Source organism: Eschscholzia californica, unplaced genomic scaffold (assembly GCF_041429995.1).
Source record: "Eschscholzia californica isolate CP2 unplaced genomic scaffold, dmEscCali1.0.p SCAF_4, whole genome shotgun sequence".
In the NCBI taxonomy this organism is placed as follows: Eukaryota; Viridiplantae; Streptophyta; class Magnoliopsida; order Ranunculales; family Papaveraceae; genus Eschscholzia; species Eschscholzia californica.
The window spans coordinates 4,772,997-4,894,211 of NW_028238461.1; the positions used below are offsets into that span (position 1 = coordinate 4,772,997).

The window sequence follows — 121,215 nt, forward strand, 5'->3', positions numbered from 1 at the left end:
TTAGGGAATCCATGATTTTTGTACTTTCTCCGGGCCTTATTCAAAAAGTAACTTGATCAAGTATTTCCCGCTAATCTTCATCTTTGCTATCACTTTCACCACCACAACTTTCTACCACCACCATTGTCACCTCTTCTCTCACTCACTATTACCCTCTCTCTCGGTCCTTCCCTCCCCCTCTCTCTATTGCTCTCACTATCTAAGGTTATCTATCCTCACGGTTCTCTATCTCAATCTCTAATTGTTTCTTGATCGATCTCTCGTTATTTCTCTCTCTCTCTCTCTCTCTCTCTCTCTCTCTCTCTCTCTCTCTCTCTCTCTCTCTCTCTCTCTCTCTCCCTCTCTCTCTCTCTCACAGACACTGTTTCGACAAAGGGAAGTGTTCCCTCGCCCAAACCAGACCTCGAGGATGGTTTTTGGCACCCTCTGAAGATTTCCTGGCCCTGACCATTTCGTAAACGTTTTGTGGCCGCGAACTCTTCGATCTCCACAAAGAGATCTATACATACCAAAAAAGAGAGAGGGAGAGATAGAGACTACGAGAAAGGGAGATAAAGACTGCGAGAAAGAGATATAAAGAATGCGAGAGAGAGAGAGAGAGAGAAACAAAAGAAATTAGTCTACAAAGAGATATGTCTAGTGCGAGAAAGAGAGATAAAGACTGCAAGAGAGAAAAAGAAAGTAATCTACAGAGAGATATGTCTACAGCGAAAGAGATGAGAGTGATCTACAATGAGAGATGTAGAGATCTAGAGTGAGGACGATAGAGAGATAGTCAGTGAGAGCGAAAAAGATAGTGATAGAGAGGCAACGAGAGAGAGATAATGTGAGACAGTGGGAGAGCAAGAGAAATAGTAAGTAAGAGAACCATGGTCGTACCATCTCTAATTTCTTCTTATTTAAATTGGACCAGTGAGAAGGACAACGGTCTTCGCGCACTCTAAATTGGGATAGCTAGTGTTAGGATTGCAGGTTTGTGGATAAATGGTTAACTCTAACCCTAACCCGTACCCGTAAAGTTAAAAAACATTGGCGACCTTAGGTATCCTAGGAAAAGGTCAGACAATCCAAAAATAACCACGGAGACTTGAGTCCATTAGAAGCTACGGACACCCGTATTCAACATACGGATTTAGCTTGACCAGGCTGATAAAATAAGGGTTAATTCCATTTTGACCACCAATTTGTGACCAACTGCCATTTTGGCTTCCATATGTGTCCGACAGTTCGTTAGGCCCCCAATTATATCCGACAATTCGTTTCGACCCCCAATTTTCGCCAAAACTACCCATTTTACCTTTATGATACTTTTGTAATTTTCTTTTTTAATTTGTCCAATTCCTTCGTCTTCTTTTTTTGTTTCTTTTTCTCTTTAAAATTTGTTCCCTCTCTTGTAATTCCAAATGAAGACCACTCTCTTGTTCCAAAAAAAGGTTGATTTACACCGTCCAGAAGCCAAAAACCTAGATTTTCTAGCTCAAATCTTCAAGAAGTGATTTTGATCTAAATTTTTAGTTAGGATTTTGTTATATTTTTTAGATCTTCTAAGTGGGTTTTGAGTTTTTTATTTGTTTGGGTAGTTTATCCATGGTTTTTTTTATATGCCATGGTTGGTTTTCTGGAAAGTCGGTTTTGCGTTTCTTTTGTTGACGAGATTAGATTCAATAGGGGGAAGTGTTGTTGGTGCCCTTTCTTCAATGGGTATTTCATCTTTCACATAATCAGAATCCGTGGAGACTGAATTTAATTAAAAGAAATGAAGTTGTTGTGTGTGTGGTTGTGGGTATTTCTTCATCTTCTCCCACGAAGTTACCTTTGATTTGCATGTTCTGGACCGCACCAACTTATGTTGATGCCACCATGCAGCAGCCCTATCACGAAGTCTAGTAGTCACAAAAAGAACCTGTCTAACATGAGGTATCCCATTAAACTTTAGAATATCGTCAACCGCAGTTAGCCAATCGAGGAATTCTTCAAGTTAACCACGCCCTCTGAATTCCGGGATATCAATCTCGCTTCCCATCTCCGAGAACCGTGATTGGTTTGGTTCCTTCTTCCCCCAACGTCCATAGCAAAAGGGTTACAAGAATCATCTTCAATAGATTCATCATCCCTTACCGAGTGACGATTTGGTGAAGTTGGTTCCCTTTGATGAACAATGAAGGCATCTAACCGATGCGTAAATTCTTCAATCATTCGAGTCATCTGTTGCCGCCATTCGTCAACACCGTCTAATCATTGATTTATAGCTTCATCTATTTCATTAACAATATCCATCTGATTCTCCCTACCTCTAACAGGTTGTCTTCTCGGTGACATTGTTAAAGATCGACGCAAGCTTAGATACCAACTGATGCAGCGCGTAGTAGGGAAGAGACTAAAAGTATGGAGATTGCTCCTCTATGATTGATTAAATCAAACAAAACTTTATTCAATAATCTAAACTCCCTTAACAATGAACATAAACGGCTTATTTATAGGCTTCAAACCCTAAAATAATAGAAGTCTAAAATTACTAAAACTCTAAAATATCTAGAATCTAGAAACTGCTAAAAACTAAGAAAATAACTAAAATTGAGAAACTGCTAAAAACTAGGAAGTCTTCTCTAAAACAACTAATATTCTGAAACTACTAAAACTAAGAAAATATAGAATTCGAAAAATACTAAAAATAGAAAATCTTCCTCTAGGTCATCCAATCCCTGACTTGTCATGACCCCACTTAGCATAAAATTCTAATGTTATTTTGTCAGCTGCATCAAGTTCTCAGCTTGATAATTACATTTACGATATAAAACAAAATGATGATTTCTCAAATTTAGATGAGGTTGAAGCTCTTGCAAGAACATTGGTTGAAATAAGAGACATAAAACATATCATTTAGTTTATTTGCTTTTCACTTTAACATTAACTTTGTCGTTGCAGCTGCCTCCGTTGAAAGAACTTTTCCAACTATGAAGTTAGTCGAAACACACCTAAGAAACAAGATGAGTTATCCATAGTCGAATGATAATATATTAGTCTTTATCGAATAATAAATTTTTAATACAATTGACAATGAGTCGATTATGTGAATCTCTCAAAATATGAACTCTCGTAGAGGTCAACTGCGTTTTAATCTTTGATGTATTAATATAATTAGTGAATATAAGTATTTTGTTAATTACTATGTTTGCAAAAAAAGTATTTGACTATATATTTTCGCAACCCTAAGTCGAAATCCTAGATATATCCATGCCCCACCATAACCCAATCTGTTACTAGTCCTGATTGTTAATTTGAATAACAACATTACATGTTTTTATGTTGTTAATGAGAGGAATTATATATATACTAAATCAAAAGTGAGATAGAGATTTCTTTAGTTTCAACCAAAAATTAAGTTTTTTTTTATGAAATTAAGTTGAAAGTAAAAAACGTTATATTGAACCAAATTTTGGGTCAAAGATAAGTCATTTTGAAACTTAAATGCCAACAATGAGTTCTTTTACGTGTTTAGTGAATTGGTCATTTTGTCAAAATTTAGAGTTCTTTCTAATTTCACCCCCCGAGACAAATGAAACTGAGAAAACCCGCCCTTAACAAAATTAAGTCTACCAATTTTTAGTGTAGTGTTTGGACACTTACTTCGGAACATGAAGATCCCAAGTTTAATTCTCACTAATGTTGAACCAAGTAATGAATAACTTTGACCAAGTCAATAAGTTAACAAAATGACCGAGAAACAAATGGGTCTACCCAAATCCAAGTCATCAGAAAGGTGAATATGAAAGAACTATGTCACCCAAGCTGTGATAGTTCCACATCGTTCACGAGAGTGTCTAGAGTCTGGGCTATAGCATACGCTCGAGCTTAGTAAGTACAGAGGCATTCTTGGGGGGGGGGGGGGGGGGGGGGCTCTGGAGCCTCTACAAAGAACAAAGGCCGTACCAGTGTGAAGTGTTAAAGGCGGGGACAATATCGCCAAGTGTTAAGGCTTGGGGTGTCACAAGTGGTCAGAGCCGAGGACAACTCTTCACTGAGTGTGGAGCATTGTGATAGTCCGACATCGCTCACAAGAGTGTCCGAAGCCTGGTGTCACAGACCGTTAGGTAGACCCGACGTAATACTCTCAGAATACACGGGGCGAAGTACAGAATATCAAATCCTAACAAACCATGTGGCGGTATGCACTCCCACCTAGTCAATAGCCAACCTTCCCGAATATTTCAGAGCATATCGACCATCAAATCATCTCTGTTTTTCCCCAACATACGAACATAGCTCACGCAGTCCCGTATAATGCTTCCTTAAGTCATGGGCTCTCGCCCATCATAAAAGAATACCAACAGTAGTGCTGAACACACCAAGCCACATATGTGGATCTTGCCATCTAGTCTCAAGCAACCGAAACAATACATTTCAGATTCCATCCGGACATTGGGCATAAGAGCATCCGTCGTGCCATAAGCTACTTTAGTTCTTTTCTGCCCAACATAACACATCAAGGTCTGACCCCTTGAATCACTCAATCCTCCCACTGGTAAAGGATGACACGTAGCACGACCCAACTCGACACGAGTACATGAACCCACTCCTAAAGGAACTCGCGGTATCTCCATGTACTATCCCGTGTCGTTTCCTATGACAATGGAACTCATGAATCATGTCTTCTGACATATGCTAAGCCGGCTCAGTGGTTGTGTCACAGAGATGCTCACTTTCGTGCACACTTGCTAAGATGGGCGAGCGTCCCATCCACGAGGTCTTGACATATGCTGGGATGCATATGAGGAAGGGAGACCACCCCCTCCTATAGTAGCAAAGTTCTTGTTTTGTCTATTTCCACAAAAGAACATCAATCTTTTAACCAGACATACTTGTTCGTATAAATGACGCCTACATCCCTGTTCCAGACTTGAATGCACCGGACACCTTACGTGCATGCCATAAGGAATCTTCTGGTCCTCTTCGACCTCGGCTTTGGCCCTCCGACCTATATGCTCGTGCTTGTCATCCTAGCCCACGTCACGTCATAAGCTTCTCCAAGAATACAGTCGTGACACTAGGCTATAGGTGTAAGTTCGAGCTTAGTAAGTACCGAGGCCTTTCAATAATCAAGAATGAAGGACGACCAGAAAAAAAAATGAAAAATGTTACACATAATCTAACAAAGATTTTAAACTACTAGATTCACTAAAATAAATTTTTTTAAATCATTTCATGCACCGCGTATATAACTTAATAGATGTTTATAATCACAAATTTAAAGGACTTTTTGTCTTGCCTCTTGTGTCCTCTAATTAAAACTAAGAAATCCACTAAGGGCAATTATATCTCTTCAAATTTACAAACTTTTCACACCAAAAAACCTGTTCTAAGACCTCTAACATTAGAAAAGGCCATCAAAAAGAGAACACTTACTTTTCTCAAGGTATATTTGCTGCTCGGAGAGTAACGGGCCGAGGCAAGTTTCCAAGGCAGATACCTTCTGTTGCGCTATTTTCAACTCTTCCCGTGCCATCTTCAACTTCTCTTCTGCCATTACCAACTGCAGCTTTGCATCTGAAACCGACTTAAGCTTTTCCTCTACTAACTTGGTTTTCAGATTCTCTCCATGGTGAAAATCTCTTTTTACAATCTCAAATCTTTCTCGAAGCCACTTAACGTTAAATTTAAGTAGTTCAACCATTTTAATCTTCTCTTCCCATATACCAATAATTGCCAAAGACAAATCAGACAGCCGGTATTCATTCATTTCTTTGATAGTTTTCATTATTTCGGAAACCATTGTGACTTGGCCTATGTACGAGGCTGTCAGAATTTGGCTAGAAGCAATATGCCCATATTTTAACCAGATCTGTTTGTATAACGATGCTTGTGTTTTCAAAATCTTGAAGCCTCCAATGTCCTCAAATTTCTCATCGAAAGTTTCTGTGTGGTTTCGCCCTTCTTCAAACAATTGACCAGCGCTTGGGTACTCTTGTATATGTTTTGTTGACTGCACCTGCAATTGCTCTGTTAATTGTATTACTTCCGAGGCTTCGAACAACATTTCCACAGATTCGTTTGTTTTCGAATCTGCTCTAGTTTGCGCACTGTTTACTTCATTGAAAAAGTGTTCAAGGTTCAGTCCTGTTACTGATTGAGGTTCTGTTTCCACTAAATTAGTACATGGTTGTGCATTATTTTCCAGTGAGATGCCTCTAGATCGCTTGCAAGTCTCCGTTACTGGCTTGTTGTTTACCACCTGAAATACACCATAGATAGATGTCAGGAATAAGATGTCCAATAAGTAATGAGTTGGAGAAAGACAACCCACCTCAAAGCAAAGCCTTACATGTTGTCATCACATTAATAAATGTTTAGAAGGGTGTGGGTAAGTGATATAGGCACATCTTGGCCGAATGCGCTTGGGGCCCTTAGAGTAGCCGAGAGGCACATAATGGGCTTAAAAGAATGGAGCGTCTAACGGATATCAAGAATAAGTATGAGATAAATAGGATATCTTCTAAAGTACAAGAGGAAGGACAGGAGCCCAAACTTTCTTCAAAAAGAAGAGAAAAAAGACAGACCTACAATTTTTCTTCACAAGGGGAGGATGAGATGTTAAAGTGCAGGAAGTATAGACTTCAAGTGGAAAAGTACAAAGTTGAAACGCCATTGGGAACCTTGTGGACAACGTAATAAGGAATATGGACATCCTAAAAGACCTAGCAGAGGGACAGGTCCAAGTACAAAAGAACAGTCATCAAGCGCATCACCTGAATAGAGTCAGATTGTGCTTTTAATCATTCCTATACACAACTTGAGGAGAGCTTCTTTAAGTCAATCAATCGTTTCTTTTCTAGAAAGAAGGGGAGACTGACGTAAGCACATCTTTGCTGGACGGGCTAGACGAGATAGCAATCGGGGCACCAGATTGTAGCATATTAAAAGTAGGATCTATGGAAGTCGGGAAGTGTTCAAGTGAATCAAGTCCTATAAGGAGTCTTAAAGTATGCAGCCCCGGTAAAGTTTCCGTAGCCTATATATAGGCCTTTATTTCTTTGTTGTAAAATTCTAATAATCTACTAAACAATGAAACCATAAATTACTGTTATGTCTCTCTTTTTCTTTATTATGCTTCTATCCTGCGTATTAGTTGTTAAACCTAGCTTAGTTCTTTCTTCAATCTTGAAGGCTGCATATATTCCACTTCTAGCAAAATTCCACCCACCCTAGAATGAACAGATTTATGCTAGCCTTGAAAGAAATAAGTGCAGTCAAATAAAGCTCTTTACTGTTTTGTATGAGCCTGGTTTCAATTTTGCAAAAATTCATGTTATACGTCCTATAGCTAAAGCTCGACTAAGAGTGAACCTAACTTAAAACTCCACAGTACAATATATTTCAGAGGAGTGCCTGATAGTTGGATTTTCTAAGTTCTAACCTTATTATGAAGGGACTGACAGCTGCACCTAGAAGTCATCAGCGAGAAAACATGTTATTACCTGATTGGCAGTAGAAGCTCCTTTAATTGGACTATCAGAGTGTTCCAGTCCAAGATGCTGCTGCAAAGCTCCACACTCATCGATTCTCTGAGGGCAATAGTAGTAGCAAATCATTCTTTACTATAAAATATGGGAGATTAGAAAGTATAACATAAGTTCAGTTAATCAAACCTGAAAAAGGTTGTACACTATGTTGGAGTCCTGAAGGTACATGGGTCGCGGTTGACACAACGGAAAATATGCAAACTTCCACTGATGAATATTTAAAAAACAAGGGTTTCATCACAACAAAAATGATAATATGATATTTCTCAAAAAGTCATGGAAAAGTAATGTGCAGCATCATCAACTAGTATGATTCATTTGCCGAAGATAACTACTGTAAATTAGACTATACCTTCACAAACTCCTCATCAGGGACTTGCAATTTCTTCTGTATGCGCAATTTGACTTCCGCTAAAGTCTCTCTATCGTCAATAATCAAGAGGAAGGGATCCCCAAAATTTTGATCCTGCTGCTGGGACCATGTATGATTTGATATTTTGAACATTATGATTACGAACAAGAAGTGGAAAATGATTAGTTCGATATCATTATTTACCATCAGATTCTGACATGGGTCTTTCATGAAGTGATGGACACGGATCAAGCGATCATGAGGACCCAAGTTCTTTTCTTCCACAGGAATCTGTCGCAAAGAACAATATTAAGGTAAAAAGAAAATGAAACACAAAATAGAAGCTTAAAAAATCATCTGACAGAAACAAGTAAACAACAATCCACAGGAACTGCAGTAAAGAAATTTTGCAAACACCAACCGTAGTTTACCTCCTCTGCTCGTAAAGTCCTGTATTTATCATCTACCTCCTCAATCTTTTCATTAAGCGAAAAAATCTGCAAGTATTTAAATACAAAATTAAAGGCAACAAAACATCAAAGTGAAAATGAACATAAAATAACATATATTTGAACACTACACCCAAAGGGTTAACATACAACCAGCACCATCAAGTGGGTTTTGTGGAAACAGAGAAACAAGAGAACCTCTAACAGTAATAAGCCTTGTTGGAGGCAATATTCTCAGAAACCAAATGCATGATTTACATTTACGCCTTAAGATACAAACAGATAGCGGAATTTTAGTTTCATATAAACATGTGCAATTGGGATTCCTTCCATTTGTGAGAACTTTCACCTTTGGGTTCTCACATTAATTCCCACAGCCTTCTCCCTTCAAAGAGAAAACTAGAGACTCTCATAACACCAGTAATCAAGTAATGGTGCGTTTGGTTGCAGGATTCGTGAATCCACGGATTCATGAGTCCTTGGGATTCACGAGTCCTTGGGATTCATGAATCCAAATGGTTTCTTTTGGTTTGTTTGGTAACCAATAAGAATTCTAGGATTCTTGATTCCTTCATTTAAAATCCTTTGGTTTGTTTGTCTATTATATTTGGATTTTTACAAAATAAGATTCTAATTAAAATAATATCTTTCAAATTCATGAATAATATCCCAAAAACAAAATCTCATCCAAATATTGTCTCTAGGTAACTGAAATTTCATGAAACCTACTTTTTTCCGGTAACTGAAATTTCATGAAACCTATTTTTTTCACGAAAATTTCAAAAATAGTTATTTCTTTCTACAAAATAATTATCTTAACAATATTATTTTTTTCAAAAATCATTATTTTTTTTAAAATCATTATTTCTTCAAAAATCATTATTTTTTCCAAAAATCATTATTTTATTCAAAAAACATTATTTTAATAGTTATTCCTTCTACAAAATAATGATTTTTGAACAAATAGTGTTTTTTGAAAAAATAGTGATTTTTGAAAAAACAATGATTTTTGAAAAAATAGTGATTTTTGAAAAAATAGTGATTTTTGAAAAAAATAATGATTTTTGAAACAATAATGATTTTTGAAAAAAAATAACGATTTTTTGAAATAAATAATGATTTTTGAAAGAAAATAATAATTTTTGAAAAAAATAATTATTTTGTAGGAGGGTAATAAATTTTTGTTGATTTTAAGTTTGAAATTTAGGTTTATTAATCCAAAATCCTAGCAAATCCTAGGGGTAGGGTGGGATTTTGGTCCAATACAAATTTTGGAATTAAGAATCCTTAGGCTTCAAGAGTCCTAGGATTCTTGGTAGCCAAACAGACCAAAAATTCATGATTCCTACCAAATCCCACTTTTGATAGGAATCCAACTTAGGAATCCTGCAACCAAACACACCATAACTGAATTTTCATTGGATTCCATTAAGGAGCTTACCTAAATTGGACAAGCCAGGCAAAAAATTTCACTATGTCAGGATTGATTGTTAAGGAGTAAGCTACATACGTGATAAGCCGTCAACTGTAATGTAGGTCAATCTTCAGTCCGGTAAGTACAGTTATTTCAAAAAATAAATATTATACCTTATATATCTTGTGATCGGAGACTTCAAACAGTCTAAGTTCTGCGTGTGGATGAGACAAATCAACCTGTTTCAGATCGATTTACACAAATTCTCAGTCAAACGGGAGGTTTCTATCCCAAAAAAATGATACAACAAGGCTGCAATTGACTTTTCAGTAGGAAAGAAACAATATTTCTGCTTTATATTTCTAAACATGCACATTTAAATTCAAAAGAGAAATTAGAACTAAGAATACACTAATTGTAGAGGCAAGCTACCTTTGTCTTCAAGTCATTAATCACATCACGCGCTGTACTTTGTTTTGGAATACTAAGAATCACCACCTGGGAGAAAATGAACCCAGATTAAATAAGTATAATGCAGCTTCAATGTTATGTTATCCACAAAAAAATTACCATTATAAAATGCTTACTTCATCCTTTGTTGCATGGTGAAAAACGACCTTCTTAGTTTCTAAATCTTTTAGTGTGGGTTGAGGAATGTCCAAGACCTCATAATATAATATCTTCGTCTATTCATAAGAAATTCAGAGAGAAGATTTCAGCCACACAGTAAATTATTGGTTTCTAAAAGCTTTAGAAGAGCTAGCTAAGAGACATTGAACTACCTGATCACAGTCACGCAACATATCGTACAAATCAGACAGACCGGGGTGCTTAAGTGGTCCAGATGCAGGTTGCTGAGTGGCACAGTTGTGACGAGTAATTCTGATATTGGTTGAACCATCCAACCCAAGATGGTGAGCAACCCTTTTGCAGACATCACCAAAAGTTGATCTACTTATGGGCCTTAACATAGCACAGGGACATAAACCACAAAGGAAAAAAATAATAACAATATTAATATTATAATAATTGTAATTCAAAATGGGCCTTTGGGCCACCGGTTTGCATCCCCCTCTTAAGTCCCCAAATGTCAAGGGTTCGAGTTTTGATGAGGTGGAATTCCCAAGATTTATCTCATGTAATTATAGGGCACTAATTAAAGTAAAGGTAGAGTAGCTGGGGTTTAAGCCTTTAAGGCCCCTTAGGATGACCTTTGAGGGTCTATGGGGCCTTTAAGGGTCCAAGGGTCAATTACGGCGGTGTATGTGCTCATCCAATCCTCATGTTGTATTTCAAATATTGTATCCTCGTGATGTAATCAATGTCATGTAATGAACGAAATGACTCTAGGAGTCCATTTTCAAATAATAACAATAACAATTCTTTCCTTTGTTCAGAATAAATAAAGAGGCGATGCATTCTAGGTCCAGGCATGGCCTATTTATAAGGGAAAGGTCGACGGACAAGCAAATTTAGTCCAAAAGCATGTGCAAGGACTAAAAATGATAGTATCCCTGGTTTTTCGTAGTTATCGCACACACCATGTGCTGCCATTTAAAAACAACATGTGTTTTGTCGTAAAAGCTGGAAAAAAATACAAAAAGGTTAAGTCAACCATCCTAAAAAGAACATTTCAACAACTTTTTGTAATTTTGTGGTTAGCGCCTTTGTTTTCAATATGATTTGTTATGTTGCATGTCTTTCAGAATATTATTTGTTTGGTACTCAAAATAAATTCAATTTCGTTTACAAAATCAGTATTTTGTTTTGTATGTTTTTCTGAATTTTTTTTTGTTATGTTCACAAATTTAATTTGTTATTATTGTTGGGAGATAATTTTTTTGGGAATGGAATTACTTACAGCTTAAGAGAAAAACTATCCTTCTTCGGCTTCCCAAGAGGTCGGAAATGGACAACCTAATGGACAGTTACATAAAAAGTTAATACTGTGATATCTACTCAATCAAGTCAAAGAAATTTGATGACTAGCAATAATGGAAACTTGGAATGCAAAAAATTCTTGAATAGTGTCCAGGACATTTCACTTGGGAATCAAAGCAAATAGGTAGGACCGTAGGAGTAGTTAAATGTCTCACACAGGCTTCATAACATGATCTTGTTGCATAGAAAGTGTACAACAATAATGAAAATGCATATAAGTTAGCTCCATGTTATCACTTAGCTTTCTTTTTTCATATCATAGTCTTCATCACCGATATATATTTTTTGAAACTTTGAATGAATATATTACATGAGTTATTTATTAGTTGTTAGTATATCCTTTACATAAAATGAGACTACCTTTTGTTGGGTACACCGTCCAATTTATCTTGGGATACAGCCAGCCGCAGATTTCAATCTAGATACTTATGATCTAATTGTCTCCATTTTCAAACTCAGTTATTTTCCCACATTTCCAACTCATTTTCTCTCACAACCCGTAATTAATTTCACTTTTTCCATAGCTACTTCGATAATTAATTTTCTTAATCTTACAGTTGAATTTAACTTAACCTTATATCTTCCACTAAAATATAAAATCCCCGATAATAAATTCTTCCAAAACATAACCAACCTTAAAGTCTCTTCCACTAAAATATAACCTTAAAAACGATTTCTCTCTAAATCTTCTCATGCCAAATCAGAATTAGGATATATTTTTTCATGTAAATTTTCTAACAGTTTTATTTTCATTTTCACCATGCCAATGGAACGGGCTACACCTAGTTTCATACACCGCTGATAATTTCCAAAACTGGCTCAACCGATCTACTAAACTTATTGCATGTGCCGTCATTCACTCAATAAGAAATTTGGTCCATTTACTTTTTCAGAGGCGCCATCTCAGGTTCTCTGTATCAGTTCTGCAGTCTACACTGATTTTTGAATTCCCAACGAAATATTAGAATTTAGAAGAAACTTTTGTTACACATACCTGCCAACTATGAACATATTCCAGAAAAGAAGGAACATCAGGATTGTTATAACGCCGCTTCTCTCTAGTTATGATGGGTCTCTGTAAACAAATTATGTCCCCATTTTCAAGCTGCAATTCAAACGTAAGATGAAGTGAACAAGACTAACAAAAATTAAGAGAAAGAAAAGTTCGAAACAATGTTATTGAAATGGAATATCAGATTGCACATCTACATTACCGGTGACTCGAATCTTCCTTGCCTGTTAATGGGGTTACAGATGACCTTGGGCTCAAACTCTATCTCCTGGCTCAGAAGATGTCATAGTTAGATACATGTGTGGCAACTGATCTTGAGGTGTGCAAAATGAACTATGGGCAAGTAAATGAGTGCACCTGCCTAATCCTACACTAAAGAAAACTAACCTTGTACACTTCTATTTTATCATAGATACTAAACCCAACGAATTCCTTCAGCTTTCTGAAGAGATCACTAGGCTCGCCCATACGCTTCACAAAAAAACTCCCTACGTACCTGATGTCATATAGGTGTCTCATAACTCGAGGCGCGTGTAATTTTAAACTAGTTGAAACGATTGGCAAGTCAAAATTCAATACCTGAGTTCTTCTTTATAAGGATCATAATGTTTACAGAAAAGGAGAATACCTTCTTTAATCCAGCCAGGCTGCAAAATGGGTTCAACTTTTAACTCATGGTGCATGTAATTATAGAAATCAGTAAAGCTACAAAAAGGAATGCCCCAAGACAGGCACCCAGCATGACATGCTACCCTGGAATTAGAACTGAAGATTACGTAATAAATTTACATAAGAATAATTACCATCCAAAGCTTTACTTCCAAAAACAACTTAAGTTCTGTGCTGTGCACCTTATTCCGTGCCAACTGTCCAACCTACAGTGACACAATGAATTGCTATAAGCTCACGTTATGCATTAATTCCACACCATTCAGATATCCAACATGCAGATCAGCAAATCTGAATTCCACTAACTTCGTTTTGTCACAAGAAGCCGAGCCACAGGAAAGATTTTTTCAGAGGAAGTGAAACTTTGAACTATATGTCAACTATACTACCAAACTCGTCATTAAATCTCAAACCTCCACTTAAGGAAGGTAAAGCGAAAAAGAAAAACAGAATCTGAAGCTGCCTGTCAAAAGTGGCATTTGTTATGTACACTGACATATTGATGTAACACAACTTCAATCTACATAAAATGTGGCCTAAAAAGGAAACCAATGGTATAGTAGTATACAGCAAAAATCAATGATGGGAATCATAAGATTTTGTAGACAGTTCATAGTCTTATTTCATGTACTATTCCTTCTATATTTGTTCTTCCATTTGAAGAATTTATTTTTGAAAAGGAAATGTATATTATTTTAAAATTTAAGTCCAATATATTATATTTTTAATTTGGTATAAATTTTGGTCCACTGGAAAGAAAAGAAATTGGTACAGAAAGAAACAAAAAACAGAAATTATGGAAAGATTATGCAGATGATTGATACACCATCTATGTTTCATGTGGAGCGTCATGTACTTAAGTAGATCATCCTTCTAAAAAGTCATATCTTGGATCATTTCCTCTAAGCCCAACATTTACGTAGAGTGTAAACCAAATGAACCGTAGAAATATTGCTTCTAACCAAGTAAAAGATGATCAAAATTTGTTCATCAGATGCATAAGATTTCATTAGGAAGAGGAAAGTGCTTAAAAGGTCTCGGTCTCTCCCTTTAGTTAAGATCTACTTTAGAGTTTAGATTTCAATTGTTCTCTATTTTCTCTTCAGATCTATTTCTGAGTGCAATTATTACAACTAGTTCATCTTTTACCTCATTGCTTTTTTCCCTTAATTTAGGTGGAAATAGAAATAATCTTTGAAACTGTTTATTTTTCCTATAACTTTCTTTAAATTTCTGGCAGAACATATTATTCATCAAAAAATTTCGTTATTTCAGATTTTCAGTCATCTTGGTGGAAATACATGCGAAGGGAAACAAAAGTGACATACTGACATCTGCTCTTCGTGGGGTTGGAAATGGCTAATATTTTGATCAATCCAGTAGAAATATGTTGACATTTAGTACCATGATCTTCACATAATTATACATAAGCTCCTAAAGGAAACATAGATGATAAAGTATAACCATTTCCTAACCCAAACCCCAAGATAAAAAAGACAAATGCACAACTAAGACAGCAGCAATCAGGAAACAATGGTGCATAGCATCACTAAAATGAGATAGTATTTACAGATTGTGTTTCCTCTTCACTTTCCAATGGACGGTGAGGACGATATGTTTGATTTTTGCGCTTTGCCCATAGCCAGAAACGCTGAAGTCGCACAGGTACACCAATTGTTTTTGCAACCTCCTCCTGCTCACCACCTCAAATTAGAGAAACCATATATCACAAATAATAGGTATATATCATTATTCATTACCATGACTTGATTATTAACACTATCCATATAAACCTTCTGCTACTTAGTTATGTAATAAGGACATTCATATTTGGTATTTTTAATCAAATACTTCAATCAAAATATTTTGCTTCAATCTCAAATAGACTTCTTTAAGAAAACAAAAACTTGAAATCTTCTAAAGATAACAAATGAATTACAATTTTGTAGATTTAGTAACTGTTCATTTAAAAGCACGAGTTCAAAGGCTTATCATGGCTATAAGCAACAGTGTTGTGCATTCCAATGACAATTAAGAAAATTTCCGCCAAATAACTCTACGCTGCCGAGGAAGTAGATAAGGAAGCATTGGCTGCTTATCATGGCTATATGCAAGACTGACATAATTACAAAATGCGCGAATGACTTGTAGCATAATCAACAGATGACACAACAGTCTCGGAACACATATAAGAAACTAGCTGCAAATATTTTTATGAAACTAACTAGCTGTAGATATTTTAATTAGAGTAAACGATAAGAAGATTAACATAACAAAGTCTAATTAACCATAAGCTCGTGAAGTGGATTACAAAACTAATATTAACTTTATGATATCAATATTACCTTAAAAAGGTTAAAAGGCGTCTGACTCGGGATCCGGAAACTGCAAACTTTGTCGTGATCAACGAGATCGAAATATATATCCTTCCCAATCTGTTCAAAAAGGTCCTCATTCCGTGCAACCTAGAGAAATCATATTGTCTGATTTAATTTTGGTACTTCAAAATTATCCAAAAATATAAAGAGAAGAAGGTAAAGCATCACACCTTTACAATAGTATAGAGGTCCGCTTCTGTCTTCTGCTTCTTCATGTTCTCAATTTCTTCTTGATCTTTCATCAATCTCATATCTGTAACATGGCAGACGGCTTAGTAAGAGTTTCTCGAGATGTCACTTCATGTTTGGAAAAATACTTAACAGACTGATTTCCCACTTTATTGACGCTGTCTACTCGTGCCACTGCAACAAGCAAAAAAAGATGAGAAAAGGAGAGACTAGGATGGTGTTTATTTTTGTTTTCTCATTGTCCACATCTGACTCGTCTAACTAAAGTGGACCCATAAATCAACCCAAACAAGTCGTTTTTTTTTTTTGCTGAATAATTTGAATGAATTATCCAACCCATAAATCAGCCCAATGCATACGTTTCTGATCCTTGGTGCTGTTCCATAGGAACGAAGACATCTTTTTGTCTATTTCCTTTAGAATCCCCATTGGCATGGAAATAGAGATAAGATGTAAGTGGGAAGAGCCTGGAGGACTGATTTTATCTCAGTGATTTTGCCTCCTCTAGATAAAAGGTGACTTTTCCAAGACGCTAACTTTTTACTAACTCTTTCTAAGTTTGGGGTCCATAGGTTTTTAGCTTTGTATCTTTTCCCTACTGGTAAACCTAAATAGGAAGTCGGTAGTGAACCCTCTAGGCAGCCAAATTCTTTGATAAACTCATGGTTCACATTTCTATCCCCTACCCAATGACTCTGTAAATGTAGGATTTTTCCATTAAGACCTTCAATCCTGATGCAATTTCGTACCATATGAGAATATCCCTATGTCTTTTCATTTGATTTAAGTCATCCTCTATGAAGAATAAAGTATCATCCGCAAATTATAGATGGTTGATACTCTGTTCTGAGCTGGATACTTTGAAGCCTTTAATCCAATTTTTGTTTTCTGCTTGTTGCATACACTGACTTAAAATTTCTCCCACTAGTGGAAACAGTAGAGGAGATAGTGGGTCTCCTTGCCTTATCCCCCTAGAGCTCTGGAATACTTTAGTTGGCCTACCATTTAACAAAATTGAGAAAGTTGCAGAGGATATGCAGGAATATACCCAACTCCTCCATTTGTAACCAAACCCATTTTCTCCAAAGCTCGATATAAGAAATCCCAATTTATGCGATCACAAGGCTTCTCTAAATCAGCTTTATTCACTAGGCCCTTGTATTCCTTTCTCCTAGTCCTAGAGTCTATTAGTTCATTAGCTATTAACACCCCATCCAAAATCTGTCTACCTCCAACGAAAGCTCCTTGAGAGGGAGATATAATCTTATTTATGCACTTAGCCGTTCTAGTAGCCAAAATCTTTATTATAATTTTATAGGGTCCTCCCACTAAACTGATAGGTCTAAATTTAGAGAATTCTGAGCTTTTGTCTTTTTTAGGTATAAGAATTATGAAGGTTTGATTCAAACTCCAACGGAAAGTAGCCATATTGAAGAACTCCTGTATCACGTGCATCATGATATCTTTGATGGTTTCCCAACATTTCCTATAGAAGGAGATAGAGAAACCATCTGGGCGAGGGGCTTTATCAACATTCAACAACCAGATCTTTCAGGTCTGCCTTGACCTCCTCTTCTGAAACATCTTTCTTTAGATTATCAGCTTCATCTAAAGATAGAGTTGGGAGACGCATACCTTCTATGCTAGGCCTCCAAAATCTTGGTTTGCAATATAGCTCACTGATTTTGTAATGTCTTCTTCCTCTAAGATAATTGTTTCTTCTTTTAGTATTACACTGATTTTGTTCTGCCTATTTCTACACTTGAGTATCTTATGAAAGTAAGTTCTATTTCTATCCCCTGCGTGTAACCATTGTTTTCTTGATTTTTGTCTGACACTTATATCTTCAAGGTTCATTAGTTTTTCCATTTCAGTTTTCAACCGTTTGAGATTATTGAACTCTTCTGGTGAAAGACTTCGAGCTTCTTCTTTTGAGTCCAGTGCACTGATGTCTTGTTGTAGTTTCGCAAGTCTGTTGGTGAAGCATCTGAATTTCTCTCTCGACCAGGGTTTTAGTTCGTCTTTTAAGAATTATAGCTTCTTCCATTACGTGTGACCTGCTGAACTCCTGAGGGGCATTCCTCCCACCAAACCTTTATATTTTGTTGGTAGTCATCTTCGAGCATCCACCTTTCTTCCAACCTAAAGGGAGGCTTCGAGGTGTCAACTTATGTTCTTAACAGGATTGGAGCATGATCCCAGATTGGCCTGGGTAATACTATTTGTTCTACCTTTCGACTTCCCCAGATGCATCTTGGAATAGGGGATTCTGTGCGTGTGGGTATCGTTTACTTGGAATTGCTTTTTGCCTTGTTCCAAATTTCTAGAACTTTGCTCCCCTGTGGATCCAACTCCGTTATTTCTCATAAGATCCTTTCCTTCTACCATCTCTAGAAGGTATCTGGCCATCGTCTTCCAACCCTCTGTTGCATTTCCCATTGGGAAACACCACAGACTTTTTGTTGTCATCCCCTTCTCCTACCTTGTGAGCCCAGATGTCTTCCGCTCTAGTGTTACTGTTCACCATGCTTATCCACAACCATAAACTCGAGCCATCCCTAAATTGGGACATCTTCCTTCCTCCTATGTGTTGCTTTCTATCAGCAGCTAGCTTTTCCATGAAGTTTCTCATGATTTTATTGCCTTCAGCTGGTAACGTGCTCTGTAATATCCTAGTTCAGAGATGAGGAATCTACCTCCTTGAAGTTTGAGAGAAAGTTTTTTGTTGTCTATTTTAACTATTTTCACCTAAATCCTTTTCAAATTCAAGATATAATGGTATGGAGGTACCTTACACTAATCTGTATGTGAAATATGTTATTTCACCAAAACTTGGGTTTAGGATAGTTGGAGTTAATCAAGAAAAAACAACAGATGAAATAGAGGATGTTAATAGCCTTACCTTTGTTGTTCCGGTATCGGCAGACTTCTAAGGGATGCGGTGTTGATTCTTCCTCATCAGAATCCGACTCCTTTTTTTCATTATCAGAAGATGGGTTTTTTTGCGATTTTGATGCTGTTTTAGGAATGTCACCAGATCCATCTGAATCTGAATCACTGTCAGCTGCTCCTTTCACTTCTTCCTCTTCTCCTCCTGATTCATCAAAATCTTCCAATCCGGGTTCTTTATCGGAATCAGCACGTGGATCCTGCAACGGAGAGCGTTTTGGTGTCGTTGTTTGCCCTAGAAATCAAAACCATGAAAATATCAGTTTTAGACTTGAGAGAGAGAGAGAGAGAGAGATGGTTGATGGTGGGGAAGAGATGGTCTCGTGGTGGTGGACAGAGAGAGAAGAGAAGATAAACAATCTTGTTTTATTGTTTTTTGTGATGATGATGGTGGCAGAAGGTCGGCCGATGACGTTGTCTGTGGGGATATGGCGCTAGTTATCTGTGGGAGGAGATGGCGGCAGTAGTGGTGGACAGAGAGAGAGTAGAAGATGAAATTCGTTTTTTTGGGATGATGATGGCGGCAGAAGGTCCACCGGCAAGGGTAAAAATGAGGAGGAAGGAATGAGGTTTGGAGGAGAAAAAAATAAGAGGGAGAAAAGAATTGAAGTATATAATAAAATAAATTTATCTTTTCTATATATTCATTCGAAGTAACATAAGCTTCCTCCCCTTGTATAGTTTCCTTCCTTTTATATTAATTCAAATTATTAAAAAAAAATACATATTCATTCAAAGTTCAAAAAAAAAAATAAGTTTAAGTGAAACATCACAAGTGTTAAATTATAACATCACATAAAACTGCACTTGAGATCTTGGCCCAATAGTACCACTCCGAATACCAGGAGGTCACAAGATCGATACTTAGTGGAGGAAGAATCCCATGATCTATTAATTGGTATAAACAATGGCAAGTAGGGTTGTTTGTATGGCTTTTAGAGTATACTAGTGTCTTTAGGGTGGTGTATGGCAGTTATGAGCATATCATCCATATGATGTATGATGTGTGGTATGCAAAGAAGACGAAGAAACAGTCAACCATTCGCTGCTACATTAAAAACTAGCCACTTGCCTCTGGACTGTTTCGTCCAAGCGGCGAAGTCTCAATTGTGCATTCCAGAGTCAGTCGATCATCAACCTTCTATCAATGGGGTGGTCTAAAAATCCCCAAGGGCAGAAAGGAGATACGGAAATAATCCCTGTGACCGTAATCTGGTGCATATGGAGAGAGAGAAACGCCAAAATTTTAAGGACACCAATCCTTATGACATCCTAGGGATGGAAGACACTAAAGGACTACTTTTCCATTGGAGCAGACAGATGGGATATGCCAAATATAAATCTTACAATGGTTTTGTAAACCATTGGGAGACCGAAAAGGAATTAACCCATAAAAAAGTACCAAAATTTTCAATGGGGTAGTACTTACTGCCTTCTTCAAGAGAAGATGATTGTGAAACCGATTTCTCCCTTTCACTCTGCTGCATAAATACAGATCAAAGCAAGAAACCAAGTAAGATTCAGTTTATAAAGATAAAACCACATTCAGTATTGATTCAATTGTTTGATAAAATGATTAAATAAAACAAGAAGAAAACCTTTCAAGAGCTTAAACAATTTAAAAAAATCTTAGGAAGAAATTGAAACTAAATATGAGAACAAAATGCTTGTACTCCAATTTATTATACATCTCACTTGGAAAAAACATACTAATCACACCATTCATATCAAATTTCGATCAAACAGACTTCGAAGAAAAAAAAGATGGTTTTGAAAATGTCTAGGGTTTTAGAAATGTTAAGGGTTTTGGACGGAGGAAAAAAAATGAAGAAAGAATGTCGGTGTTCATGAGGTTTTTGTAGTAATGGCGACAAAGGAGCGAGAGAAAACGGAAAAGAACCTCATCGCCGCTGGTTATTTCGTCGGACTCCCTTTTCCTCTTCATCTTCGAGTGTCTGGAAAAGCCCCGCCAAATTCTGGAAGATGGTTGGTTAAGAGCTAAAAGTATATTACGAAGTGCTAAACAGAACCATAGTGTTGCTCTGTCACACCTTAATTCGATAAATAGTTATACTTCAGTTTGTTAGGTTAAAAGTTGGCCTATACCCTGTTGTGATTGGTGAAGAGGAGAAGAAGGATTCAGATCTGGTTCAAACATGAACATCAACGAATATCTGCGTTAAAGAATCAAATCACACTACGGAAATTGACAAAGTAATCTCTTCATCGGATTGGTATTGATTTAAGTTTCATCATATTACTATATCTAATTAGTTCATACAATATTATTATTATTTATTTGTCGACTTTTAGGGTCTTTTCATTCTTGATCTTGAGGATTTTGTCGACCTTTAGGGTCTTCTCTTTGAGTCTATATCTTGTGAATTCATTTTCCTTCATCACAAGGCATTTTACATTCGAAGACTCAGAACCTTCGAATGTAAAATGCGGGTTCTGAGTCTATGTCTTACCATGTAATGTTGTGGATCGATTTCACTTTGAATGTAATTGTGGTTTAATAAAAAAACAAAAATTTAAGTGTTAACAGTGTGTTGGATGTAGGATCTCTAAATAAGATTTATACTAAAAACAAAATTTGATAAGAATCAAGATTCTTTAATCTGTTAGGCTACCAAAAATTTGAGGACTCTCATAATGTAGGAAGTTGTATTCGTTTAATTTGTTCTTTTTAAGGATTGAACGGAGGTTGAATACATTGTTAGGGTTGGGAGAAGTCCGCAAACCCGAAACCCGTCACGGGTACTTGAGTCTGTTAGAGCCCGAAGGCGGGTTTTTGCCCGACCGACCCGTTGATTTCGGGTGCGGGTTTTGAAGTGATATCTGGCATCCCCACCCTGATAATCTTTACCCAACATAGCCCGCTTAATAATGTCATCCATTTATACGATAATACATATGCACATTATATGTATGCTATGTAGTTATGTATGCATGTATATATATATAGATAGATATATTTTTAAAGTATTTGAAGTGTACAATATATATATATATATATATATATATATATATACATATATTGTTGTCCAAGTGCCGAGTGCCCTTGACACAACATTGTTAAGAGAAACTTAATTAAATTTTAGTTTCAATAGAATTTTCGGCACCATCAAAATAGAAATATTTTAGTCATTTCGACCAAAATTTTTTGAAATTTTGGTGAAAATCCGATACTCGCCCGCCCGATACCCGCGAAACCCGAAAAGTTGACGGACTTGCACGGATTTTCGACACTAGGATTTTTTAACTAACCCGCGCGATTAAACTCGAAAGCCCGAATGGACAGAGAGTTTCAAAGCCCCAACCGGTCCGACCCGATGAATGACATGAACCCGACCGCACAGATTCCCACCCATATATGTTGTCCGTAACCATCTAAAACTACATGAAACAAAAAAAAATTGCAAAGTTTAAATTACTTGTTGTCACAAAAGCTAAACAATTTTGCTACACATTTATTCAATGAAAACCATCCCCACTTGAATAAAGTTGCTTCAAGACCTTATTTTCCTAGATCAAGTGGACGGTGGTCGGTGTCCAAGGTGAGTAAACTCTTTTACTAGTCACACTCTTGGTGATCATTTCGTTAAACAAACCATATAGGCTTCTAAAATCAGTCTACTTGTACTTTCCAAGATAAGAAATGACACACTACAGAGGTAGAACCTACCATTAACAATCGAGGTATTCATATGTGTAGGGTAGACATCTATTCAAAATTCTTTAAGACATTTTACGTTTTTGTCATAAACATTCTATAGTGAACTCATGCATAAAATAAATCAAGCACAAGGAGTCGAGTATTACCCCTAGAACCTAAAAGATTTGTTCTTTTTCGGATTCTTCTTGACTCATCGTGGATCTACAACCTCAAACTTCCATTGAATCTCTCACTCCAACAAGGATCTACATCCTTTTGCTTTCTTTGATGGGCATTTGACCCTAAACCCCCATTATCTCTCATATAAAGAGAAGAAAATAAACAAACATAGATGAATAGCTAAATGACCAGACAATAAAGAACACGAAAAAAAGATGGAGAAACAATGCATTTTATTGTAAGAAAAAGATATAGTAATGGGCATATTTGATTAGGAGAAACAGATTCCTAATTGGGAAGTGGGTCACAAGTTTTGGACCTTTTGCCTTTTTTTTTGTGTTGGTGGAATAAAATACCCCATTAGATTAACATACAAGGCATAAATTCTTTTTATTACTTCATAATCTCCACATAAAATCTTAATTGACTTTATACAATCTCCACTTAACACAAGAAAGATGAAAAGATATACCCAAGGAGTCCAAGTATAGACCACTTCAAATTGTACATAATATTTTCTAACTGAAATCATGTTTCAAGTATTAACAGTATAAATAGTACATTTTCACTGAAATTTCGTTTCAAGTTCTTTGTTTTTCTCAAAACAGTTAGATTCACACCCTAGTCTCGACCACCGACGTATTATTACCCAACCCTAATAGGCTCCACAAAACTATAAAAAACCATCTAAAAGAAGACACTTACTTTTCTCAAGGTATAATGCTAGTCTCCAAGTCAGTCGCCTTCTGTTGGGCCATTTTCAACTCCTCCTGTGCCAACTTCAACTATCCTGCGCAATAATAAACCCTCTGCCTCTAGCAACTTCGACTTTGCATCTCACATTGTCACAAGCTTTCCCCCTACTAACATAGTTTTAAGCTTCTCCCCACTGTGAAAATCTCTCTCAACTTCCTCAAATCCTTCTGGAAGCCATTTAACATTGAATTTAAGTACCTCAATCATCTTTATCTTCTCTTCCCATCTATTGATTATTTCCAAAGACAACTCAGTTATGAATCGGTACTGGTTCATTTCCATGATAGTTTTCATAATTCCCACAACCATCACGACATGAATGATATAAGAATCTGTTGAAACTTGGCTTGAAGGAGTCAAGATTGGAGCGGTCTTCGGGAGATTTCTTTAATTGCAAGATGGGAGTAAGGGAAAAAGAAAAAAAAAATTTGCTGATGCACCTGCAAATGTGAGAAGGTATCTGATTTTTGCACACAGAGTTGATACTATTTTGGGCCGGGGTGGCAAATCCAGATTAGAAAGTTAAACATTTTCTGTCCCAGCAGAACAGAGTTTCTTTTGCACATTACTTATAAGTGATTCAAGTTAGGAGCTAAAAAGAACAAATCAGTCTATAGTAAAACCTAACAATTAGTAATATAATTCTTGCTATCACAAGATTAAAAACCAGTAATAGTATATCCTATTTCAAGCTCTATATAAACATAGAGAATCAAAATAACTTGCACAAAAAGTTCACACACTAAAACCCTAAAACCTTGTTTCAAGTTTTATGTAGACACCTCCTTTAACACTAGAAAAGACCATGTAAAAGCAGGTGCTTACTTTTGTCAAGGTATATCTGCCGCTCGGAAAGTAATGGGCCAAGGCTAGTCTCCAAGCCAGACACCTCCTGTCGCACCATTTTCAGCTCCTCCGTCGCCATCTTCAGCTTATCCTGCAAAATAGTAACCTGCTCCTCTGCCACTACCAACTCCGACTTTGCATCTGATATCGTCTTCAGCTTTTCCTCTACAAAAAGGGTTTTAAGCTTCTCTCCACCATAAAAGTCTTTCTTCACATCCTCAAATCTTTCTCGAAACCACTTCACATTGAATTTAAGTACCTCAACCATTTTAATCTTCTCATCCCATGAATCAATCATTGCCAAAGACAACTCAGGGAGTCGGTGTTGGTTCATTTCTATGATAGTTTTCATTATTTCTGCAACCATTGCGACCTGGCCTATATACGAAGCAGTGATAACTTGGCTGGATGCAATATGGCCATATTTTAACCAGATCTGTTTGTATGTTGAAGCTTGTGTTTTCAGAATGCTGAAACCTCCAATGTCCTCGAATTTCTCATCAAAAGCGTCAGGGTGATGTCGCCCTCCTTCATACAGTTGACCAGCGTTTGGGTACTCCCTCGTGGGTACTTCTGACAGAGATTCTAACACCTCTACAGGTTCATTTCTTTTCACATCTACTCTAGTTTGAGTACTGTTCATAAAATCATTGAAAAGGTTTCCCAAGTCGGATTCTGGTACTGGTTGTGGTTGTGCTTCCATAAAATTACTATGCGAAAGTTTGTTGTTCTGCATTTCGATGCCTCTAGATGGCTTGTAATTCCTGGTTGCCTGCATGTGGTTTACCACCTGACATTGGCACACACAACTTATAATAAGATCAAAAATAGGTAATGAGCTGAAGATAAAGAACCTACCCCAAGCCCAAGGAAAGCTTAACTATTATAATTTGTCAGAGTTGTTCGAGACCCTACATAACTATGCTAGCCTTGATAGAGAGCAGTGGCACTAAATAAGAAAGCTCTTCACTTTAATAGGCTGATTCAGAGAATAACCAACGAAGATGAACTTAGTGGCCCTAGGATCAAGTTTCACACGATTGTGGGCACTATTATGCACAAAAGACGTCAACCAAATGTTTTTAATGGTAAAAATGTAATCAATCGAGATTCAGCATAAGACTTCAATGGTATACTCAAAGGTGTTCAAAATTTTAGGACTATAGATGGAAGTCGATTGATAAGATAGGCTGCTGTTACTTCATCTCAACACTTAACGCACAATGGTGCAGACCAAATTCCATCAGCCAAATGATAGAGTGATGGGAAGGCCTTCGCAAAAAGAAGAATAGAAAGGAGATCTGGGAGTTAGTTCCAGCGGCTATTATCCGGCACATCTGGAAGGACCGCAATAGCAAAGTCTTCAAGGACATGAACCTCAATACAAACTTAGATGTAGAAGACATAAAAGGAGCAGTGTTATTTTGGGCTAAAAGTATAGACACTTTCAAACACCTTTCCTACATTAGAGATGAAATAGAATATCATAAGTGAGTTTTGACCTGATTGCTAGTATAAGCTCTGTTAGAGGCACTATCAGAGTGTTCCAAGCCAAGATACTGCTCCCATGCCCCATAGACATCTCTACTCTGAGAGAAATTGCATTAGCATGTCATTCAAGATTATAAATCTTGATACAGAGATTGGAAAGAATCAGATACATTCAGTTAATTAAACCTGAAAACGGACGGACACTACGTCGGAGTCTTGGAGGTACTCAGGTCGACCCACTGACAAAAATGCAAACTTCCACTGACGAAACATTCACAGACAAAAGTTCAATACATTAGTTGTATAATGAATGACTTAAAAGTTATATTTGACTAAGGTTGTGGAAAAGTAATATGTAGTGTCATCAACAAGAGAAGAAAGTTCAAGTAAGATGTACCTTGGCAAACTCATCATCAGAGACCTCCAATTTCTTTTGTATGCGCACTTTGACTTCAGCTAGAGTTTCTCCTTCGTGAATGACCAAGATAAAGGGATCCCCGAAATTTTGGACCTGTGCGGAAACCATATAGGATTTGATATTAGAAAAATCGGGTATATGATACTTACAAAAAGTGGATAATAATTCGTTCGAGTTATTTTAATAGTAGTATTCCCTTACCATCTGACTCTGAGATGGATCTCTTGTGAAGTGATAAACATGAATCAAGCAATCATGAGGACCCAAGTTCTTTTCTTCCTCTGGAATCTGTCAGGAAAAACAAATTTAACGACAAACAACACAAGAGCAAGAAAAATACAACACAAATCATCCGACACAAGCAAGAGTCCAAAAGAACTGCACCGCACAATTTCCCCAAAAGCTGGCATTAACTTACCTCCTCTGCTCGTAATGTCCAGTACTGATCATTTATGTTCGCGATCTTCTCATTAAGCGGAAAAATCTGCAAATATTTAAATCAAAATTAGGGGCAACAAAGCAGTGGACACCGAAACAAAATTGATTCTGAACTGGTCATAAGAATATTAGTTGAGCTACATTAGACCCAAAGGGTGAGCCCACAACAAGCATTACTTCTTTTTAAGAGCTTGCTCCTTAAAAGAGACCTAGGTGTTCTAATAATGTCACAACCACGTAACTAAATTTAATACTTTTCCTACCAGAGGAGTCAAAACAAATTGGACAAAGGCAAGAAAGCGGAATTTCACACTAGTTCCCATTCGTTAACAAACCAGTTCAACGAGTGGAATAGAGTGGAGGTAATGCTTAGACTAATAGTAATAATTTAAGATGATAGATATTCTAGTACCTTGTATATCTTGTGATAGAACACTTCAAGCACTCTAAGTTCTGCATCTGGATAAGACAGCTCAACCTGTTTCAGAATTATTTGCAGATGTACCTTTTTGTAAAGCACTGGGGGTATTATCTTTTATTGAAAAAACTTATTAGGAAAAGCGAACTACAAAGGATGAAACTTGAACTTCCTGAAGTGCTAAATAAAGCCAGATATTTACTAAATAAATAACACAGGAAAGAAAACCAAAATATTGACAGTAGCTCAGTCGCATTCATAAGAGAAATCAGCACAAAATTAGAATGAATGAATTATTGATGAAGAGATACCTTGGTCTTCAAGTCATTAATTACATCATCTACAGTGCTTTGATTTGGAAGTCTAATGGTATGAACCACCTAGTAGAAAATGATTCCAGATCAAATTAATCTCATGTGGTTTCAACGTTATCCACAAAATATCATCAATGTGCTATGCTTACTTCTTCCTTTGCTGGGTGATAAAAAGCGACCTTCAGAGTTTTTGAACCTTGTAGCTCTGGTAGAGGAATGCCCAGGACTTCATAGTACAAGATATCAGCTGTCTGTCGATAAGAAATCCAGAGAGAAGATTTCAGACAATCACAGTAAAGTCCCGGTCACTCAAAGAAAAAGATATCAAAAGCCTCAGAATAATAACTAAGGTGATAAATTACCTGATTGTAGTGAACTAACATATCAGACAAATGATCCACGCCCTGGTACTTAATAGGTCGGGGTTTAGGTTCATGGGAGTAGCAATTGTGAGGAGTAAGCCTGAGTTTTGTTGGATCATCCAAACCAAGATATTTAGCAACTCTTTCCGTGACATCGTCGTAACTTAATAATTTGGACCTTGAAGTTGGGATGTAAAATGGGTATTAATTAGAGCGAAAAAATAAAATAATAATAATAATAATAATAACGACGAATATCACAGAGGAAAATTTGGAACATTAAATTATAAAATACTTACAACTCTAAACAGAAATCATCTTCCTTTGGTTTCTTCAAAGAACGAAAATGGACAACCTATTGAACGAAGAGTTAGAAATGTAGTGGAAACTAGATGAACTAACAACTGAAGACAAAATTTCATGAAGACATAACAATGGTGGAAATTTTTCCTAGAAACAAAGAAAGGAGTTGAAATTAAAACTGCAGTAGACTTTGCAGAGAGCAAGTAGGAATAAATTTATCAACAATTACTTCACAAGGAGAGCAAGTAGGAGGATTAACTCTGAAATTGAGTAAGTAGTTTTGAAAGATTTCAGGGGATCCAGTTACAACTTTAGTGATGAAACTTGTGATTGTAGAAATATCACCAGTTACTTTGCCCCCATGCGACCGTGCACAAGATTCCCCGTACCATTTTTGGGTGGATTTGCTATCCAGTATCCCAAATTTGGCGTACCGGAATTTTCAGTTTTAATTAACCCATTTTCATTGTAAGAATCTACGTATTCAAATAATCTGATAGTTAAACTACAAGACTTTTTAATTCATTAGTTAAGGTTTTAAGTTTTGTAGAGATCGTATGTATGACAATACGAGAGTATGTCAATCTATTATATCTGCATCATAAAGAGTTTATATAGTCTAGGAAAGCAGTCCAAACCGTACTGCAACTGAAAATGCGTAAGGTAGGGGTATAGCCAGGCACACCGGATATTAAATTAGTAATGGACCAGGACGTGTTCCAGGTTACATTTGATCGCAGTTGAGGACTTGCTCCAAACGTGTATCAATGACAGTTTCAACCAAATCCTGATTTATTTGTAACCTTGAGATCTAGATCTCCAGCTGAAATATTGAGGGTTGTCTTTATCTCAGACTAAATAAGAAGATCAGTCTCGAAAAACCAATGCGTTTTAAATAAACGACTAATTTTGCTAAGAATAACCCAATATATCCATATCGTTTATTGCGTGAGCCAATAGTAATTAGATAAGCACCAAGATCTTGTTAACTTTCTAAGCCTCATTTCATAGGCTATTCGTATCAGTTCTGCATTAATTATATCATGCTTTTCTTCCACATATTATAGGAAGCTCGGTAACATGTACCTGACGATTATGGACGTCTTCTAGAAAAGAAGGAACATCAGGATATCGGCATTGTGGCTGACTTTCAACTGCACAGGGTTTCTGGAAACAAAGTATGTCTCCATCTTCTAGCTGCAATACATAGCATAAAATAAAGAAAAAAAATTAAGAGAGAAACCAGTAGGAATGCTCGTGTGAGCAGTGCTAATGCTACATTACCTCACTAGAACGAAACGAGACTTTCTTGTCTATGTGTTCGCACATAACCGAGGGCTCGAACTTTATCTCCTGCGCTCAAAAGACGGCACAATCAGATACTTTCAAGAGTACTAACTAAGAAGTACGCTAAATAAATTTGAGCCTGGTAGTAACAGCATGACGAGAATATAAATACTTAAGAATACCAGCCTCATAGAGTAGAGAAATTGACCTCGTAAAGTTCTAGTTCTTCATCAGGATCAAATCCAGCCATTTCATTGAGCTTTTTGAGAATTTCTAAAGGCTTGCTACTACCCTTCACAAAAAGCCTCCCCACATATCTGTCACAGAAAGGGTATCACTCAAGCACATGAAGTTTTATCTAGTACAAAGGTTGATGAGTTGAAAGTTGAAACTGTACCTGAGTTCTTCTTTCTCAGGGTCATAAAGTTTGAAAAAAAGGAGAATAACTTCTTTTGCCCTATCAGGTGGAGGAATGGGTCGTAAATCCTGTAGTTGTTACAGAAGTCAGTCACACAAAAGGCAAAAGCTGAAGGCCAAACCCAGCATGATCTGACAGGCTAAAAATTAGGAATGCATAAAATTTCATAATAAATCAGGAAACAGTAGTTATAAAACTACAATTACCAGCCCAAGCTCTACTTCTAGAAACAGTTTTAGTTCCGCATTGTGAGCCTTATTTGATACCTCCCTAAACTGTCCAACCTACAACGCCACAATGAATTACTATAAAGTGAACTGCTGCACTGCATGGATTACTATAATAAGAGTATAAGACTACATAGCCTGTCGTGAATAGTATATACACATAATCTAATCTAGTGACAATATCACAACTTTAGCCACTAGTGTGGGTGTGTGTGTGTGTGTGTGCCTTCCAATATCGGCCTTTTAAAGAATCCAATATTTTGAAGCAGCCATAGATCATATTACGATATTCTCCATAGAGGCATAGACATAAGTAAGAAGAAAACTAAGCTGCAAAATTAACAAACATTTCACTCCAATTCCAATTTGAAAAATGGAAAACAATGTAGCATAAATAAATTTACGAAGTATTTACTGATTGTGTTTCCTCTTGCTGCGTCAATGGCCGGTTTGGACGATATGTATGGTTTTGACGCTTCGCCCATAGCCAAAACCGCTGAAGTTGCACTGGTATACCAAACTCTTTTGCTACCTCCTCCTGCTCACCACCGCAAATTAGATCACCAGTTTATCAAATTAAAAGGGAAATAACATTATTATTAATTAAGCATATCAAACTGAAAAAAATCTTACATAATCCGTTCCGACCCCTACGTGAAATATAAACACCAGAGGAAAATGCAGCAGCACTTCCCACGGAACAGGTAAACAACATAGATTTAACGAGTAAATGTGGGGGAGTATGACAAAACGGTTTTGCTTTCTACAAATATTGTTAATCGGAGTGGATAAATATAGATCTCTCTCTGCTGACAACAAGCTATACATATATAGAAAGATCCCTCAAGCTCTTTCGGTCAACTAGGATGGGCAGAGTAATGAAGCATATGCCATAAGAGTGTTCGCCACCATCCTAGTAGGACTGCTTGCTAAGCATCCAGACTCCATTGATACTAGAGAAGACAATTTTGGTTGTAATCCAACAGAAACTTGGTTACTTCAAATGATGACAAATGCATTATCATTTTGAAGATCTAGTAGACTATTTATCGAAAATAAATAAATGTAATCATTTAATTAAGAAAACTAGAAGTGTAGCTTTTTTAATGACAATTAGGAAAATAAGATATATTTGACGCAATACTAGATGTTACCTTAAAAAGGTTAAAAGGCATCCATTTCTGGATACGGAAACTGCGAACTTTGTCATGATCGACAAGATCAAAATAAATATCCTTCCCAATTTGTTGAAGGAGGTCTTCATTCCGCGCAACCTAGAGATATCATATTAACCAGTTCAGTACTGGTATTTAAACTTGGTCACAGACAGAAGGAAGAGGTTAAAAATAACAACCTTTATAACTGTATATGGATTGTAGTCTGTGACCTTACAGACGACAACCTCTGCTTCAACTATACAAGTGTCATTCACTAAATATCCTCTACCGGGATCATATAGTTCATTCAGAGGCATGAACGATGTAAAACCCCAATTACTTTCGGGTGCAGTAAATTGGTGTTGTGTATCTGCAAAATGCGCAAAGGTAGGATTTAATTATCAGAATACAGGTAACACGGATCATTTGTACTGAAAATGAAGAATTGAAATGTTTCTTGTCACTGAAAACTGTGAAGAAGACAATCTGAAGTAAACACAAGGAAACTGTGATATAAAGATTAAACGAATGTTTTAGTTGGACCAGATAGGCAAAAAATGTCATCAGATTATAAAAAAAATAGACACAGTTATGAATGACTCAAAAACTCTATAAAGTTTATGGCAAATAAGCAGTGAAACATTAAGGTACATTTCCTTCAGGTCCTCGCCAAGAAAGCAAGAGACAGACAAAATAAGAAGAGATAGAAAAAGAAATTCTCCATGTTCACAAACAATCTCCTAGAGAAACATGCATTAAGCTTTTCTTAAGCCTCGCATGTTTAATTACGAATCACCACTCATTGAAGGCATTGGGAGAAGAAATTCTCCATGTTCACAGACTATCATAGTAGACCATATCATTCATAGATACAAAAACCAACAAGGAGGATACCTTTTCTTACTGTGTACTTGTTATGTACTTGATTAACAATCGCCAGACTGAATTGTGCATTCCTACTCCACCCGTTTGCCAAATTAGCAGAGTCAGCTACATCTAGGTACAACGATAAGTGATCATCAACATTGTTCCCCTTTGGAAAAATCAGGACCCGCCTAACCAATAAAAGTGAAAATTACACACCATAAGTTGATCTATTTTAATCAAGTGTTAAAAGTATTCTAAATAAATCATGAGCAAATGAGGGAGAAAATCCACATACCATTTATAAGAACCAACCATGAAAACATCAGAGTAAAGTTTCTTAGTGTTTAACCTAGAAAAGTTTTCAATAGTCCAGCTGAATCTTGAAGATGGTGGATCCTCAACTGGCTGGTTTTCCACTGTACTAACAGCTTCTGCTTGTCCGACTACAACAAAAATTGAAAGAAACTAAGATATCAAGATCAAATTCAAAACTCTTTAAGAACCAAAAGCTCTATAACCTAATTAAGAAAACAAATGAAGATTACCTAACTCCGAATGCGGAACCAACATCTCAACATCCTCCTGCTACAAAATGAGAAACTACAAATTAATAGTCCGGATCCACTAAAATCAAACTCTATTGATTCAATCTAAAGAAAAACCCTAGATAACTAAAAATCAAAAGAAGAATAGTAATAAGAAACAATCATAGACCAAAATTGAAGTATTAACATATATAGAGAGAGAGAGAGATGGTGATATTCATACAGAGCTAGAGAGAGAAATGGTGATATAGAAGAAGAGTTTCAGTGTTCATACATCTAAAGGTGGAGGAGTCATCAGAGTCATGCCCGGAGAAACGAAGAAGGAGAAAGAAAATTTTAGAGAGAGAAAGTATCAACCTCTGCAAATGAAAGGAAGGAGAAAATTTGTTACTCGTAAAAATATCATAAGGGTTTTTAAGTATTAATAGTGTGTTTGGACGGAGGATGTCTAAGTAAGTGCTAAACAGAACCACAGTATTGTTCCGTCACACCCTAATTCGACAACTAGTTGTACTTCATTTTGTTAGGTTAAAATTTTACGTATTAATAGTGTGTTTGGATGCAGGATATCCAAGTAAGATTCCTACAAAAATGGAATTCGATAAGAGTCAAGATTTTTTTGATCTGTTTGGCTACCAAAAATTTTAAGACTCTCCTAATGTAGGAAGTTGTTTTCGTTCAATTTATTCTTTTTAAAGATTGAACGAAGATTGAATACGTCGTCTTTTGCCATCTAAAATTAAGTCTCGAAGGTAGAACCTACAACTAATGATCAGAGTTTTCTTGTATGTTTTTTTATGGGTAGACATACTACTAAAAATTCTATAGTGAACTCGTGAATAAAATATCCACGACAAATCGTAAGTAAAAAAAGTAAGTACGTGCAGAAAATAAATCAAGCACATGGATCCGAGTATGACCAGTAGAACCTAAAAGATCTATTCTTATTCGGAGTCTTCTCGACTGGCCGCAAATTTCCATCCTCGAACCTCCATTGAAATCTCTCACTCGAACTGGAATCTCCATCCTCGCTTTCTTTAATGGACATTTGACCCTAAACCTCCATTATCTCCCATATAAAGAGAAGAATATAAACACACATAAATGAATAACTAAACGTCCAGATAATAAAGAACAAGAGAAAAATACGAAAGAAACAATGTGTTTTATTTTAAGAAAAAGATAAATATTGGACATATTTCATCAGGGGAAAAAGATTCTTAATCTGAACGTGGGTCATAATTTTTCCAGTGTTTTGAAGGAAATTGGAAAAATTCGTAAATGATTTTTTTCCTTTTAAAAGTCTAGAAGTTTTGGACCTTTTGCCTTTTTTTGTGTTGGTGGAATAAAAGATAGTCGAAAAGAAGAGTCACAAGAGGTTTTTCAAAGCAGAGGGGGTATTTATCTTCTTTAAGTTTAAGTATCTCTAACTTCGAATTTTCTTGATTCCCATCAAGATAAACATTTTCATAAACTGGGCTATTTTTATAGCATGCCTCTTTAAAGTGAAAGTAGAATTTATCCTTTGTTTTTTCCTTTCCATTCACTTGGATCTCTTCTGTTTCATCTATTTTGTTCGGATTCTCCCTTTCTTCAGAACAAAGGGAAGGGGATGGGTCTTCTTCGGTGGATCCTTCTTGTTCCTGTTTAGTCCCCTTTGTTTCGGAAATTTTTTCTATTTCTACATCTGTTTCTTCCTCACTTTCCCCCCTTTCTTTCGTCCATTAGATTGACACAAATAGACATACAAGGCATACATTTGATTTATTGCTTCAAAATCTCCACATAAAATCTTAATTAACTATATACAATCTCCACTTCACACAAGAAAGATAAAAAAATATACCTAAGAGGGTGTTTGATTTTTGCACTTATTAAGTGATTTTCAGAAACAAAATTTTATTGCTTTATATAATCTCCACATAACACAAGCAAGAAAAATAATTCGGCAAATAATCCAAATATTAGACAAAATGTTCACACTAAAACCCTAAAAACTTGTTTGAAGTTTTATATACACACTTTTTAACACTAGAAATGCCCATCTAAAAGAAGGTTCTTACTTTTGTCAAGGTATATTTGCCGCTCCGAAAGTAATGGGCCAAGGCTAGTCTCCAAGCCAGACACCTTCTGTTGCGCCATTTTCAGCTCCTCCGTCGCCATCTTCAGCTTATCCTGCACAATAATAACCCGCTCCTCTGCCACTACCAACTCCGACTTTGCATCTGATATGGCCTTCAGCTTTTGCTCTACAAAAACGGTTTTAAGCTTCTCTTCACCATAAAAGTCTTTCTTCACATCCTCAAATCGTTCTCGAAACCACTTCACATTGAATTTAAGTACCTCAACCATTTTAATCTTCTCATCCCATGAATCAATCATTGCCAAAGACAACTCAGGGAGTCGGTGTTGGTTCATTTCTATGATAGTTTTCATTATTTCTGCAACCATTATGACCTGGCCTATATACGAAGATGTGAGAACTTGGCTGGATCCAATATGGCCATATTTTAACCAGATCTGTCTGTATATTGAAGCTTGAGCTTTCAGAACGCTGAAACCTCCAATGTCCTCGAATTTCTCATCAAAAGCGTCAGGGTGATGTCGCCCTCCTTCATACAGTTGACCAGCGGTTGGGTACTCCAGCGTTGGTACTTCTGATAGAGATCTCAACACCTCTACAGGTTGATTTCTTTTCACATCTACTACTCTAGTTTGAGTATTGTTCATAAAATCATTGAAAAGGTCTCCGAAGTCGGATTCTGGTACCGGTTGTGGTTGTGCTTCCACTAAACGGCTTAGTGAAAGTTTGTTGTTCTGCATTTCCATGCCTCTAGATGGCTTGTGATTCCGGGTTGCTGGCATGGGGTTTACCACCTGACATTGGCACACACAACTTATAATAAGATCAGAAATAGGGTAATGAGCTGAAGAAAGAGAACCTACCCAAAGGAAAGCTTAACTATTATAATTTGTCAGAGTTGTTCCAGACCCTACATAACTACGCTAGCCTTGACAGAGAGCAGTGCCATTAAATAAGATATCTCTTCTATAGAATCTATTGATATCAACTTTAATGGGCATGATTTCAACTTTACAATTAAAATTTCGACCTAAAACCAAGTTAACCATCATTGCTAAAACTTTTTGGAGAGTGGACATAAGTAGAATCTCTTCTATAGAATCTATTGATTTTGAGTTTTGGACATCACGAATGAGTTTTTGATATATGTAACTTGCAACAAAGTGCTGACATTTAATAATGGTAATTACGCGATTAGAGAAGAAATAGAATATCATAAGTGAGTTTTGACCTGATTGCTAGTATAAGCTCTTTTGGGGGCACTATCGGAGTGTTCCAAGCCAAGATACTGCTCCCATACTCCATAGACATCTCTTCTCTGAGAGAAATTATATTAGCATGTCATTCTAGATTATAAATCTTAATACAGAGATTGGAAAGAATCAGATACATTCCGTTAATCAAACCTGAAAACGGATGGACACTACGTCGGAGTCTTGGAGGTAGTCGGGTGGACCCTGTGACGAAAATGTAAACTTCCACTGATGAAACATTCACAAACAAAAGTTTAATACATTAGTTGTATAATACTATAATGACTTAAAAGTTATATTTGATTAAGGTTGTGGAAAGGTAATATGTAGCGTCATCAACAAGAGAAGAAAGTTCAAGTAAGATGTACCTCGGCAAACTCATCATCAGAGACCTCCAATTTCTTTTGTATGCGCACTTTGACTTCAGCTAGAGTTTCTCCTTCGTGAATGACCAAGAAAAAGGGTTCCCCGAAATTTTGGATCCGCTGCAGAAACCATATAGGATTTGATACTAGAAAAATTGGGTATATGATACTAACAAAAAGTGGATAATAATTCGTTCGAGTTATTTAAATATTAGTATTCGCTTACCATCTGACTCTGAGATGGGTCTCTTTTGAAGTGGTAAACCTGAATCAAGCAATCATGAGGACCCAAGTTCTTTTCTTCCTCTGGAATCTGTCAGAAAAAACAAATTCAACGACAAACAACACAAGAGCATGAAGAAAACAATACAAATCATCTGACACAAGCAAAGTCCAAAAGAATTCCAGTCTACAATTTCCTGTAAAAGCTGGCATTAACTTACCTCCTCTGCTCGTAATGTCCAATACTGATCATTTATATTCTCGATCTTCTCATTTAGCGGAAAAATCTGCACATATTTCATTCCAAATTAGGGGCAATAAAGCATTGGACACCGGAAAAATTTGATTTGAACTGGTCATAAAAATACTGAGCTACATTATACCCAAAGGGTGAGCCTACAACAAGCATTACTTCTTTTTTAAGAGTTTGCTCCTTAAAGGAGAGCTCGATGTTCAAGACCAATACTTTTCCTACCAGAGGAATCAAAACAAATCAGATGAAATCAAGAAAGCAGAATTTTCAACTGGTTCTCGTTGGTTAATAAACCAGTTCAACAAGCGGAATGTGCCGAAGGTAATGCTTCAGACTAATAGTAATAACTTAAATGATAGATATTCTAGTACCTTGTATATCTTGTGATAGAACAGTTCAAGCACTCTAAGTTCTGCATTTGGATGAGACAGCTCAACCTGTTTAATAATTATTTGCAAAAGTTCCTTTTCTCAGTAAAACACTAGGCGTATTAGCTTTTATTGAAAAAAATTATTAGGAGAAGTGAACGACATGAATGAAAGTTGAACACAAAAGGAAACCAAAATACTAATAGTTAAACACGCATATATGACATTAGCTCATTGGCGTTCAGAAGGGAAATCAGAAACAAAATTAGAATGAATGAATTGTTGATGAAGAGATACCTTGGTCTTCAAGTCATTAATTACATCATCTACAGTGCTTTGTTTTGGAAGTCTAATGGTATGAACCACCTAGTAGCCAATGAATGCAGATCAAATTAATCTCATGAGGTTTCAACATTATCCACAAAATATCATCATCGGCTTAGGCTATGCTTACTTCTTCCTTTGCTGGGTGATAAAAAGCGACCTTCAGGGTTTTGAAACCTTGTAGCTCTGGTAGAGGGATGTCCAGGACTTCATAATACAAGATATCAGCTGTCTGTTGATAAGAAATCCAGAGACAAGATTTCAGACAATAAATTCCCGGTCACTCAAAGAAAAAGATATCAAAAGCCTCTGAATAGCTAACTAAGATGATAAATTACCTGATTGTAGTGAACTAACATATCAGACAAATGATCCACGCCTTGGTACTTAATAGGATACGGTTTAGGTTGCTGGGAGCAGCAATTGTGAGCAGTAAGCCTGAGTTTGGTTGGATCATCCAAACCAAGATGTTTAGCAACTCTCACCGTGACATCGTCGTAAGTTAATAATTTGGACCTTGAAGTTCGGATGTAAAATGGGTATTAATTCGAAAGAAAAAATAGCAATAATAATAATAATAACAACAAGGAATATAACAGAAGAAAATATGGAACACTGAAATACTTACAACTCTAAACAGAAATCATCTTCTTTTGGTTTCCCTAAAGATCGAAAATGGACAACCTATTGAACGAAGAATTAGAAGTGTAGTAGAAACTTGATTAACTAACGACGTAAAAGAAATTTCATGAAGATATAAATTATAATAATGGTAAAGATTTCTTGTAACAAAGAAAGGAGCTGAAATTAAAATTGTAGTAGACTTTGCAAAGAGAATTATGGTTGAGAGATTTAAGGACAGGTGGAAATAAATTTTGTAACAGTTACTTCGAACCAAGAAATAAAATTTCAATCAATCTGGAAATGGAATTCTGTTAGTGAGAAAATTTTACAAATCCATGGAAATGATAGAAATACTATTCAGTTGTATATAACAAGATTGTTAAACCATAATGAAGCATAAAAATGATGTCTACAACGGCTTAACAAAATCTATTAGTTTGAGGGGGTATGAACAATAGCACATCCGGAGGTAAATTGCATAACTGCTTCGTGCACTTAATCTAAACTTCCTAACTACTTTGCAAATTTCCCCCGAAATTTGTCGAAATTTCATTCCTTGCTTCAAACAGAGAGCAAGTAAAGGATTAATTCTAAACTTGAAGAAGTAGTTCTGAGAGATTTAACGGGATCCAGTTACAACTTCAGTGATGAAACGCATGATTGTAACAGTGTCACCTGATACTCTGCCCCCCTTGCGCACCGTGCATAAGATTCCCCCTACCACTTTTGGGTGGATTTGCAATCCAGTACCCCAAATTTGGCGTACCAAAATCTTTAGTGTCAATTAACTCTGTTTCTTTTTAAAACCCTACAACCTCAAATAATCTAGTACTTTAACTAGAAGACTTTTTAAGTCATTTGTTAAGATTTTAAGTTTTACAGAGATCGTATGTCTATCTATTATATCTACATCATTAAGAATTTACAGTGTAGAAAAGCAGTCCAAAATGCACTGCAACGGAAAATAGCATAGGCAGAGGTATAGCCCAGCAGACTGGATACTAAAATAATAGTGGTATCACGTCCTGGTACCGAACGTGTTCCAAGTAACATTTGATCGTAGTTGGAGGTCTTGCTCCAAACGTGTATCAATGGCAGTTTCAACCGAACCTTGGTGTATTTCTAACCTTAAGATCTAGATCTCCGGCTGAATTATCGACCGGCTGTCTTTATCGCAGAGTAAAACTGACAGTTACACTCGGAAAAACCATGTCTCTTACATAAGAGGCTATTTTTTTCAAGAATAGCCCAATATATCCATATGGGTCCATATCGTTTGTTGCGTGAGCCAATAGTAACTAGATAAGCTTCATGATCTTGTTAATTTTCAGAGCATCATTTCAATTCTGCATTAATTATTTTTCCTCATGCTTTTCTTCCACCTATTACCTGAAGCCTTCGTAACATGTACCTGAAGATTATGAACATATTCCAGAAAAGAAGGAACATCAGGATGTCGGCATTGTGGTTGACTTTCAACCGCACAGGGTTTCTGGAAACAAAGTATGTCTCCGTCTTCGAGCTGCAATACATAACATAAAATGAAGTACAAAAGATGTAAGAAAATTAAGGGAGAAATCCAAAAGGAATGCTCATACTATAAGTGGTTCTAATGCTACAGTACCTGACTATAACAAAATGGGACTTTCTTGTCTATGGGTTCACACATAACTGAAGGCTCAAACTTTATCTCCTGCGCTCAGAAGACGGCATAATCAGATATTTTCAAGAGTACTAACTAAGAAGAACGCTGAATGAATTTGAGCATGGTACTAAGAGCATGATGATAAGGCAAATAGTAAAGAAAACCAGCCTCATAGAGAAGACACTAACCTCGTAAAGTTCTATTTCTTCATCAGGATCAAATCCAGCTAATTCATTGAGCTTTTTGAGAATTTTTAAAGGCTTGCTACTACTGTTCACGAAAAGCCTCCCTACATATCTGATATCACAGAAAGTTTATCACTCAAAGCACATCAAGTCTTATCTAGTACAAAGGTTGGTGAGTCGAAACTGTACCTGAGTTCTTCTTTCTCAGGGTCATAAAGTTTGAAGAAAAGGAGAATAACTTCTTTTGCCCTATCAGGAGGAGGAATGGGTTTTAAATCCTGTAATAGTAACAGAAGTCAGTAAAACTGCAAAAGGCAAAGGCTAAAGTCCCAGACACAGCATGATCTGACAGGCTAAAAATTAAGAAATGCATAAAATTATATAAGAAAAATACAAAACAACAATTACCAGCCTAATCTTTACTTCTAGAAACAATTTTAGTTCCGCATTGTGAGCCTTATTTGATACCTCCCTCAACTGTCCAACCTACAATGACACGAGAATTACTACAAAGTATAAACTGCTGCACTGCCTGAATTACAATAAGATATTTACAGATTGTGTTTCCTCTTGCTGCGTCAATGGCCGTCTTGGACGATATGTATGGTTTAGACGCTTCGCCCATAGCCAAAAACGCTGAAGTTGCACTGGTATATCAAACTCTTTTGCCACCTCCTCCTGCGCACAACCTCAAATTAGAAAGCCAGTTTATCAAAGTAAAATAACATTATTACTAATTTAAGCATATCAAACTGAAAAAAATATCATAATATGTTCAGACCCCTACGTGAAATATAAACACCGAAGGAACATGCAACAGCACTTCCCAAGGAACGGGTAAACAACATAGATTTAAAGAGTACACATGGGGGAAAATCAGTTTTGCTTTCTCAAAATATTGTTAAATGGAGTGGGTAAACATAGATCTCTATGACTACTAACAACAAGCTGAACATATATAGAAAGACCCCTCAAGCTCTTTCGGTCAACTAGGATAGCAGAGTAGTGAAGCATATGTCATAAGACTGTTTGCCACCAATCCAAGTAGGACTGCCTGCTAAGCATTTAGACACCATCCATAGTTTAAAGAATTTTTCTATATGGATACTAGAAAAGAAAATTTCGATTGTCATATATCGGAAACTTGATTAGTTCAAATGATGACAAATGCATTATCATTTTCAAGATCTAGTAGACTGCTTATCTAAAACCTAATCTAGAGGAGGTACGATAACCCTCATCAAGGCCGCTCTATCAGCATTACCATTATAGTAAAGGTGATCGACAAGAAAACATATGATTTTCTCTGGGAAGATAGAAAGGGATCTAAAAGGATTCTTGGGTAGCTTGGAGCCTAATCTGTCAAGATTTAAAAGCAAATGGTTATGGAGATTTGCCTCAGAGAAAACCATTTTATGGCACAATATTATTGCAGAAAAATTCGGTGAAGAACAGGGAGGATTTGTGGAACCTTATCCCATCAGAAATCATATGGGTTATTTAAGAGAATAGGAACACAAAAATTTTTAAAGACAGCAACATCAACAATGTTATAGAGGTAGAATACATTCTAGCTGTCCCGTACCAATGGAGTAGATTAATCCTTTCGGCTTAAGTGGGCGGACATTATGATGTAACATATCTCTTATTTCACCTTACATTGTATCCTTTGTACATTCCTTTCTTTTTCTATTATTAATTCAAAGTTTTCATAAAAAAAAATACATACTTGCATACATGCAGAAGATATATTTGACGCAATATTGGAAATTACCTTGAAAAGGTTAAAAGGCATCCGTTTCGGAATACGGAAACTACGAACTTTGTCGTAATCAACAAGATCAAAATAAATATCCTTCCCAATTTGTTCAAAGAGGTCTTCATCCCGCGCAACCTAGAGATGTCATATAAAAAATTCAATAAATGGTCTTTAAGCTTAATCACGGACAGAAAAGGAGGTTGAAAATAATAATAACCTTTATGATAGTATAGAGGTTAGCCTCTCCCTTCTTCCTCTTCTTCTGCTCCTTTTCTTTCTTCAATCTAATCTGTAAGTTGGTAGGTCCAGTAAAATCAAACTCTATTGATCCAATCAAAACTTTAATTTTAATCAAAAGAGAAGCCCTAGAGAAAAACTAAAAATCAAAAAGCAGAATAGTAATAAGAAACAATTATAAAACAAAGTTGAACTACAAACAGTTAAATGTATATATATATATATATATATATATATATATATATATATATATATATATATATAGATGTCTAGGGTTTTTTTAGTAATGGCGACAAAGTAGTAAGAGAAAACGGAAAGAACCTCGTCGTTGCTGGTTGTTTCGTCGGACTCCCATCCCCTCTTCATCTTCGAGTGTATGGAACTGAAAAAAGCCCCGCCAAATTCTGGAAGATGGTAAAAGTACAATTAAAATTGCTAAACAGAACCACAGCACTGCTCTGTTGCACTTTTATTGGGTGATTAGGAGGGGTATTTATTTTGTTAGGTTAAAATTAAGAGTTAATTCCTATTTGGCCCCCTACTTTGTGACCAGCTTTCTTTATGGCCCTCTATTTTCTGTAAATTCAAATATGGCCACCTTTTTTTATGTAAATGTCCTAACTACCTTTCCTATAAATATTTTTTCAAAAATAAAATTAAAAAGAAAAAATAAATTCCACCTCACTTTCCTCTCCACCATTTATCTCTCTCCACGTCACCTCTCTCACCAACTCACTTCCCTCTCTCTCTATCCAACTCACCTCTTTCTCTCTCTATCCAACTCACCTCTCTCTCTCCAACTCCCACTCTCTTCTCCAACCCACCACTTTCTTCTCCGACGAAGGTCGCGGCCGGAAAATTTCTGGCTGGTGACCTTCAAAAAAAAAAATCTCTCTTTTCTCTCTCTCTAACCACTCCGGTGACCAGATCGGTCTGTTCTCCAACATACCAGAACTCCGGCGAAGGGAAACCCCTTCGCCGGAGTGGTTAGAGAGATGAGATTTTTTTTTTTTGAAGGTTCCTAGCTGGAAATTTTCCGGCCGGCAACCTTCATCGGAGAAGAAAGCGGTGAGTTGGAGAAGAGAGTGGTGAGTTGGTGAGAGAGGTGACGTGGTGGAGAGGGAAGTGAGGTGAGTTAGGACATTTACATAAAAAAAGTGGTCATATTTGAATTTACAGAAAATAAGAGGTCATAAAAGAAGCTGGTCACAAAGTAGGGGGCCAAATAGGAATTAACTCTAAAATTAAAGGTCAATGTTTAGGGAAATAAGGAAAGTTTTGGATGGAAACAAACTCCAAACATTACCTACTTTTTATGTTTCAAAATCTTCACATAACTTTCTCCATCTAAAACCGTTTTCTCTCTCCATCTAAAACCGTTTTCACAGAGAGTTTCATTCGGAATTCTGGCGGAAGAATCTTTTCGTCAGAATCTCCTTCATAATTGAAGGAGGGTTTCCCTATTTTAGTATTATTATAGTTTTTCTTTTGCTTTTTCTACATCTTTTTAGTCTTTTAGAGGAAGGGGAAAAGAGGCAGTTGGTATGATGATGGTTCTTCGTTCTTCATGGACTTCTTCTTCAATTTCAACTAATCGGAAATGTCTTACAGAAAAGAAAGAAAGAGGAAAATCATACTACAAGTTCGATTTGATCTTTAAATAAAGATGAAAAAAAAGAAAGACTGATTTATCTTTGCTCAAGAAGATAAAGTTATAAGTAGTTTCAATTTTATTAGTTTTATTATAATCATTTGTCGACCTTTAAGGTCTTTTCATTCTTGATCTTAAGGATCTTTTCATTTTTTGACCTTTAGGGTCTTTTCTTTGAGTTTGTGTCTTGTCAATTCCTTTTTCTTCATGAGGCGGTTTACATTCGAAAGTTATATGGACTTTACTTATGTAACTCTGATGTAATTCTCAAAAAAATAAGAATTATTAACCATGTACTCTTGTGATTGCTATCACATGAATGGAATTATGATTTAATCAAAAAAAAAAAATCTTCACATAAAAATCTTAATCAACTTTATATAGTGTCCACATAACACAAGAAAGAAAAATAATTAGGCAAAGATTCCAAATATTCCACCACTTCTACAAATTGTACATACTATCCACCTCCCCTCCCCCCTTCACTCTGAAATCTCATCGACTCTCTCTTCTTTTCATTGTGGACCAATTCAACATTCAACATAGGTTGATTGTATCCATAAAATACTAGAGGGGCTAGTCAATCGTCATATTTGGTGTTTCTAAGGATAAATACTAAAAGCATCTCCAATGCAAAGCCAACTTTTTATTTATTTATGGGATGTGTTAAATCTCAATTAAGATCCTATCTAGATTACACAATTGAGATCTTCAATTCAAAACACATTTCCAATACAACCCTTTATAAACTTAAATTTACTATGTGTCATTTTCTAGATGGGTAGTCTTGTATTTGATATTGAGTGGACAATTGAGATCCTCAATAAAAATCTCAAATATTAGGTTTCTTTTCGAGGCATCTTATATTAAATGTTGTTACATCGTCTTAAGATCCAAATTGAGTTTTCATTGAAAAGAAAATTTTGTAAAAAAACTAAAAAAACTCTAACAATCAAGATGTAATAGAGATGTTTTTGAGTTTTGCATCGGAGATGCTCTTAGAGCATCTACAATGCAACACTCAATCTTAGAAACTCTGAGTGCCACATATGATTTTTGGAGTTTTTTTCTTAAAAACTCTCTCAAATGCAACACTCTATTTGGATCTCTAAGATGACATGTCGAGGGAGAATAAAGATATCTCAGGAGGACACTCTAGAAATAGAGTGTCCTCTTAAGATATCTCTAATTGTCCAACTCATCAATATTTGATTTTCAACCAATAGAAATTGAGTCTTCTATATTTTCTAAAATAACTATGTATTTATTTATGACACATAAGTAAATAAGAGAAGTTTCGAATTTTGCATTGGAGACACTAAAAAATTGAAGATCTCTATTTTTCGCCACTTAGGAGTGAGAATCTCAATTACAACTTGACACATAAGATGAATAGAGATTTTTTTTGAGTTTTGCATTGGAGATGCTCTTAAGGTTCGACTTACTCAGAACTCGCCAAACAGTTAAGGTTAATAAGGACGTTTACAAAACACTAATTTCAATACCATCTAGAGCATATCGAGCCTAATTCATCTCAAAGAAGATTAATAAGAAAATGACCAACCGAGATTTATCTTCTTCGCCGATTAAATTGTATAGACTAAATTTATTTCATTATCGACTTGAACCATCTAATATTATGTCAATTACTTCACATATGCTATGATTTTCTTGGTAATGTTTGTTCTCTCTAAATTTCAAAGCACACTTTATCATACAAGACAATAGAAATGCAAATTTTCTTTAGATGATGGTAACCATCTATACCTATAGTCGAGCTTACCCTAGATGTGTGATAGTCACAAATGGTCAGAGAGAGTATGTAACACCCCTATTTTCTTGATATACCAAATTGGGTGGAAATAATAAAAGTCTAGGTCAGTTTTGTTTAGATGAAATACTAGTGGGTTTAAAAACCCTATTTCTCTTCACTTTTGAGGAAACCCTATAGAAAAGAAAGAGGGTGCAGCCGCTCCTTAGTGAAGGAAGGAGGAATAAAGAAGAAAAGTGATGGAAATAGAGTTCTCTAGTGAGAGAACAAGCCATGGTTGTGGTCTTAAAGTCATCTAAGGCGAAAAGAGGTAGATTTCCTATCTCCTAATTTTTTTGTAGGCTCTTTCAATTTATTCCATGATAGGTATAGTATTGTTAATCACATGAAATAACGATTAAATGGCTTACAGATTAGTTTTATCTAGAATTACATAAAACATATAGACAGGACAGTATTTTGGTCTAAATTCAACTTACATCTGGTGATGATATATGAAGAATATCGGTGTGATTCTTACTCTGAAATGTTGGAGAAATTTTATAGTGGATTTATCTTTTGAAAGTTTAGGATTTCTGATTTCTGAACTTTGTATTAGGCAAAGATAAAATGGTTGTTTGGGTTCAAATTATTATCATAATAACTAAAAACACCTAGATATTTTCCTATTAAGTATAAGTTATCAAAATATTATGAGTAATAATAGGTCAAGTTTAAAATAATTTTGATATTTACTATTCAGGTCATTTTTTAATTGTTTGGTTCCCAATATACCCTTCTCCATTAGAAATTACTCTCTCTCAACAACCCCAAATTTTTTCTAGGGTTTTTCTTCTTTCTTCGAGTCCTTCTCTTCTTCGAATCTTCTTCTCCAGATCTACTTCCCCAGACACTTATTATTATCCAAATCAAAGAAAATACAAACTATGTTGAATTTGGAAAGCCTATGGACAACAAAATTACCTCCAAGTGGGCGAAGTCAGGTTAGTTTTTGTATCAAAAGTCTTGCGATTTTTGCAAAATTGCTAATGGTAATTGTTGTGCTCGATTTCATAGCATGATTCGTCGAGGGCTTTTGTTGTTCCTGAGTTTGCTTTTGAAAGTTTAGGATTTATCTTGACTTTGTATAGTGGATTTCTGATTTCTGCAAATTTTAGGATATGATTGAATGTTCTAGTCTACCCCAGCATGGTAGAGACATATTTAGACACAAAGGAGTTATTGGTTTTTGCTTCAATTGTTTCTGGTCTATTCTTTGGTCATTCACCTGATGCGTTATGATCACTTTCTGTTTTTGAAGATTTTGGTTAGGGTTTTGTATTGGTGGTGACTACCCATTATCTGCAACTATTATGTCTGAATATGCCAACAAAAAAACTAGAGGTGCATTCATTGCTGCAGTTTTCTATGCAAGGTTTCAGATTTTTATTTGGAGGAATATTCGGAACCGTAATTTCATTAGTATTCGAAACTCTTTATAAAGCTCCTATATATTCCGTCGATCCTATTGGGTCAACTGTTCCTGAAGCTGACTAAGTTTGGCGTATAATTTTGATGTTTGGAGATTTACCCGCTGCTTTAACTTATTATTGGCGTATGAAGATGGCCGAAACTGCAAGATATACCGCTCTTATAACGAAAGATACTAAACAAGCAACTGCAGATATGTCAAAAGTTTTACAAGTCGAAATTGAAGTTGACTGCCCCGAAAAAACAACAATTGAGAATAAATCCATTAATAACTCTTTCGGGTATTTTCGAAGAAATTTGTTAAGAGACATGGCTGGCATTTGCTTGGACCAGCTAGTACTTGGTTTTTGCTTGAAATAGCATACTATAGTCAAAACTTATTTCAAAAGGATATTTTTATTGCAATTGGATGTATTCCACCAGCAGAAACTATGAATGCAATTGAAGAAGCTTATAAAATTGCAAGAGCACAAACCATGATTGCGTTATGTAGTATTGTTCCTGGGTATTGGTTTACGGTGGCGTTTATCCATCGAATGGGTGGATTCAAGATTCAATTAATGGGTTTCTTTTTCATGAAAGAATTCAGGTTAGGTCTTGCAATTCCTTACCACCATTGGACTTTGAATGGGAACCATCTAGGGTTTGTTGTTTTATATTCTCTAACATTCTTCTTTGCTAATTTTGGTCTAAATGCTACTATATTTGTAGTTCTGGCCGAGATATTTCTCGCTACGTTAAGATCAACAGATTGTGGTAAAGCTGGTTCTATAATTGGTGAATTTGGTTCTTATATTTAGCTCAGAATCAAGATAAAAGCAAGGCTGATGCAGATTATCCAGCAGGTATTGGTGTGAGAAACTCTCTTTTAATACTAGCAGCAACAAATGGGGTTGGCTTCCTTTTGACTTTCTTATTACCAGAATCAAAGGGAAAATCACTTGAGGAAATGTCACGAGAGAATTAAGATTATGATTTCAACAAAAAAAAAAAAGAATTAAGATTATGATGAACCGTGAATAGCTATATTATTTGCCTTGATTTTGAATTGACTTATTATTCATTTGTTTCTCAGTTCTTGTTGTGTTTATGTATATGATTCATTGATCAAGTTTTTTTTTCTCTATCTCTCTCTCTCTACATTATTTCATCTTGAAGTATTGAAAGTTTAATCTTAAAGTAGAAAATAATAGGAATTTTGAAGGTTTGATTTTAAAGTCAACCACATAATTTCTTCATGAGTTTTATATGATGAATGATGAAATTAATTCCAAACTCAAGATTTCGTACACATACTCTTAGTTTATATTCTTGATTTGCAAATCGAGTTTGCAAGATATGTAACTCAAGATTATATTTTGCAAAGCTTGCAAATCATGTTTGCAATCTATATTATGCAAACACACGTTTGCATTACAGATTGTTGCAAACACGTTTGCATAACAGATTTTTGCAAACACGTTTGCATAACAGATTATTGCAAACACGTTTGCATAACAGATTATTGCAAACACGTTTGCATAACAGATTATTGCAAACACGTTTGCATAACAGATTGTTGCAAATACGTTTGCAGAAAAACGTAAAGGAAAAAAGCGCCGTTTTTTTTCTGGGTTTTTTTTTTGAAAAAAAGTATTGAAAGTGGATCTTGTTAGAAAGCTAATGAAAAATCATTTCTAAATATATAATTTTTATAGAAATCCGACATCTCAAACAAAAGTTATATCGATTTAAACTTTAAAGAAAAATAAAAGAATTTAGTTACACAAAATGACAAAAAAGGGTATTTTAGTATTTGCACACTTTTTGACCTGAATAATAATTTTCAAATGTTTTGTGCTTTTCTACTCATTTTCAATATTATTTTGACCTTTTTAGAAATTACCTCTATTACCCAACCATAGTCCATGTATGTCTATTTTTGTCAATTCTGTCGTCCACCAGCCTTTGGTGCAATGGTTGGGCACCCCTCTTAAGCCCATGAGATCGTGGGTGACTCGAACCCAAAATCTCATGGACTTAAAAGGGATGTCGTACCACTACACCAAAGGGTTGGGCACCCCTTTTAAGCTTATCTTGTTCAGTTATAAACCCTTCCACTGCCTCTATCATCTTCCACTTCACTTCCGACGTGGTCACAAGTTTTTCCTCTACTAACATAGTTTTAAGCTTCTCCCCACTGAAAGTCTCTCTTAACTTACTCAAAACTTTCTCGAAGCCATTTGACATTGAATTTAAGCACCTCAACCATCTTTATCTTCTCCTCCCATCTATTGATTATTTCCAAAGACAACTCAATGAACCGGTATAAAGAATCTGTTGCAACTTGGCTTGAAGCAATATGCCCATATTTGACCAAATTTGTTTATACAATGAGAATTGTGTTTTTAAAATACTGAAGCCTTCAACATCCTCGAATTTTGTATCGAAAGCGCTCAAGTGATATCTCCCACTTTCATACTGTTTGGCAGAGCTTGGGGTACTCGTGGATATCCTCATATACCACTTCGACAGGTTCATTTCTTTTCACATCTACTCTAGTTTGGGTGCTCTTCCTTAAATCATCGATAAAGTTCCCAAAGTCTAGTACTAATTGTGGGTTTGCATCCATTGAATTACTGAAAAAATGTGTGTAGTTTGCAGTGGATACTGCTACAAGGTTTATAACTAGAAAACAGATTCTAATTTCACATGAATAAAGATAAAAGCAAAGAACCAGCAAAATTATTGAAGGAGAAAAAAAAATCACATCTAATATGATTCAATTCTACTAGACAAGAAGTTAAACTACAATACGAAGAAACCCTTTAAAGAACTTAACAGTCAAAAATTTGAAAAAATAAATTGAAAAAAAGAGGAAAGTCCGAAAGAAAGGAATTTCCGATTATTATACATTTAAATAAGATCTATCACCGATTATTATACATTTAAATAAGATCTATCTGATTAAATTGATTGTGTTTACAGGAAGAAAATGAAAATGTTGAAGAAGTCAAGATTGGAACGGTATTCGTGAAGTTTCAATAATGGCAAGACGGGCCACGGGAGTAAGTGAAGATGGAAAACAAACATCATAGTTGATACTATGCTCGGGCGGGGTGGCCGGGCCAGATTTGAAGAGAGAAATCTAAACATATTACATATTCTGTCCCGACCGATCAAAGTCATATTTCTTTTGCACATTACTTGTAAGTGATTCAAATTAGGAGCTAAAAAGAACAAATCAGTCCATAGTAAAATCTAAGAATTAGTAATATAATCCTTGCTATCACAAGATTCAAAACCAGTACTAGTATATCCTATTTCAAGCTTTATATATACATAGAGAATCCAAATAACTTGCAAAAAATGTTCACACTAAAACCCTAAAACCTTGTTTGAAGTTTTATATACACACCTCCTTCTAACCCTAGAAAAGTCCATGTAAAAGAAGGTTCTTACTTTTGTCAAGGTATATTTGCCGCTCCGAAAGTAATGGGCCAAGGCTAGTCTCCAAGCTAGACACCTTCTGTCGTGCCATTTTCAGCTCCTCCGTCGCCATCTTTAGCTTATCCTGCGCAATAGTAACCCGCCCCTCTGCCACTACCACGCCTGACTTTGCATCTGATACGGCCTTTAGCTTTTGCTCGACAAAATTGGTTTTAAGCTTCTCTCCAGCATAAAAGTCTTTCTTCACATCCTCAAATCGTTCTCGAAACCACTTTAGATTGAATTTAAGTACCTCAACCATTTTTATCTTCTCATCCCATGAATCAATCATTGCCAAAGACAACTCAGGGAGTCCGTGTTGGTGCATTTCTATGATAGTTTTCATTATTTCTACAACCATTGTGACCTGGCCCATGTACGAAGCTGTGAAAACTTGGCTGGTTGCAATATGGCCATATTTTAACCAGATCTGTTTGTATATTGAAGCTTGTGTTTTCAGAATGCTGAAACCTCCAATGTCCTCGAATTTCTCATCAAACGCGTTAGGGTGATGTCGCCCTCCTTCATACAGTTGACCAGCGCTTGGGTACTCCAGCGTTGGTACTTCTGATAGAGATTCTAACACCTTTAGAGGTTGATTTCTCTTCACATCTACTCTAGTTTGAGTACTGTTCACAAAATCATTGAGATAGTTTCTGGAGCTGGATTCTGGTACTGGTTGTGGTTGTGGTTGTGCTTCCATTAAATTACTACGAGAAAGTTTGTTGTTCTGCATTTCGATGATGCTAGATGGCTTGTGATTCCTGGTTGCTGGCATGTGGTTTACCACCTGACATCGGCACACACAACTTATAATAAGACAGGAAATAGGGTAATGAGGTGAGGATAAAGAACCTACCCCGAGGAAAGCTTAACTATTATAATTTGTCAGAGTTGTTCGAGACCCTCTATAACTATGCTAGCCTTGATAGTGAGCAGTGCCATTAAATAAGAAAGCTCTAGAGTAGATATAGAGGATGTCAAAGGCACTGTCTTCGCCTGGTCTAGGGCGTTGAAAGCTTTCAAAGATGTGTCTTTTGTTGACATGGTAGTCAATTGGGAGTTGTGGATGATGTAACACTTCCCGTATTGACTATCCCTGTTTTTGTATATATTTTTCTTCTTTAATATATTCATTCTAACTTTCAAAAAAAAAAATAATGGTAATTACGCGATTAGAGATGAAATAGACTATCATAAGTGAGTTTTGACCTGAACCTGATTGCTAGTATAAGCTCTGTTAGAGGCACTATCAGAGTGTTCCAAGCCAAGATACTGCTCCCATGCCCCGTAGACATTTCCTCTCTGGGAAATTGCATTAGCATGTCATTCTAGATTATAAATCTTAATACAGAGATTGGAAAGAATCAGATACATTCAGTTAATCAAACCTGAAAACAGATGGACACTACGTCGGAGTCTTGGAGGTAGGGTGGACCCCTTGACGAAAATGTAAACTTCCACTGATGAAACATTCACAAACAAAAGTTAAATACATTAGTTGTATAATGACTTAAAAGTTATATTTGACTAAGGTTGTGGAAAGGTAATATGTAGCGTCATCAACAAGAGAAGAAAGTTCAAGTAAGATGTACCTGGGCAAACTCATCATCAGAGACCCCCAATTTCTTTTGTATGCGCACTTTGACTTCAGCTAGAGTTTCTCCTTCGTGAATGACCAAGATAAAGGGATCCCCGAAGTTTTGGACCTGCTGCGGAAACCATATAGGATTTGATATTAGAAAAATCGGGTATATGATACTTACCAAAAGTGGATAATAATTCGTTCGAGTTATTTTAATAGTAGTATTCGCTTACCATCTGACTCTGAGATGGATCTCTTGTGAAGTGATAAAAGTGAATCAAGCAATCATGAGGACCCAAGTTCTTTTCTTCCTCTGGAATCTGTCAGGAAAAACAAATTTAACGACAAACAACACAAGAGCAAGAAAAATACAACACAAATCATCTGACACAAGCAAGAGTCCAAAAGAATTCCAGTCTACAATTTCCCAAAAAGCTGGCATTAACTTACCTCCTCTGCTCGTAATGTCCAGTATTGGTCATTTATGTTCTCGATCTTCTCATTAAGCTGCAAAATCTGCAAATATTTAAATCAAAATTAGGGGCAACAAAGCATTGGACGCCGAAAAAAAATTGATTCTGAACCGGTCACATGAATATTAGTTGAGCTACATTATACCCAAAGGGTGAGTCTACAACAAGCGTTACTTCTTTTTAAGAGCTTCCTCCTTAAAAGAGACCTAGGTGTTCCAAAAAGTCACAAACACGTAACTGAAGTTCAAGACCAATACTTTTCCTACAAGAGGAGTCAAAACAAATCGGACGAAAGGCAAGAAAGCAGAATTCTGCACTAGTTCGCATTCGTTAAAACCAGTTCAACAAGTGGAATATGCTGGAGGTTATGCCTCAGACTAATAGTACTAATTTAAGATGATAGATATTCTAGTACCTTGTATATCTTGTGATAGAACACTTCAAGCACTCTAAGTTCTGCATCTGTATGAGACAGCTCAACCTGTTTCAGAATTATTTGCAGATGTACCTTTTCTCAGTAAAGCACTGGGGGTATTATCTTTTATTGAAAAACTTATTAGGAGAAGGGAACTACAATGGATGAAACTTGAACTTCCTAAAGTGCTAAATAAAGCCAGATATTTAGTAAATAAATAACAGAGGAAAGAAAACAAAAATATTAATAGTTAAACAGGCATATATGACAGTAGCTTAGTCGCATTCATAAGAGAAATCAGAACACAACTAAAATGAATGAATTGTTGATGAAGAGATACCTTGGTCTTCAAGTCATTAATTACATCTTCTACAGTGCTTTGTTTTGGAAGTCTAATGGTATGAACCACCTAGTAGCAAATGAATCCAGATCAAATTAATCTCATGAGGTTTCAACATTATCCACAAAATATCATCAATGTGCTATGCTTACTTCTTCCTTTGCTGGGTGATAAAAGGCGACCTTCAGAGTTTTTAAACCTTGTAGCTCTGGTAGAGGATTGTCCAGGACTTCATAATACAAGATATCAGCTGTCTGTTGATAAGAAATCCAGACAATCACAGTTAGTTCCCAGCCACTCAAAGAAAAAGATATCAAAAACCTCAGAATAATAACTAAGGTGATAAATTACCTTACAGTAGTGAACTAACATATCAGACAAATGATCCACATCCCGGTACTTAATAGGTTGGGGATTAGGTTGCTGGGTGTAGCAATTGTGAGGTGTAAGCCTGAGTTTGGTCGGATCGTCCAAACCAAGATGTTTAGCAACTCTTTCCGTGACATCATCATAAGTTGATAACTTAGACCTTGAAGTTCGGATGTAAAAGGTATTAATTAGAGCGAAAAATTAAATAACAATAATAATACAACGAATATCAGAGAGGAAAATTTGGAACATTAAATTACTTACAACTCTAAACAGAAATCATCTTCCTTGGGTTTCTCCAAAGAACGAAAATGGACAACCTATTGAACGAAGAGTTAGAAATTTAGTAGAAACTAGATGAACTAACATAGACAAAATTTCATGAAGACACGACAATGGTGGAATTTTTTTCTAGAAACAACGAAATTAAAACTGCAGTAGACGTTGCACAGAGAAAATTATGATTGAGAGATTTAAGGACGGATGGAAATAAATTTGGCGTACCGGAATTTTCAGTTTTAATTAACCCATTTTCATTGTAAGAATCTACGTATTCAAATAATCTGATAGTTAAACTACAAGACTTTTTAATTCATTAGTTAAGGTTTTAAGTTTTGTAGAGATCGTATGTATGACAGTACGAGAGTATGTCAATCTATTATATCTGCATCATAAAGAGTTTATATAGTCTACGAAAGCAGTCCAAACCGTACTGCAACTGAAAATGCGTAAGGTAGGGGTATAGCCAGGCATAACAGATACCAAATTTTGCCAAGTATAACCCAATATATTCATAGCGTTATTGAGTGAGCCAATAATAATTATATAAGCACCATGACCTTGTTAACTTTCTAAGCCTCATTTCATAGCCTATTTGTATCAATTCTGCATTAAGTACATTTTTTCTCATGCTTTTCTTTCACATATTAAAGGAAGCCTCGGTAACATGTACCTGAAGATTATGGACATATTCTAGAAAAGAAGGAACATCAGGATATCGGCATTGTGGATGACTTTTAACCACACAGGGTTTCTGGAAACAAAGTATGTCTCCATCTTCGAGCTGCAATACATAGCATAAAATGAAGTAAAAAACAAAAATTAAGAAAATTAAGAGAGAAATCCAGAAGGAATGCTCGTATAAGCAGTGCTAATGCTACATTACCTGACTAGAACGAAACGAGACTTTCTTGTCTATGTGGTCGCACATAACTGACGGCTCAAACTTTATCTCCTGCGCTCAAAAGATGGCATAATCAGATACTTTCAAGAGTACTAACTAACAAGTACGCTAAATAAATTTGAGCCTGGTAGTAACAGCATGATGAGAATGCAATTATGCAAATACTAAAGAATCTCAGCCTCAATAGAGTAAAGAAATTAACCTCGTAAAGTTCTATTTCTTCATCAGGATCAAATCCAGCCATTTCATTGAGCTTTTTGAGGATTTCTACAGCCTTGCTACTACCCTTCACAAAAAGCCTCCCCACATATCTGATATCACAGAAAGGGTATCCCTCAAGCACATGCAGTTTTATCTAATATAAAGGTTGGTGAGTCCGAATTGTACCTGAGTTCTTCTTTCTCGGGGTCATAAAGTTTGAAGAAAAGGAGAATAACTTCTTTTGCCCTATTAGGTGGAGGAATGGGTTGTAAATCCTGTAGTTGTTACAGAAGTCAGTCACACAAAAGGCAAAAGCTGATGGCCAAACCCAGCATGATCTGACAGGCTAAAAATTAGAAATGCATAAAATTTCATAAAAAATCACGAAACAATAGTATAAAACTACAATTACCAGCCCAAGCTCTACTTCTAGAAACAGTTTTAGTTCCGCATTGTGAGCCTTCTTTGATACCTCCCTCAACTCTCCAACCTACAACACCACAATGAATTACTATAAAGTGAACTGCTGCACTGCATGAATTACTATAAAATATTTCCATAGAAGAGATTGGTACTTTTAACTATATAATACTTGCACAAATTCGTGATAATGTCTGAAACCTTCACTAGAAGTAGGTAAAACAATTTCTAAGACTACATAGCCTGCCGTGAATAGTATATACACATAATCTAATCTAGTGACAATATCACAACTTTAACCAATAAAGTGATAATCTAATCTAGTGACAGTATCACAACTTTAACCAATAATGTGTGTGTGTGTGTGTGTGTGTGTGTGTGTGTGTGTGTGTGTGTGTGTGGATATATCTCAATTCCTTTTTGAAGAATTCAACATTTTGAAGCAGCCATAGACCATAGTACAATATTGTGCATAGGCCTAAGTAAGAAGAAAACTAAGCTGAAACAATTAAAAAACATTTCACTGCAATTCCAATTTGAAACACGGCAACAAACGGGAAACCAATGTAGCATAAATAAATGTGCGAAGTATTTACTGGTTGTGTTTCCTCTTGCTGTGTCAACGGCCGATTTGGACGATATGTATGGTTTTGACGCTTCGCCCATAGCCAAAAACGCTGAAGTTGCACTGGTATACCAAACTCTTTTGCTACCTCCTCCTGTCACCACCTCAAGTTAGAAAACCAGTTTATCAAAGTAAAAGGGAATTACATTATTATTAATTAAGCATATCAAACTGATTTTTTTTTTACATAATCTGTGATTCTGTTCTGACCCCTACGTGAAATATAAACACCAGAGGAAAATGCAGCAGCACTTCCCACGGAACAGGTAAACAACATAGATTTAACGAGTAAATGTGGGGGAGTATGACAAATCATTTTTACTTTCTAAAAGTATTGTTAATGGGAGTAGATAAATATAGATCTCTCTCTCTCTCTCTCTCTCTCTCTGCTAACGACAAGCTGTACATATATAGAAAGATCCCTCAAGCTCTTTCGGTCAACTAGGATGGGCAGAGTAATGAAGCATATGCAATAAGAGTGTTTGCCAGTCGCCACCATCCTAGTAGGATTGCCTGCTACGCATCTAGACTCCATTGACACTTCAAAGGATTATTTTAATGGATACTAGAGAACACAATTTTGGTTATCATCCAACTGAAACTTGATTACTTCAAATGATGACAAATGCATTATCAATTTGAAGATCTAGTAGACTGTTTATCTAAAATAAATAAATGTAATCATTTAAATAAGAAAATTAGAGGTGTAGCTTTTCTAATGACAATTAGGAAAATAAGATTTCTGCAGGGCAGCTCTACCCTATCAAACATACAGGCGAAGTATTATTTGACACAATACTAGATGTTACCTTAAAAAGGTTAAAAGGCATCTTTTTCTGGATGCGGAAACTACGAACTTTGTTATGATCAACAAGATCAAAATAAATATCCTTCCCAATTTGTTCAAGGAGGTCTTCGTTCCGCGCAACCTAGAGATATCATATTAACCAACTCAGTACTTGTATTTAAACATGGTCACGGACAGAAGGAAGAGGTTAAAATAGAAACCTTTATAATAGTATATGCATTGTAGTCTGTGACCTTACGGACGGCAACCTCTGCTTCAACTATACAAGTATCATTCACCAAATATCCTCTACCGGGATCATATAGTACACTCAGGGGCATGAACGATGTAAAACCCCAATCACTTTTTTGTGCAGTAAATTGGTGTTGTATATCTGCAAAATGCGCAAAAGGTAGGATTTAATTATTAGATTACAGGTAACACGAATCATTTGTACTGAAAATAAAGAATTGAAATGTTTCTTGTCACTGAAAACTGTGAAGAAGACAATCTGAAGAAAATTACACAAGGAAACTGTGACATAAAGACTAAACAAATGTTTTAGTTGGACCAGATAGGCAAACAAATGTCATTCGATTATAAAAAATAGAAATACTATAAAGTTTATAGCAAATAAGCAGTGAAACATTAAGGTACATTTCCTAGAGAAACAGAACAAAAAAATAAGAAGAGATAGAAAAAGAAATTCTCCATGTTCACAAACAATCTCCTAGAGAAACATGCATTAAGCTTTTCGCAAGCCTCGCATGTTTAATTACCAATCACCACTCATTGAAGCCATTGGGAGAAGAATTTTTCCATGTTCACAAACTATCATAGTAGACCATATCATTCATAGATACAAAAACCAACAAGGAGGATACCTTTTTTTCTTTTTTGAAACTTTGAATGAATATATTAGAAGAAGAAACTATATATTTACAAGATTGTGGGAATGGCTTACAGGGAGGATACCTGTTCTTACTGTGTACTTGTTATGTATTTGATTAACAATTGCCAAACTGAATTGTGCATTCCTACTCCACCCGTTCGGCAAATTAGTAGAGTTCGCTACATCTAGGTACATCGATAAGTGATCAACATTGTTGCCCTTCGGAAAAATCAGCACCCGCCTAACCAATAAAAGTGAAAACTACATATCATAAGTTGATCTATTTTTTATCAAGTGTTAAAAGTATTCTAACTAAATCATGAGCAAATGAGGGGGAAAGTCGACATACCATTTATAAGAACCAACCATGAAAACATCAGAGTAAAGTTTCTTAGTGGTTATCCTAGAAAACTTTTCAATAGTCCAGCTGAATCTTGAAGATGGTGGATCCTCAACTGGCTGGTTTTCCATCGTACTAACAGCTTCTGCTTGTCCAACTGCAACAAAATTTGAAAAAAGAAAACTAAGGTATCAAGTAATCAACAAATTTACCAAATTCAAAACTCTTTAAGAACCAAAAACCCTAAAACCTAATTAAGAACCAATTAGCACATAAGAAAACAAATGAATGAATAAATGAAGATTACCTTGATGATTCTAATCAAAAGTTAAACCCTAAAGAACTAAAAATCAAAAGCAGAATAGTAATAAGAAACAATCATAGACCAAAATTGAAGTATTAACATAAAGAGCAGAGAGAGATGAAGAGATTATAGTCATAGAAGAAGAGTTTCAGTGTTCATACATCTAAACGTGGAGGAGTCGTTGACGGAGAAACGAAGGAGAAAGAGAATTTTAGAGAGAGAAAGTATCGAAAGGGTTTCTTATTCGTGAAGGTAATTTTGGAATTTTAGCGGGCAAAATAACTTCCGAGGGAGGTAGGGATTAGCGCGCGTTTGGTTGGACTCCGACACTTGTTTCGCGGACAGGGAAGGATCTATCTAAGGAGTATTGACATTTCGGGCGGACAAATATGAACATGTGCCTGCAACCCGAGTCTCCCCGCCAGCCCGCTCGGATTCTAACGGGTTTGGGCTGACGGGTCGCGGGCTTTTTGAAAATAAAAATAATAGAAAAGATTAATTAAAAATATAAAAAATGAGTATAAATTTATTCGTTATTTGGAGTAGATACATGAATAGTTGATACATCTTTTTATTTACATCAATTTACATACAGAAAAGACAAAGAAATACATCTTTAGGATCTGTTTACAACTCAGAGATCATGAAATGAGAAAATTAATGGTTCGGTTAGGATTACTAACTATTTCAAAGTTCAAGAGATTATGCGATGGTTGGAAAAGCTTCTGCAAAGTGCGGTGGTCCGAGACTTCGAGTAATAAGAGATAGAGAGATTCAAAGACAAGATAGAAGGGTTTGTAAAGAGAGAGATATCAGAGCTTCGAGTAATAAGAGAGAGAGAGATTCAAAGTGCGGTGGTTCGAAGCAGCCTCGGGCCTGAAAGTGAACTTTAATAAGAGTTAGGTTATAGAAGTGGGGAAGGTTGAGGACTTGGAGGGCCTGGCAGTGTCTTTTGGGTGCGGCAAAGCCTCCTTGCCGATCTCTTATCTGGGCTTACCGTTGGGACATTTTTATAGATCAAAACACCTTTGGGATCCGGTCATCGAGAAAGTAACTCGTCGTTTATCTCCTTGGAAAGCCAGACTTCTATCTAGAGGAGGGAAACTAACGTTGGTCAAGTCGGTCCTCTCGGCTCTTCCAGTATATTTCCTATCTCTGTTCTCGACGCCGGTGTCGGTTTGTAAGGAATTGGAGAAGAAATTCAAGGATCTCTTTTGGTATGGGGACAAAGAAGTTAAGAGGATTCATTGGGTGGCTTGGGAGATAATGAGTAGGCCGATGAATCAAGGAGGTTTTGGCTTAAGAAACATGAGAAGGGTGAATGACGCCCTGCTCTCTAAATGGCTTTGGAGATTTGGGACGGAGAAGGAACAACTATGGGGAGGATTATTTTTGAAAAATATGGGGAAGATGAGCTGTGGTGGATTTCAAAACCACCTAAAGGTGCATACGGGGTTTCGGTATGGAGGGGAATCTACAATAGGTGGAAAATTTTCAAATCCATCTCAACAACTACGTTCCCCTAAAGGAAGTCTACCCAAATCTATTTCGCCTGGCCAATTTAAAGAAAGGCACAGTCAGCGAGTTCTTTGATTCACAAGCTAATAGGTGGAGGGTGGAGCTTAGAAGAGGTCTATATGAATGGGAAGAGGAGGAGGCTAACAGATTCATGAACGACATTGCCCCGTTTTGTCTTTCGGATCACCCGGATTCCAGGATCTGGAGTTCCAGTCAGGTAGCTGAGGGGAAAGGGCTTTCTGTAAAGGCAATGGTCACCATTCTGACGTATGAGGGCAGGGAACCAATGCCGATTTTTAAAGAGATTTGGAGGAAGAACACCCCAATGAGAGTAAGTGTATTTCTTTGGACTGTCGTGTGGGATAAAATTCCTACAATAGACAATTTGAGGCGGAGGGATTTCATCTCACCTAACAGATGCAACCTATGTGGGAAGGAAGAAGAATCGTGTATACATCTTTTCCTGGTATGCAACAAAGTCAGAAGTGTATGGAACAGATTCGTGGGAAGCTTGGGGATTGCCTGGACTTTCCCAAACTCAATTTCGAATTTCATTATGGCGTGGAAAGGGATCAAAGGGAGTAAGCATAAGAAAGCGATCATCAATCTTATCCCCAAAGTCTCGTTCTGGGCAATTTGGAACGCTAGAAACGAAGGAATCTTTAGGGATAAAACTCGATCGGTGGACCATATCTTCTTCGCAGCTAAATGTCTTATTTACCATTGGAGCAGATCTTATGGATGGGCCAAAACCTACACGTTCAATAACATAGTGGAAACCTGGGACAACTTCTTGGCTTCTTTGTAATATTTCTTTCTTTTTATTTCCTTGGCTCGTCCCGACTCGTTAGCTCCTCAACCGGGACTAAGGAGGGACCCGACTTGTGCCAGGTCGTTAGGACTTAATCGTTCTTTTCTGTAACCGTTTATTTCAAATCAATATTAATTCAGTTTGATTAAAAAAAAAAGAGATTCAGAGACAAGATAAAAGGGTTTGTAAAGAGACAAAGAGATTCAGAGCATCGAAATAATAAGAGAGAGAGATAGAGATTCGGAACTTCGGCAAGGTGCGGTGGTGGTGTGTGGTCGGTGAAAGGGGAGGCGGAAGGCTTGGATCGGTGGAGTTTCTAAGGTTTGTAAAAAAAATAGAAGGGTTTGGGGTATATTATAGGTGAGGACCATATAATCCAACAACTGAGGATGTATGTTGAAGAGGAAAGATATCTCAGTCGTTGGAACATATAATCTGACGAAGGGTTTAGGGTTAATAAGATGGGCGGTCTGGTAGCAAGTCATATCGGGCGCACGGGTCGCAGGTCTTTTCGGGCAGGCGAGTGGCGGATAGGTAACGGCGGGTGTAATGAGTCGGACCCAAGTAAGAGGCCTTACCCGAGTCCCGCCCACTTCCACCCGATATTTGGGTCGGGTACGTTCGAGTTGGGTCCTTCTCAAACGTTGGGTCGTCTGAGATCGGGCGGTTAAGGTAGGGTTTCGGATTTCCAGACCGTTTCCCCGACCTTAGGAAGAAGTAGTGATGAAAGAAGAGAGTCCGTTATCTCTAACATTTATTTATCGGTTACTCAGATAATCTCATTTGGTCTAAAACAGATAATGGGTGGTTCTCAACCAGATCGTTATTCATTCATTTCCATGATAGTTTTCAATGAACCGATATTTATTCATTTCGATGATAGTTTTCAATGAACCGAGTTGTTTGTGAAGCCGCCTCTTACCTGTAACTCGACCAAAAATACCATCGTTCATAGAGAAAAACTAAGTGAACAATTCCATATCTTTCGTTGTTTAACAGATAATGTTCGTTTACCTAAACATATGCTTTATGGGTATCTCACTATCAATTTATGATTGAAAAGCTGATGGTGTGTTTGGTTGCTGGATTCCTAAGTAGGATTCCTATCAAAAGTGGAATTTGGTAGGAATCACGAATACTTGGTTTGTTTGGCTAGCAAGAGTCTTAGGACTCTTGAATCCTAAGGATTCATAATTCCAAAATTTGTATTGAACCAAAACCTCACCCTACCCCCCAGGGTTTGATAGGATTAATAAATCTAAATTTTAAACTTAAAATCAACGAAAAAATATTCCTTCTACAAAATAATTATTTTAAATTTCAAAAATATTTTTCTTTTTCAAAATCATTTTTTTTCCGAAAATTATTTTTTCCCCCAAAATCATTTTTTAAAATCGATTTTTCCCCAAAATCTGATTTTTCCGACAACCATTTTTTTCGCCGAAAATCGATTCTTCCCCAAATAAGTTTTCTTTCGAATATCCAAATTTTTTTCCAGAAAACAGATTTTCCCTTAAAACTGTTTTTCCTCCAAATCCGTTTTTTTACTGAAAATTTGTTTTTTTTTTTCTCGAAAAATATTTTTCCGAAAAATGAAATCTTAGAAAAACTTTTTGTTTGATAGAGACTGTGTTTTCTCCAAAAGAAAAAACGGTGCTCAAAAAAAAATTTCGTGAAAAAATACCAAATAATAATAAATCATAGGATTCTTATTAGTTGCCAAACAAATCAAAAAATATTATTTGGATTCATGAATCCGTGGAGTCATGAATCTCAAGGACTCATGAATCCGCGTATTCATGATTCCGTCATCCAAACACACCATGAATTTTATTCCTTTATTACTTTCTAATGTGATCATCAAAATTAAGATCAGATAAACGTAAAATAAATAAAATTCGAAGATTAGGGGAAAAAAAAAGTTAATCAAGGTGATGATTTATTTTCTCTTAAGACAATTGGCGTTGTGTATAGTACCACACAATTATTGGTATTTGTCTCTCAAGATACAATGATTAACTTTTCAAATAAATGATACATTTCAATAAAAAAAAATGATACTTCTACTTAGAAAGCAGTCGAACACGAAAGCAGACTAACCTTTGTCTTCATTCGAATGAATCTTTACTTGCTTCTAAACTATCTCCTTTAGTACCCTTCATTTGGTACTTTTACCTATGTATAGTATTTCTATTAAGGTTTTAAGCACGGGCAAAAGGATCATAATTTGAAGTTGAAATGGGTTTAATTTGTAGGAAACAAATATGCAAGAGTACTATTTGCGAAGTGTCAGTTGGAATTGGGGGCGCGTTTGTAACTGTTGGGCAAAGAGCCAAAGAAGGAAATGATCCACGTTTGTAGGAAACAAATATGCACGAGTACTATTTGAATTTGGGAATCATTTTCTCCAAATCTTTTCAAATTCTACAAATTTTTGGACCTTAGGCTTTCTTTTTTGGCTTGGTCGAGTAAAAAGACCCACTGATTGACAAAAATAGACATATAAAGGATAAATTCAAAATTTTATTGCTTCAAAATCTCCATATAAAAATCTTAATTAACTTTATATGATCAAAAATTTATTGCTTCTAAAGAATCCAAATATCAGACCACGTCGACAAATTGTACATACTATTCCCCCCTTTCACACTCAAATCCTGTTCAAGTATTTACAATATACTCCACAAAATTCAGACCCTAGTCTCGACCGACTATTATAATGCTAGTCTCCAAGACAGACACCTTCTGTTGCGCCATTTTCAACTCCTCGTGTGCCAACTTCAACTTATCCTGTGCAATAATAAACCCTTTCTCTGCCTCTAGCAACTTCGACTTTGCATCCGACATTGACACAAGCTTTTCCTCTACTAACATAGTTTTAAGCTTCTCCCCACTGTGAAAATCTCTCTTGACTTCCTCGATTAGTTCTCGAAGCCATTTGACATTGAATTTAAGTACCTCAACCATCTTTATCTTCTCTTCCCATCTATTGATTATTTCCAAAGACAACTCAATGAATAGGTGCTGGTTCATCTCCATGATAGTTTTCATAATTCCCACAACCATCGCGACCTGAACGATATAAGAATCTGTTGGAACTTGGCTTGAAGCAATATGCCCATCGGGAACTTGGCTTGAAGCAATATGCCCATATTTTGACCAAATCTGTTTATACAATGAGGATTGTGTTTTCAAAACACTGAAGCCTTCAACATCCTCGAATTTTGTATCGAAAGCCCTTATTGGATATCTCCCACCTTCATACAGTTGCACAGCGCTTGGGCACTCGTGGATATCCTCATATACCACTTTGACAGGTTCATTTCTTTTCACATCTACTCTAGTTTGGGTACTCTTCCTTAAATCATTGATAAAGTTCCCAAAGTCTAGTACTAATTGTGGGTTTGCATCCATTGAATTACCGAAAGAAAGTGTGTAGTTTGCAGTTGGATACTGCCAGAAGGTTTATAACTTTTGGCGTGTCGTGTACCTACTATTTATTGAACGAGTAAAAGAAATTGCATTTAATATGATTCAATTCTACTATACAAGAAGTTAAACTACAATAAGAAGAAACCCTTCAAAGAACTTAAACAGTCGAAAATTTGAAAAAAGAAATTGACAAAAAAAAGGACAAAGTCAGAAAGGAAGGAATTTCCGATTATTATACATTTAAATATGTAAGATCTTGAAAATGAGTGGGAGAATATATCAATCGTATAATTAAAATAAATTCTCTTTGGTATCAATATAGTCTATGAATAAATCCATTGTGTTTATAGGAAGAAAATGAAATGTTGGAAGAAGTCAAGATTGGAACGGTCTTCGTGCAGTTACTATAATGGCAAGACGGGAGTAAGTGAAGACGAAAAAAAAAAACATCATTGTCGCTGTTGTACCTGCAAATGTGAGAAGGTATCTAGATGTTTGCACACAGTTGATACTATGCTCGGCCGGGCCAGATTTGAAAGAGAGAGAGCTAAACATTTTCTGTCCCGGCCGATCAAAGTCATATTTCTTTTGCACATTACTTATAAGTGATTCAAATTAGAAGCTAAAAAGAACAAATCAGTCTAATAGTATAAAATCTAAGAATTAGTAATATAATTCTTGCTATCACAAGATTCAAAACCAGTACTAGTATATCCTATCTCAAGCTTTATATATGCATAGAGAATCCAAATAACTTGTACAAAATGTTCACACACTAAAACCCTAAAACCTTGTTAACACTAGAAAAGGCCATGTAAAAGAAGGTTCTTACTTTTGTCAAGGTATATTTGCCCCTCCGAAAGTAACGGGCCAAGGCTAATCTCCAAGCCTGACACCTTCTGTCGCACCATTTTCAGCTCCTCCGTCGCCATCTTCAGCTTATCCTGCGCAATAGTAACCTGCTCCTCTGCCACTACCAACTCCGACTTTGCATCTGATATCGCCTTCAGCTTTTGCTCTACAAAAATGGTTTTAAGCTTCTCACCACCATAAAAGTCTTTCTTGACATCCTCAAATCGTTCTCGGAACCACTTCACATTGAATTTAAGTACCTCAACCATTTTAATCTTCTCATCCCATGAATCAATCATAGCCAAAGACAACTCAGGGAGTCGGTGTTGGTTCATTTCTATGATAGTTTTCATTATTTCTGCAACCATTGTGACCTGGCCTATATACGAAGCTGTGAGAACTTGGCTGGATGCAATATGGCCATATTTTAACCAGATCTGTTCGTATATTGAAGCTTGTGTTTTCAGAATGCTGAAACCTCCAATGTCCACGAATTTCTCATCAAAAGCGTCAGGGTGATGTCGCCCTCCTTCATACAGTTGACCAGCGCTTGGGTACTCCCTCATGGGTACTTCTGACAGAGATTCTAACACCTCTACAGGTTCATTTCTTTCCACATCTACTCTAGTTTGAGTACTGTTCATAAAATCATTGAAAAGGTTTCCGAAGTCGGATTCTGGTACTGGTTGTGGTTGTGCTTCCATAAAATTACTATGCGAAAGTTTGTTGTTCTGCATTTCGATGCCTCTAGATGGCTTGTAATTCCTGGTTGCAGGCATGTGGTTTACCACCTGACATTGGCACACACAACTTATAATAAGATCAGAAATAGGGTAATGAGCTGAAGATAAAGAGCCTACCCCAAGGAAAGCTTAACTACTATAATTTGTCAGAGTTGTTCGAGACCCTACATAACTATGCTAGCCTTGATAGAGAACGGTGCCGTTAAACAAGAAAACTCTTCACTTTAATAGGCTGATTCAGAGAATAACCAATGAAGATGAACTTAGTGGTCCTAGGATCAAGTTTCACACGATTGTGGGCACTATTATGCACAAAAGACGTACAACCAAATGTTTTTAATGGTAAAAATGTAATCAATCGAGATTCAGCATAAGACTTTAATGGTATACTCAAAGGGGTTCAAAATTTTAGGACTACAGATGGAAGTTGATTGATAAGGTAGGCTGCTGTTACTTCATCTCAACACTTAACAGACAATGGTGCAGACCAAATTCCATCAGCCAAATGATAGAGTGATGGGAAGACCTTCGCAAAAAGAAGAATAGAAAGGAGATCTGGGAGTTAGTTCCAGCGGCTACTATCTGGCACATCTGGAAGGACCGCAGTAGCTAAGTCTTCAAGGACATGAACCTCAGTAAAAACTTAGATGTAGAAGACATAAAAGGAGCAGTGTTACTTTGGCTAAAAGTATAGAAAATTTCAAGCACCTTTCCTACATTAAAGATGAAATAGAATATCATAAGTGAGTTTTGACCTGATTGCTAGTATAAGCTTTGTTAGAGGCACTATCAGAGTGTTCCAAGCCAAGATACTGCTCCAATGCCCTATTGACATCTCTACTCTGAGAGAAATTGCATTAGTATGTCATTCTAGATTACAAATCTTGAAACAGAGATTGGAAAGAATCAGATACATTCAGTCAATCAAACCTGAAAACGGACGGACACTACGTCGGAGTCTTGGAGGTACTCAGGTCGACCCATTGACAAAAATGCAAACTTCCACTGACGAAACATTCACAGACAAAAGTTTAATACATTAGTTGTATAATGACTTAAAAGTTACATTTGACTAAGGTTGTGGAGAAGTAATATGTAGCGTCATCAACAAGAGAAGAAAGTTCAAGTAAGATGTACCTTGGCAAAGTCATCATCAGAGACCTCCAATTTCTTTTGTATGCGCACTTTGACTTCAGCTAGACTTTCTCCTTCGTGAATGACCAAGATAAAGGGTTCCCCGAAATTTTGGACCTCCTGCAGAAACCATATAGGATTTGATATTAGAAAAATCGGGTATATGATACTAACAAAAAGTGGACAATAATTCGTTCGAGTTATTTTAATATTAGTATTCGCTTACCATCTGACTCTGAGATGGATTTTTTGTGAAGTGATAAACATGAATCAAGTGATCAAGAGGACCCAAGTTCTTTTCTTCCTCTGGAATCTGCCAGAAAGAACAAATTTAATGGCAAACAACACAGACACAAGAAAAATCCAATACAAATCATCCGACACAAGCAAGAGTCCAAAAGAACTGGACCACACAATTTCCTCCACAGCTGGCATTAACTTACCTCCTCTGCTCGTAATGGCCAGTAATGATCATTTATGTTCTCGATCTTCTCATTAAGCGGAAAAATCTGCAAATATTTAAATTAAAATTAGGGGCAACAAAGCAGTGGATGACCGAAACAAAATTGATTCTGAACTGGTCATAAGAATATTAGTTGAGCTACACTAGACCCAAAGGGTGAGCCTACAACAAGCATTACTTCTTTTTAAGAGCTTGCTCCTTAAAAGAGACCTAGGTGTTCTAATAAAGTCACAACGACGTAACTAAATTTAATACTTTTACTACCAGAGGAGTCAAAACAAATTGGACAACAAGTGGAATAGGGCGGAGGTAATGCTTAGACTGATAGTAACAATTTAACATGATAGATATTCTAGTACCTTGTATATCTTGTGATAGAACACTTCAAGCACTCTAAGTTCTGCATCTGGATGAGACAACTCAACCTGTTTCAGAATTATTTGCAGATGTACCTTTTCTCAGTAAAGCAGTGGGTGTATTATCTTTTATTGAAAAAACTTATTAGGATTAGCGAACTTAAACGGATGAAACTTGAACTTCCTGAAGTGCTAAATAAAGGCAGATATTTACTAAATAAATAACACAGGAAAGAAAACCAAAATATTGACAGTAGCTCAGTCGCATTCATAAGAGATACCTTGGTCTTCAAGTCATTAATTACATCATCTACAGTGCTTTGATTTGGAAGTCTAATGGTATGAACCACCTAGTAGCAAATGAATCCAGATCAAATTAATCTCATGTGGTTTCAACATTATCCACAAAATATCATCAATGTGCTATGCTTACTTCTTCCTTTGCTGGGTGATAAAAAGCAACCTTCAGAGTTTTTAAACCTTGTAGCTCTGGTAGAGGAATGTCCAGGACTTCATAGTACAAGATATCAGCTGTCTGTCGATAAGAAATCCAGAGAGAAGATTTCAGACAATCACAGTAAAGTCCCGGTCACTCAAAGAAAAAGATATCAAAAGCCTCAGAATAATAACTATGGTGATAAATTACCTGATTGTAGTGAACTAACATATCAGACAAATGATCCACGCCCTGGTACTTAATAGGTCGGGGTTTAGGTGCCTGGGAGTAGCAATTGTGAGGAGTAAGCCTGAGTTTTGTTGGATCATCCAAACCAAGATGTTTAGCAACTCTTTCCGTGACATCGTCGTAACTTAATAATTTGGACCTTGAAGTTGGGATTGTAAAATGGGTAATAATTAGAGCGAAAAAATAATGTAGTAAACTAATAATAACAACAAATATCACAGAACATTAAATTATAAAATACTTACAACTCTAAACAGAAATCATCTTCCTTTGGTTTCTCTAAAGAACGAAAATGGACAACCTATTGAACGAAGAGTTAGAAATGTAGTAGAAACTAGAAGAACTAACAACTGAAGACAAAATTTCATGAAGACATAACAATGGTGGAAATTTTTCCTAGAAACAAAGAAAGGAGTTGAAATTAAAACTGCAGTAGACTTTGCAGAGAGCAAGTAGGAATAAATTTAGCAACAATTACTCCACAAGGAGAGCAAGAAGGAAAATTAATTCTGAAATTGAGTACGTAGTTTTGAGAGATTTCAGGGGATCCAGTTACAACTTTAGTGATGAAACTTGTGATTGTAGCAATATCACCAGTCACATTGCCCCTCTTGCGACCGTGCACAAGATTCCCCGTACCATTTTTGGGTGGATTTGCATCCAGTATCCCAAAATTGGCGTACCGGAATTTTCAGTTTTAATTAACCCATTTTCATCGTAAGAATCTACAAGTTCAAATAATTTGATAGTTAAACTACAGGACTTTTTAATTCATTAGTTAAGGTTTTAAGTTTTGTAGAGATTGTATGTATGACAGCACGAGAGTATGTCAATCTATTATATCTGCATCATAAAGAGTTTATATAGTCTAGGAAAGCAGTCCAAAACCGTACTGCAACTGAAAATGCGTAAGGGTATAGCCAGGCATACCGGATACTAAATTAGTAATGTATCAGGACCAGAGCGTTTTCCAGGTTACATTTGATCGTAGTTGAGGACTTGCTCCAAATGTGTATCAATGACAGTTTCAACCAAATCCTGATTTATTTGTAACCTTGAGATCAAGATCTCCAGATGAAATATTGAGGGTTGTCTTTATCTCAGATTAAATAAGAAGATCAGTCTCGAAAAACCAATCCATTTTATACAAACGACTAATTTTGCCAAGAATAACCAAATATATCCATATCGTTTATTGCGTGAGCCAATAGTAATTAGATAAGCACCATGATCTTGTTAACTTTCTAAGCCTCATTTCACAGGCTATTCGTATCAGTTCTGCATTAATTATATTTTTTTCTCGTGCTTTTCTTCCACATATTATAGGAAGCCTCGGTAACATGTACCTGACGATTATGGACGCCTTCTAGAAAAGAAGGAACATCAGGATATCGGCATTGTGGCTGACTTTCAACCGCACAGGGTTTCTGGAAACAAAGTATGTCTCCATCTTCTAGCTGCAATACATAGCATAAAATGAAGTAAAAAAGAAAGAAAAAATTTAAGAGAGAAACCAGTAGGAATGCTCGTACAAGCAGTGCTAATGCTACATTACCTCACTAGAACAAAACGAGACTTTCTTGTCTATGTGCTCGCACATAACTGAGGGCTCGAACTTTATCTCCTGCGCTCAAAAGACGGCATAATCAGATACTTTCAAGAGTACTAACTAAGAAGTACGCTAAATAAATTTGAGCCTGGTAGTAACAGCATGATGAGAGTGCAAATACTAAAGAATACCAGCCTCATAGAGTAGAGAAATTAACCTCGTAAAGTTCTAGTTCTTCATCAGGATCAAATCCAGCCATTTCATTGAGCTTTTTGAGAATTTCTAAAGGCTTGCTACTACCCTTCACAAAAAGCCTCCCCACATATCTGATATCACAGAAAGGGAATCCCTCAAGCACATGAAGTTTTATCTAGTACTAAGGTTGGTTAGTCCAAATTGTACCTGAGTTCTCCTTTCTCGGGGTCATAAAGTTTGAAGAAAAGGAGAATAACTTCTTTTGCCCTATCAGGTGGAGGAATGGGTTGTAGATCCTGTAGTTGCTTCAGAAGTCAGTCACACAAAAGGCAAAAGCTGATGGCCAAACACAGCATGATCAGACAGGCTAAAAATTAGAAATGCATAAAATTTCATAAAAGATCACGAAACGATAGTATAAAACTACAATTACCAGCCCAAGCTCTACTTCTAGAAACAGTTTTAGTTCCGCACTGTGAGCCTTCTTTGATACCTCCCTCAACTGTTCAACCTACAACACCACAATGAATTACTATAAAGTGAACTGCTGCACTGCATGGATTACTATAATTAGACTACATAGCCTGTCGTGAATTGTATATACACATAATCTAATCTAGTGATAATATCACAACTTTAGCCGCGTGCGTGCGTGTGTGTGTGTGTCTTTCAATATCGGCCTTTTAAAGAATTCAATATTTTGAAGCAGCCATAGACCATATTACGATATTGTCTACAGAGGCATAGACATAAGTAAGAAGAAAACTAAGCTGAAACAATTAACAAACATTTCACTCCAATTCCAATTTGAAACACAGTAACAAACGGGAAAACAATGTAGCATAAATAAATTTATGAAGTATTTACTGGTTGTGTTTCCTCTTGCTGTGTCAATGGCCGGTTTGGACGATATGTATGGTTTTGACGCTTCGCCCATAGCCAAAACCGCTGAAGTTGCACTGGTATACCAAACTCTTTTGCTACCTCCTCCTGCTCACCACCTCAAATTAGATCACCAGTTTATCAAAGTAAAAGGGAAATAACACTATTATTAGTTAAGCATATCAAACTGAAAAAAAATCTTACATAATCTGTTCTGACCCCTACGTGAAATATAAACACCAGAAGAAAATGCAGCAGCACTTCCCACGGAATAGGTAAACAACATACATTTAATGAGTAAATGTGGGGGAGTATGACACATCAGTTTTGCTTTCTACAAATATTGTTAATCGGAGTGGATAAATACAGATATCTCTCTGCTGACGACAAGCTATACATATATAGAAAGATCCCTCAAGCTCTTTCGGTCAACTAGGATGGGCTGAGTAATGAAGCATATGCCATAAGAGTGTTCGCCACCATCCTAGTAGGATTGCCTGCTAAGCATCCAGACTCCATTGATACTAGAGAAGACAATTTTGGTTGTCATCCAACAGAAACTTGGTTACTTCAAATGATGACAAATGCATTATCATTTTGAAGATCTAGTAGACTGTTTATCGAAAATAAATAAATGTAATCATTTAATTAAGAAAATTAGAAGTGTAGCTTTTCTAATGACAATTAGGAAAATAAGATATATTTGACGCAATACTAGATGTTACCTTAAAAAGGTTAAAAGGCATCCATTTCTGGATACGGAAACTACGAACTTTGTCATGATCAACAAGATCAAAATAAATATTCTTCCCAATTTGCTCAAGGAGGTCTTCATCCCGCGCAACCTAGAGATATCATATTAACCAGTTCAGTACTGGTATTTAAACTTGGTCACAGACAGAAGGAAGAGGTTAAAAATAACAACCTTTATAATTATATATGGATTGTAGTCTGTGACCTTACAGACGACAACCTCTGCTTCAACTATACAAGTATCATTCACTAAATATCCTCTACCGGGATCATATAGTTCATTCAGAGGCATGAACGATGTAAAACCCCAATCACATTCTCGTGCAGTAAATTGGTGGTGTGTATCTGTAAAATGCGCAAAGGTAGGATTTAATTATTAGAATACGGTAACACGAATCATTTGTACTGAAAATGAAGAATTGAAATGTTTCTTGTCACTGAAAACTGTGAAGAAGATAATCTGAAGTAAACACAAGGAAACTGTGATATAAAGACTAAATGACTGTTTTAGTTGTGGACCAGATAGGCAAAAAATGTCATCAGATTATACAAAAATAGAAACACAGATATGAATGACTCAAAAAATTCTATGAAGTTTATAGCAAATAAGCAGTAAAACAATCTCCTAAAGAAATATGCATTAAGCTTTTCGTAAGCCTCGCATGTTTAATTACAAATCACCACTCTATCATAGTAGACCATATCATTCATAGATACAAAAACCAACAAGGAGGATACCTTTTCTTACTGTGTACTTGTTATGTATTTGATTAACTATCGCCAGACTGACTTGTGCATTCCTACTCCATCCGTAGGGCAAATTAGCAGAGTCTGCTACATCTAGGTACAACGATAAGTGATCATCAACATTGTTCCCCTTTGGAAAAATCAGGACCCGCCTAACCAATAAAAGTGAAAATTACATACCATAAGCTGATCTATTTTTATCAAGTGTTAAAAGTATTCTAAATAAATCATGAGCAAATGAGAGGAGAAAATCGACATACCATTTATAAGAACCAACCACGAAAACATCAGAGTAAAGTTTCGTAGTGGTTAACCTAGAAAAATTTTCAATAGTCCAGCTGAATCTTGAAGATGGTGGATCCTCAACTGGCTGGTTTTCCACTGTACTAACAGCTACTGCTTGTCCAGCAGCAACAAAAATTGAAAAAAACTCTTTAAGAACCAAAAATCCTAAAACCTAATTAAGAACCAATTAGCACATAATGACATAAGTAAACAAATGAATGAATAAACGAAGATTACCTTCCATCGGTTGTGGAGGACCTTCAACTAACTCCTGCTACAAAAAGAGAAACTACAAATTAAAAGCCGGATCCACTAAAATCAAACTCTTTTAATCCAATCAAAACCTTGATTCTAATCAAAAGAGAAACCCTAGAGAACTAAAAATCAAAAGCAGAATAGTAATAAGAAACAATCATAGACCAAAATTGAAGTATAAGCATATAGAGAGAGAAAGTGATATTCATACAGAGCTATAGAGAGAGAGATGAAGAGATAGAATTTTAGAGAGAGAAAGTATAAACCTCTTGAATGAAAGGAGAGTGAAACTATTGAAAGGGTTTCTTCTTCGTGAAGGTAATTTCCGAATTTTAGCGGGCAAAATAACTTCCGACTGAGGTAGTGATGACTGATGAATATATAAAAGGGGATGGGTGCTTCTAAACGAGCCACGACAAAAGGTTGTTAGCATCCATCTATGTTAGAATCAGACCCAACCGCTATTTTCTCTATTAGCACCAACCAACTATGTAGGCACCGGTTGCTTCTCAGTTAACCCTAACCCCTTCGTGTTTATTTAAATCAGATCTCAATGGCAAATGTGATTCTGATTTGAATACTCAAAATTCAATTTTGAATCAAATCCACTTTCGAAAACCAGATTTTGATGAAACCCACCTCCAAAAATTAGATTTTGATCAAACTGAAGCAAGTCCAAGAATTGAGGAAGCAGAACCAGTGATTTCTGCCATTGTTGCTAAATGTGGTTTCACTTGCTATGTTACCCAACTCTTGATCAACTTTTGAGTTGTTAAGTAACCAAAGATGCAACCTCGAATGGGTTGTGTTTGATAGCAATTTGGGGTAAGGAAAAAAAACAGAGAAAAAATTTCTCGGATTAATTTTTTCTCGGAAAAAATTTGGGGTAAGGAAAGAATTTTTTTCTCCGTAAACACTTTCCAAATTTTCTATTGTTTGGTTCATTAAGGGAAAAATTTGTAGTTCTTCATTTTCTTAATTTTCCAATGTTTGGTTCGTTAGGGAAAAAGAATATTTTTCTTACTTTTTTTACTTTTATCTATGTTTGGTTTACCAAGAAAAATATTTTGTTAAACATCAAAATAAAATCATATCATCCATAAAAGTATACTTTCAAAATGTCTAACAACTACCAAACCGAGTCAAACGAACACGCGAATAAGTGCCTAAAATTATTAAAATGCAATCTCCTAAATCACTAATACTAATGCTAAGTTGAGTCATACTAAAGTATATCGATTTACGAAAAGGTGCAGCTAATTGACCCTCGATTAACCGTTGGTTAACTTTCTCTTTAACCATGATGCTCTTCTCGATTGAGGAAAGTCAAGGAATATAGTTCGGGTTTATCTCTGAACATATACATAGCATCTTCAATCTCTTGTTCGCTCAAGTTTGGAATGGTCATCAACGAATCTTCCACACCACGAACTGAAGGAGCTTGAACTGCTTCGGCAAGTTTGTTTGCAGCTTGCGCAAGTAAAATAGATGTTTCATCTGATTCTGACCGTCGTCTACGTTTTGGAGCTAGAAATTGATCTCGATTAACGGAAGTTGGAGAGCATAGGCCTTCATCTTCATCCAGATTGATGGACGTCATATTAGCATTTTCACCTATAACAAAAATATTATTAGTGTGTTACTAAAATGATTAAAACTTTTAGAAGTTGATAAATTTCAATGATTGACTAACCAGGTAGTTCGTTAGAAATATCATCAGCCTCCACTTGTCTATTGCCAGTGGCTTGTTCTGTTCCAACGATGACTCCTAATTTTTCTTGATACGGAAAACTCTTTGTACGCAAATTTTTTGCATTAGGGTGTGTCTGACAATAAGCAATGTGAAAGGACAAAATCAAAATTTATTTGTAAATTTTTTAAGACAGTATAAATAAAATAAATACCTCTACGTATTCTCTCCATGCATCGTCATCTGCCTCAATTCAAAAAGTTACATTGTTAAAGGCAAACCCACTAGCGTCGATTGCATGTTTCGCAGTAATATAATGATTTCTGAATGTCTTCATACGAGCTTTGATATTTTCAACAGTAATACGGGTTCTCGTTTTCTTATATATTTCATCAATTACTTGTTGATTTCCATTTTTTTCCAGCCAAAATGTAATCATAAAGCGTATTGACTAAAATATCATCATCCATTATAGTGCTCCACGTCACACTAGGCTTCTTACACCTTTTGTTTGAATTGACAGGGCCTGATTCAGCATCCATCTTTATCAACACATGGAAAATCACAGTGTCATATATTTTGATAATCTAAAACAATATAAATTGTTCGGTAAAACATAATTAAGAGAATAATACGATAAATAGTTTTAAAAATGAGAAAAATATTCAACAATATACTTAAACATGAATAGATAAAAAATAACTATAAATTCGAAAAGTTAGTCCACATTTCCTCTGCTATCATATCTTTATTTGTTGTCCAAAATTGTGATGGGACAATATTAATTTCTTCATCTTGCACGAGTTGGTCGACATCATCTAGTTCACCTACTTCATCGCCATCACTCTCATTCTCTTCGTCACTACTTATATCATCTGGATCTCCATCTCTTAAGAAGTTATGCAAAACACAACATGCGATCACAATCTTAGCTTGTGTATCAATATCGTGGAATGGTGCATTTCTCAAATATGCAAATCTTTTCTTTAACAATCCTATAGTCCTTTCGACAACATTACGTAAAGATGAATGACGATAGTTATATAGTTCTTTAGGATTTTGAGGACGACGACCAACATGATCTTGCAGATGATATCGTGTGCCACGATATGGTGTGAGAAACCCAGGCACCAATGGAAATTCAGCATCAACAAGATAATATTTACCTACATTAACATAATTTATTATAATTCTACTTAAATAATAAATTTGTACCTAACTAGTTTCTTTTATTTGATATAATTATCTAAAACCACGTATCAATTGAGACTGTTAATTTACGTCCGGAACGAGAGATTGCACATCTCAAAAGACGACCGTCGTGAGCAGACCCTTCCCACCCAGCAAGTACGTAATGAAATTTCATATCAAACCCACATGCTACAAGAACATTCTGGGAAATGTACGCTTTTCTATTACGATATCTAGGTTGGTCTTTGATAGGAACAGTTGCTCTGATATGTGTACCATCAATTGCACCGACGGCGTCCTATAAAATATATATGATATGATTGAATAAAACACTTATATAATTAGTTGTAAATGAACGAAGCGCTCCTGAATCTAGACTAACCTTGAAGAACTCATGCCAAGCTAGTTGACGGCTTCCATCCATCGGAGAGTTAGCACTTGTCGTTGGTTTAACAACATCTTTATAAAGCCTAAGAACTGTTGACAACACTATGTGGAAATACTTACTCACTGTTTCACCCGATCGAATGAATTGAAGAACTGAACTGCGATTACGTTGATCGTGCCCAACTGTGTATAAGAACATAGCAACTTGTTCTTCTACTTTCACATGTCGATTATCGACCAAACCATAACCCCGTAAGCGTACACATAAGCGTCGAAATGGTTCTCGTTTCATGCGAAGTTGTTCGTGACAATATCGATCACTCTCATAGTAAATTCTTTGCAATATATTATTTCTCTCTTGATCTCAATTTATGTAGGCTCTCTTACTAATGATGGCATGTCTTGTACGTCGATTACTCAAATATGTATGTATAATGATAATCATCATTGTACATACAATACGTAACTTTAATTGTGGTGTTAGCATTATATATCGTAGACAACTACAACAACAATATAAAATCTATAAATGTCTAATGTCTAATTGGTGATCATCTAATTTATTTTAAAAAAAATATTACATAAACATAAAATATTTGTAATCTTTGTTGCATATATATATATATATAACACTTACATATAAGCACTCATATATAAACATGAAATACTTATATATATATACATATTTATTATATACAGGGCCGTGCCTGAGAATCCGGGGGCCCGGTGCCAAATTTTTTAGTTGGCCCCCCTTGTATAAGCAAACGTAAAATCTAATTTTTTTTACGCATTTGGTTGCTTTTGTGTATGTCAAGGTTGTGGCTAACTTTTTCATCTCACACATTAAATTATAGTTTAGTTATGAATGATAATGAGAGTTTGGATAGAGATTCATATGATAGAAAGAATGAGAAATTTTAGAGAGGAGAAAAAAAATAAGGATTAAAAAGAAAGTTATGTGTCAAAGAACAAATTGCGTTGCGATAAAAATTATAGAAATATCATGTCGCAAGAGAGACTGAGAGAAAGGAGATTTGTGATAAAGAATAGTTTTGTTGTCCTTATTGGCTTTGGGATGAAAATACTACATCTTATACCATTTTTTTTTGTTGACATGTATATTATACCACTTGAATCATTAACGTTTCAATGTGACGACACCATAAAAATTAAGAGAAAGTGCTACCGGTAGCACTCGAACCCAAGACCTCTAGCCCAAGAGATGAACAGTGCACCAGCTAAGCTACTTCACAACTCATGCTAATCCTATAACCTTCCCGGTTTAATAGGGTTAATAGATAGCCAAAAACTTGAAAATGGCCCTTTGTGGTGGGGGGCCCTGTGCGGGCGCACGGCCCGCACCCCCCACTGCACGGCCCTGATTATATATAAGAGTTGTTACATATATAAACAATCTAGAGATAAAAAGAGATAAAGAAAAAGATAAATACATGGAAAAGTTCTTTGTTCTTTAACTAATTAATGTATCCAATTAATGAAAGTAATACCACCTAGAGAGATAGAGAAATAGAGAAATAGAATATGATTAAAAAAAAAAGTGTTGGTTGTGTCCTTTTGTGGTGTCTATTGTCTTCTTTAATTAATACCATCAATCTAGAGAGAGAAAGTGAGTGAATTTGCTTTAATTTATTAATGTTAGTATTAGTAGTTTTTATGAAAAAAGAAAAATATAGGCCACTGAGAGATATAGGCTACAAAGAGATATAACTTTTATGCTTTAATTAATACCATCAATTTAGAGAGAGAAAGTGAGTGAATTGATAAAGTAATATAGGCTACAGGAAATAGGCATAGATAAAGTTACATGCAACATACAAGTACTACTAGCATATTCATAAAAGAAAAAGTACTACTAGCTTTTATGCAAAAAGAAAAAAAGTACTACTAGCTAGCAAAGTGTTGTCATGCATATACAGAGAGAGAGAAAGAAATAGCTAACCTTAACTTTTTCTTCTTCTTGCTGCCTACCGTCCTTCTCTCTTTTGATGTGCAAATTTTTTTCTTTTATGGGATATTATAATGGGGTTTATAAAGGGAAAAAATACCCTAACTTTTTTCGGAAAAAAATTTCTCGGGGGTCAAAAGATTCCCTTTTTTTTTAGGAAAGTTAGGGAAAAAAAAGTCACGTGATGTCATTTTCTTTTTCTCTAATTTGCCAACCTAACACAAGGAAAATTTCTTTTTTAGAGAAAAAAATTCTATTTTCTCTGGGAAAGTCTCCTATCAAACATACCAGAAGACGAAGAAGGAGAAGAGTTTGAAATTTTTGTTCGGAAATGATCAGCTTTACTATTCTCAAGTAAGGATTCAATAAGTTTAGAATGGAGTTAATTCTTATTTGGCCCCCTACTTTGTGACCAGCTTCAAATATGGCCCCCTAATTTCTGTAAATTCAAATATGACCTCCTATTTTCAGACAAATGTCATAACTACCCCTCTAATTAATGATTTTCAAAATAAAATAAAAAAGAAAACCTAAATTCCACCTCACTTCCTTCTCCACCACTCATCTCTCTCCACGTCACCCATCTCTCCAAGTCACCACCCTCTTCTCCGATGAAGGTCGCCGGTCGGAGAATTTTCTGGTCGGCGACCTTCAAACTTTAAAAAAAAAAAATTTCACTCATCTCTCTCTCTATCTAAAAATTCCGGCGAAGGGGGTTTCCCTTCGCCGGAATCTGGTCTGTTCTTCAACAGACCAGTTCTTTTTTTTTTAAGTTTGAAGGTCGCCGACCGGAAAATTTTCCGGCCGGCGACTTTCATCGGAGAAGAGAGTGGTGAATTGGAGAGAGAGAGAGAGAGAGAGGTGAGTTGGAGAGATAGGTGACGTGTAGAGAGATGAGTGGTGGAGAGGGAAGTGAGGTGGAATTTAGATTTTCTTTTTTATTTTATTTTGAAAATGCATTAATAGGAGGGGTAGTTATGACATTTGTCTGAAAATAGGGGGTTAGGGGGTCATATTTGAAGCTGGTCACAAAGTAGGAGGCCAAATAGGAATTAACTCTTTAGAATGTGTTGATTTTGAAGTGAAGAATTTGATTGTATTAGATGGAACTTGGAGAAAAGCAACGAGAACGTATTATGAGAATCCATGGTTGAAGTTCTTACCACATTTGAAGTTAGAATCAAAGAAGTTGAGTTTGTACAGTGAAGTAAGACAACAACCAAGTGAAGGGTGTTTATCAATGATTGAAAGTATTTTGTTTGCTATGAAAGGATTAGGGCATGATCAAGATGGGTTCAAAGAATCTTTTAGATGTTTCTGAATCTATGGTTGGTGATCAAAGACGTTGCAAAGATGAAAATAAAACGAAAATTTCTTCTTCTTGAGGTACCCAACACTCAACGTTATTGTAACTCGTTAAAATGAAGTGAGGCAATAGTGTTTTTTTTGTTGAAAAAATGTTCAACTATGGGTCAATATCAAGCCTTAAAGCGACCGGAGGAACCATTTTTACCTTGAGCCAATCTTGTGGAAGAAGATGGAAGAAACAAATGAAGGTGAACGTCAACCAAATTAAACACCGGTGCTTATAGAGAGGGTCAATGGCCATTGGCCCGAATCAATAAAAATTTTGGATGCTAACAGTCTTTTGGCCATGTGCCTTTAGAAGCACCCAAAGGGGATTCAGTAGTTGTTTAGGAATCAAGTTTAATCAATAAAGTTCAGTATTTTAATTTAAATCTTCTTAGTTTTGGTTCTACAAATCTTAAGACGAAGATTTGAAAAAATTTTCTACAATTTAAAAGTTTTAGACGAAGATCTAATTTTTTCGAAATTTTCCGTTGCGTCAACTTCAACTTATCATGTGCAATAATAAACTCTTCCTCTGCCTCTGTCATCTTCAACTTTGCATCCGACATTGTCATAAACTTTTCAGCACTTGAACAAAAAAAAAACATAATTTTAAGCTTATCCGCACTGTGAAAATCTGTTTTGACTTCTTTGATTTGTTCACTAAGCCACGTAGCATTGAATTTAAGTACCTCAACCATCTTTATCTTCTCTTCCCATCTATTGATTATTTTCCAAGACAACTCAATGAATCGGTAGTCGTTCATTTCCGTGATAGTTTTCAATGAACCGAGTCGTTTGTGAAACCGCTTCTTACCTGTAACTCGACCAAAAACACTATCGTCCCAAAGTAATATAGAAAAACTAAGTGAACAATTTCATATCTTTCGTTTTTTAACAAATAATGTTCGTTTACCTAAACATATGCTTTATGGGAATCTCACTATCAATTTATGATTGAAAAGGTGAATTTTATTCCTTTAGTATTTTCTCATTTATTACTTTCTAATTTGAACATCAAAACGTCTATGATTCGAAGATCAGATAAACGAAAAATAAATAAAATTCGAAGATTAGAAAAAAAATTAATCAAGGTGATGATTTATTTTTTTTCTTAAGACAATTGACGTTTTGTATAGTAACACACAGTTATTGTTATTTGAAAAAAAAAATAATCAAGGTGACGATTTATTTTCCCTTAAGACAATCGACGTTTTGTATTATATCACACAGTTATTGGTATTCGTCTCTCAAGATACAATGATTAACTTTTCAAATAAATGGTACTTCTACTTAGAAAGCAGCCGGACACGAAAGCAGACTAACCTTTGTCTTCACTCGAATGAATCTTGCTTCTAACCTATCTCCTTAAGTACCCTTCATTTGGTACTTTTGAAGACCTATGTATAGTATTTCTATTAAGGTTTTAAGCACATGTAAAACGATCGTAATTCGAAGTTTTTTTTTTTTGTTGAAAGGGATCGTAATTTGAAGTTGAAATGGGTTTAATTTATAGGAATCAAATACGCATGAGTACTGTTTGGGAAGTGTCAGGGACGCGTTTCTAACCGTTGGATCAAAAGTGTATTAAGTATTATTATTACTAAGATCATGTACACTTATAATGTTTGTGGCTCAAGGGAGAAAAGATTACTCCAACCCATCAATGGTCACAGGTTCAACCCCTCCAATAAAGAACACTATTTTTTATCTTTTTAGGGTGGTTCTATATGAGCCATGAATATCTCTCTTATTTTTATATTTTTTTGTAGCGAAGTATTTATATAGTTTTGAGTTTTATACCAAAATAATTTTCACAACATTATCAAGTTTTATGTTAGTCTATTATGACATGAAATCTTAGTTCTACATGTATCGATTATCATCTCTAACAGTTATTATGTTTTCTTTGATCATCTAAGAGTCTAATTACTTAGTTGGTATACTGTTTGAGTATTAAAAAAACTTTACTAGAAAATTATTTGAAGCGATAATTAGAAACTTCATTCAACGAGTTTGGTTTCTTGAACAATTTAACGTCATCTATATCATTGAATAATTTTAGATATTTATTTATTGATATGTGAAATATATTTTCAAGTTTATGCTAACGTACTAGAGGGCCTCCCCTAAAATTTGGCCCCAGACCCTCAGATTCTGAGCCACGGCTCTGGGTTGGAGTAAAGACCCACTAGATTGACAAAAATAGACATATAAAGCATAAATCCAAAATTTTATTGCTTCAAAATCTTCACATAAAAATCTTAATTAACTTTATATAATCTCCACATAACACAAGAAAGAAAAAAATAATTAGGTAAAGAATCCAAATATTAGACCACTTCTACAAATTGAACATAGTACTATTCCCCCCACTTCACACTCAAATCCTGTTCAAGTATTTACAGTATACTCCACAAAATTCAGACCCTAGTCTCCAGCGACTATTATAATGCTAGTCTCCGAGGCAGACACCTTCTGTTGCACCATTTTCAACTCCTCCTGTGCCAACTTCAGCTTATCCTGTGCAATAATAAACCCTTTCTCTGCCTCTATCATCTTCGACTTTGCATCCAACAATGTCACAAGTTTTTCCTCTACTAACATAGTTTTAAGCTTCTCCCCACTGTGAAAATCTCTCTGGACTTCCTCAAATCGTTCTCGAAGCCATTTAACATTGAATTTAAGCACCTCAACCATCTTTATCTTTTCTTCCCATCTATTAATTATTTCCAAAGACAACTCAGTGAATCGGTATTGGTTCATTTCCACGATAGTTTTCATAATTCCCACAACCATCGCGACCTGAACGATATAAGAATCTGTTGAAACTTGGCTTGACGGGACATGGCCATCGGGAACTTGGCTTGAAGCAATATGCCCATACTTTGACCAAATCTGTTTATACAATGAGGATTGTGTTTTTAAAATACTGAAGCCTTCAACATCCTCAAATTTTGTATCGAAAGCGCTCAAGTGATATCTCCCACTTTCATAATGTTTGGCAGAGCTTGGGGTACTCGTGGATATCCTCATATACCACTTCGACATGTTCATTTCTTTTCACATCTACTCTAGTTTGGGTACTCTGCGCTAAATCATCAATGAAGTTCCCAAAGTCCAGTACTAATTGTGGTTTTGCATCCATTGAATTACTGACCTCTGCTGTTGCCAGAGAAGAAAAAACGGAAAGGAAGCTTAGAATGATTTTTGCTGTTCACAAACTAAAAGCTCTATCTCTAAACATGGAAAAGCACATTCTAGTTTCTGCATAAATATAGATAAAAGCAAAGCACCAGTAAAATTATTGAACGAGTAAAAAGAACCACATTTAATATGATTCGATTCTACTATACAAGAAGTTAAACAACAATAAGAAGAAACCCTTCAAAGAACTTAAACAGTCCAAAATTTGAAAAAAGAAATTGAAAAAAAAGGAGAAAAGTCAGGAAGGAAGGAATTTCCGATTATTATACATTTAAATATGTAAGATCTTGAAAATGAGTGGGAGAATATATCAATCATATAATTTAAATAAATTCTCGTTGGTATCAATATAGTCTATGAATAAATCCATTGTGTTTATAGGAAGAAAATGAAATGTTGGAAGAAGTCAAGATTGGAACGGTCTTCGTGCAGTTTCTATAATGGCAAGACGGGAGTAAGTGAAGACGAATAAAAAAACATCATTGTTGCTGATGTACCTGCAAATGCGAGAAGGTATCTGATGTTTGCACACAGAGTTGATACTATGCTCGGCCGGGCCAGATTTGAAAGAGAGAGAGCTAAACATTTTCTGTCCCGGCCCATCAAAGTCATATTTCTTTTGCACATTACTTATAAGTGATTCAAATTTGGATCTAAAAAGAACAAATCAGTCTATAGTAAAATCTAAGAATTAGTAATATAATTCTTGCTATCACAAGATTCAAAACCAGTACTAGTATATCTTATCTCAAGCTTTAAATATACATAGAGAATCCAAATGACTTGTACAAAATGTTCACACACTAAAACCCTAAAACCTTGTTAACACTAGAAAAGGCCATGTAAAAGAAGGTTCTTACTTTTGTCAAGGTATATTTGCCGCTTCGAAAGTAATGGGCCAAGGCTAGTCTCCAAGCCAGACACCTTCTGTCGCGCCATTTTCAGCTCCTCCGTCGCCATCTTCAGCTTATCCTGCGCAATAGTAACCCGCTCCTCTGCCACTACCACCTCCGACTTTGCATCTGATACGGCCTTCAGCTTTTGCTCTACAAAATTAGTTTTAAGCTTCTCTCCACCATAAAAGTCTTTCTTGACATCCTCAAATCGTTCTTGAAACCACTTCACATTGAATTTAAGTACCTCAACCATTTTAATCTTCTCCTCCCATGAATCAATCATTGCGAAAGACAACTCAGGGAGTCGGTGTTGGTGCATTTCCATGATAGTTTTCATTATTTCTGCAACCATTGTGACCTGGCCTATATACGAAGCAGTGAGAACTTGGCTGGATGCAATATGGCCGTATTTTAACCAGATTTGTTTGTATATTGAAGCTTGTGCTTTCAGAACGCTGAAACCTCCAATGTCCTCGAATTTCTCATCAAACGCGTTTGGGTGATGTCGCCCTCCTTCATACAGTTGACCAGCGCTTGGGTACTCCTGCGTGGGTACTTCTGACAGAGTTTCTAACACCTCTGCAGGTTCATTTCTTTTCACATCTACTCTAGTTTGAGTATCGTTCATAAAATCATTGAAAAAGTTTCCGAAGTCAGATTGTGGTACTGGTTGTGGTTGTGCTTCCATTACATTACTATGCGAAAGTTTGTTGTTCTGCATTTCGATGCCTCTAGATGGCTTGTGATTCCTGGTTGCTGGCATGTGGTTTACCACCTGACATTGGCACACACAACTTATTATAAGATCAGAAATAGGGTAATGAGCTGAAGATAAAGAACCTACATAACTATGCTAGCCTTGATAGAGAGCAGTGCCATTAAATAAGAAAGCTCTTCACTTTAATAGGCATGATTTTAACTTTACAATTAACATGCTGACCGAACACCAGGTTATACATCATTTCTGAAACTTTCTGTAGAGTGGTCAGAAATAGAAACTCTTCCATAGAATCTATTTCGGAAGAGTGCCTAGTAGAAATTTCAAATCCCTTTATAGAAGGACTAATTTCCCAGTGCACTTAGAGGTTATCGTTGAGTAAACTTCTCAGTTGTTACCTAATCCGAAATTAACCCAACTTGCTTCTCAACTCATGTTGCAGATACTGATAAGGTACATTTTCAATAGCAATATATGCATACAAAAAGATGGACCTACAAAATATTATAAACATACACAAATCGTGTCGAGATAGAAAAGTCTGAAGTTTGAAAGAAGAAAACTTCTAATCTGGTTTTTATTCATGTTCTGGACACATGTAAATACATGAAAATATAAGCACTAAACCACTAACATATATAGGTAAATAAGTACCCAGCTAATAGAAAGGTAAATAACTACTAGGTAACAACTAATAGATAATAACTAAAAAATAACTCTGTAACCAACTTCTTTTCCACACTCCCCCTCAAGTTGGGTTGTAGATGTTCTCCATTCCAAGCTTGTGTAAAAGTGAATCAAACAATGGTCCCGGAGGCCCGTTAGTGGGATGTCAGCAACTTGTTTCTTAGTAGGAATATATGTCATGCAAATAATCTTCTCTTCGACTTCTTAGTGAAGTGTCTATCTACCTCGAAATTTTTGGCTCGGCCATGATGATCTAGATTGTGAGAAATACTAGTGCTGCCTTGATATCACAAAATAACTTCACATGGCCTTTTGAAACTTTAAGTTCTTCTAACAACCTATTTATCCACATCAATTCGCAAGTACCATTAGCTATAGCCCTGAATTCGGCTTCTGCACTACTACGTGATACAACATAATTTACTCCTCCAAGTAACTAGATTTCCCCAAACATAAGTACAATATCCAGTTGTTGATCTCCTATCTTCTACAGATCCTGCCCAATCTGCATCCGTAAAGGCTTATCTCTATTATTAGATATTCCAAAAAATAAATCTTTATCTGGACAGGATTTCAGATATCTTAGGATTTGATGTGCTGCTTGCAGTTGTTCTTTGCACAGAGAGTGCATATATTGACTTACTCGGCTGACTGCAAACGTTATGTCAGGTCGTGTATAGGATAAATGTATTAGTTTTCCAACCAATTGTTGATATCTACCGTTATCTACTAGAATTTGCTCCTTATTTTGACAAAATTTCACATGAGGCGTTTCAACTGGGCGGTGTCCTAACATCCTTGTTTCTTTCAATAGATCTGATGTATATTTACGTTGGGAGATAGCATTCCCTCCAATACTTTTTGTTCCATGCCTAGAAAATATCTCAACTGTCTGAGATCCTTAATTTCAAATTCTTGGTTTAAGACTTGTTTCAGTTGTTTTATTTCTTTAACATCGTGCCCATTTATAACAATATCATCGACATACACAATTAAGATTTTTTTTGCCCATCTTCCGTGTAATCTACTCCAAATGTGTACGTGAATCCTTTCGCTACCAACCTGGCTTTGTGTCTTTTAATCTCATCATTTGATCTAATATTTGATGGTCAACACCAATTTACAGCCTACAGTTTTTTCCTTTTGGTAAGTCTACTACATCCCATGTTTCATTCCCTTTTAGAGAGTTCAGTTCTTCACAAAAACAGCGGCCTTCCATTCTGGTTCTTGCATTGCATCCTGAATTTTTACGGGACGGAACCCATCTCAACTTTCTCTATAGAAGCTCAAAATGCAGAAGATAAATGGATGTAGGATAAATAGTTGGTTGGCTATTGGATGTTGTGTTGGACATTTTCTCACACCTTTTCTGAGAGCTATGGGGATGTCAAGATCCACTTGTGGGATTCATTGTTAGTTTGCGAGATCAGTTGCAGGTTAGAGTACTGACAATGCTCTTGGCTCTCGAGTGGCTGTACTTCTGAAGTCTTCTTCCTTTGTGAATAAACACGAAGCTCTGGTGGTTGTGGATCTCCCCCTGTTTCTATTGGCGCACTGGACGGTATATGGCTTTCAGTAGGAGTATGAAGAATAGAAGATGATCCCAATTTTTATCTTCATCCACTATCTCCCCCTGAAGATAAGAACTGGCATAGTAAGGTTGATCTTCAAGGAAGGAAACATCTCGAGATACAAATCTTTTTTTTGGTATTTGGGCAGTAGCATTTATATCCTTGCTGATTCAGAGAATAACGAATGAAGATAAACTTAGTGGCCCTAGGATCAAGTTTCCCACGATTATGGGCACTATTATGCACAAAAGGCGTACAACCAAATGTTTTTAATGGTAAAAATGTATTCAATCGAGATTCAGCATAAGACTTTAATGGTATACTCAAAGGGGTTCAAACTTTTAGGACTATAGTTGGAAGTCGCTTGATAAGATAGGTTGTTGTTACTTCATCTCAACACTTAACGCAGAATGGTGTAGACCAAATTCCATCAGCCAAATGATAGAGCGATGGGAAGGCCTTAGCAAAAAGAAAAATGGAAAGGAGATCTGGGAGTTAGTTCCAGCGGCTATTATCTGGAACATCTGGAAGGACCGCAATACCAAAGTCTTCAAGGACATGAACCTCAATACTAACTTAGATGTAGAAGACATAATAGGAGCAGTGTTATTTTGGGTAAAAGTATAGAAAACTTCAAACACCTTTCCTACATTAATGTGGTAGTGAATTGGGAGGCTTGGATGTCGTGAAAGATCCCAAGATGTGAACCCTTCTAACTATTCATTCAAATTTTCAAAAAAAAATAGGCTGCAGTTAGAACAACCTCACCCCAAAATGTAGATGGAACGTGAGTAGTAAAAAGTAATGCACGCGCGACTTCTAAAACATGACGGTTTTTTCTCCATGAAATACCGTTTTGTTGAGGAGTACAAACACAAGAACTTTGATGAATAATCCCATTTCCCTAAAGGTAATCACCAAGAAGAATGTTTTTGAACCTTATGATGGAATTGCTTAAAGATGGACCTTGCATCCGATTTGTCCTTTAAAATGTAGACCCAACATATCCGAGAATGATCATCAATGAAGGTGATGAACCACCTAGCTCCAGTCACATTGTTAATCCTTGAAGGACCCCAAATGTCACTGTGTACTAGAAAAAAAGAGTGGATACCTTGTAGGTTTGACTTGGATATGTTACACGAAAAGAACACTACAGTGAGAGTTTCCGGGGTTCAACAATTTCTCGCCCTAGTTGTAGATTTTTACCGGTTTCTCATATGCATGACGATTCTGCAAAGTTGACAACTCAACTTATCAAATCATATCGGCAACTAAGTACTTTAGACCGAGACTGGTCCAGGCTATCTGGTCCGAGCCCAAGCTAAGGTGGGTGAGGTGGGAACTTGGACACCACGTATGAGTTTTGCTACATGTAACTTGCAACAAAGTGCTGACTAATAATGGTAATTACACGATTAGAGATGAAATAGAATATCATAAGTGAGTTTTGACCTGATTACTAGTATCAGCTCTGTTTGAGGCACTATCAGAGTGCTCCAAGCCAAGATACTCCTCCCATGCCCCATAGACACCTCTTCCCTGAGAGAAATTGCATTCGCATGTCATTCTAGATTATAAATCTTAATACAGAGACTGGAAAGAATCAGATACATGCACTTAATCAAACCTGAAAACGGATGGACACTACGTCGGAGTCTTGGAGGTACTCGGGTCGACCCAGTGACAAAAATGCGAACTTCCACTGATGAAACATTCACAAACAAAAGTTTAATACATTAGTTGTATAATTACTTAAAAGTTATATTTGACTAAGGTTGTGGAAAGGTAATATGTAGCGTCATCAACAAGAGAAGAAAGTTCAAGTAAGAATACCTTGGCAAACTCATCATCAGAGACCTCCAATTTCTTTTGTATGCGCAATTTGACTTCAGCTAGAGTTTCTCCTTCGTGAATGACCATGATAAAGGGTTCCCCGAAATTTTGGACCTGCTGCAGAAACCATATAGGATTTGATATTAGAAAAATCGGGTATATGATACTAACAAAAAGTGTATAATAATTCCTTTGAGTTATTTTAATATTAGTATTTGCTTACCATCTGACTCTGAGATGGATCTTTTTTGAAGTGATAAACATGAATCAAGCGATCAAGAGGACCCAAGTTCTTTTCTTCCTCTGGAATCTGTCAGAAAAAAACAAATTCAACGACAAACAACACAAGAGCAAGAAAAATACAATACAAATCTGACACAAGCAAGGGTCCAAAAGAATTCCAGTCTACAATTTCCCGAAAAGCTGGCATTAACTTACCTCCTCTGCTCGTAATGTCCAATACTGATCATTTATATTCTCGATCTTCTCATTTAGCGGAAAAATCTGCACATATTTCATTCCAAATTAGGGGCAACAAAGCATTGGACACCGGAAAAATTTGATTTGAACTGGTCATAAGAATACTGAGCTACACTATACCCAAAGGGTGAACCTACAACAAGCATTACTTCTTTATTAAGAGCTTGCTCCTTAAAGGAGAGCTCGATGTTCAAGACCAATACTTTTCCTACCAGAGGAATCGAAACAAATCAGACTAAATCAAGAAAGCGGAATTTTGCACTGGTTCCTATTGGTTAACAAACTAGTTCAACAAGGGAACGTGCCGAAGATAATGCTTCAGACTAATAGTAATAATTTAAGATGATAGACATTCTAGTACCTGGTATATCTTGTGATAGAACAATTCAAGCACTCTAAGTTCAGCATCTGGATGAGACAGCTCAACCTGTTTGATAATTATTTGCAAAATTCCCTTTTCTCAGTAAAGCACTAGGGGTATTATATTTAATTGAAAAAAATTATTAGGAGAAGCGAACTACAATGGATCAAACTTGAACTTCTTGAAGTGCTAAATATAGCAAGATATTTACTAAAAAAGACGCACACAAAAGGAAACCAAAATACTAATAGTTAAACACGCATATATGACATTAGCTCATCGGCATTCAGAAGAGAAATCAGAAAAAAGTTAAAAGAATGAATTGTGAGGAAGAGCTACCTTGTTCTTCAAGTCATTAATTACATCACCTACTGTGCTCTCTTTTGGAAGTCTAATGGTATGAACCACCTAGTAGCAAATGAATCCAGATTACATTAATCTCATGCAGTTCCAACATTTTCCACAAAATATCATCATCGGCTTAGGCTATGCTTACTTCTTCCTTTGCTGGCTGATAAAAAGTGACCTTCAGAGTTTTTAAACCTTGTAGCTCTGGTAGAGGGATGTCCAGGACTTCATAATACAAGATATCAGATGTCTGTTGATAAGAAATCCAGAGAGAAGATTTCAGACAATCACAGTAAATTCTCGGTCATTTAAAGAAAAAGATATCAAAAGCCTACGAATAGCTAACTAGGGTGATAAATTACCTGATTGTAGTGAACTAACATATCAGACAAATGATCCACGCCCTGGTACTTAATAGGTTGGGGTTTAGGTTCCTGGGAGTAGCAATTGTGAGGAGTAAGCCTGAGTTTGGTAGGATCATCCAAACCAAGATGTTTAGCAACTCTTTCCGTGACATTGTCGTAAGTTAATAATTTGGACCTTGAAGTTCGGATGTAAAATGGGTATTAATTAGAGCGAAGAAATAATAACAACAACAACAACAAATATCACAGAAGAAAATTTGGAAAATTGAAATACTTACAACTCTAAACAGAAATCATCTTCTTTTGGTTTCTCCAAAGATCGAAAATGGACAACCTATTGAACGAAGAATTAGAAGTGTAGTAGAAACTTGATTAACGAACGACGTAAAAGAAACTTCATGAAGACATAATAATGGTAAAATTTTCCAGTAACAAAGAAACTTCATGAATAAATTTTGTAACAGTTGCATCGAAACAAGAAATAAAATTTCTATCAGTCTGGAAATGGAATTCGGTTTGTGAGAAAATTTTACAAATCCATGGAAATGATAGAAATACTATTCAATTGCATATAACAAGATTTTTAAACCAGAATCTATTAGTTTAAGGGGTATTAACAATTACACATCTGGAGGTAAATTGAATAACTTCTTCATGCACCTAATCTAAACTTTCGAAATATTTCGCAAATTTCAACCAAATTTGTCAAAATTTCATTCCTTGCTTCAAACGGAGAGCAAGTAAAGAATTAATTCTGAACTTGAAGAAGTAGTTCTGACAGATTTAACGGGATCCAGTTACAACTTCAACGATGAAACGAATGATTGTAACAATGTCACCTGATACTCTTAAGTTTCAAAAAAAATGTCACCTGATACTCTGCCCCCCTTGCGTACTTTGCACAAGATTTTCCGTACCATTTTTGGGTGGATTCACAATCCAGTACCCCAAATTTAGCAGACCAAAATCTTCAGTGTCAATTAACTCGGTTTCTTTATAAATCTACAAGCTCAAATAATCCGGTACTTTAACTTGAAGACTTTTTAATTCACTTGTTAAGATTTTAAGTTATATAGAGATCGTATTTATGAGAGTATGTATATCTATTATCTGCATCATAAAGAATTTATAGTGTAGGAAAGCAGTCCACAATGCACTTGCAACGGAAAATATCACAGGGAGAGGTATAGCCCGGCAGACTGGATACTAAAATGATAGCAGTATCACGTCCCGGTACAGAATGTGTTTCAAGTAACATTTGATCGTAGTTGGTGGTCTTGCTCCAAACGTGTATCAATGGCAGATTCAACCAAACCCCGCTTTATTTGTAACCTTGAGATCTAGATCTCCGGCTGAAATATTGAGGGCTGTATTTATCGCAGAGCTTCACAAGATTAATGTCCCACACAAGCTTCACAAGATGATCCTTTTGCACTCTGACCATTTCTTTCACATAGTACAGGAAATTTCACTTACATTTACACCTATGAGGTTATGACTCACCTGACTATTGTGAACAGATTCCAGAAAAGAAGGAACATCGGGATATCGGCATTGTTGCTGACTCCTTACTGGAAGAAGTTTTTGGAAACAAATTATGTCACCGTTTTCAAGCTGCAAGGCGTAGATATAATGAAGCGAACAGTTAGTGCTTAAAATTCAGAAAAGGAAAGTCTGAATATTATGATACTAGTTTAACAGGGCATCAGGCTCTGCATCTACGTACCTGGCTAGAGCGAAATGTGTCGTTCTTGTCGATGAGTTCACACATAATTGCAGGGTCAAACTTTATCTCCTGAGCCACAAGAAGTTATAATGAGATATGGCTAATAACTTTGTCGTGTGCAGAATTAATTGTAAGCATGGCCACTAACCTCATACAGTTCTATTCTCTCATCGCGATCTAACCCTGCCTTTTCCTTGAGAATTGCAAGGATCTCAAAAGGCTTGCCACTACTCTTCACAAAAAGCCTCCCCAAAAACCTAAGAGGAGAGAAAATGTCACACAACTCAAGGCACTTGTAATTTGAACAAGTTAAAAGGTTGGTAACTCAACACTCACCTGAGCTCTTCTTTTTCAGGGTCATAAAGTTTGAAGAAAAGGAGAATATCTTCTTCTGTCCTGTCAGGCTGGAACATAGGTTTCATATCCTGTGGTTGTTAAAGAAGTCAGTAATGCTCCAAAAAGGAAAAGCTAAAGAGACACACCAGCTGTGGCCTGTGGGTGATAAATACATAACATCAATTACCAGTATATGCTTTACTTCCAAAAACAACTTCAGTTCTGCATTGTTCTTACTCGATATCTTCTTCAACTGCCCAACCTACAATGACAATGACTTCCGGTAAACTCTTCTGCTGCATGCTTCCATACCCATATCCAACATGCAGACAAATAAAAAACTAAAATCCACTCCTTTGTGTTCCGAGAAGCACAAGTCACAGTTAAGACATTTCCGAAAAAGTGGTATTTTCAACTATATTAGTATACTTGAACAGATATGCATCAGCAGAGACTAGTACAATAGTTGCGAGATGAACAAGACTAGCCTAACAAACTACTGATAATATCTGAAAACTCCAATCAAGGAAGGTAAAGCAACAAAAATTCTGGAGTTCTACTTATCTTGTAGAAATTGTATATGTACTGTAATACCCGTGCACACACTTGGAAGATAAATTGACATAATCACAACTTTCAATCAGACAAAGTTAAAATTTCATAAAGAATACCAGTCAATATATACAAAGTGGTGAACTAAATGTAATAGCAATATGACCCCGTACAATGAAAACGGCTGATCGAATAATATAAAGAATTCATAAGCAGTTACTAGTCTTATTTTATTTACTCCTTTCTTTCTATAGTGTTCCTTTCTTCGAAGAGTTCAATTTTGGATAGCAGGCAATGCATGTTCTGTTAACATTTCAGTTGAAGATATTAAACTTCGATTTAGCATAAGTTTTGGTAAGCCCATAAGGAAAATACTTCATCGAAATATCATGCAAATGATGGAAATATATTCTAGTGAGGATAATGTTCTGTTTACAAGTTTTCGCTCTCTCTGGGTGAATCTTTCTCAGAGTTTGATTATTCTCTATTTTAGTTTCAGATGTGCTTCGTTCTTCAATCGTAACAGATTGTACATCCTTTATTTCATTGCTTTTCTAGTAAATTTCAGGTGGCGTTGAAGATTGATATAGCGTTCCATTTTGCTTTTGTCCAAATTTCAGGGAAAACATTGTTCATCAAAATATTTCTTTCGCTGTGCGATCATGGTGGAGAAATACCTAAAGGGAAACAAGATGTGGCATTCCATTTCAGTCGAACTCAACATGGAAATATATCAGTCCCTCTAGTAGATATACGTGACTACATGAATTGCATACCACGCTTTTTACATAACTAAGATTGAAGTCCTAAGAAGAAACGTATACGGTTATGGAAGTACAAAAAATTTCCTTAGCCCAAAGGTAAAATTGAAAACACAGCAGTAAACAAAATAGCATAGATATAATGACAGTGTATTTACACATTGCATTTCCTCTTGATCTGTCAATGGACGATGGGGACGGTATGTACGATTTTGACGCTTTGCCCATAGCCAAAAACGCTGAAGTTGTACCGGAACGCCAAACTCTTCCATGACCTTCGCCTGCCCACCACCTCAAATTAGACAACCGATATACCACTAATAAAAGGCCTAAAGTATTATCACTCCTTTTAATATAACTAATCCAACCATATAATCTGAAACCGTTAGTCGTACGTCGCCTCTAATGCGTAGAAATGGATCAGCATAAGATATTAGTATTTCTATTTAGTTATGTAAAAAGGATACCTCTGTTCGCTATTTTTATGATATCACTATATCTATATAAGATTTTTTTTTTTTTACTTACATCTTCATGTTGTGTGTACTTCTAGACACCCTTTTTACGATTCACAAAACATACACCAAACATCTTGTGTATAATGTCTTCGGAAATATTTCGATCGGAAAAGCAAGATAAAAGGAAATATCTCAGAAGACAAGAGTTTCAACTACAAAGTACCATTGGTATTCGGTAGGATCGTCCATAAAGCATCCTAATGTAGCTGATATTATAGAATATCTTTTCAATGCACTTGTTAAAATACTAGAAATCTTCTAAAGATGACAATTGCATTAAGATTTAGTAGACTGTATATTTGAAAAAAGAATAACGAGGGTATTTATTTGAATACGGGAGAAGAAGACATGTTATTCTTTTCCAGTGAAAATTACGAAAATTAAAACATCCACATAAGAAATCTAATAGTGCGGAAGTAGATAGTAGACATTGAAGCCTTGACTCTTATCATAAACATATTGTGAGAATAGTCCTATATGGGAGAAGGGGTATCTAGCAACCAAGAATATAATGTCTAGGTCGGTGTGGATAATGTAACACTTCCCGTATTGACTATCCCTGTTTTGTATAGATATTTTCTTCTTTAATATATTAATTCAAATTTTCAAAAAAATTTATAGTATAATGTCTAGGTCCTCTCCACTCATTGCCAATTGGTTTTGAGTTGGATGACCACAAACTTAACACATATTTTACATTGAGTGAATGAAAACTTTGTGTAGCACAATCAGAAGATATAATCACACTCCTGAAAAGAAAGTTTTAATCGACATAATCGAGACTAGATTGACCAGTATACCAGGTTTACCTTGAAATGGTTAAATGGCAGCCGTTTATGGATGCGGAAACTGCGAACTTTGTCGTAATCGACAAGATCAAAATATATATCCCTCCCAATCTGTTGAAAAAGGTCCTCTTCCCGTGCAACCTAGAAGTATCACATTGACTGATTTAGTGTAGCTATTTAAAACATACAAAGAGAAGGGTAAATTTTTTAGTATCAGACCTTTACAATGGTATAGATACGAGACTCTTCTTTCTTCTTATTGCGCTCCATTTTTTTTTTATCTGTCTTCAATCTAGCCTGTAAGATTAGATGGCAAAGAGCTTAATGGGGAGTTCTCAAAATGTCACTTCATCTTCGAAACGACAAGATATAAATGAAAATCTCTATATAGTATAGTCATGGTGAGTTTCGACTATCAAAGGATCCTTAACTGATTGATTATCCACTATATTAACAGCATCTACCTGTGTCACTGCAACAAGAACCAAAAACAGGAAACTAAGAATTCTTACTGGTTTTCAAAACCTACTATATCAAATTATCAATAACATAGAACTTTGAAAAATTACTAAATTTTTTATGGATGAAGGTGGTGTTTGTTTTTTTTCTAATTGTCTGAATCTGAATAGTCATTAAATCATCCAGTCAGATGAGTCAGACAATGACAAAGAGAAACATTCTGAAATCTGATACAAGTATATTCAGATAACCAGTCAGATTTCAGATCCGACTAATAAGTGAAATTATAATCTAGGCACACAGTACTTACTCCCTTTTGAAGACGAGGGAGGAACTGATGACGATTCCCCATCATTCTGCTACATAATTAATTAATTAATACAGATTAAAGAAGAGAAACACTAAAAGATCAACTATATATAATAAGAACAACTAATTTTAATTATAATAAGAAAAATTAATTTTAATTATACGTTTAAATAAGGAATCTGATCAGCTAGTGGAAAGATCATATCCATCATATAATTCATATCCATCCTAAAAGTTCCAATCAACAAGACTCACAAACTATATTAGAGAGAAAGAGAAAGAGAAAGAGAAAGAGAAAGAGAGAGAGGGAGAGAGAGAGAGGGAGAGAGAGAGAGAGGGAGAGAGAGAGAGAGAGGGAGAGAGAGAGAAATGAAAAAAAAAATGGAGAAAGGGAAAAAAGAAAAAGTCTCCTTTCACCTTGTAATATAATATATAATATATAATATAAAATATAAAAAAAAATGCATGAACATTTAATAGGTCATACTAGGCATTTTGGAAGTTATCAGTAATTTTGACGGGAAAATTAGTGGATTTTTGAGGGAGAGGCCCAAAAAATGGAGGGTAAATAAGCATTACCCCCGGCCCAAAAAAAAATTAGAACCCAGTCCAAATTGTCAGGACAGCTCACAGTTTCCTGGTTTTTATTTTATTTATCCCTCTTTTACCCCTCCACGGGAAATTTCTGTGTTTTCTGACAATCTGACGGACGACAGCGAATCAATTAATTCCCCGTACATGACGTCATGTCAGAGAAACATTCAGATTTTCTGAAAATTCAAAAATGGCGCCATTTTTTGACGAAATTTCAGCCAATTTTTTGGATCCCTCCCATTATATTTTGTTTCAACTCCTTCTTTCTTCTTATTTATACATCCAAAAATCTTCTTTTCATCATTCTTATTTTGTTTTTCACATTTTATCTTCTTCATCTCTTTCAATCTCTAAAAACATAAATTTTCTTTTCTTTCTCTCTCTAAAAGTTTTATTTTCTTATTTTTGGATGTCCATCATTCTTTTTTGTTTCACATTTTATTTTCTTCATCTCTTTCAATCTCTAAAAACATCAATTTTCTGTTCTTACTCTCTCTAAAAGTTTTATGTTCTCATTTTTGGGTGTTCATCATTCTTATTTTGTTTCACATTTTATCTTCTTCATCTCTTTCAATCTCTATAAACATCAAAGTTTTCTGTGTCTCTCTCTAAAAGTTTTATGTTCTTTTTTTTCTTCTTCATCACTCTTATTTGTTTCACATTTTATCTTCTTCATTTCTAAAAACATCAAAGTACATAACCAAATGTCCAGTGCACAGAACCATTTCCGGTACAGGAGAAAATTCCCAGTTCAAAAGTGTCCAGTACTAAACCAAATGACCGGTACATAGAACAATTCCCGGTGCACAAGAAAATTCCCCAGTACAAAAATGTCTAGTGCATAACCAAATGATGAGTACACAGAACAATTCCCGGTACACAAGAAAATTCCCACTACAAAAATTTCTAGTACATAACCAAATGGCTTGTACACAGAACAATTCCCGGTACACAAGAAAATTCCCAGTACAAAAATGTGTAGTACATATCTAAAAAATGACCAGTACACTAAATAGTTCCCGGTACACAAGAAAATTTCTTTATACAAATCAATGAAATACTACCAAAAATGAAGAAATTTGTTGAGATTGGAAAGAGATCAGAAATAAATCTGGAAAAAAAGAACGAAATTTGTTGAGATTGGAGAGAGAAATATGTGTGGGAGAAAATAAAAAAGAAATAAGAAATAAATCTGGAAAAAAAGAACGAAAATGGCAAGTTGGTAAATTTTGTAATGGCAATTCTGTAAATTCATGGAAAGTACAAGGTTTAATGTCAGGTGCGTCAGACTATTTTCCAAAAAAATTCGAATTTCCCGGGAATTTTTCGATGGCAATTTTGTGAATTTATGGAAAGTACACAGTCTGATGGGAGGCGTGTCAGATTACTTGTCAGAAATTTTCGAGTTTCCCGGGAATTTTTCGATGGTCGTTTCGTAAATTTCAAAAAGAAGAAGGGTGTTTCGGAAATTCCACCCCTAGCCTGACTTTTTTGGACCTGCCCCTCATTCTTTATCTGCAGTGGGCTTGATACATATTGTTGGGCTGATTTTGGGCCTTTTGCCCAACCCCTCAAAATTAGTTACCTATATGTTCATTTGCTAAATAATCAACGTTTTTCACACCAAAAAGTTGGGCGCCTTCGATATGATGCAGAGGCGCTTATAACACCAGACCTTCACTGACTCGATCATGAACCCAGGCAACTCCATTCGAACTACCAGGTACTCTCTCTCTCTCGGTACTCCATTCAAACTAGGGTTTCGTACTAGGGTAATTTCGGATTGGGTTCCAATCAACAGGATTCATAAACTAAATTAGAGAGAACGAGAGAGAGAGAGAGAAAGGGTTTGAAGAAATGGCAAGGGTAAGAAAAGAAGAAATGGCAAGGGTAAGAAAAAAACTAGTTTTTAAAGGGCGGTGTTACGGGGAAATAAAGAAATTTTTCGAGGTGTGAAGTTTTGGATAGAAACAAAAAAAAAATGAATTTTTTTATTTCCCCAAACAACCAAATCCTTTTCAGCTTCTTCTTCCTTTCACCTCCCACCACCATCTCCGGCGACTTCCACCATCTCCGGCGATAATTTTTTTTTTCTTTTCTTCTCCTGCTCTCCATATCCGGCGAAGGGGCTTCGCCGGAGATGGAGAGCAGAAAGAGAGGAAAAGGGAAGAGAGAGAAGAAACAGAGGGAGATAGAGAGAGAAAGGGGAGAGAGAGAAGATGATGTCGTCGACGGCAACACCTGACCGGCGACGTTTAAGGTGCTTTTGGTTTCATTTTTTTGTTTTCCACCATCTTCCCCGGAAACATTTCTACTTTCCCCAAAGCGGTGGCCTTTTTAAATCATTTGGATGATGTCACGGTTGGGTCCATTTTCATTAGGTGGTTTATTTACACAAAACGTAAATAGTCATATACATATTATTGTCGAACTTTACTCAATTTAGTTTGTGTTGCATACAAAACAACCTTGTTCCTACACATTCACTAAACAATCAACACATTAGTGATACATTTGTGTATTTACATGAGACAAAAATAAATATTAAAAAAATAAACTTTTTATCTATTTTATATTAAATTCGGACCTTAAACCTAATTTATTTTCTATTTTGGACTTTTACTTACGAATATTTTTGGAAGGTATTTGTACTTTTATATCTTCACGAAAATATCTTCTCTTTTCTAAAAAAAAAATTTATCCCTCTTCTCCAAGGCGGACGCATAGTGCCCAAATTTAATTACCATTTTAAAAAGAGGTCATTATAAGAGTTTACCACACCAGAGTGTAGGGGTTCCAATCCCACCCATACGCTCTTTTATATTTTTAGTTAGAGTATTTGTTTGTGCCCCAAGCTTTTATCTAATTACGGTTTGGGACTTGTATTCTTTCTTTTCAATTCTTATTTTCAAATCAGTTTCTGTGTTGGCTTTTTTTTTCTTTGTAAATTTACTTCCACCGCAATGTGAATAACAAAAAATGTAATATGTCTAAAATTTATCTGTTATTTTTGAGTCATTTTTTCTAAATCTTTTAAAAAGTCAACAAATTTTTGGACCTTAGGCCTTCATTTTGTCTTGGTGGAGTAGAGACCCACTAGATTGACAAAAATAGACATATAAAGCATATATTCAAAAAATTTATTACTTCAAAATCTTCACATAAAAATCTTAATTAACTTTATAACACAAGAAAGAAAAATAATTAGTCTAAAGAATCCAAATATCAGACCACGTCGACAAATTGTACATACTATTCCCCCCTTTCACACTGAAATCCTGTTCAAGTATTTACAATATACTCCACAAAATTCAGACCCTAGTCTCGAGCGACTATTATAATGCTAGTCTCCAAGACAGACACCTTCTGTTGCGCCATTTTCAACTCCTCGTGTGCCAACTTCAACTTATCCTGTGCAATAATAAACCCTTTCTCTGCCTCTAGCAACTTCGACTTTGCATCCGACATTGACACAACCTTTTCCTCTACTAACATAGTTTTAAGCTTCTCCCCACTGTGAAAATCTCTCTTGACTTCCTCGATCAGTTCTCGAAGCCATTTAACATTGAATTTAAGTACCTCAACCATCTTTATCTTCTCTTCCCATCTATTGATTATTTCCAAAGACAACTCAGTGAATAGGTGCTGGTTCATCTCCATGATAGTTTTCATAATTCCCACAACCATCGCGACCTGAACGATATAAGAATCTGTTGGAACTTGGCTTGAAGCAATATGCCCATCGGGAACTTGGCTTGAAGCAATATGCCCATATTTTGACCAAATCTGTTTATACAATGAGGATTGTGTTTTCAAAACACTGAAGCCTTCAACATCCTCGAATTTTGTATCGAAAGCGCTTATTGGATATCTCCCACCTTCATACAGTTGCGCAGCGCTTGGGCACTCGTGGATATCCTCATATACCACTTTGACAGGTTCATTTCTTTTCACATCTACTCTAGTTTGGGTACTCTTCCTTAAATCATTGATAAAGTTCCCAAAGTCTAGTACTAATTGTGGGTTTGCATCCATTGAATTACCAAAAGAAAGTGTGTAGTTTGCAGTTGGATACTGCTTCAAGGTTTATAACTTCTAGCGTGTGGTTTACCTACTATTCATATTGTCATCTACCCTTCTACTTGCAACTGGCACGGTAGGAAGGGCGTTCGCTCATATGCATATTGTCAAGATGCTATGAATCAATATAAATAATATTCTTCGACAGAGAAGCAAAAAAACGGAATGGAAATTTGGAATGACTTTTGCGGTTCACAAGCTAAAAGCTCTATCTTTAAACATTGGAAAACACATTCTAGTTTCGGCATAAATATAGATAAAAACAAAGAACCAGTAAAATTATTGAACGAGTAAAAAAAATCACATTTAATATGATTCAATTCTACTATACAAGAAGTTAAACTACAATAAGAAGAAACCCTTCAAAGAACTTAAACAGTCGGGAAAAATTGAGAAAAAAAATTGAAAAAAAAAAGGAGAAAGTCAGAAAGAAAGGAATTCCCAATTATTATACATTTAAATAAATAAGATCTATCTGATCAATGAGTGGGGAGAATATATCAATCATATATTTTAAATAAATCCTCGTTGGTATCAATAATAGTATATGAATAAATCGATTATGTTTATCGGAAGAAAATGAAAACGTTGGAAGAAGTCAAGATTGGACCGGTCTTCGTGAAGTTTCTATAATGGCAAGACGGGAGTAACTGAAGACGGAAAAAAAATCATCGCTGCTGATGCACCTGCAAATGTAAGAAGGTACCTGATTTTTGCACACAGAGTTGATACTATGTTCGGTCGGGGTGGCTGGGCCAGATTTGAAGAGAGAAAGCTAAACATTTTCTGTCCCGACCGATCAGAGTTATATTTCTTTTGCACATTAGTGATTCAAATTAGGAGCTAAAAAGAACAAATCAGTCTATAATAAAATCTAAGAATTAGTAATATAATTCTTGCTATCACAAGATTTAAAGCCAGTACCAGCATATCCTATTTCAAGCTATATTTTTTTTTATGAGATAAACTAGAATTTCATTCATAGAAGGAATACATTCCAACAAATTACATGGTTTTGATGATTTTGACTTCTTTGAGTACAACATGGCTTTATTCAAATAAATAACAAAATAAAACTTATAAAAGTAAAGACAACATAAAGGAAAAGGAAATACAAGATTGCAAAAATAAAATAAAAAGATACTAAGGTCGCAAATAAAAGATCTTAAAGATCAAGAAGGAAACGCTAAAGTTCGTGAATTATAATACTTAATTATAATCAGGATGGACCAAGTAGAGACGAATTAAGGTTTCATCAAGAGCACCACCAAGTTTCTTGAGGACGAATTATTATACTTGAGTTCGAAGATGAAGGTTGAGTGATTTCATAACTTTATCTTCTTGTTATTTATATATGATCTTTCCTCCTTCATTGATATTTTCTTCTTATCATCAAGATACAGAAACCCAGATCGATGAGGAAGAGAAGGAAATTTGGATATGGAAAATACCTTCTAGTTTCCTCTCTTTCTTTCCTGTGTTCTTGAAAATCTCTCAAACCTAGAACTGAAAAACGAATTGCTCTCTACTTCCAAAAAGATTACTATAGATTAAAAGAAAAATATTTGCATAACAAGAGGAAATTCGGGAGAAGAAAACCCTCCTCCTTCAAAGCTTTATATATACATAGAGAATCCAAATAACTTGTACAAAATGTCCACATACTAAAACCGCAAGACCCTGTTTCAAGTTTTATATACACACCTCCTTTTATGACTAGAAAAGCCCATGTAAAAGAAGATGCTTACTTTTGTCAAAGTATATTTGCCGCTCCGAAAGTAATGGGCCAAGGCTAGTCTCCAAGCCAGACACCTTCTGCCGCGCCATTTTCAGCTTATCCTGCGCAATAGTAACTCGCTCCTCTGCCACTACCAACTCCAACTTTGCATCTGATATGGCCTTCAGCTTTTGCTCTACAAAAATGGTTTTAAGCTTCTCTCCACCATTAAAGTCTTTCTTGACATCCTCAAATCGTTCTCGGAACCACTTAACATTGAATTTAAGCACCTCAACCATTTTAATCTTCTCATCCCATGAATCTATCATTGCCAAAGACAACTCAGTGAGTCGGTATTGGTGCATTTCTATGATAGTTTTCATTATTTCTGCAACCATTGTGACCTGGCCTATATACGAAGCAGTGAGAACTTGGCTGGATGCAATATGGCCATATTTTAACCAGATCTGTTTGTATATTGAAGCTTGTGTTTTCAGAATGCTGAAACCTCCAATGTCCTCGAATTTCTCATCAAAAGCATTAGGGTGATGTCGCCCTCCTTCATACAGTTGACCAGCGGTTGGGTACTCCCGCGTGGGTACTTCTGATAGAGATTCTAACACCTCTACAGGTTCATTTCTTTTCATATCTACTCTAGTTTGAGTACTGTTCACAAAATCATTGAAAAAGTTTCCGAAGTCGGATTCTGGTACTGGTCGTGGTTGTGCTTCCATTAAATTACTACGCGAAAGTTTGCTCTGCATTTTGATGCCTCTAGATGGCTTGTGATTCCTGGTTGCTGGCATGTGGTGTACCACCTGACATCGGCACACACAACTTATTATAAGACCACGAAATGAGCATGATTTTAACTTTACAATTAACATGCCGACCGAAAACCAGGTTATACATCATTTCTAAAACTTTCTGAAGAGTAGACATAACTCATAGGTAGAAACTTTTCTACATAATCTATTTCAGAAGAGTATCTACTAGAAATTTCTAATCCCTTTATAGAAGGACTATTTCCTAGTGTACTTAGACGTCATTGTTGAGTAAATTCTCAGTTGTTACCTAATCCGACAATATTACCCCAACTTGCTTCTCAACTCACCTTGCAGATACTGGTAAGATACATTCTTAATAGCAATATCTGTTTACGAAAGGATGTTATACTTCAAAACTGGTTTCAGACCTGAACAATATTTATAGCAATACGATAACTCTAAGGGACCAAAAACTCGGTCCTATAGTGAAGTACTTTCAAATATCTAATTCTAATCTTTAGGGGACAAAAACTCTAACCTAGAATGCAGTATGTCCATAATGCATATCAGTAACAAAATTTCGACCTAGAACAGGAAAATAACATCATAGACGATAGTTTTCACCTGATTGACAGTAGAAGCTCTTTTCGACAGAGTATTGGGGTGCTCCAGGCCAAGAGACTGCTTCCAACCTCCACGTTCATATCTTATCTGAGGTCAAATTGTAGTAGCAGGTTATTCTTCAATATGAATATTAACGAGGTTATAAGGAATAAGATAGATAAGTTCAGTCAGTCAAACCTTCAAGCGGCTGTATATTATGTCGAAGTCCTGAAGGTACTGGGGTCGACCACAAGGCAAAAATGCAAACTTCCACTGATTTTAGAAAGGAAACATTCAGTACTTAAATCTTACGAAAACTCAAGATATATCTGCTGAGAAATAATTCACATCATCATCAACAAGTACGATACATATGCGCGAGAACAAAGTTTAAATTAGAATGTACCTTGGCAAACTCGTCATCAGGTACCGATAATTTCTTCTGTATGCGCAATTTTACTTTGGCCAACGTCTCTCCTTCGTTAATGACCAAGCAAAAGGGTTTCCCAAAATTTTTAACCTTCTATTGAAAGTTAAAGCCATACAATTTGATATTCAAACACTTGGGTATATGGTGACAAGAAAAAGTGGAGAAGTATTAGTTCCACTATAGTTATATTTGTATTTGCTTACCATCTGAGTTTGAGATTCGTCTTTTGTGAAGTGATAAACATTAATCAAGCTATCACGAGGACCCAAGTTCTTTTCTTCCTCGGGGATCTGTCATAGAGAACAAATGTTATGGTTTACAAAAGAAGCTTAAAAAATCATTTGAGATGAGACGGAAGAATCCACAAGAACTGCAGTGTAGAATTCTTTCAAACACTAATAGTAACTTGCCTCCTCTGCTTGTAACGTCCAGCACTGATCATCTATGTTCGCGATCTTTTCATTAAGCGGAAAAATCTGCAATTGTTTCATTCCAAAAGTAAGGGCAACTATGCAACAGACACTGAAGGCCAAGAAATGAGCTGATTTTGTACTGGTCATAAAAAACATTATTTTGAACTATAATGTACCCGAAAAATGAACCTAAAACCAGCATCACTTATTTAAAAAAGCTTGCACCCTTATAGACGTGTTCATGAATCAACTCAACAAGCCAAATACGAAATAGGGATTTATTTAGGCTGGTAATTTTTATTTCATATCCTGAATATAAAATACCTTATATATCTCGTGACCGAACACTGCAAGCAATCGAAGTTCCACATGTGGATGAGACAGCTCAACCTGTTCCATAATGACTTACATAGTCAAATTTTCTATGACTCGATACTCGATGCTACAAGAATGTGAATCGGAGAAATAAGGAACACTACGGCTAAAGAGCAGAAAAAACTATAGATCTTTAGATTAAATTCAAAAGAGAAATCAGAAAAAAGTGGAGTAATAATGTTATAATTGTACATGAAGTTACCTTTGTCTTCAAGTCATTAATGAAATCACCTACTGTACTTTGTTTTGAAAGTCGGATACTATGAATCACCACCTGCGCGCAAATGAACATATTTAATAAATCTAATATCGCTTTAACATTAATCCCAAAATAAATTTCTACTGTCCTATGCTTACTTCATCCTTCGTCGCGTGATGAAAAGCGACCTTCATAGTTCTTAAACCTTGCAGCGTGGGTAGAGGGATGTCGACGACTTCATAAAATAATATATCAGATGTCTGTCGATAATAAATTTAGAGAGAAGATATCAGCCAGTCACTATAATTTATTGGTTATTCAAAGCAAAAGACACAAAGAGCCTCAGAATAAGGTGATGAACTACCTGATTATCATGATGCAGCATATCGGACAAACGGTCTACACCCTTGTACTTAAGTGGTTCGGTTTTAGGTTTCTGGGTGTAAAAGTCGTGAAGCGTAATTCTGATTCTGGTTGGATCGTCCAACCCAAGATGGCAAGCAACTCTTTTGGTGACATCGGCATAAGCTAAGATCTTTGACCTTAAGGTTGCGTAAGTGACATAAAACACTAAGGAACAACAAAAACATGAAAAGTAATAAACAACTAAACTAGAAGAATCTTGGACATGTAAGTTGTTAGAACTAAAAGTCGCGGAAGCTATCGAACCTATCCTAGAAATTGATCCGATTATGAAGATTAATCGAAAAGCTAAGTCAAAATCAAATATGCGAACAGAATTTAACGAGGTTCGGCTTTAAAGCCTACGTCCTCGGGCGAACAAGAAATCTTTATTGAAGGATAGATGAAGACGACTCACACAACCCGCAAGTTCGTCCCAAGATGGTACCGTATAGAATTTAACCTTCTATACTAAATCTTCGACAACCGAGAAATTTAACACCGCTCAAAACTATGTACAAAAAATTTCTCTCACTTGCTCTCTCTCTTTAGCTCTCTCTAAAGAAGAGTTGTTGTTGCTTGTGTTGGTGTTTTACAAAGACTCAAGACCCCTATTTATATAGGATATCAAGCCCCATAAAAAAGGAACTTTGGTTTCTAAATTACTTTGGTGCCAAAATTTAGAAACCACCTATATGGTGCCCAATAAACCGCCTCTTCAAGAGTTTTGGAAACTGCCTCTTACAATTCTCCACCTCGTACACAATTTGATATACTTCAAATTTTGGACGAACACCAGGATACTCCTTGTAAGATATATCTACTTCTTGTAACTTCATCCGACTGCACCATATGACCATGGCTGCCTACGTACCCTTTTACAGGATCAAGCCTACCGTAGTTCTACCAACCCTTCACATAAAGATTACCTTGTCGCCATTACGCCCTTTCGGGCAACTTAACACGAGCCGATTTGTAGCAATTTCAGGCAATGCTGAAACTTGCTACACGTCACCACTTTAGTCAACATGTCCGCGGGATTCTCATCTGTGTGTACCTTCATGAGAGAAACATCACCTTCCTCTATGGCATCTCGTACAAAGTGATACCTGACATCGATATGCTTAGTACGAGCATGATGAACCTGATTCTTCGCCAAGTGGATTGCACTTTGACTATCACACCATACCTCTACGCACTCCTGCTTAATCCCTAGATCATCCAGAAGACCCCACAACCACAATGCTTCCTTCACACCCTCGGCCATAGCCATATACTCGGCCTCCGTAGTAGATAACGCAACTGTAGATTGTAACATCGATCGCCAACTAACTGGAGCACCATGTACCTTAAACACATAACCAGTAGTAGATCATCTTCTATCTAGATCGCCAGCATAATCTGAGTCAACATAACCGCTTACCTGACATGTGTCTCCACCAAAGCACAAACCCGTATCAACAGTACCCTTCAAGTACCTCAAGACCCATTTCACAGCTTCCCAATGTGTCTTCCCCGGGTTTGCCATAAACCTACTAACCACACTGACCGCTTGTGAAATATCCGGACGAGTACACACCATAGCGTACATCAAACTGCCAACTGCACTAGCATACGGTACACGATCCATATGATCCTTCTCCACCGTAGTAGTGGGAGATTGTTTTCCCGAGAGCCTGAAGTGTGGTGCCAAAGGTGTTGACACCGCCTTCGCATTCTGCATCCCGAACCGAGACACTACTCGTTCGATGTAACCTTTCTGATTCAAGTACAGTTTCTTACTTGACCGCTCTCTCTTAATCTCCATTCCCAGTATCTTCTTTGCAGCGCCCATGTCTTTCATCTCAAACTCTTGACTGAGTTGAGATTTCAACTTATCTATCTCCACCATGCTTCGAGAAGCAATAAGCATGTCATCCACATACAAAAGGAGATAAATAAAGTCACCTTCGCGAAGTTTCTTGATGTATACACAACAATCATAGTCACTTCTGCGAAAACCATGCTTTAGCATGAAAAAATCAAATCGTTTGTACCATTGGCGAGGGGATTGTTTCAACCTGTAAAGAGACTTCCTCAAACGACATACTTGATTTTCTTTACCCTCAACCTTGTATCCCTCAGGTTGAGCCATATAAATTTCTTCTTCCAAATTTCCGTGCAAGAAGGCGGTTTTAACATCGAGTTGTTCCAGCTCAAGATCCCTGTGAGCAACAATACTCAATAGCACCCGAATAGAAGTATGTTTCACGACCGGTGAGAAAATCTCATTGTAGTCGACCCCTTCTTTCTGTGCATATCCCTTGGCCACTAGTCTTGCCTTATACCTTGTACCCTTGATCTCGGAAGAATCCTCTTTCTTCTTGTACACCCATTTACAACCAATAACAGACTTACCTTCGGGCAATGGGACAACCTCCAATGTCTTGTTCTTGTTAAGAGACTTCATCTCTTCTTGCATAGCAACCAACCAACTCTCTCTTTCCGTCGTGGTAATAGCTTGTTTGAAGGTGACCGGCTCGTCGTCTTCCACCGAGAGTGCATATTCAACCACATTTGCCTGCCCGTAATGCCTAAGAGGTTTGTCTGACCCTAACCTCTGTACCGGCTTATATAACCGTTTCGGCCTAGTGTGTACCAAAAAATCCTGCTGTTGTTGTTGTAAAACTTGCGTACCTTCTCCTTGAACCTCCTCATGATCGGGTTCATCAATTTCCTCATCCTGAGTATTATCCTGATGCTCCACCTGATCATGATTCCTAGAAACCCGTTGGTCTTCGGCTTCTACTTCCACTACTTGAGCTTTAGTAGACCCAACATCACCACAACTAGGCACCGTAGCTTTCGCCATAGCTACAATAGATGACTCATCAAACACCACATCTCTGCTGATTACAAACTTCTTGTCTTCCGTACACCATAACCGATAACCCTTGACACCTGTAGCATATCCTAAGAAAATTGCCTTCTTTGCTCTATTGTCAAGTTTGTTACCTTTAACATGGTAATAGGCCGTACAACCGAAAACCTTAAGTCTCCTGTAATCTGCATGTTCACCTGACCACACCTCGTAAGGTATGCCGCCATCTAAAGAAGAATGTGGAGACCTGTTCACAATATAACAAGCTGTAGCAACAGATTCTGCCCACCATTCTACGCCTAATCCTGAATTGGAGCGCATACATCTAGCCTTCTCAAGTAGTGTACGGTTCAATCTCTCTGCGACTCCATTCTGCTGAGGTGTGTTTACTACTGTCCAGTGCCTCACAATGCCTTCCTGATTACAAAACTCCTTGAATGCCCCATCCGTGTACTCGGTCCCATTATCCGACCTTAACGTCTTCAGCTTTCGACCAGTTTTGTTCTCAACCATTGCTTTCCACACCAGGAATGTGTTGAATACCTCATTCTTATGCTTCAGAAAATAAAGCCAGACAAATCTCGAATGATCATCAACGAATGTAACAAAATACCTGGAACCACCCTTGGAAGGTAACTTTGCCGGTCCCCAGACATCGGTGTGTACGTAGTCTAACACCTCTTTGCTCCTGTGCTTGCTTGTAGAGAACGTCACCCTGTGTGCCTTCCCGAACACACAATGCTCACAAAACTCCATGCAAGGCTTCTTCATGTCCTTCAACAAGCCTTTCCGCACATCAAAGATAGACCCTTTTCTGACATATGCCCAAGGCGCATATGCCAAAGCCTCGTACTAGCCGTTGGATCCCTTCCACTGATTCCTACTGCTACATCTCCCGTAATTGTTGTCCCCAAAAGTTTGTATAAATTATCGTAACGAGTACCTCTCATTACCACCAAAGAACCCTTAACGACTTTTATGGAGCCATTCTCTATAATTATCTTACAGCCGTTCCGCTCCAACACACCAAGGGAAATTAGATTTTTCCGCAAATCGGGTATGTGTCTTACGTCTGTCAATGTTCTCACCACTCCATCGTGCATCTTGATCCGTATTGTTCCGAGTCCCACAGTTTTACATATACTATCATCACCCAGTATAACTGTACCACCATCTATACTCCTATAGGCAGTAAACCACTCCCTATTTGGGCACATATGGTGTGACGCCCCTGAATCAAGCATCCACTTATCGAAGATGTTCTCAGAAACCTCTGTCACCGAGAAACATTCGTCCGCCTCTTCTGACACATATCCCGCCTCTTGCATCTCTTGTTTCTCCTTGTAGCCTTCGTTCTTTTGCTTCAACTTTCTCTTTGGACAAGCCGCTTTAAAGTGGCCAAGCTCACCACAACTAAAGCACGTTTTCTTGAAAGAGCCTCTAGATTTGGATCTAGATTTCACGCCCTTTCCCTTTCCCCTTTCATTACTCCTCCCCCTCGTTACAAACAACCCTTGTGCTTGTTCCTTGTCTACTCCACCCGACGCCATACTGCTAGTAGCAACCTTTCGAAGGTCATCCGCTAATAGCGAATTTCTTGTCTCTTCCATGCTTAGACTATCACCAACAAGCATCAAAGTTTGAACAAGGTTTTCATAGGATTTTGGCAATGAAAGTAATAATATGAGGGCTTGGTCCTCATCCTCAACCTTAACATCAATATCCTTCAAATCTGAGATAATCCTGTCAAACCTATTCACATATTCCTGAATAGAAGAACCCTCTTCCATTCTACATGTGAATAATTTGGATTTTAAGTAGACCCGATTCGTTAAAGTTTTCGTCATGAAACTGCTTTCTAGTTTTAACCACACACCCGCCGCCGTTGTTTCTTCGTCTACTAGGAACGCCACGTCCCTCTCAAGACACAACATAATGGTAGCCCGTGCTTCGAGATCTAACTCTTCCCAATCCTCATCTGACATATCTCCTGGTTTCTTTCCCGTCAACGTCTTGTGTAATTTCTGCGAGATTAGCATATTCTTCATCTGCATCCGCCAATAAGAAAAATCGTTTTTCCCATTGAACTTCTCTATCTCATATTTCCCTGCTTTGACCGTACCACATCTCGATCCCATCTTCTTCTTCGTTCAATCTCAACAAGGCTCTGGTACCAATTGTTAGAACTAAAAGTCGCGGAAGCTATCGAACCTATCCTAGAAATTGATCCGATTATGAAGATTAATCGAAAAGCTAAGTCAAAATCAAATATGCGAACAGAATTTAACGAGGTTCGGCTTTAAAGCCTACGTCCTCGGGCGAACAAGAAATCTTTATTGAAGGATAGATGAAGACGACTCACACAACCCGCAAGTTCGTCCCAAGATGGTACCGTATAGAATTTAACCTTCTATACTAAATCTTCGACAACCGAGAAATTTAACACCGCTCAAAACTATGAACAAAAAATTTCTCTCACTTGCTCTCTCTCTTTAGCTCTCTCTAAAGAAGAGTTGTTGTTGCTTGTGTTGGTGTTTTACAAAGACTCAAGACCCCTATTTATATAGGATATCAAGCCCCATAAAAAAGGAACTTTGGTTTCTAAATTACTTTGGTGCCAAAATTTAGAAACCACCTATATGGTGCCCAATAAACCGCCTCTTCAAGAGTTTTGGAAACTGCCTCTTACATAAGTACTTACAGCTTTAGACAGAAATGATCCTCATTTGGTTTCTCCAAAAGTCGGAAATGGACAACCTAATGAACAGTTAAGTGTAGAGTTCAACACTGTCATAAATAATCAGTGAAAGAATGAACAGATAGCAATAACGGAAAGTTTCTAATAACACAAGGACTTCTGAAGTTAACCCCCAATTTCTTAAGTCTATGTCATTCACATCTCACTTGTGAAATTAAAGAAAATGAAGCAGAAGAAGCTTTGAGAACAAAATGTCCAAGTTTGTGAAACAATACGAGAAAGTGGGTTTGAGTAGTTTAATGACCCACACAAGCTCACAAGATGATCTTGTTGCACTCTGACCATTTCTTTAATAATACTACGGGAAATTTCAGTTGCACCTATGACCTACCTGACTATTGTGACCAGATTCCAGAAAAGAAGGAACATCGGGATATCGGCATTGTTGCTGACTTCTTACTGGAAGAAGTTTCTGGAAACAAATTATGTCACCGTTCTCAAGCTGCAAGGCATAGATATAATGAAGCAAACAGGTAGTGCTTAAAATTTAGAAAAGGGAAGTCTGAATATTATGATACTGCATCTACTTACCTGGCTAGAGCGAAATGTGTCGTTCTTGTCGATGAGTTCACACATAACTGCAGGGTCAAACTTTATCTCCTGAGCCACAAGACATTATAATGAGATATGGCTAATAACTTTGTCTTGTGCAGAATTAATTGTAAGCATGGCCACTAACCTCATATAGTTCTATTCTCTTATCGTGATCTAACCCTGCCTTTTCCTTAAGAATACCGAGGATCTCAAAAGGCTTGCCACTACTCTTCACAAAAAGCCTCCCCAAAAACCTAATATGAAAGAAAATGTCTCACAACTCAAAGCACTTGCAATTTGAACAAGGGAAAAGGTTGGTAGCTCAACACTCACCTAAGCTCTTCTTTTTCAGGGTCATAAAGTTTGAAGAAAAGGAGAATATCTTCTTCTGTCCTGTCAGGCTGAGACATAGGTTTCAAATCCTGTGGTTGTTAAAGAAGTCAGTAATGCTGCAAAAAGGAGACACACCCAGTGACCCAGCTGTGGGTAATAAAACAAAACATCAATTACCAGCTCAAGCTTTATCTCCAAAAACAACTTCAGTTCTGCGTTGTTCTTACTCGATATCTCCTTCAACTGCCCAACCTACAGTGACAATGACTTCCGATAAATTCTTCTGCTGCATGCTTCCATACCCGTATCCAACATGTAGATAAAAAAAAAACTAAAATCCACTTCTTCGTGTTCCGAGAAGCGCAAGTCACAGTTAAGACATTTCCGAAAAAATGGTATTTTCAACTATATAGTATTGCATACTTGACCAGATATGCATCAGCAGAGACTAGCACAGCAGACTAGCCTAACAAACTACTGATAAATCGACATATCACAACTTTCAATTAGACAAAGTTAACATTTCGTAAGCAGTTAGTAGTCTTATTTTGTTTACTGTTTTTTTTCTATTTTGTTCCATTCTTCGAAGAATTCACTTTTGAAAAGCAGGCAATGTTTGTTCTGTTAGCATTTCAGTCGAAGATATTAAACTTCGATTTAGCATAAGTTTGGTCAGCCCAGAAGAGAAATACTTCATCAAAATATTACTCCATGCAAATGAAGGAAATATATTCTTGTGAGGATCATCTACTTGAGAAGAATACCCTAGTTTTTGTCTTTTTCAGAATTTGATTATTCTCTATTTTAGTTTCAGATGTGCCTCATAATTCAATTGTAACAGATTATACATCCTTTAATTCGTTGCTTTACTCGTAAATTTGGGGTGGAATTGAAGATTGATATAGCTTTACGTTTTGCTTTTGCCCAAATCTCAGGGAAAATATTGTTCATCAAAATATTTCTTTATCTATGTGATCGCAATACATACAAGGGAAACAAGATGCGGCATTCCATTTCAGTTGAATTCAACATGGAAATATATCAATCCATCTAGTAGATATACGTGAGAATTGTATACCACGCTTTTCACATACCTAAGATTGAAGTCCTAAAAAGAAATGTATACGATTATAGAAGTACAACAAATTTCCTAACCCAAAGGCATAATTGAAAACACAACAGCAAACAAAACAGCATAGATATAATGATAGTGTATTTACACATTGCGTTTCCTCTTGATCTGTCATTGGACGATGGGGACGATATGTACGATTTTGACGCTTTGCCCATAGCCAAAAATGCTGCAGTTGTACTGGAACACCAAACTCTTTCGCGACCTTCTCCTGCCCACCACCTCAAATTAGAGAACCAATATACCACAAATAAAAGGCCTCAAGAATTACCACTCCTTTTAATATAACAAGTCCAATCATATAAACTGAAATCGTTAGTGGTACGTCGCCTCTGATGCGTAGAAATGAATCAGTATAAGATATTAGTATTGCTATTTAGTTACGTAAAAGGGATACCCCTTCGCTATTTTTGTGGTATCACTATATGAGATTGACCAGTATACAAATATATGAAGCTATTAGACACTGAAGCATTTGGCCGCTTATCATAACATATTTACATTAAGTGAATGAAAACTTCGTGTAGCACAATCAGAAGATATAATCACATTCCTGAAACAAATATATGAAGCTAGATGTAAACGTTTTAATCGACGTAACCAAGTCCAGATTGACCAATATACAAAGTTACCTTAAAAAGACTAAAAGGCACCCGTTTATGGATGCGGAAACTGCGAACTTTGTCGTGATCGACTAGATCAAAATATATATCCCTCCCAATCTGTTGAAAAAGGTCCTCGTCCCGTGCAACCTAGAAGTATGACATTGACTGATTTAGTGTTGCTATTTAAAACATATAAAGAGAAGGGTGAAAATCTTAGTATCAGACCTTTACAATGGTATAGAGATGAGACTCCTCTTTCTTGTTATTGTGCTCCATTTTTTCTCGATCTTTCTTCGATCTAGCCTGTAAGATGGCAAACGGCTTAATGGGAGTTCTCAAAATGTCACTTCATCTTTGAAACGACAAGATATTCATGAAAATCTTTATATCAGTATAGTCATGGTGAATTTCGACAATTAAAAGGATCTTTAACTGATTGATTATCCACTATATTAACGGCGTCTACCTGTCTCACTGCAACAAGAACCAAAACAGAAAACAGAAACTAAGAATTCTTACTGCTTTATACAACCTACTATATCCATAACATAGAACTTCGAAAAATTACTAAAACTTTGATGGACGATTCGGATGAAGTCGGAGTCTATACATATCTGAATGGACTGATTCATTAAATCAGCCAGTCAGATGAGTCAGACAACGACAAAGACAAACATCCTGAAATCTGACTCAAGTCAATGCAGATATCCAGACAGATCTCTGATCTGACTAATAAGACGGGACTGATGACGATTCCCCATCATTCTGCTACATAAACACAGATTAAAGAAGAGAAACAGTAAAATCTAATTAAAACCAAAAGCATTATTGATCTATAGACTGTAAGTGTATAAGACTAAAAGTTGAACTATAATAAGAACAATTAATTGTAATTATACGTTTAAATAAGGAATCTGATCAGCAAGTGGAAAGATCATATCCATGATATAATTCATATCCATCCTTGTTCCAATCAACAAGACTCACAAACTAAATTAGAGAGAAAGAGAGATTCCTTCTGTCAAGGGTTTTAATTTAAGAAATGGTAAGGGTTATAGAAGAAGAAAAACTAGTTTTTAAATCATTTGGATGATGTCACAATTGTGTCCATTTTCACTAGGTGGTTTATTTAATCGACAATAATGGACTAATGGAGTAAGGGAAAAAAAAAAGTCTAATTTCACCTTATAAAATATAGAAGAATTGCTTCCACATTGACATAGATCTTACTAGGCATTTTGGAAGTTATCAGTAATTTTAAATCTTCACGAAAATACCTTCTTGTTTCTATGAAATTGATCCCTCTTCTTCATAATTTATGACATAAATTGAGGCGTCACAAGTGACATAAGGGTCAAGCGCTGAGTGGGGGGATTGTGATATTCCCACTTCGCTCAGGAGAGTGTCTGGAGTCAGAGCTATAGGTGAAGGTTCAAGCTTAGTAGGTGCATGGGCTTTTTAGGGGGACTCGTGGAGCCTTTGCCAAGAACAAAATCTCCCGTATCTGTGTGAAGTGGTAAAGCGGGGACAATATCGACAACTCCTAAAGCTTAGGGTGTCATATTGAGGTCCTAAGGCCTAGGGCGTCACATCAGAGGTCACAGGTTTGATTCCCTGATGGCTCTTTATACTGTATAAACTCTCTTCTCTTTTGAACAACCTTTTTGTATGCTAAAAAAATCCTAATCTTTTTTACAATCTATCCCAACCTAAAGCAAAAGAGGAGAAGATTACACTATAACTTTGTACTATTAGGAGATGATATACAATATAATTACACATACCAGTTTACGCAACGGATTCTGTTGCTGCATTTTATTTACGAGAATGTATGAAACAATTGTCGCAAATTCATATATACAGAGAACGTTGACCTTTGTTTTAGACCGTGAAAGCAAGTCTATCAGGTAGATCAACAAACCTCTAGTAGCAGATCAGTATTTCAAGATCAAATTCTCTTCCATGAGCTTGACAGAGTAAGAACTGCTTGCAATTATCGAGTTCATCACTAAAACAACCCATCTAAAACAAGACGACTAGCTTTTTCTTGATACTTCACCCCAACTCCTAGCATGGAATCAATCCTGCTCCCCACCACACACACATTCGCTAGCAACCGCTTCAACTCATCCTCCAATCTAACCAACTGCGCTTTTGATGCCTGCAAAGATTGATCTTCCTCTAGTAATGCAGTCTTAAGTCTCTGCTCCCCGTAAAAATCCTTTTTCACATTCTCAAAGTGTTCCTTAAGCCATCTGATGTTAAATTCGAGTTTTTCAGCCATGATCAACTTTTTCTCCCATGAGTCTATCATTTCAGAAGTTACCTCAGAAATGCCGCAAATATGCATTTCCGAAATGGAAGTCATTATGTCGCTAACTACCCAAACTTTGCCAATATATGACGAGGTTGCTAGAACTTTACTTGAAGCAATATGCCCATACTTCAGCCAGATTTGTTTGTATAGTGATGCCTGAGTTTTTAGAACACTGAAGCCTCCAATGTCTTCAAAATTTTCATTGAGAATGCCATCGTGGTGATGTTGACCTTCTTCGAATAGTTGGCCAGCACATGGGTACTTGAGCAACGAATCAACTGCACCTGACTGCGTCTTCTGTGTGGGTTTCATACCCTCGTCTGGCTTTGGTGAATGTTGTACTTCTGTCGAAGCTTCCACCATCAATCCTACAGGTTCAATTGCTTGTCGATCTAGTTCGTTTTCATTCTTGGGATTTGGCAGTAAAGTAGGGACTGGATCTAGCTTGGGAATGGGTGTTTCTGTTGACTTGATTGAATCCGGGTTACTCTGTGGAGGGGTGGTTCCTAATTGCATATTATCGGTTCTTGGGGCCACCTGGTATAATAAATCCACAAATATCATGTTACTTGAAATAATATCAAAGATAAGTTATGAGTTATGAGCAAGAAAGAAACCAGTAAGCTAATCCATACTTGACACTAATTCAGTTCTACTATCTTACAAACATGTACCTGATGATGAAGAACATATTCCAGAAAAGAAGCAACATCAGGATAGCGACATAGTTTCGGACGATCAAGTGCAAGGCATTTCTGGAAACAAATTATATCCCCATTTTGTAGCTGCAAAACAATGGAATAAAATGAAAGAAAGTAACAAGTAAAATTGTTAAGCCATAAATAATCAATGGCATAAAATGCACTAATGTACATATAATACCTGGCTATCACGATATGTGCTTTCCTGGTCAACGAGTTCACACATGATTGTGGGTTCAAACCTAATTTCCTATCATCAGAGTACAAAAGATGTCACTAAACACACTAGAAAGTGGAAACAACTTACAGATGGATGTGTGGGATATAGTAAAGAACGAAACTGAGAAACATAAATGTGTGTGATTGAAGAAAGTTAAAAATTGAATATGATTTCAGAATCTAGAATGTTAAAGATTGATAACCTCATACAACTCCAATTCTTCATTTGGAGCAAACCCAGCCATTCTGTTCAGTTCGCCGAGGATTTCTAAAGGCTTACCATTACTGTTCACAAAAATCCTTCCCACGTATCTGGTATCATAGAAGAATTTTTATAAGTTGAGGTGTAGCTCTATTGTAAGAAAAGCAATGGTGAGTTGAGACCATACCGGAGTTGTTCTTTTTCAGGGTCATAAAGTTTGAAAAAAAGCAAAATATCTTCTTTTGTCAGTTTTGGTGGAGGAATTGGATGTAAATCCTGTAGGATCATAGGGAAACCATTAAAGATGCAGAAAATGAAGGTAAGATCCAAATAAGCATAAAATTGCTGCCTAAGATCGGCGATAAAATTTCGAGAGTTCAGAAAATCACCAGTCCAAGCTCTACCTCCAAGAACAAATCTAGTTCTGCACTGCCAGTCTTATTTGATAACATCATTAACAGTCCTACCTGTAATATCACAAGGAATTCGTGTGAGCTTGTATGTTTTTTGTTCTTCCAGTCCTTTGTCCTACACGTTACTAAAAGCTAAATGACCTAGTGTTAACAAGGAATCTTGTTCTAAAAGCCTATTATGTGGGAGTCTCTTACATAGGCTTGCAAAAAAACAAAGGTATGAAAAAAAATGTCTGCGTAATATTTTTATAAATTATGTAATTTTCATTCCTAAAAACGAGTACGACAATCTCAGCTGAAAGTGATGGAGACCATCAAGACGGGCCTCACGGCCGAACTAGTTAGAGGGCCTCATGGCCGAGCCCATTAGGGTTAGAGTTTAGGAGTTTCCATGTTTTAGTATTTCCTACTAAGTCTAGGTTTAGAAGTTTCTATGTTTGAGTATTTGAGAATATTAAGGAATCCTAATTTGAGTCTATCTAGAAGTTTCTAAGTTCCTATAAAAGGAAGTCAGGTCTGTCCTTGTTATTCAGATCAGAGAATATTATCAACCAAGTTTATTATTAATCAAGTTATTAATTAAGTTTATTGTTTATCGTTATTTTATCAGTTTTATTTCGTAAATTTAGTTTATTAACAATGGTGGATTCCATTACTTTTACGCTTCCGCAACAATCTACATCAGAAAGCATCGCCCCTACTTGGCGGAGTCTATAACACTTGAAGTATCTAATTAAGAAACACCAACACCGATAAAGAAATACTCCAATTGTTACGATATCCTCATATTTCAGAGACGTCTTACATCAAATCTCAGACACTTTTAAGTTCACAGAATAAGTTATGCTCTTCTTCTTTGTGGTTGCAAGGAATAATGTTGTGTTTTCCGTTTTCCTTATTATTTCAATCTAAGATAATCGCTTGTTTACTTTTCTGTGATGCATATTTTTAAAAAAGTAGTCTTTACCAAATGAAAAAGAAGTTTCAGATTCAATCGAATGATTGAATAAACTTATGTTGCAATTTGCAGCTAATGACATGTTAGTTTCAGTGTTTCCTAGCTAACTGAATATCTTCAAATTTTCAATGTTATCGTCTAGAAGTCGCAATACCATATCTGTCTTATTAGTTTAACCAAGATATATAATCGAGTAGTAGAAATGAAAGAAACTTGTAAACAGTTCAAGAATCAACTTTTAACTCAAAAAAAAAGAAAGAAAACATGAGACATAGAATTTACAGATAATGTTTCCTGTTGAAGCGTCAAAGGCCGAAGTGGACGATATGTGTTGTTTTTACGCTTTCCCCACTGCCAGAAACGCTGGTATTCAATTGGTACAGAAAATTCTTTTGCAATCATCTCCTGCCAACAAGCTCATATTACAAATCCAACATACCACAAATAAAAGGCGCGAACAAAGAACTACTATTGTAACCCCAAGCATATTAATCTAAAGATTAGTATCGTGGTAATTCTCTAAATAAATAAAGGAAATTCTCGTTCTATGAACTGAAACAAATGGAAATGAAAAACATCCGGGACCCCAAGACAGCTCTAGTGCTCAGCACTTGAGCTAATCTGATGTCATTAATATTAAAACATGGCTATCAGTTTTAAAGATTAATCCAAAACCCTAGTTTTTTTGTTCTCACATTCATCGAAAATAAAGGTCAATGAAAGATTAAACTCAACTTTGTACAACTAGAAATGAAGGATATTCAGTCAGAAGATACCTTGAATTGATTGAAACGAATCTCGTTCTGGATACGAAAACTATGAACTTTGTTATGATCAACAAGATCAAAATAAATGCCCCTCCCAATCTGTACAAGAAAGTCTACATTTCGGGACACCTAGATATATACCATAGAAACTCATTAGTAGTTTCACTTTTAGGATAAAAATATGGAAGGTAAAATAAGTACTACTAGCAAAGAAGAAAAAAGAACCCTAATTAGAGTATGAGATTCCATAGTTCTGTCCGTCTTCTGCTCCATTTTGTTCTTGTTGTTCTTCTTCCCTATCTGAAACTAAGATAATAATGTCGTAAACCCACTCTCTATATACCCGTAAAAACACCACGAATTGAAATTAAACAGAGAATCTCTTTGTTAAAAGAAATTTACAGGAGCATTGATTGGAATTAGGGTTTCAAAATCAGGGATTTTAGGTTTCGAATCGAGTTTTGGAATAAAACCTTTGTCCATGAGAATAAGGAACTCTAAGATACGTTTCGTGAAGAAAGAGAATAAAGCAACATATTTTTCCCGCCAGCTTTTAGAAGGGTTAATTTTCAAATGGCCCCATAACATAACTAACTCGTCCAATTCACCCCAATTTTATCCAGTATTCTTCACCTAGCCTCCTTTTCTGTTATAGTTATTTTTCCCATTAATTGTCTTTTATCCTTCATGATTTTTCACCCTTCATGATGTATTAATGTCAAATGTAACGACTAACGTAGATAGTAGTCGACTTGCAAAAAAAAAAAATTATTACGCTTTCACGTTTTATCTCTCAAACATTTACTTTCATGTCTCTTTGCCTATTCTTGTTATCTTTCTCCTTCACCTTCTTTATCACATCTGCTTTTATCTTATCTCTCAGTTTCATCTTTTTTACTTATCTTCATTTTCTCTCTCATTTCGCTTTAATAGTTTGGAATAGCTTTAGTTGAGAAGGGAAAGATATGTTTCTACTTTAAATAATATGTTTCGGCTTGAAATAATATGTTTAAGCAAGTTGACTTAAACTAAAGTGAAATTAATTGTCGAATTACTACTGATCTAAAGTTCGAAGAAATTAAATTGCCTAAAGTCGGCGAATTAAACGGCCTAAAACACAATTAAACTACTTTATTTATACCCAAATTCATATTTCTGGATTTGTTCATAGGATCGAACCTGGGACCTCCGCGCTGCGAAGTAGATGCCCTTTCCAACTTTTCCTCGATCGCAGAAATAAAAAACTAAAGATTAGAAAAGGAGTTATTTCCCAAATGACCCCCTACTTTATGACCATCTTTCCGCTTAACCCTCCTAATTTATCGAAAATACCCATATGACCACCTTTTTCGTTACCGTCACATACCCGTTAAGTTTTTTTCCTCTCCCGACACTACCCTTCCGCGGTGTCATCTCTCTCTCCTCCATCTCATCACCTCTTTGCCACGTCATCCCTCTCGCCACCTCATCATCTTCTTCGGTAAGGTCGCCGACCGACCAAAATTTTCGGGCGAGAGACCGGCGACCTTCATACTTAAAAAAGAAAAACGTTCTCCCACTTCTTCTCCTTCCTTCTTATTCTCTTCTCTCTCCTCCTCTCCTTTTCTGGATGGACTGAACATACAACCAGATACAACAATAACCGATAATCCCTTTGAACATAAATTGATTATATAAAATCAATGTACTAAAACATCAGATCTTCATTTGAACAGAATCACTTAAACATCAGATCTTCATTTGAACAGAATCACTTAAACATCAGATATTCATTTGAACAGAATCACTTAAACAACTATGAAAGTCAAAGAATAAAAGCAGACAAACTAAATCGATTTGATCCAGAAGGTGATTGATCGATTCCCTTTCGTTTCAATGGATACTAAGATTGTTGGAATCGTTTACCGGGCGGACGTCGGAGATACCGACAAACTTTATCTTCGTCTCCGGAAACCTCGCGATCATTACAAGCTTTACTAGTTGAATGTAGATTGTCTGAAATCCATTCTAAGTTGGTTTCACAATTACTGATTCAGAAGGAAATCTTTCAGTTCTAGGTACAGAAAATCAGTTCGAATGCGTATTCACTGTGAGTGATTTCGTTGTGAAAAAAGAAACAAAGAAGGAATTGACTCGTCGAGACTTGCTAAGTTATTTATGTCTTCTGGACTGCTCTCTGTATCTCTTCCACTTTCCTCTTCGCAGTCGGTGAAGATCACCGATGGTACTGGGAAGACGTCATTTTTGTCAATGGTTTGCCCTCTAACATGGAAGATCTGGGTTCATAGAATAATCACATGACGGGAATTGACGACATTTGGTGTTGTACGTAGTGTGTTCCATGGCGGTGACGGCGGCAGTTTTCCGGCGACGGAGGCGGTTTTCAGATGACGTCGACGGTGGTTCTTTTGGATTCTTTTTGTTATTTTGTTACCTTTTAAGGTCCTTTCATCCGTGATCTTTAGGATCCTTTCATTTTTCGACCTTTAGAGTCATTTTATTGAGTC

The 121,215-nt window shown here is 36.3% G+C and overlaps 10 protein-coding genes, 1 long non-coding RNA gene and 1 pseudogene across 33 annotated transcripts; 2 read left to right on the forward strand and 10 right to left on the reverse strand.

Moving 5' to 3' along the window:
• Positions 1-5,128: 5,128 nt before the first annotated feature.
• LOC147541848 (ubiquitin C-terminal hydrolase 12-like) lies at positions 5,129-22,948 on the reverse strand. Of its 4 annotated transcripts, none has more exons than XM_086633566.1 (23): positions 22,696-22,948; positions 20,771-21,044; positions 20,300-20,351; positions 18,824-19,105; positions 15,903-15,985; positions 15,700-15,819; positions 14,925-15,047; positions 13,489-13,560; positions 13,265-13,332; positions 13,073-13,181; positions 12,888-12,953; positions 12,668-12,778; positions 11,594-11,649; positions 10,515-10,695; positions 10,320-10,418; positions 10,165-10,230; positions 9,906-9,971; positions 8,301-8,366; positions 8,074-8,160; positions 7,870-7,986; positions 7,644-7,724; positions 7,473-7,559; positions 5,129-6,229 (listed from the first exon to the last, which is right to left on the reverse strand). In XM_086633566.1, exons 2-23 carry the CDS (start codon positions 20,813-20,815, stop codon positions 5,372-5,374), a joined length of 2,895 nt encoding a protein of 964 aa, XP_086489692.1. In that variant the 5' UTR covers positions 20,816-21,044; positions 22,696-22,948; the 3' UTR covers positions 5,129-5,371. The 4 variants fall into 4 exon arrangements, with proteins under 4 accessions (XP_086489692.1, XP_086489691.1, XP_086489694.1 ...); XM_086633565.1 differs by having other exon boundaries at positions 5,145-6,229; positions 7,870-7,989; XM_086633568.1 differs by lacking the exon at positions 22,696-22,948 and adding an exon at positions 16,070-16,095 and having other exon boundaries at positions 5,145-6,229; positions 20,771-20,914.
• Positions 22,949-23,411: 463 nt separating this feature from the next.
• Positions 23,412-26,422, forward strand: LOC147541849 (uncharacterized). Its single transcript, XR_015223254.1, has 2 exons — positions 23,412-25,705; positions 25,780-26,422. It is a non-coding gene; the product is annotated as an uncharacterized LOC147541849 (long non-coding RNA).
• LOC147541850 (ubiquitin C-terminal hydrolase 12-like) lies at positions 24,079-34,211 on the reverse strand. 12 transcript variants are annotated; one of them, XM_086633547.1, is made up of 23 exons: positions 32,830-34,211; positions 32,556-32,595; positions 32,306-32,453; positions 32,038-32,198; positions 31,341-31,513; positions 31,141-31,260; positions 30,402-30,524; positions 29,966-30,043; positions 29,739-29,827; positions 29,550-29,658; positions 29,339-29,407; positions 29,141-29,251; positions 28,051-28,106; positions 27,752-27,929; positions 27,539-27,640; positions 27,387-27,455; positions 27,070-27,135; positions 26,638-26,703; positions 26,421-26,507; positions 26,199-26,312; positions 25,988-26,062; positions 25,813-25,899; positions 24,079-25,100 (listed from the first exon to the last, which is right to left on the reverse strand). In XM_086633547.1, exons 1-23 carry the CDS (start codon positions 32,857-32,859, stop codon positions 24,258-24,260), a joined length of 2,994 nt encoding a protein of 997 aa, XP_086489673.1. In that variant the 5' UTR covers positions 32,860-34,211; the 3' UTR covers positions 24,079-24,257. The 12 variants fall into 12 exon arrangements, with proteins under 12 accessions (XP_086489673.1, XP_086489675.1, XP_086489674.1 ...); XM_086633549.1 differs by having other exon boundaries at positions 32,913-33,049; XM_086633548.1 differs by having other exon boundaries at positions 32,556-32,592; positions 32,830-32,978.
• A 226-nt stretch (positions 34,212-34,437) lies between these two features.
• LOC147541851 (ubiquitin C-terminal hydrolase 12-like) lies at positions 34,438-42,341 on the reverse strand. Its single transcript, XM_086633577.1, has 20 exons — positions 42,195-42,341; positions 41,854-41,925; positions 41,652-41,771; positions 40,433-40,555; positions 40,286-40,363; positions 40,067-40,155; positions 39,881-39,989; positions 39,672-39,740; positions 39,459-39,569; positions 38,052-38,107; positions 37,762-37,939; positions 37,554-37,655; positions 37,397-37,465; positions 37,103-37,168; positions 36,700-36,765; positions 36,483-36,569; positions 36,260-36,376; positions 36,045-36,119; positions 35,870-35,956; positions 34,438-35,432 (listed from the first exon to the last, which is right to left on the reverse strand). Exons 1-20 carry the CDS (start codon positions 42,237-42,239, stop codon positions 34,587-34,589), a joined length of 2,565 nt encoding a protein of 854 aa, XP_086489703.1. The 5' UTR covers positions 42,240-42,341; the 3' UTR covers positions 34,438-34,586.
• Positions 42,342-46,347: 4,006 nt separating this feature from the next.
• On the forward strand, positions 46,348-47,891 carry LOC147541852 (low affinity inorganic phosphate transporter 1 pseudogene; annotated as a pseudogene).
• A 2,084-nt stretch (positions 47,892-49,975) lies between these two features.
• Positions 49,976-58,552, reverse strand: LOC147541853 (ubiquitin C-terminal hydrolase 12-like). 4 transcript variants are annotated; one of them, XM_086633564.1, is made up of 23 exons: positions 58,329-58,526; positions 58,171-58,206; positions 57,873-58,020; positions 57,607-57,764; positions 56,853-57,025; positions 56,654-56,773; positions 55,816-55,938; positions 55,212-55,289; positions 54,986-55,074; positions 54,801-54,909; positions 54,581-54,649; positions 54,368-54,478; positions 53,680-53,735; positions 53,398-53,575; positions 53,199-53,300; positions 53,047-53,115; positions 52,707-52,772; positions 52,269-52,334; positions 52,052-52,138; positions 51,829-51,945; positions 51,625-51,696; positions 51,452-51,538; positions 49,976-51,023 (listed from the first exon to the last, which is right to left on the reverse strand). In XM_086633564.1, exons 3-23 carry the CDS (start codon positions 57,992-57,994, stop codon positions 50,175-50,177), a joined length of 2,901 nt encoding a protein of 966 aa, XP_086489690.1. In that variant the 5' UTR covers positions 57,995-58,020; positions 58,171-58,206; positions 58,329-58,526; the 3' UTR covers positions 49,976-50,174. The 4 variants fall into 4 exon arrangements, with proteins under 4 accessions (XP_086489690.1, XP_086489688.1, XP_086489689.1 ...); XM_086633562.1 differs by having other exon boundaries at positions 51,446-51,538; XM_086633563.1 differs by lacking the exon at positions 58,171-58,206 and having other exon boundaries at positions 58,329-58,552.
• A 5,999-nt stretch (positions 58,553-64,551) lies between these two features.
• On the reverse strand, positions 64,552-73,096 carry LOC147541854 (ubiquitin C-terminal hydrolase 12-like). The gene is made up of 23 exons (XM_086633560.1): positions 73,039-73,096; positions 72,810-72,846; positions 72,548-72,683; positions 72,279-72,439; positions 71,713-71,885; positions 71,513-71,632; positions 70,773-70,895; positions 70,339-70,416; positions 70,113-70,201; positions 69,928-70,036; positions 69,717-69,785; positions 69,508-69,618; positions 68,407-68,462; positions 68,123-68,300; positions 67,910-68,011; positions 67,758-67,826; positions 67,480-67,545; positions 67,101-67,166; positions 66,884-66,970; positions 66,661-66,777; positions 66,454-66,528; positions 66,279-66,365; positions 64,552-65,571 (listed from the first exon to the last, which is right to left on the reverse strand). Exons 2-23 carry the CDS (start codon positions 72,814-72,816, stop codon positions 64,729-64,731), a joined length of 2,922 nt encoding a protein of 973 aa, XP_086489686.1. The 5' UTR covers positions 72,817-72,846; positions 73,039-73,096; the 3' UTR covers positions 64,552-64,728.
• A 1,025-nt stretch (positions 73,097-74,121) lies between these two features.
• On the reverse strand, positions 74,122-75,059 carry LOC147541855 (uncharacterized). The gene is made up of 4 exons (XM_086632509.1): positions 74,918-75,059; positions 74,732-74,760; positions 74,521-74,653; positions 74,122-74,441 (listed from the first exon to the last, which is right to left on the reverse strand). The coding sequence occupies exons 1-4, from the start codon at positions 75,057-75,059 to the stop codon at positions 74,122-74,124; spliced, it is 624 nt and encodes a 207-aa protein (XP_086488635.1).
• Positions 75,060-75,219: 160 nt separating this feature from the next.
• Positions 75,220-76,387, reverse strand: LOC147541856 (uncharacterized). Its single transcript, XM_086632510.1, has 3 exons — positions 76,091-76,387; positions 75,802-76,006; positions 75,220-75,698 (listed from the first exon to the last, which is right to left on the reverse strand). The coding sequence occupies exons 1-3, from the start codon at positions 76,385-76,387 to the stop codon at positions 75,220-75,222; spliced, it is 981 nt and encodes a 326-aa protein (XP_086488636.1).
• Positions 76,388-83,293: 6,906 nt separating this feature from the next.
• Positions 83,294-95,756, reverse strand: LOC147541857 (ubiquitin C-terminal hydrolase 12-like). Of its 2 annotated transcripts, none has more exons than XM_086633569.1 (22): positions 95,494-95,756; positions 95,331-95,379; positions 94,993-95,033; positions 94,781-94,858; positions 94,583-94,702; positions 93,414-93,536; positions 92,130-92,204; positions 91,943-92,031; positions 91,755-91,863; positions 91,607-91,675; positions 91,384-91,494; positions 90,159-90,214; positions 89,878-90,055; positions 89,664-89,765; positions 89,507-89,575; positions 89,168-89,233; positions 88,765-88,830; positions 88,550-88,636; positions 88,327-88,443; positions 88,121-88,195; positions 87,946-88,032; positions 83,294-84,289 (listed from the first exon to the last, which is right to left on the reverse strand). In XM_086633569.1, the coding sequence occupies exons 1-22, from the start codon at positions 95,554-95,556 to the stop codon at positions 83,447-83,449; spliced, it is 2,673 nt and encodes an 890-aa protein (XP_086489695.1). In that variant the 5' UTR covers positions 95,557-95,756; the 3' UTR covers positions 83,294-83,446. The 2 variants fall into 2 exon arrangements, with proteins under 2 accessions (XP_086489695.1, XP_086489696.1); XM_086633570.1 differs by having other exon boundaries at positions 95,331-95,376; positions 95,494-95,754.
• Positions 95,757-101,532: 5,776 nt separating this feature from the next.
• Positions 101,533-114,178, reverse strand: LOC147541858 (ubiquitin C-terminal hydrolase 12-like). 5 transcript variants are annotated; one of them, XM_086633572.1, is made up of 22 exons: positions 114,031-114,095; positions 113,862-113,899; positions 113,565-113,605; positions 113,357-113,434; positions 113,159-113,278; positions 112,615-112,737; positions 111,572-111,646; positions 111,395-111,483; positions 111,207-111,315; positions 111,059-111,127; positions 110,859-110,969; positions 110,471-110,526; positions 104,872-105,049; positions 104,666-104,767; positions 104,511-104,582; positions 104,258-104,323; positions 103,931-103,996; positions 103,724-103,810; positions 103,497-103,613; positions 103,289-103,363; positions 103,112-103,198; positions 101,533-102,538 (listed from the first exon to the last, which is right to left on the reverse strand). In XM_086633572.1, the coding sequence occupies exons 2-22, from the start codon at positions 113,893-113,895 to the stop codon at positions 101,720-101,722; spliced, it is 2,574 nt and encodes an 857-aa protein (XP_086489698.1). In that variant the 5' UTR covers positions 113,896-113,899; positions 114,031-114,095; the 3' UTR covers positions 101,533-101,719. The 5 variants fall into 5 exon arrangements, with proteins under 5 accessions (XP_086489698.1, XP_086489702.1, XP_086489700.1 ...); XM_086633576.1 differs by lacking the exon at positions 113,862-113,899 and having other exon boundaries at positions 113,565-113,652; positions 114,031-114,151; XM_086633574.1 differs by lacking the exons at positions 113,565-113,605; positions 113,862-113,899 and having other exon boundaries at positions 113,357-113,465; positions 114,031-114,178.
• A 683-nt stretch (positions 114,179-114,861) lies between these two features.
• LOC147541859 (uncharacterized) lies at positions 114,862-119,282 on the reverse strand. Its single transcript, XM_086633582.1, has 9 exons — positions 118,934-119,282; positions 118,718-118,837; positions 118,224-118,346; positions 116,960-117,037; positions 116,758-116,846; positions 116,572-116,680; positions 116,331-116,399; positions 116,123-116,233; positions 114,862-115,985 (listed from the first exon to the last, which is right to left on the reverse strand). Exons 1-9 carry the CDS (start codon positions 118,979-118,981, stop codon positions 115,140-115,142), a joined length of 1,593 nt encoding a protein of 530 aa, XP_086489708.1. The 5' UTR covers positions 118,982-119,282; the 3' UTR covers positions 114,862-115,139.
• Positions 119,283-121,215: the final 1,933 nt, after the last annotated feature.

Bases quoted from the DNA above. Each gene is read 5' to 3' on its own strand.
- LOC147541848 (XM_086633565.1), bottom strand. From the start codon at position 20,815: ATGAAGAGGAAAAGGGAGTCCGACGAAATAACCAGCGGCGATGAG. The intron at 10,696-11,593 runs GTAAGTAATTCC...TGCTATGTTAAG, and splicing joins GATAGTTTTTCTCTTAAGCT to GCCCATAAGTAGATCAACTT. The intron at 7,990-8,073 runs GTAAATAATGAT...ACATGGTCCCAG, and splicing joins ACCCATGTCAGAATCTGATG to CAGCAGGATCAAAATTTTGG.
- LOC147541850 (XM_086633547.1), bottom strand. From the start codon at position 32,859: ATGACTCTGATGACTCCTCCACCTTTAGAT. The intron at 31,514-32,037 runs GTATCCTCCTTG...CGCATTTTGCAG, and splicing joins CAAGTACACAGTAAGAAAAG to ATACACAACACCAATTTACT. The intron at 26,063-26,198 runs GTACATCTTACT...ATGTTTCGTCAG, and splicing joins CTGATGATGAGTTTGCCAAG to TGGAAGTTTGCATTTTTGTC.
- LOC147541851 (XM_086633577.1), bottom strand. From the start codon at position 42,239: ATGAAGAGGGGATGGGAGTCCGACGAAACAACCAGCAACGACGAG. The intron at 41,772-41,853 runs GTTATTATTATT...TGACATCTCTAG, and splicing joins ACCTCTATACTATCATAAAG to GTTGCGCGGGATGAAGACCT. The intron at 39,990-40,066 runs GTACAGTTTCGA...CTGTGATATCAG, and splicing joins CCTGAGAAAGAAGAACTCAG to ATATGTAGGGAGGCTTTTCG.
- LOC147541853 (XM_086633561.1), bottom strand. From the start codon at position 57,994: ATGGAAAACCAGCCAGTTGAGGATCCACCATCTTCAAGATTCAGCTGG. The intron at 52,335-52,706 runs GTACTAGAATAT...AAATATTTGCAG, and splicing joins TCTATCACAAGATATACAAG to ATTTTGCAGCTTAATGAGAA. The intron at 51,024-51,445 runs GTCAAAACTCAC...TGCCGATGTCAG, and splicing joins ATACTAGCAATCAGGTTCAG to GTGGTAAACCACATGCCAGC.
- LOC147541854 (XM_086633560.1), bottom strand. The intron at 69,786-69,927 runs GTTAATTTCTCT...TTTTGAGCGCAG, and splicing joins AAGAACTAGAACTTTACGAG to GAGATAAAGTTCGAGCCCTC. The intron at 66,778-66,883 runs GTAAGCGAATAC...TGGTTTCTGCAG, and splicing joins ATCCATCTCAGAGTCAGATG to GAGGTCCAAAATTTCGGGGA.
- LOC147541855 (XM_086632509.1), bottom strand. From the start codon at position 75,059: ATGGATGCTGAATCAGGCCCTGTCAATTCAAACAAAAGGTGTAAGAAG. The intron at 74,654-74,731 runs GTATTTATTTTA...GCTTATTGTCAG, and splicing joins CATGGAGAGAATACGTAGAG to ACACACCCTAATGCAAAAAA. The intron at 74,442-74,520 runs GTTAGTCAATCA...TTTTTGTTATAG, and splicing joins TATTTCTAACGAACTACCTG to GTGAAAATGCTAATATGACG.
- LOC147541856 (XM_086632510.1), bottom strand. From the start codon at position 76,387: ATGAAACGAGAACCATTTCGACGCTTATGTGTACGCTTACGGGGTTAT. The intron at 76,007-76,090 runs GTTAGTCTAGAT...TATATTTTATAG, and splicing joins CTTGGCATGAGTTCTTCAAG to GACGCCGTCGGTGCAATTGA. The intron at 75,699-75,801 runs GACGTAAATTAA...GAATTATAATAA, and splicing joins ATGTGCAATCTCTCGTTCCG to ATTATGTTAATGTAGGTAAA.
- LOC147541857 (XM_086633569.1), bottom strand. From the start codon at position 95,556: ATGGATATGAATTATATGATGGATATGATCTTTCCACTAGCTGATCAG. The intron at 91,495-91,606 runs GTACGTAGATGC...TACGCCTTGCAG, and splicing joins ACACATTTCGCTCTAGCCAG to CTTGAAAACGGTGACATAAT. The intron at 84,290-87,945 runs GTCAAAACTCAC...TGCCAATGTCAG, and splicing joins GAGCTGATACTAGTAATCAG to GTGGTAAACCACATGCCAGC.
- LOC147541858 (XM_086633572.1), bottom strand. From the start codon at position 113,895: ATGATGGGGAATCGTCATCAGTCCCGTCTTATTA. The intron at 113,435-113,564 runs GTTAAAGATCCT...GCCATCTTACAG, and splicing joins ATATAGTGGATAATCAATCA to GCTAGATCGAAGAAAGATCG. The intron at 111,647-112,614 runs GTAAATACACTA...TTGTCACTGTAG, and splicing joins ATCAAGAGGAAACGCAATGT to GTTGGGCAGTTGAAGGAGAT.
- LOC147541859 (XM_086633582.1), bottom strand. From the start codon at position 118,981: ATGGAGCAGAAGACGGACAGAACTATGGAATCTCATACTCTAATTAGG. The intron at 117,038-118,223 runs GTAAATTCTATG...GTGATATTACAG, and splicing joins TTCAACAGGAAACATTATCT to GTAGGACTGTTAATGATGTT. The intron at 116,681-116,757 runs GTATGGTCTCAA...CTATGATACCAG, and splicing joins CCTGAAAAAGAACAACTCCG to ATACGTGGGAAGGATTTTTG.